Source organism: Drosophila nasuta, chromosome 2L, assembly GCF_023558535.2.
Source record: "Drosophila nasuta strain 15112-1781.00 chromosome 2L, ASM2355853v1, whole genome shotgun sequence".
NCBI lineage: Eukaryota > Metazoa > Arthropoda > Insecta > Diptera > Drosophilidae > Drosophila > Drosophila nasuta.
The window spans coordinates 1,925,084-2,069,262 of record NC_083455.1 but is presented as its reverse complement, the minus strand read 5'-3'; the positions used below and the strand labels follow the sequence as shown (position 1 = coordinate 2,069,262).

At 38.9% G+C, this 144,179-nt stretch overlaps 11 protein-coding genes across 37 annotated transcripts in view; 7 read left to right on the top strand and 4 right to left on the bottom strand.

Moving 5' to 3' along the window:
• Positions 1 to 1,528, bottom strand: part of LOC132798144 (guanylate cyclase 32E) — a 9,316-nt gene extending 7,788 nt beyond the window's left edge. The window contains 1 exon segment of the mRNA XM_060809881.1: positions 686 to 1,528. Within this exon segment, the coding sequence (XP_060665864.1) occupies positions 686 to 841 (156 nt within the window). The 5' untranslated portion in view covers positions 842 to 1,528.
• A 2,187-nt stretch (positions 1,529 to 3,715) lies between these two features.
• LOC132798149 (D-3-phosphoglycerate dehydrogenase) lies at positions 3,716 to 8,892 on the bottom strand. Its single transcript, XM_060809902.1, has 7 exons — positions 8,814 to 8,892; positions 8,631 to 8,725; positions 8,455 to 8,505; positions 5,317 to 5,471; positions 4,533 to 4,752; positions 4,345 to 4,477; positions 3,716 to 4,279 (listed from the first exon to the last, which is right to left on the bottom strand). The coding sequence occupies exons 2-7, from the start codon at positions 8,712 to 8,714 to the stop codon at positions 3,924 to 3,926; spliced, it is 999 nt and encodes a 332-aa protein (XP_060665885.1). The 5' UTR covers positions 8,715 to 8,725; positions 8,814 to 8,892; the 3' UTR covers positions 3,716 to 3,923.
• On the top strand, positions 6,247 to 8,176 carry LOC132798148 (histone acetyltransferase Tip60-like). The gene has a single exon (XM_060809900.1). It carries the CDS (start codon positions 6,446 to 6,448, stop codon positions 7,751 to 7,753), a length of 1,308 nt encoding a protein of 435 aa, XP_060665883.1. The 5' UTR covers positions 6,247 to 6,445; the 3' UTR covers positions 7,754 to 8,176.
• A 1,311-nt stretch (positions 8,893 to 10,203) lies between the features above and the next one.
• LOC132798145 (voltage-dependent L-type calcium channel subunit beta-4) lies at positions 10,204 to 60,321 on the bottom strand. 22 transcript variants are annotated; one of them, XM_060809883.1, is made up of 12 exons: positions 60,008 to 60,321; positions 55,769 to 56,032; positions 40,468 to 40,503; positions 20,699 to 20,815; positions 20,404 to 20,625; positions 20,242 to 20,332; positions 19,139 to 19,171; positions 17,808 to 18,295; positions 17,557 to 17,724; positions 17,360 to 17,489; positions 16,561 to 16,815; positions 10,204 to 14,198 (listed from the first exon to the last, which is right to left on the bottom strand). In XM_060809883.1, the coding sequence occupies exons 2-12, from the start codon at positions 55,892 to 55,894 to the stop codon at positions 13,702 to 13,704; spliced, it is 2,163 nt and encodes a 720-aa protein (XP_060665866.1). In that variant the 5' UTR covers positions 55,895 to 56,032; positions 60,008 to 60,321; the 3' UTR covers positions 10,204 to 13,701. The 22 variants fall into 22 exon arrangements, 16 of the variants coding, with proteins under 16 accessions (XP_060665866.1, XP_060665868.1, XP_060665867.1 ...); XM_060809885.1 differs by having other exon boundaries at positions 20,260 to 20,332; XM_060809884.1 differs by lacking the exon at positions 19,139 to 19,171 and having other exon boundaries at positions 20,221 to 20,332.
• On the top strand, positions 33,655 to 34,885 carry LOC132798571 (uncharacterized). The gene is given in 3 exon segments (XM_060810481.1): positions 33,655 to 33,845; positions 33,945 to 34,618; positions 34,620 to 34,885. Coding segments are annotated over 2 exon segments (846 nt in total). The 5' UTR covers positions 33,655 to 33,845; the 3' UTR covers positions 34,792 to 34,885.
• Positions 60,322 to 70,971: 10,650 nt separating the features above from the next.
• On the top strand, positions 70,972 to 124,098 carry LOC132791869 (protein abrupt). 5 transcript variants are annotated; one of them, XM_060800990.1, is made up of 9 exons: positions 70,972 to 71,029; positions 72,112 to 72,433; positions 83,368 to 83,409; positions 93,982 to 94,934; positions 95,372 to 95,945; positions 96,092 to 96,376; positions 96,453 to 96,654; positions 120,773 to 121,495; positions 121,563 to 124,098. In XM_060800990.1, exons 4-9 carry the CDS (start codon positions 94,456 to 94,458, stop codon positions 122,057 to 122,059), a joined length of 2,760 nt encoding a protein of 919 aa, XP_060656973.1. In that variant the 5' UTR covers positions 70,972 to 71,029; positions 72,112 to 72,433; positions 83,368 to 83,409; positions 93,982 to 94,455; the 3' UTR covers positions 122,060 to 124,098. The 5 variants fall into 5 exon arrangements, with proteins under 5 accessions (XP_060656973.1, XP_060656957.1, XP_060656982.1 ...); XM_060800974.1 differs by having other exon boundaries at positions 95,372 to 95,987; XM_060800999.1 differs by lacking the exons at positions 120,773 to 121,495; positions 121,563 to 124,098 and adding an exon at positions 117,483 to 120,739 and having other exon boundaries at positions 95,372 to 95,987.
• Positions 124,099 to 124,322: 224 nt separating this feature from the next.
• Positions 124,323 to 134,424, top strand: LOC132793217 (kinesin-like protein KIF15). The gene is given in 13 exon segments (XM_060802990.1): positions 124,323 to 124,615; positions 124,683 to 124,805; positions 124,890 to 125,233; positions 125,308 to 126,203; positions 126,304 to 126,459; positions 128,397 to 129,348; positions 129,350 to 129,850; positions 129,852 to 133,067; positions 133,138 to 133,279; positions 133,337 to 133,377; positions 133,436 to 133,553; positions 133,611 to 134,101; positions 134,167 to 134,424. Coding segments are annotated over 13 exon segments (7,260 nt in total). The 5' UTR covers positions 124,323 to 124,482; the 3' UTR covers positions 134,314 to 134,424.
• Positions 134,425 to 134,542: 118 nt separating this feature from the next.
• On the top strand, positions 134,543 to 136,338 carry LOC132793344 (polyglutamine-repeat protein pqn-41). Of its 2 annotated transcripts, XM_060803248.1 has the most exons (4): positions 134,543 to 134,648; positions 134,905 to 134,996; positions 135,073 to 135,171; positions 135,256 to 136,338. In XM_060803248.1, the coding sequence occupies exons 1-4, from the start codon at positions 134,631 to 134,633 to the stop codon at positions 135,944 to 135,946; spliced, it is 900 nt and encodes a 299-aa protein (XP_060659231.1). In that variant the 5' UTR covers positions 134,543 to 134,630; the 3' UTR covers positions 135,947 to 136,338. The 2 variants fall into 2 exon arrangements, with proteins under 2 accessions (XP_060659231.1, XP_060659311.1); XM_060803328.1 differs by lacking the exon at positions 135,073 to 135,171.
• A 453-nt stretch (positions 136,339 to 136,791) lies between these two features.
• On the top strand, positions 136,792 to 138,363 carry LOC132793286 (lysosomal thioesterase PPT2 homolog). Its single transcript, XM_060803113.1, has 6 exons — positions 136,792 to 136,997; positions 137,118 to 137,217; positions 137,278 to 137,319; positions 137,389 to 137,496; positions 137,563 to 137,836; positions 137,928 to 138,363. Exons 1-6 carry the CDS (start codon positions 136,866 to 136,868, stop codon positions 138,124 to 138,126), a joined length of 855 nt encoding a protein of 284 aa, XP_060659096.1. The 5' UTR covers positions 136,792 to 136,865; the 3' UTR covers positions 138,127 to 138,363.
• Positions 138,364 to 138,796: 433 nt separating this feature from the next.
• On the top strand, positions 138,797 to 141,084 carry LOC132798235 (double-strand break repair protein MRE11). Its single transcript, XM_060810020.1, has 5 exons — positions 138,797 to 139,112; positions 139,168 to 140,209; positions 140,266 to 140,426; positions 140,485 to 140,797; positions 140,862 to 141,084. Exons 1-5 carry the CDS (start codon positions 138,886 to 138,888, stop codon positions 140,958 to 140,960), a joined length of 1,842 nt encoding a protein of 613 aa, XP_060666003.1. The 5' UTR covers positions 138,797 to 138,885; the 3' UTR covers positions 140,961 to 141,084.
• A 221-nt stretch (positions 141,085 to 141,305) lies between these two features.
• LOC132798236 (uncharacterized) lies at positions 141,306 to 142,615 on the bottom strand. The gene is made up of 2 exons (XM_060810021.1): positions 141,764 to 142,615; positions 141,306 to 141,703 (listed from the first exon to the last, which is right to left on the bottom strand). Exons 1-2 carry the CDS (start codon positions 142,498 to 142,500, stop codon positions 141,583 to 141,585), a joined length of 858 nt encoding a protein of 285 aa, XP_060666004.1. The 5' UTR covers positions 142,501 to 142,615; the 3' UTR covers positions 141,306 to 141,582.
• Positions 142,616 to 144,179: the final 1,564 nt, after the last annotated feature.

Genomic DNA, 144,179 nt, shown 5'->3' with positions numbered 1-144,179 from the left:
GCATTAATAACAATAGACTTCCAATATCCGCTTTAAGGAGTAACTTAATGTCAAATCCTGAAATTGTTTTTTATGATAGAATATTATAAATAAATTAATTAAAAGATTTAAATTAAATTTTTTTTTTATTGGTCATATTTAAAATTGATCTCTTATTTTAAGGTAAAATGTCTAGTCGGAAAAGTTTTTGAAAGGCATTATTTTTCATTTTATATTCATTTTTCCTAAAATGATATTTAACTTAACTAATTTATTTATTTCGAAATTAAATTGTCGCAAGAAGTTTTCTGAAATTCTGCTGTCTTATATAATATTCATCTAACGAAAAAACAACTTCTATGTTGATGAACATGTTTTGTTAACGATTAATTCCTTGATGATTAGCATCAACAGCCGTGTCCGTCCGACTGTCTTTTTTTCTGAGGGTTTTAAGAATAATACTGTATTGTTTTGCTATAAGCTTTTTAAGATGTTAGTTTTAGTTTGATCCTTGAGATTACATATTTGTAATGACCCCAAAAATACTTTTAAAAAAAAAATAAAAGACAACAAAACTGGACCAATGAGCAATAAATTTAGCTGCTGTATCAAGAACCCGTCAGATACATATGTATAGTAAATAGATGGCTAAATATAATACTATTTGTAAACTATAGAAGTGAACGTAAAGTGAATTGGAACTTACGCGCATTTGAGAGTATTCCGCAAGGAATCCAATATTTATGGTGTCTTTGCTGGCTGCTATGCTATGGCTCCGCTGACATGACAGCAAAGTGATAGCCACAAGAAGAAAGCAAATATCAGGAATACCGCGGCTTTTGGCCGTGTTAACCGGACACATTGCTCGTAAAGAAGTAAAACAAGAAGTTAATGCCAATGAAATCGTATATGCCGTCGTTGTTGCTGCTGTACTTGATGTAGTTGGATTAAGTGCACTGAACGCGATTTCAAGTTAAGAACTGCACTGCAAATGCGTCACCTTTAAGGCAACTACGCGTTCTCTCGTGTGGTACATTTGAGATTTAAATTTCAAGCAACTGAGATTCACGAGTCCGCTATTTTTTCACTTGTTGCTGCTACTGCTCGACCCTAGGATTCTATTCAGACTGCGGCTCGTCAAACTGCTGCTGAGTCCTTTTTATGGCGTTGGCGTTCGTAGCTGCAGCTTCGTATCGGTTCCGGCATCATGCGGGGGTCGGTGTCGGAGTCGGTATCGGAATCGGGGCTGCGGTTGTGGGCTCGTTGCGCGCCAAAATGAAATGGCGTATGACTGACAGAAGCTGCTCTCGCCTACTGACTCCTGCTGCTCTAGCTCCTGCTGCCGTCACTGTTGTGGCTTAGATGTCGAGAGTGGGTGCTAATATGGTATTTTGGATAGCACGAGTCCGACGTGCATTTTCCGCGCTTCTGACTGATACAAACTAAAAACAATTTTCGTTCTCTTGGCTGGCTCCTTTAATTAAGACTGACAAAATGTTAATTTTTGAGCATGTCTTTTACAAATAATTACCCCCTTTTAATTTACACTTAATGAAGACACGGAAAAATCTCATAATACATAACAATGTTCTGTTTACATATATCGATAGCCTGTTTTTATCTATGATTCTTGTCAATTTTACTGAATTCTGCTTCTACGTTGCACTCCAAATAGCGCCGTTGGTTCAAGGGCGTGGATTAGCTCATGCTCTTGAATTGTACCGCCCACTACTATGTTTACATATATTTTTCCTGACTTTACCTATGTACATCTGCTGACTGGCTCAAGGACACGAATCACGGATTAGCATGGAAGTTCACGAAATGTATACAAATATTTTGGTTAATGGACGTATCACAGCACTTTTAAAATAAACATACATATGTACATACATATTTACATGTGTACATATGTACATATATGACAATGTAGGATTGAATGAATTTAATTTCACTGTACTTATTCATTTCATATTAAACGTCTTGAAAATTAATTAAATTATATTCATATCCACAAGACATTTTTGTTTTATTTTTTTTTTTATCTTGTATTTCAATTCGAAGCTATTGAGACTTTTTCTCATATGTTTATGGAAGTAATTTGTTACCAATATTCGATATGCGCTAATTGAAAATTCTTTTGTGTCTGAGATGCTTGTGGTAAATAGATGATTCTTTGTATTTCATTTGTCATTTGAAAATTGCTTAATTTAATTTGACGTTTATATGTGCTTACAATCAGTAAGAACATTTGAGAGACTAGAGATGACAGAATTCATCTTGGGCTACTCAAACCCGAACACATTCTTGTATTGGCAGTTACTAATTCAATTTGGTCACAACTGAGCACTGAGCACTGACAAAGAAAGGCCTTTCAAATGTTTTTCAGCCCAACCCCAAAGGAAAACTGTGGAAAACCTTCGGGAACAACATGCAACTATGTTCTTGAGCAAATTAATTGTAGTAAATCGCTTTTATTTAATGTGCGAGATAAAATTACGCATGCAAATAACTCTTACAAACTCTTAATACGAGAGCAATGATACCGAGATGCAAAACTGCTATGTCCGACGAGCATACTATTACTGTGTGTCCTTCTTACAGTGGACATTGCAACAAGCAGTCGACTAACAAATGGCGATACAGCTATTCTTGGCTGCTCTAAATTCCCAATGATAGTATCAACACAATTAGGTCTTCGTCAGATGATCAACGAAGAAAAAGGGCTTTCTGACTATCCAATAAAAGTTTTTTTTTAAATATATATTTTGAATCTTCTCTTACGAGACTAACAAAATGTGTTTAAATATTAAAAATACTACAGTATTCTAACAGTTTCTTAAACTGTATTTAAGGTAGGCGGTCCTAGTAATTGTCGCTGGATCGGTCGTTCCGTTCCCGTATTCAAGTCTCTCTGAATGTTTTCACTCCGAACGTACCACGGTGCCGGTGATAGTTCTCATGATCTTTGCTTGGGCTCTCTGCACGATCTTTACGTTGCTGTTGCTGGCGCTCCCCCACAACTGAGAGACATAAGTCCAGATTGGTTTCAAAACGGAGTTGTAGAGTAGGACCTTGTAATCCAGACTAAGGGGGGAGCGGACTGTTTGCCTTCAGCCTTAGGTTAGTTCATTTAGCTTCAATGTGCGTGCGCCAGGTGAGCCGTCTGTCGAGATGTACGCCAAGATACGTTACTTCATCTGATTGAGGAAGCACGGTATTGTTTAGTGTAAGGTTGGGGCAATTTCGTCTATTTAAGGTAAAAGTTACGTGTTTACATTTTTGCTCATTTACTTTTATACGCCAGTCTGAGAGTCTGAGTTGCGCTGAAGCTTGTTGTGGAAATTTAGATCGTCTAAGAATCACGGTCGTAGTCAGTTGTCTACTCGTAGGGATATCAGAAGTGTAGAGTAGATATAAAGTCGGCCCGAGAACGCTGCCTTGAGGAACACCAGCCAATAAAAGTAAACGAATAAAAATGCGAGCACAGGGGAAATTGTCCACCTCTCACAGAAAGTAACGCAGCTCTTGCAGAACACCATGACAGCAGACTCACATGGTGTAAGCACATGGAAGCCAAAACTATATCTTGTTAATTCAAGAGATCTGAATATTCAACCTGCTAGAGATGTACGAAGCCAATGATCGAAACATGTCGCCCGAGAAATACGAACACTAATTATTAGTCTGACACTCAAAAAGATTCAATAAATAAAAAATAATTAGAATACAATGATTGAATTTTATCCGTTATTTTATTATAGAACTTGTTTACTACAATTTTGGATTATTGATGTTATATGGCCCTCGCAGTCCGCTATTTTCGGTATATAATTATATGCTCAGCAGGGATTTGAGCGAGGAGCAATCCCGTGTTAGCCCAGTTATTTATATGTTATTCTCACAATCGAGCACATAAAAGTAATAGGGTAAATTGTTTTGAATTACTGATAATGGCTGAGGGCTTCCCTGTTGATAACGCCCAGGTATGTTGTGTACTTTGGCGACGTGCCATTGAGGGCAATAAATTGTTCTGCTACTTCAACAGCAACACGGACTTGAGCCTCTGAGGTACTAGCGCCCAAGTGAGGTGTGGCCACAACTTTAGGATGATTGATGAGTGCTTTGGTGACCTCCGACTTGGGTGGCTCCTCAGGGTAGACATCAAATGCTGCGCCAGCGCATTTGCCACTCTCAAGAGCATCCAAAACAGCCTGCTCATCGATGATGCCGCCGCGTGCCACGTTGACAACTTTGACACCATGTTTGCACTTTGAAAGCGTTTCCGTGGAGATGAGATCTGCGAATTGAATTGAATTATGTTTCAGACACAAAAGACTCATTGTTAATGCAAGTTTATCTTACTTCTGGTAGCTGGTATCAGAGGAGTGTGCACAGTAATATAATCGGCCAGCGGCCAAATCTGTTCTAAGGTCATCTTTTCAATACCCGCCGCCTTAGCCTCGGCCTCCGTGGTGATGGGATCATAGCCAATAACCTGGTGAATATGAGATATAGGTAGGAACAATAATAATTAATCGCAGATGGGTTACCCTCATGCCCCAGGTCTTCATACGAATGCCCACTTCACGTCCGATGCGTCCCAGTCCAAGCACCGCCAGAGTTTTTCCATAGAGTTCGCTGCCACTATACAATTTCCTGTCCCAGCGACCTTCCTTCATGCTCTGACCGGCAGGCACAACGGGGCGCGCGAGAGCGCCAATTAGGATGCACGTCAGTTCACAAGCCGAAATAGAATTGCCACCCGGAGTGCTAAAAGCAACAAATACACAATTTCTGATAAATACACCAAACACTGAACCAAGCTGAAGTAGGAGAATGATGAAGGCACTTGTTGTGACTAGACAGCATTATGCAAATATCTTGAATATCGCGTATTCGCATTGTATCCCTCTCAATCCAGGCGGGCTCATTGGCAATAAGGACTTCGTTTAACAGAGTTCAGAAAACAGCAGAGTTCCACCCAAAAATCTGTGGCGGTCTAATTATGCGCGTCAAGGGACCTAACTCGACCCCGCCACTCCATCCACAACTCAATCCCTCTCTTGTTGGTTTCGATGAGACACTTTAATGTGCATATTGTCAATTTCATGCACCTTACAAATAGGGTACCTAAGTTGATAGGTCGAGGTCGTCAGCACCATATAGGGGAACACGTCTATTGCATTTGACATAAGACCAGACATAAACTGATATTCGTTTGTTGCATTTTCAGAAGCAGAGTACTAAATCACACGCAAATAAGACATCGTCCGACATCGTATTCTTGAAGAACATTTGTATATAACATACATATGTATTTATATACATACTTACTTAAGGACAACGACATTGTGCGAAGTCGCTGCAGTCACATCGATATTGTCTACTCCTGCTCCAGCTCGACCCACAACCTTAAGACTCCCAGCTCCAGCTGCAAGGACTTCCGCCGTTATTTTTGTATCTGAGCGTACAATCGCAGCATCAAAGTTCTGAAAGGTTTAATATACAGTAAAAGCAATATGTAACGCGCACAATGAATGCTTACACAAACATACATATGTATGTACATGTGTACATGTGTGTATGCATGAATGCATGTGCAAAATATTGGCATTATTGAAAAATGGATTGCATTTTGTTAAACTTTCTTGTTGTCATCAAATAAAGGCCGAAGACAATCACAAGTATTTGACATAAAATAAATGCATATTAATAAGTCATTTCATCTTCAATCCGATGTACTTTTTTCCAATTTTTTTTTTTTTCGAGGAAACAAATCAGATATTTTATATACATACATATATTTAACTATTGAGTGTCTAATCGATAATACACCCAATGCTCGCATTACACGAGCTCTATAGGCACGAATCGAGTCTAATACGATTTGAAGTTCTACAATTAGAAAAAACTTGTGAAGTTGAGCAGACATTTAAAAAACTCTGTCTATCTTATATGAATTGCTGGTATAAAAATTAAAAAATTAAGAAATGTATACATATTTTCTTATCTAAATATTATTTCTTTAATTTAATCATTTTGTTAAATTTGAAAATATAAGTATAAATTAACTTTGAATTATTCTATATAATTCATTTTGATAAATTCTAAAATAGAAATATAGATTAACTTTGAATTATTATATAATTTTTTTAATTCAAGATCGTAACTTAGATCAAATTGAGATGTCCAATTAATAATACGTTTGTGATTTTTAAGCTACTACCGTATCGAGTATTTATTTATTTATGTCAAGTGCAAGCAATGACTTATCGATAACGATTATCGTGATCGCAATCACGCATTTTCGTTTCAAAAATCCGTTTCCGGTTTAAAAATGCGGTTTAATTAAAAAAACTTAAATTGGAATAAACGGCTGAAAAAGAAGCGTACGAATAGGTTTTTTTTATTATTGCATTAAGTGGACACAATTTTGTATCTTCGATTTAACGACCGATACAATATGAGTTCAGAAACATATAGTAAGAGTGCTGTGTCTCTGGTTGTGGGATGCCGTCTTCAAGTCCTCATGAAAGCGACTGGGAAGTGGCAACTGGCGGAGATATTAGCCATAAAGGAAGTTGATAGAAAGCGCCAATTTTACGTCCACTACATTGATTGCAATAAGCGACTGGATGAATGGGTATCTATTGATAATGTAAAATTGCTGCAAATGGAAATTGACACCGACCGCGGCAGTTGCAGCGGCGCTGTTAAAAATTCACAAGAGAAAATTCAACGGAATGCTGAACTCAACGGTGAAAAGTCCCTTGAGCTTCAAAGGTACATACATTGCGAACTCACGAAGGATGCTCAAGAAGTTTCTAATGTTAAGCCAAAGCTATTTGACAATGATGAAAACACACATAAGGATGGAAAAGTAGCAAATATTAAATCATCTGGCACCGAGAAAAAAATAGACGAGGAAGATGTAAGGAATGTGGAATGGATCGAGCTAGGAAAGTATCGCATCAAGCCCTGGTACTTTTCGCCATATCCGAAGGAGCTTTGTCAAGGGGATTGCATTTACTTGTGCGCATTCTGTCTAAAATATTGTGGCTGTCGCGAGAGCTTGGGTCGTCATTTATCCAAGTGTACATTAAAGCATCCGCCTGGCAATGAGATCTACCGCAAGGACAGTATTTCTATGTTTGAGATCGATGGTCGTCGAAACAAGATATTTGCTCGAAATTTATGCTTACTGGCTAAACTATTTTTAGATCACAAAAATCTTGATTATGATGTGGATCCTTTTCTCTTTTACGTAATGACGGAGTTCGATTCTCGAGGCTTTCACATTATCGGTTACTTCTCAAAAGAAAAAATCAGCGCTGATGGAAATAACTTGGCTTGCCTATTGACCTTACCGCCATATCAGCGCCATGGCTACGGGAAACTGCTAATTGAGTTCAGCTATGAGCTTTCCAAAGTCGAGGGCAAAACAGGATCTCCAGAAAAGCCACTGTCTGATCTGGGCCTTCTGTCATATCGTTCTTATTGGACATGGGCTGTACTCGAGGTTTTAATCAATTACACTTCCGTACTTAATGGCGACCGACCAAGCACAACAATTATTGATATTTCCGAACAAACTGGCATACATAAGGACGATGTTATTTATACATTAAATAACCTCAATCTTCTCAAATATAGTAAGGGACAGCATATAATTTGCGTCGACAAAGACACCATTACGCAGCATCATGTTGCGATGCAAAAATGTAAACTACGCATAGATTCAAACTGTCTGCGCTGGACCCCAAAATACTGATCCAAACGCTCAATGACCGCTGGAAAGCATTAACCCATCGATTGCGGAAACTTTTATACATTCTAATAATTTCTGAGCCAACTTCTTACATATAAGTTCACACATACATATATTAATCTAACATATTTAAAGAGCTTGGAGCTTTATTGCTAATAAGCAAACCTTAATCAACACTTTGACACAAATATTATTAATTGTTTCTTATAAGCACAGCTATAAGTGTTTTATGTGTACTGTAGATGGGCGTCCAGACAGATTTCCGCGAACGATAATCTTCTTTCATAAATGTACATACCTGTTCACATTTGTAGAAACACTTTGAGTACTTGCATTTTTGAGTTCGTTTTAAGCCGACGAAAACATTTTATTTTAAGAAGTCATCAATGTATCAAGCAAAAGCATTGAAATTGAATTGTTGCTCAAATAAAGTGTATACATGGAAACGGAAAATATTGCATTAACAATAAAGTGTTGTTTATTATAGAGATAAGTTTTTGTTTTTACTTTCAAATGCAAGATAAGACACAACACGTGTTGGCAACTCACAAGCAATATTAACTCATATATGTATGTATGTAATGCCACCTATGTGCCCCGGGATGATCACACAACCGCTACACATAGCATTACTATATACAGTAAGTATGTGCGTTGGAAATAAAGTAAGTATGTTTTTGTTGTGCAATCTGATTCTTACATACCTTTACTTCCTTGCAGAGCTCATCAACTGGCAGTTTAAGCTTGTACGTAACCTGAGTAAAAATAAATCAAATCAAAACCACAGTTAAGTTTCCTGTATACTTATGTATACCATGTATGCACATTAATGCACTTTTACAAGCTGATACACTTGCAAAAGAGAGATTTATGAACTTACGTTGATGCCGTGCTCTTGTAAAAGGTCTACACACGATTTATCGACTGCATCGCAGACTAGAACATTTTGAATTTTCAGCGGCATTTTGCAAAATACTTTAGAATTTTAAGTGCAATCCGTAGAGAATATAATGTACATATGTAAGTATATTTAAAACACTTGAATAATATTTAGTACACTCACTCACGCGCGGGGGTCTGCACTTGTTGTCGGTATGAGCTTGATAATATAACTAATTCAAAATGTGAGAGTCAATGGCCAACGAACCGGCTGGACAGCGACTTCAACGACTCTGCTCTCTGAGTGAGCGTGAGTGATCGAACTTGATAATCAAGAGGGAGTGCGCTCTCACACCAATGTGTGTGCCCATAAATGCATGGCTATGTGTGCTATGTACTGTAAATAAGTCAGATTGTGCGAAAACAAGCTGTTAACCCGTAAGCGGCCGCAAGGGTTAAGGATCCATATTTTATATCTTTGGTAATGTGGGCGCCAGACTACTTAAGTTCGTATGTATATTAAAAGCCTACCGATTAATTATTTGGGAAAGAATCTCAAAAGATCTGAAAGGTAAGTATACTTTCTGGTTATGGCAAATAAGATTTAATGAAAAAAGAATCCGAAAATATATCAATACTTCTTACCCAACCAATCTAAATATTTGTTTTTTTATTTGTTTTAATTGGTTTTATTCGCAATTTAGCGCTCATTTAACTACATACTCGTATTTGTGTTAATCATATGTTAAATAAAGTTATCGAAACTTATCAAACAATAATTAACTGAAAATACTCAAACCCCAGGGCAGAAATGGTCATTTGCAATTATTGTACCCTTTCTGAAAATAAAGAACCGAACGTTTATAAAATGTGTCTTTAACTATTTACATACGATTATGGTAATTTTACCAGATTTTACAATATACATATGTACGTAAAAAATATTTTATATAAATTTGGATTGATATTTGCACAAATAGTTTTTATATTCTGATTTTGGTTTTGGTAATTCTTTCACCCATTTTGCGTTTTAATAATAATTTGAATTAGAATTTTTGAATGCGGAATCTCAGGCGTGCTTAAGTATTTGTTGTTTCTTTTTGTTCTTCGTTTATAAACTTTCACATATATTGTTGATATAAAAAAAATTGCATTAAGTAAAGTGGCTTAAAAATAAGAAGGAGTCTTTTACATAGTAAATTTTAATTTGTGTTTTGTATTTAAAGTGTATGTAAAAGCCCCAAATAATTATGGGTATTCCTCTATAAAATTGCTTGTTTGTGTGTGTTTGTGTATAAGTGTTTGTCAACAAATTTAAATACATTTTTGTTCTTGTTGCTATTTATTCTTTATTATTTTTGATAAATTTTTATTTTGGATTGGATCGAAATAATTGCTTTATTCAAAATAAATGATTTTTACTCTATAATTCGAAGAGTTGCTCAATCTTTCAACAACTTTCGTATTATAATATAATTTTTATTATAATTTCTTATTGTTTGCATTGTAGATAGTATTTAACATTATTCATATTAGTTTGCTATTGTAAAGTTATCTCCACTTGACAGTTGGTTTTATTTAAATTTTGTTAATTATAGCAGGATACATTTACATTTATTTATATTCATATTTTATTTTATTGTGTTACCAGTTCTGTGAATCGAATTCAATACGGTTCATACATGTATTCATATGAGTATATTTGTATATTTTACATACATATATTACTATTCATACTTGGTAAATGTATATATTTTATTGTTTATTTCTCGTAAATTTTCTTTTTGGTTTTTGTATTGGTTTTTGCTTGACTCTTTCCCCATCGTATTTGCTTTCAACGTTAAGCTAGTATTAAAAAGTAATGTTCAATATATTTTATGATAGCTAATAAATAAATTTGTAGCCACTTTATACAAGAAATGCCTGCGTATCATTGCATTATCATTATTTCATTATTATTATATATATATATATGTCTCCAGCAATCAAATTCGCAGTCGTAGCATCGGGGTTGAATCCCCTTTCCAAGTGATACAAAATGTTTTAAAGTGCAGGTCTATTAATTATGTAGTATTTATGTACGTGTTTATGAATGTCTTCATGTATCTGTATGTATCTGTACTTTTATTGGTATTATTTCTAAGCTGCGCAAAATGCAAATGAGCATAATTCCGATGTTCTACTTTTCGCTAGTCTCCTTTTCATATATATTTTTCTCTATGTATGAAGGAATTTTTTGAGTTTTTTTTAGTACTTCTGATTTGCTCGTTGCTAGATGGGTAAATTAAAAAATCCAGAAGTTATATATTCATGGTTTTGTGTTTCTCCTTTTTCGCATTTACATAGTCTTCCCCACTTGTATATTTATTTATACATATGCAAATTTGCCTACTAGTTTTATATGGATTGAACACTTAACAATTTTTCGCAATTCTTGCAACCATGTTAAATACATTTCTATATCAAAATTTCAGTTTTCGGGGTAATATTGATAATATTATTATTAATTATTATTCGCCACGCTCACAAATTTCACAACGTTTCTTTCTACTGTCCTCTCCAAAATGTTTCTTTCTATTCTTTTCTTATACCCTTGGACTGATAGCTGATTTTAGTTTTCCAAAGATCATCGCCTGAAGTACCGATGTTTCCAATGCACATTCTGCAAAATTTTCGAATATTGAAAAATATCACATCACTCGAAAATGCTGCAAATTTTTTAAAAATGTTTTAATTGAAAGGGTAAAATTGTGCTTAAACATCGGTCCATCAATCGAGAACTTCCAAAATTCCAAATACTTAAGCTACGTATTTAGGGAGTGCAGTGATCAACCAAACGTGAGGTCAATCTCTTTCTATTGCGAGGCCGATTCGAACAAAGCTCATATACTACGTAGTTAGCCTGAATGATTATGGATAAGGTGTGGAAGTAACTTTTGAGAAGCGCTCAGTCTAAGCGCTGGAAGTGCAGAGAGTTGGGGAACAACAGCCAACTCTCTTCATATTCGAAAGTCGCGATCGATTTGAATTCAGTGCGTTTTTATGTTATTTTTCCTTTTTTTCTTTTTGTAAACTTTGAAAAACCGTTGGATCAATTCTGACAGGTGGTTGGAATTGTAAAAGGAGTGCTCGTTTTGGAATGGACCAGATCATTATCATACTTACAATAGTTTCTCCGTATTGTTTAATGTTTTAAATGATTGAATCATACACAGGCGCAAAACGTAATAAGCTTTTCATCAATCTAAATCTCTATTGTAGACTACATTGAGGCCCAGGAGAATAAAAACGTGTTTTATGTGGGTGTTACCCATTTTGATAGCTTTTGTTGTATGTTGTTTGTTTTGTTAAGGCACTGGTAGTAGTAATTGCTCTACTGAAGCAACTAACTAGGTAGAAATTAAATTATATTGATGTGATGTAAGATTAAGGATTAGCCAAAGAAGAAATCGCAAGGAGTAAAGTTATACTTAGAGGTGAAAATTAAATTTAATATAGGACTTCATGTTAAGATAAGCATAATCCTGGAGGATACTCAGTAAAGGGGATATATTTCAAAAGTTTTATTCAAGGAGTTCGAAGTAAATTGTGTATAGCTTGAGCATAGATGGTTTTATTAAAGAGATTTCAATCGATATCATATTAGATGCTGTGTACATGTGTTTTTGTGTGTGGGTGTGTGTGTTTGCCTGTTGTCTGCCTTTACTTAGTTATTATAAGTTCTGTTTTTTTCACTAAATTATTAAAGCTGCCACTTACTAATTAGTTTATCGTATGCATAAAATATATACGGTTAACCGTAACTACAATGACTCCCACCCAAATCACTATATGTCAAGCCCTGCACACCCCACCGCCCCACCTTTTTTCGCGTTCCCAATGCCTATGGCTCTGCCTTGAAGTATTGTATATTTCCTTCGTGGTGAAATGCTTTAACAAATGATTTTCTGACGTTAGGTGTACATAAATCTTAAGCTTAGATTTCATTTAATTTCACTATACTTAAACATTTGCCCTCGTTAAATAAAATCTCATTACACTTAGCTTTAGTTAGTATTTAAGACACATAAGGCTGCACTTAGCATTGTGCTATCCTTTTTTCAATTATGTAAGTGTATTATTCCGTCAAGTCCCAATACCAAAGTGGAAATATACAAATGTGTGTGTGTGTGTATATTACTCATATTTTTCTCGAACTTTCATTTTTGGCACTGAAATAAATAAGTTTGATTTAAATTTATATGATTTTCATCGCTTCCAGCATCCATCTAGATTTAAGGAAAGTTATCAAATCAATTAAACGTATTGTGCAACATTATATTTCTTTGTTCATCTTTCCGGTATGTTATTCTCAAGAAAATGTTTTGTGTTTGTGCCTTTTGTGTCTCGTTGAAATCTCTTCAATAAAACCTATCCATGCTCAGTATATCCTCCTCGTCCTCCTCAACAATGATCTTATTACGTATTGCATGCGTGACTGCCTCGATCTTCGTGAAGGATGATGACGTTGACCAATCGTTGTCCAGTACTTTTAGGTTGGAGTCGCTGCTTATGGGTCGGTTTCTGTTGCTATGCCTATTGATGCTTCTGTTCGTGTTCATAGTGTTCGTGTTGCTCGGTGGCGGATTGACGAATGAGGTGTTCTGGTACGTATCCTTGTTATTTAGTTCCGATGCTGCAGATGATATGAAGGAGGAGGGGCTTGTGTAGTGGCGACTTGTGTAAGAGTGCAATTGTGGACGTGGACGTGCCTGTGGATAGGACAGTGGCTGGTGTCGCAATGGGAAGTGTTCGCGTGGCCTTTGTGGCACATGCGACAGGGAGAACGACGAGGATGACAGCCACTGGTCGCTGCTTTGTCTGGGTAGGAATGAGTGTTTTGTGTGATGTGGATGTATTTCTGGGTTTGGTTCTGCTTGTGGTTGCTGTTCTGGTAATGAGTGCTGTCTATATAACTGCAGCCGTTTGGGATTTGATTTGTGTATTATGTCAAGATCAAAACTATTGTCACGTGCTTCCATCAAACCTGGCGCTTTCGAATCGATCTGATCCCACCCCTATATCCACGATTCCTACATGGCATTCAGCATTCTCCTACTACTCCCACCACCTCTGTGCGGACTGTATTCATCGCGATCGCGTTCGACAACAGCTGTCGCTCGTGTCACATCACGAGGATCATCAATTCGAGTTGAAGGTCCTGGTCCTGGTCCGTAGCGTGTTCTTGAGCTGCCTAATAATCGATCCTCACGATCGAAGTCCCCATCGTCCAGCAGTCGACCGCCACGCGATAGGTGACCATGATGGGATGCGCCACTTGGACCACTTCTCATGGCTGGATATTCAAAGTTCCGCTCATCTAGCATCTCGTCGCTATTTAGATCATAGTGCATTAGATCGCGATCCCTTGCATGAAGTCGTTCCCGTTCCTGGCGTTCATAACGTTCTCTGTCGCGTTCATAGCCAGATGAATGGCCAATGCCACCCACGCCACCACTAACAACACCTCCGCTTCGCTCCTGGTGTCTTCCTGATGCTTGGCGTCGGCTGTGATGGTAAGATGCACCTCCTGCAAAAGGGGCAACACACAAAACTCATTTTAGTTATTTTGTTTACGCAAAACAAACCAAAGCTGGTCAAATAACAAAAACCAAACTAAAACAAGTTAACTCAAATCAAACCAAATTAAAGCATTCAAAACGCATAAAAATTTGTAAAACCCAAAGCCATTTATAATTATGATCAAATACACTCAATATATTCATTTTGTCGGCAATAAATATACTATGTAGTGTTTATCTTCAGTGTCTTCAATAACAGCTGAACAATTATTTTAGTAATACAGGAGTGCAAACATTTTGGTCAAGCTAATATACGATTATATTTACTATGTCTTTTCCCAAAACGATTAGTATGCATCAGTCTTGGATTTAGGGGCAAAGAATTGAGGGTAGATCAAGTGGAATTGGTTGGTATAACTTTGCAGTATTTTCGGTAAGCCGAAACTATAAAAGATACTTTAATCTATTATATAATCCTTATCAAGATATAAACCACAAGATTTACATTCATTGCACAGAATTATCGTTCGGAAAACATATATTTATATCTTGTTTTATTCAAAATATTTTGAGGTTATAAAACATTTAAGGTATTGTGCGGCCAATAAATTACACATTTATATCCTTGGCTAAAGTTATTAATGCATATAAATTTAGATTATAGAAGTACTATATATTTCAAATATTATAGATAATAAGAATTTCTTTTAAAAGTGAGATATTTTTTTTATTTCTCAATAACTATTCCAAACATGACCTACATAATTATTATATGCATTATTATTTATTTAAATGTTTTTTAAATAAATGTTAAAAATGAGGACAATTTAATATCTAACAATGGCGAATAAAAAAGTGTGGCAAGTTAAGGAAATTGGAGAGGTAGGTATGTTTAACAAATTAAACAGAATGAAAGTTGAAACAAAAAACATTTTCGGGGAGTCAATACTCACTAAACCAACAAGTGTCTACATAACGAATATAATTTGTAATGAGCGTTAGATTTTTTTCTTATGTTGAAAATGACAAAATATTAATAAATAAAAAACAGAAGATATCGACAACTATTAGACTGTACTGGCTGAGTCTTCCGAGCAATGCGGGAATCAAGTAGAACGAGGACGAGGACGTGAACGTGGACACTAGAGGCGCACGACGCCAGGAGTAACTAGAAACGAGTATAAAATATGGCATGTGCTCATTTAGACAATAAGACGATTCGATTTTCGACCTAAGTTTTTACGAATAATATTACGAATATGGTATTGCACGAATATGGTTAATGTCTTGAAGAAGCATACACTATTTTTAAAACGTACATATCTATAAAGAATGGTCTTAAGATCAGTTCAAGTTTAGTATTATTAATCAAACGAAAGCATAGATTACGAATAAAAAATTCAAATAAAGGGAATCTTAAAAACTATTGTTAATCATTATTAAATGGGTCGCTTTAAAATGCTCCCGACAGAACAGATAGTATCATTGGGTCTCTGTGCACCTCGTTCGTAATCGGGTTAAATTGAGCGTCGATGAGTTACATATGTATCTAAACTGGAACAGACTTCATTATTGCATACAATCGATTGAAACGTTTGGATATTCAGATTATGTTTGGTTTGTCTTTATTTTGTTTGTACTGTCATTGTTGATATATCGCTATTGTGTTGATCTTGGTAATTGGATTTCATATTATAGCATTGTTGAAAAGGAACCGGATATGTCTCGTGCTGTGAATGCTGTGAAGTGTTTGCATAAAAAATAAACAAAATTTAAATGAAAAACAAAACACAAAATCTAAGAAACTTAAATTATTTAGTACAGCATATGATATTAAATGATTAAGGGCGTCAAATATTTATATATGAATATTGGATGTAGACTTTGGTAAGCGGACTGACACAACCAGTTAAGGTAGCTATAGAGTTTCATTTTGGTGAATACGTATTTGCAAGGGAAAGTCCATGCTTGCGGCGCATCAGATTTAAGCTAGAAACCAAAATATGTTCTTACTAATGTATATATGTATATACATATGTACATACACAGTATATTATGGAGCATATATGTATGTATGTACCAGTAAATAAATGCAACGTACTGCGATATGATGAGGTTTGAAACAACGCTGAACTAGGTTGAAAGAATGTTTTGTAAAGATAATATATCTAAAATTCTATAGCAAATATATATAATTATAATAATAATTATTAACAGTATTACGCTATACGATTTTTAATGGTGAACTCAAAATAAATTACTGGGAATGCGTCTCGATACTAATAAGTTGAATGTCTGTATTTAAAAATTGCTGTTTAAACTTATGCAGATACATTAACCAAATAAAAAAAATGGAACAGTTGAATTTACCTTGGTCCCAATCGAACTCTCTATCCCAATCCCTTTCTCGCTCTCTTTCCCATTCGCGTGCTCTTTCGCGTTCCCACTCCAAATCTCTTTCTCTGTCTTTCGAGCTGCGATCACGGTTGAACTCTCTATCCCAGTAGTCGCGTTCATTTTCGCGTTCTCTTTCCCTACTGTCACGTTCCCGATCCCGCTCCCGACTACCCTCGCGCTCGATACTTGCCATGCGGGGCTCGAGCTCTTCAAATTCCTCACCATCGACTGGCATTGATAATAAACAATGAAAACAAGGCGACGACACGCGAATGCAGAGAGAGCAAGAAGAAGCATCGATTGGTTATACGGTACAGTCATGGGAATTTGAATTTGAGAAAGACAAATTTTAGAATTGTATTTGTACGAGTTGATGTAATGTATATGTAGCATATGTATGTAATATAATTTGTTGATAATTCGTATATTGCAATTAGGTATGTTAAAGTGAGATTGTATGTATATTTGTAGGCATTTGAATTTGTGTTGATAACCGATAACGAAACTAATGTATAGCTTTTTTTTATTTTATAAGTCTGAATTGTGGCAGTTGGATGTGTTGATGGACTGTTCGATTGATCATATTTTTATTATATTCATTCATTTTTGATATGCCAAACGTTTTGTGAATGAGACTGTGGATATTGAAATTTGATATCTTAAAATTTTTTCGTCGAGCGGAAGGGAAGGAAACAGTACGATACGATAGCGATACGATAACGCGAATGAAAATGACTATGCGTTCATTGAATAAACCCCCAATATGGCATACCTGGTGGTGTTGGACCCAGTCGAGCTTGTTCAGCGGTTGGTGAGGACGACACTTCCTGAGATGGCAGCGGCCTGGCAATGGCCGGTACGGCGCCTGTACGAAGATCCGGATGCGTGGCTTTCCAGTACGTCTTATTAGCGTTATGAGATAATGGTTGATTAACACAAATATACCGCAAACAGTAAATCTGCACATACCTCCAAGTATTCGGCAATGTGCTCGCAGGCATCTTCCAATTGATTCTCGTCTAAAATTACATCGAACATTTCGGGTGGACATTGGGCTAATTTTTCAGCGGCAACCATTTGTACGGACAAATTCTTAGCTTGTGATTTGCCTCGTGATTTGATTAAACGCTGTAAAACCTATTTACAAAATTAGGCATTTGAGTGAAATTAAATAATAAAGTAGAAATACATATATGTATAAACATAATAACGATAATTACCTTACTACTACTAATCTTTAAGTAAACTATTGTTGGCGCTAATGAAGTTTTTGCTAATTGTGACGGATGATTGATTGTATCACAATCGAGTACGACCAGTTGAAGTGAACGGGCCAGCTCAAAGATTCGCTCGATCTCCTCCTGAACTTTGCCTAGGCAATCGGAACGACTGCTTGATCGCTCCATTATGGCACGTTTTGATGGATTGTTCATAATGGAACGCTTCGCCAGGGATATATCGGCCATGACGCGCGTGATGATAATGCGACCTTCGAAACGGTGCTTGAGGAAGTCGAAGAGCGCCTTTTGCATCATATCGGTTACCTCGTAACCCTTAAGGCTTGGACCCACTAAAACAACGGGGCGCATCGATGGGACCACATCGTATGGGCTGGCGGTTTCCTGCTTCTTGAAGAACGGCTTTCGCTTCTCCTTGTTTGGTTGCGCGGCCAATGGTGCTTTGCCATGTCGTCCTGGTCCCATGGAATCTGATTCGTCACCTGATTTGTTAGTATCATCGCAAATAGGTAGAGAGAGAAAGATAATGGCAACGGATGAGCGAATTTATGATTTCTACCGACGACGATCGAGCGCTACGAGTTGCCAAGCCAATTTTACAACTAAAACTTTTTTTCTCTTTTTAATAATTTTTATAGAAAATTGAAATATAAATTGTACAATTTTTAATCAACTGTATTGTTGGTTTGTGCATGTGAGTGTGTGTGTGGGGGCCGTATGCTATTAGATTTTTAAATTTTTGCAACCGTACCACGCGACGTCAAATGCTGTTGAAATGCCGACTCGAGGATGATATTATCTCTAAAGATTATAATTCTTAACTCTAGGAATATGTATGAGTGTTTGAAAATTTAGAAAAATCTTAATATGAGCCCTAAAAGCAAGGTTTAAGAGAATCGCGTGATAACAGCAATACTAAAAGTATACATTTAAAAGGACTATGAAATTCATTTTCGTATATCAATACATTAAATTACAACATTTTGGGCGCTGATGTTGGCGAGCTGCTGAAGCAATTTTATAAGTGTTTGTTTTATATAAATGAATAAATAATTTTAGGCTATTCGGAAAAGGGCTTGAAATATATAATTACAATTCGTAAATTAATTTTAAAAACAATGAAGCTGAAGAGATTTGTAATTTACAAACACTTAATAGCAAGTATACAAAACTAATTAATTTCTTATCTCAAGATGCGAAATGAAATTTGTTGAGCATAGGTCGGATATATCATATACTACAGCCATGACGAGATGTCGAAAAATTCAAATGGATTTTCTGATGACCAAGTAAGAGCAGAGACATCGACAAACCTTGTTTCTTGCGTGGTGTTGTACTATAGGGGTCTTTGGAAGACGTTTATATCACACAGTTGTTACAGATATTATTGTTGTTGTGGGTAGTGAGAATTGTAGTTGTTGTAGTTGTATTAGTTGGTGTTAGGTAAAAGAGAGTTGAGTGCTGTTAATAGGATATTCTATTTGCTAAATATTTATTTGATTTTCAGTAGGAAAGTTAGGTCAAATGACATAAACGTGCTCTATAAAAGAAAGCGAGTATAGTGTAAGTTAATTGTCTGTGTATATCGTATTTGTGTATTTGTTGTGCATTCTGTTTTTATTGAGTTTAGAGTGTTGACCATGCAGAAGGTAAGTGTTAAACAACTAAGTAAATAGTCATTGGTATTGGGAACTGGTTCGTTTGACACAAATGCTGATGATTCGATATCCTCATTGCAGTTTTACAATGTGAGGGAATGTTTTATGATATATAATTAAATAACTTAAAACTTTTACGGAAATTTCAGCAATTTCGTCGCTCAGTGTTTTCCAGATTGAAGTTTCTCTAAATGAAAATTGAAAACAGTACGTAATTGATTATAATTGATAATCATGTCGGACGGCCTTGGCTGGTTGTAGATCGACTGATACGCTTTGTAAGGAGATTTTTTTTATATCCACGGTAACTGACATACCTAGTATTCACTGATGCAGAAACACTCTCGTGATGTTCATATATTGTATATTAGCAATAGTAAAGAAAGTTGTGAGAGTAGTCGTAGGTTTAGTTTTGCTGTACTAGTTTTGGTCGAAAATTTGTTGTAACAGTAGTAATAGTTGTATAAGTTACTAATAGTAGTTACAAGTAATTTATTTTTTAGTTTTTTTGATAATTCGAATGTTGTTCGCTTGTTACAGTTTGCTATGAGAGGCTCGTCAGTAAAGATCGTTACACGACGTACAAATAGTAAATACAAAAGGTAAACATTATATTGAAACACTCGTACAACACAAGATTATATTATTTTAGGTTGGATTAGAAATCAATTTGATATACGATATACGAAATAAAACCTTGCTCAAAAGAAATTAGGAGAATGAAATGTGTGTCATACCAGGTGTGGGGGGTGTGCTACCTCGTGATGGCTCCGCACCTGCTTGTCCCGCACCTAGATTCCCGCTAGATGAGCCCTTTGTGCCGTACAGTCTTGAGGGTCTAGTTTGATTCTGAAACCATAATTAGAAACGGCGTTAATAAGTTGTGTGGATAGATATACTACTATGAATATATCGAGTACCTGCATGCGAATGTTGTCTAGCTTAGCGGGGCTGGGTATGAAGCCCACATCACAGCCTTCCTTAACCAGTCTCCCAATCCACCAGTTATTGTCAAACTTCTCCTTGATGTGCAGGAACTCCCGCATATCGAATGAAACTGCAGCACCCTGTACAGGCGAGTCGTCGTCGATAGCACCATCGTATGCTACGTTGGTTCGCACAGCGAACGCTACTGGTTTGCTCTGTTTAGAATATAAAATATTGTTAGTAGACATTCATTTCATTACATGATTTCATATCTCTTAATTGACTTACCCTCGCTTTATCCAACTGGCTTAAGGCCTGACGTTCCTTTTCTCGCCGAAGCGATTCTTTTTCCTCGTCTAGCGACAGATCGGATGACGGTTGTGAGTAGTTTGAGTCGGCAGAACCCTAAAACAAACAAAATACATGTGTATATGTAAATCATCGAATTTTTTGGGGCAATGTGTTGCATTTTTATTTACTTATTCTAACAGAATTCTTTAGCTATATGACAACATACTTCAAAGTTTTCTCTTGTTAAGAGATTTTTAACAGATTTTATATATTTAACTTATAGCACGCATAGTAAAATCCAATTGGATGATTGCCAGACTCTCTGTGTCAGATGGTACTGTGAGCACAACATTTTTGCCGTATGTCAGAGATCAGAAAGAGAGTTTGTTTATTTCGGCATTCATTATTTATTTATAGTATATTGTTCATCAGTTCAATTAAATTTGTTTTGAATCAAGATACGATTTTTTGGATCGACCGCGTTAGTTGAGTGAATTGTCTAAGTCTAGCCAAGAATTTGTGTCAGAATTATATTTTTTTTAAGAAAAACCTAGATATTGTTAATGAATTTGAATTGATGGAATTCGAAACTATCCCAAAAACTAGTAACTGTTGTTGCAGTTGAAAATAAAATTTTAATCAACAATAGCTAAACATTCCGAGACTTTCAAAACATTGCGGGCAATATGTTTCCAGTAGCCTATTATACACTACTATATGTGAACTTTAAATGACAGGGGAATGCAATAATGTTTTATCACCTGTGTGAATAGTTTATTGTATCCGCTTTGGTATGATGTGTATCCAAGGCCAAATCGAGATTCTCGATGATGGCCTCCCTGAGTTGAGGGAGCATCTGAGGAGGATGCACGCTGCACCATGGGCCTGTCAGCCCGATAATCTTCTTCGAATGAAGATATTTTGATGGTCTTCCACACACAATGCGATAACAAGAAACTTAGCTGCCAATGCCACAGCTGATGATTGGATAGGAACGAGGATGATGATGATGATGACGACAACGTAAGCGACAGCAACGGCAACCACGACGAAGGCGACGGCGACGACGATGACGCGCCAACACGCAACGTCAAAGGAATGTAGCAACGTTTTAGGATATGATAGATACGATTTGCCGCGCCCACTGGCACTGTCTATGCTGCTGCTACTGCTAATGCCATTCACGACTTGTGGCACGCCGTTGTTTACAGCTTGGACACCAAGCGGCAATCTGCAATGCGCATTAGGCAATTGGCAATGGCGAGTCACAGTTCAACTGATAGGACAGTTTGAGCGAGAGACAGAACGCAAAAGATAGTGATTGTGATACCGATGAAAGGGAAGTGAAGTCTGCAGGCCGGAGCACAGTGATTGTAAACGAAGAATGGGTATGTAGTAAATAGTAAATTTAACTGGAAAGGCGCTCACACACGCCGACTTCCGCAACCACCGACTTCTTCTTCTTCTAGGGGATAAGCCCCCTCACTACCACGATGCGAGAGTCTCTGAAATATTCGCTTTTTCTTTTTTTCTTGTACCGCGGTCCTACGCCGTTTTGACGCGATTCGATACTGTATTGGCGCCTCCGGATGCTTTTGTTGTGATTTAAAAATAGGTATTTTGTATGTCAGTCATTTGACCACGATGCGCATTTCAGTTTTCAGTATATGGCAAGGCACGCAAATTACTGGAAAACCTCCTCCGAATAAATGAACTTGGAGCAAGGGGGAAATTTGACTTTTTCTTTTGCTTTTTGCTTTTTTTTTTCCTTTTTTTTGTCTTTCTTCTCTTTTGTTTCAGCTTGCGTGGCTGTTTTTGTTGGCTTTATCACGTTGTTTCGCACTGATAGAGCAGTGTTTGGAGTGGGGTATGCCCTATATGTTTTATCGCACTTTAATTATGGATATTCTAGCTATGTATATTCACTCCAATCCGACCGATTTAAATACCGTTCCCCCTCGTCTAGTTCACGACTTTGATAGTCGCATTCACAGTCGCCTTCACATTCGCATTCAACATTCACTCGAACTCAATTCCGCACGCTAACTGAATCGTTTCTGTATTTGGAATACGAAAAATTTTGTTTCGTTTCGGGAAAAATACAAAAAAAGGAGAACGAAAGCAGTGTAGAGTTTCCCTTAATTTCCAGTGCGTAAATGTTGTTGCTCCGCTCCCACCCATTGAACAGTATTCCACTGTGTGAATACATGAATGCGATTGCAAACATTCAATGAGTCCGAAAACGACTGCGAGTACCTATACGAGTGCGATTCGAAAATATCTGTGAGTGTGAAAAATGAAAAAACAACTATGAAATGTAAACAAAATGTTTGCTTTTAGCTACCTCTGACATTCAAGTGCAATAAAATCGCCTTTGCTTCACCGTGCACTCACACATATACTGGTTGGCTCATATAAATATACTTTCGCATAAATGCTCTATAAAATCAGTAATTGCATTTGTAATTCAAATACCACACAGTTAACTCTACTTATGCGGATACCATCGTGTTTGGGCATGGAAAATCGATAATTGTCCAAATAAAGCTAAAGGTCGTCCACCTGTTGGCAGACCACGCTTTCCAATTTCATATACTACATGCATTAACAGCTCACATGGGTTTATGGCTTGATATTCGATAATCTTAATATTTTATTTGTACAAAAGCGATAAAATGGTTTACAAAGTGTGAATTGATGCAAATTTATATTCTCAAATATTATATAATATATCATGTTGACGTGCTAAATATTATATAACAATAAGAAATTCTAAAGGTAATTCTCAATTTTGTTCTTAGAACACAATGGGGCCTCCTCTCTTACCACACACTTCGTCTCAATCATGAGAAGGGACTATACAGATCATTTTTGGGCAATCCATTATCTATCCATCTTAAATAACAACTAAAACATTTCTCATTCAGAAAATATTAGCAATACATAGAAACACGATATAAATCATAAAGGTGATGTTAATGACCATATCTAAAACACAATACAGGTCAAGAAATGTTTTATAAAAATAATTTAAATTCTTTAATCTAGGATCAAATTAGAAGATATATTTTTAAATTTATATAAATACAGCTTACTATGTCTAACATATTGTTAAATCAGAATTCTTACTCTATTCAAAAAATTAACAAGTTTGCACAGCTTTTCATAAATATGAGGAGAGTGTGCGGTATAACGTAAACATTCCGTTGCCTACTGTCACTAGCAATGCGGCTGAAAGAGTAAGAGTGAGAGAGAAAGAGGAAGAAATACATTCCAGGTGGAGCACAATTAAAGCTAGAGAGAGAATGAGAGCTGGGGCAAAATGAGATGAGTGAGAGAATTCAAGTGGAAAATTCTCCACTCTTTTTCTGCGCAGGCGTCAGATTTTCATGTTCTACGGAGAGTGCGCTCTTTAGCAAATTGTGCTTCTTCTTCAATTGCTTTTACATTTGTTTCAAATTTGGTTTCCTCTTGCTCTTCTTTTCCTCTTTGCGATGATTGTTTGGTGTGGTGTGTATGTGAAACACTGCCACAGAAAACGCGAATGTCATTTGCCCCTTCCCCTCTACTCTTACCAACTCTAGAAGCAACTGGGTCGCATTCCCCGGCCAAAAGCACTCGTATACGTAGCGAATTTTTGTTTACCTTTTACTCTTTACGTTAATTCCAAATGTGGACTAACTAGCAACCACATCGAGTAATGAACTTGTCACAGACTGACGACTGGGTCATTTTTTGCTGTTGTCGCAACTTTGCAATTGCAATCGACAGCACCTCGTGTTTGACCCTTGGCTGTTTGCCCTTTGACCTCCAGTCATATCGAACCGCTCTTTATGCCTTACATTACCAGCATTTTGCTCAAGCACAGTAGATCAAGTCGATATCGCCAACAGCTGACCCTTTGCTTAAAGCCTATTAATGTTCGCCAAATTTACTAGAGAAAATGATCAGACATTTTATTTATATTACTGTACGGTATAAATACATATATTTATAAAACTACACAAACCTCCTGTTATATGTAATAGTTTGTTGTTGAACAAAGTTGTTATAAGCAATCTAATATTCTTAGTTTGTAGTTCTGTTTGAAACTTTTTGGGATGTAGGTAAATCCGGATTGTCCTTAATAATCTGAACGCACAACGGTATACCAGGTTATCATGTTATTGATGAAAGGCCAAGAGAATGCAAATGAGAAATGTAAAAAGATAGAGAGAGAGAGAGAGAGAGAGAGAGAGATTGAAAGAAAGTGACGTAGTGCTGTCCAACATGCGCCCAAGATCATTTGCGAGCAAGTGTATAAAAATAAACGCACCGGGCCTGCTGAGAAATGGAGCACAATGGGGAATGGAGGGGTGCTGCTTTATGTCTATAGTTATTGTCATGTCTGTGTCGGCTATACGGATCTGGGTCTTGAGTCTGTTTACACTTACCCGACGGTTTTTATTCCTAAAGGGTTTATATGATTTGGTCTTGTGCTTGGCGCCGAGATGCAGCTTCTTCATTTTGGCTGTGGTGGTATTTTGTGTTTTGGGGTAGAGTGTGTGTTAAGTAAGCCAGGTGGCTGCGAGAGGATGTGTTTAGGTGTGAATTAATGTAGCAGTTGGTTAATCACCACTCAGAGAACCACTTGATGGTGGCACTTGGCCCCAAACAAATTATGCAATCATTTGCGACCGAAGAAAAAAATATAAATTTATTAAAACATAAACAATCACTCAGGCTAAATGGCCATTCAACTTGATGGTCAACATTAAGATAACACACTCGCGCTCACACAGACACAAACGGACGCACGTAGCCTCGTGTAATATGATTAATCATTGGATTTCAGATCACTTTGGCATTTCCATTTTTATTGTTGAACTACAGCGACAACGGCAAAGACAATTAAACGAGCTGCTGCTTAGATCGACCACAAACGCAAAGACAGCAGTTCCGACTGGGACTGAGTGGACGCGATGTAGACGACGATGTCGATGTCAGAGTGGATGTGGATGTATGTAGATTTGGTTGTCGAGATGCCGCTGACTGCGACATTATTTTTGGCAGCCGAAGCATAAATGTTGCTCTCGATAGCGAGAGGAGAAGCAGTAAGAGCAGCTGCTGTTCGGAAGATTATCATCGCCACGCTGTTAAGCAAAGAGCTGTTCTCTATTGCAGTGCATAATGAAGTGTTTACAGCTAGACGAGAGCTCATGCCGATAACTATGGTCTACCCAATAAGAAACTTAGATGATCATCTCAAAACATAATCCATGTGATGCTGAAAGTCAATTGCAATTCTTGCCTGGGTGTCTGATGCGGTAGAAATTCCAACTGGTTACAATTGTTACAGGTTACGGATTTGTCCGTTTTTGATTTTCAATTTATTCTAATTTCAGAGTGTGTCATCACCTACCTAAATTAAGCTCTATATTATTAAAATAAACATTAATTATAAATAATTAATTAATGGAGAATAATTAATAAATCAATTTGCGTTGGTCGTTATCATTGCATCGAAGCCGTTTGTTGTATGTCTAATAATAGTGCACTATTTTCAGGTGATCGGGAATATATGCGTAACTTGGCAGTAGGTCGCTGTAGGCTCCAGCGGATCCATAACTTTCTGTAGCTGCGCCACTGCATGGAACTGGAGTTAGATTTGGTTTACAACTAAACAGATAGTTCTTTGGGCAACGGGGCGACGGAACAGCAGCCCCATATGAGGGGCCAGGAACTGAACAGGAGCCCGAAGCAAGAGCAGCAAAGCCGATGAAAGAAATTATTACTGATAACTTCATGGTCTAAATCTGAGGCCAGCTGGCGATACACTGATTAATCGATACTGATCTATACGACATTTTAAATGTTGAAAAATATACAAATGGCAATTGGGCATTTTGTGCAGAATCAATTGCTGTGTCAGCTGAATTCTATTTTTTTTTTTTTATTAATATGTATATAATTGTGGGAGTGGTTTTTTGTCATCAGCTGGGTGTAAGCATTTTTTTTTTGTCAATTTTAAGAGTCTTACCCCATATCATTTTTTTTTACTACTTTTATTTTGGAATTCTTTGAACTAGATTTAAGAAATGCAAATTAATAATATTTAAAAAAAAAAAAATTTCAGTTGTGTACATTTTATTTTCTGTATATTTATAGGAACTAACTGAACGACGGCTAACGAAAATATTTAGAATATTTTTGATAATATTTTGATATTAATTAAGCACTGCAAAGAACAACTCGATCTTTTAAAACCCCCAAATATGTATTAATTGTTTCACTTTTAATAACTTTCAATTGCATACTTTTAGGGAAACATATATTTCATAAATATTTAAATACAGATATTTATTTCTACACCAGGTGGCGGTAAGACATTGACATATGAAAACAAGAGTTGTTTGTTTTCGACATGAATTTTCTTAACATTAATAGAGGTGCATAGTTTTGTGCTTTTCTGTTGGCTATATGAGATTCAACGTCTGAAGAAGACCCAAGACAAAGTGTTGATTATTGATAATCGATTACTGACTATCGTTTCTGGCATATTTCTTTATTTGTCGCTAGGTGGTGTTTTGCCAGACCATCACAAATAATTTCATTTAACGTTTCATATGGTAGATGGCGCAAACCCTTCATCACTCACTAAGTACTAAAAATATTTTATCATAACGTAATAAAAAATACCTCTTATATAAGAAATATATATAATTAGGTTTTATTGGTCGGGAATAATTGTATATTGCTTTCGCTACTAATTGTTATTAATTTATTTAGTAAAAATGGATAGCGAATAGCTCAAAGTTGAACCCTCTCAATTGAAGCATTTTTTTGGTATTCGAGTGTTCTAAATTTGTAGATAAAAGGTGTAGATTTCAATTCCGTAAAATATAAATTTAATATTTTACAAGTGCATCTGTTTCAATTATGTGATTCTATGACGCAAGTGCTTAGACCAAAGTCGCTTATTCAAGCAGCTGTTTAGGGGTAAAAACTAAGGCTGAAAGAAGAGGACTATAAAAGGAAAAAGAAAAAAATCAACCAAAAATTAGTCATTTAATAAATTATGCGAAAAGTAAAAATTTATAATTTATTTAAATTTAATTTTTTAATCAACTCGTTCTGTAACGACTACATTCCTGTAAAGGGTGGTCAGTTTGATCGTCTTGGCGATTTTCATTAAAAATTTTTTATGCTTCTGTGATTTAAGTGGAATTATCAGCCTATTTCTGTTAATGCCGTACTTTTTTGAAATTCTTAAAAAAAATCAAAGTCGAAAAAATGAAAGGAATAGACAGAAGTAAAATGCTTAAAGAAAATTACTGAGACGATAAATTTGTCCATTTTGTATATAAATATGATCGTTGCAGAGCGGGTTGCTTATTAGTATTTGAAAATAAAAAGGTAGATTTAATTGATGAATAATAAATAAAATTATACTTTTTTGAATGCTCTCAGTGTCTCATAATTTTTTAAATTGCTAAATTGTGGTTGGTTTGTTTCTTTTGCATTTGATATTCTTCTTCTTCCTGCCTGACTTTTTCACCTTTAAAAGCTGTTCGCGTGATGCAGTTTTGGTGTAAGCTCGTGCATCATGGAACAGCATCATAGAACAGCATCATTGAAGCAGGTGCCCTTGGTCTAAATAGAGAATTATGTTGCGTACAGAGTCATGCGGCGAAAAGTTTAAGTTTTCAAAAAATTTCAATGCTGCAGCCCAGTCTAAAGAGGGCATAATTTTCAAATGCAAATGCTTTCACATTTGTCAGTTATAATTGGCAATCGATATAAATAATTTGAAGGAACATCTCCATTCATAATAGGAATTCTCTTTGCAGCGGGTTCCATTCAAATCAAATAAGCAGAAAAAGCAATTGATCGTAAATTTTATTGTTATATTCTAGAAGGAAATGGAACGGGATACATCTGAAGAGACCAATTAAGGTAGAGGAACTGTTTGGGATTCAAATTGTGCTCTGCATAGCCCGCAGCGCGGAAAATAAGAGAGAAGAGGGGGAGAAGACTGCGGCAAACTTCTAAATTTGGGTAAGCTTAGTATCGATGGGTTGAAGCGAACCTAAGCGATCGAAACCTGCAATTATCCACATGCAGATCTCGACGTGGCGAGGCATCCAAGTCCACAAACTGGTCGCAAGCGCTGTTCCAATTTCGAGACTTTAATTTGGATTATAATCATAGGAGTAAGTTTGCGTGCTGGCCTTGGCAGTAGGGCACGGCCACAGCGTCAGCCACAGCCACGAGCAAAGGTAAGGCCCGGCTCCAGGTACAGGTATAGATAATGTGAAGCCGTTTTGATTGCCTTTCGACCGCTAACGGTAAACAAATAACTCGCTAGCTTTTTTGTGTGTGTATGTGTAATTCATCGTTGGGGAATTGATGATGAATGGGAAAAGTCAATGCACAAGTCGCCGTGCACTTCATGCATTTGGACAAATCCTCCCGCACGGCACCTGCCACTGCTTGGAGGCACAAACAAAATCGCGTAGCAGCTGCATTCGTTCACTTCCAAGTTCTGCGTTAAACAAGCGGCGAATATTTCGCGGTACTTAGCAGTGGCTAACCCCTTGTCCTAGGGGCATGTTTGTACGCACATATGTAGATCTACCCCTTGCCGCACCTAACACATTTTTTTATTACTTCTAATTTGATCGGTGGCGACGGCGTTGCAACGCAATGTGTTGCCATTCGCCTCGTAATTTAAGACAATGTGCCACATTGCCACAATGCCGCAAGCAGCCGGCCAATTAAATATGAAACATTTCTTGTTTCTTGTTTGTGTTTTGTGTTTGTGTTTGGGTTTGTGTTTTGGCTACGTTGGACGACGCGTGCGGTTGGTCAGCGAGGTTACTGGCCGAAAGGATGGCTGATGAAATGCCACAGTCTGTTCTAAATTAAATTTAATTAGTTTATTGTCTGAGGCAACACCTTTCCGGCCGCGGTTAACAAGCACAGCCAAACCATAGCAGCGAGATACCGAAACAAGAGAGGACTCCAAGTTGTTGTCGTGTGCCATGTGGCAGCTGCAAACATGGGTGCAATCCCCTTACGCTAGCCCTCGCCATCAGCCCCACCATCAGTGCACAGGAAACAGGATCGAAATAGGGACAACAATGCGGCGCGCATCCTTTTGTCCTAGCTGCTGCAATCGCCGTTATAAGTGGCCCATTAGTTTGGCTTTGGTGTCAATTGCCATTTAAGCGCAATTTCCTTCCACGCCTTCCTTTACATTTATTGATTTTCCCCTTTTCACGATAGACGACTTCTATTATGTTAGGTGGTAGGGCTGACTGGGCGCCACAAGTATTATAAATGCCGCAACTGCAATTTATTTCTCAGAGATTCTCTTGATACGAGTCGTTCAGTGGGAGTCAATTTAGGTCAAATTATTCGCAAAATACTTAAATGGAACAAGAGAACATTTTCAGGGTTCAACATTTTTACAATCTACCAATTATTTCGAAGTAATGGCAATATAAAAATTGTGGATGTTTGTGAATAAACTTTCTATATGAACATGTATGTTGTCTATTCCTTACAAATTGGTCATGGTAAAAAGAGTTGATGGGTATGATATTATCTGCAGTTGAGTATTATATCGGGCGTACCTGTGGTTCCGCAATTCTCTTTGGGGGGGTACAAAACAGCTGGTTTGTTCAGTTGTACTCGTATTGTCTACTATATATATATGGATACATATACATATAGAGTCGGGGGCCTTCTATATGCACATATTGGCTTGTGTATGGGATTCTTTTTTGCAATGCTTTCTCTATTCGGCTGAGAATTTGACTTTAATTGAATTCAGTGTATTGGCGATGGGGGCTGCACTCATCTGAAAAGGTAACAAGAAATCGATGGGTATAATTACTAAGTACAGTTAATACTCGCCTATGACGACTACAAGCTGAATAAATATTAAGATGTTAAGATTAAAAGCGAAAAGCCCGAAAAATATATGCACTACAGAATATAGGCACTACATCTCATGTGATTTAAAGATTCGTATATCTGTGAGGTTCTGCGAATGTGTTTGTGTGAGCGTGCGAGTGCAGAGTACATTTTTTTTTTTTTTTGGTTTTTGCAATAAGAATTTCAAAGTCAAGGTCAAGTGAAACATTTGGTTTCCCTTTTTTGTGGTTTTTGTTGTTTTTGACTGTTTCCTTTTTGGTGCCTGCTTCTCAGTCTGTTGCTTCGGCGTTCCCGCGGGCACTACACGTGCTTTTGTATCTGTATATGTATCTGTATATGTGCCAGTATCACCGTCTGTTACGAGTATCTAAGAGCTACGCATGCGCAGTTTGTATTGCTGCTGGGGACTGGACTTGCGACTGTGGATGTTTATGTTGATGTTGATGTTGTCGTGGCCACTGTCCAGACGACGCCGTCCTGCCTGCCTGCCTGCCTGCTTGCCTGGCTGTTGTCATCGCTCTCTGCAGTTCACTTGAAGAAGCACAAGTACAGAGTTAGCCCTCAAAGTTTATTGCAGACTTTCAGAATACCCTTGCATCAATGTACTACAAAGTCTTTCATTTAACTGATGAGAAGTTAATTCTGTCCACTGCTACCATGCAAAGAGCATTAGTCGGTCGGTTTCTTTGATAATATTGAATTAACTTAACTTTTTCGTTGTTGTTTCAAATGTTTGTACTGCTGTTACGGCTTCAGATGAATGCCATGTGTTGGTTCTGCGCTGACAAGGAATTCCAATGTTTTTTGCTGCTGCTCAAAGTTAAAACCCCAAATCGAAAACGACTTCTCTTTTGTTTTTGTGATTCGCAGACAGGGACCAGACAGTTAATTGCTGCAATCGGCAGCTAGTTACAATTTCAAATAATACTAGTCGCTCCTCTTTGCCTACATACTGAACAACCCCTCGTATATGCACCTTTCTTAGCGCGCTGGCTCATCAGTTCAATGAACTATACAAAACTGAGTAACTCTTAAATAATGTTACTCGCAACACCAAATTCCTTACTGATCAACAGAATGGCATGCATTTTTTTGAGAGGTTCGCAGCGACACAGCATGAGTTATCGTAAACCAGCTACAGTAAATGCAAAAGGATCATCTTAATAACTTTGAATGGAAATACTGGTAAACTTTATCCAAAGTTAATAATGCGTTAAATAATATAATTCAAAATAAATAATCACTAATCTAGCTTCAAGTATTCAGAGATTAAGCGAAACTAATACATTTTTGTTCAATTGTTTTATTTCAAAATTCAGCATAAACATTTTATAATAAGAACATATGATATACAAGAAAATACAAGAGTATACGAATATTTTAGATGGAATTCGGTTGACTGTTAGAGAGTAAAGCATTTCCGTTCCGAACGTTGGTCTTGAATTTTAATAACAGTTCCCTTCATATTTCATAATTGCAGTGTGTTGCACATATTTTTAAGCAAAACGCAATGGAATTTAATTAAGTTACTGCCGTGTAGTCTGCCAAAGAAGACAGTAATTAATGCAATCCCTTTTTTATGGATTTCATGAACATTATACTAATTTTAATTGATCGAACCTTTTCCATCTTTTGTTGAAATTCTATAGTAAAAACATTGATTATTATTAAATAATATAATAATAATAATAGATAATAGATAATAAGGGTGCCTACTTATTTTTCTATTCTAAGGCTGATGAAATATAAACAAAAATTGTTAAATATTCGAAACTAATTAATTACGATAATATTTATTGTTTGTTTCCTATAGAAAAATAATAATAATAGTTCTATTAGAATGTTATCACCCAAGGTTGAATATGCCGTGAGCCAAAATCACCAAAGTGGCAATTGTGAATAGCCCTGCAGTAACGTGGCAGGAATGAGTTAAATCTGGCCACTGGCAACGTCAGAAACACAGACTGAGTCAGAGCAAGACTCAGGCAGCCGAACAGTTGAAAAGTTGAACAGAACGAAGAGTCGGGTTGCTTGTAAGCACAAGCCCCGGTTGAAAGCGCGTACCCAAGAGCCCAAGTGCAGCGCAAATGGATGGATGGACATGGTCGCTCGCACTTATTAATGCTTAATAAATGGCATTTCATTTCTTATTATTCTCGAACTGGGCGCGACGTGGATGTGTCGGAGGATTTTATTGCAACTGCGGCTGTTCTCATTGTGATTGTTGTTGTTGTTGTTGTTGTTGTTAATGCGAGTCGATATATTGGCCATGACTAAGGATGCACACAGGCACACTGTCTGTCTGTCTGTCTGTCTGACAGTCATGCAAACAGGTATTCAGTCAGTCCGTCAATGTGTGCTAAAGTAATTATTTCATATGAGCTAACAATGAGGCTGCAAGTCTGGTCATTGCTTTGAGCGACTGATGATGGTAAGATGGACGTGGAAATTAAAGAAGCAGGCAGACTGAACCATCCTTGGTTCCGACCGCCTCATGATAACCGTTTTCAATGCTTTTAACGACTCAGCTGTAGCGTTGTCTGCTCATTTTTAAAGTACTCGGGAATGTAAATGAAGCGGGTGTCTGTCGCAACTTTTAATGTTAATGTTCGAGGTCTTTTAGGTCATTGCACTTTCCTTCACATGAAGGTTTCCTAATGTTTGCTAAATGGTGTATTATACATCTTACATTTAAAGGGATTTCATAATTACTAGTTATTTCTAAGTACACTCTACATTATAGATGTATCAAACAAAAATGTACGCGCTGGAATGAATGTTGGGTCTAGTTTTTGAAATTCTCTTTCCCGCCAATCAAACCAACCCAAACGATATGTTATCGAGTTTGAGTAATCGATAAGCGGTCATGCGCACACTCTCACAGTCTCTCTCGCTCTCTGCGAGCAGAACTCAGTTCATTTGTTCGCTTTGAACAGAGAGTTTGGTTGTCTGGTAAGAGGTAACCGATTTTATAATTATTTGTATGGTATTTTAATAAAATATTTTAAATTAAATTTATTTATTTTGTAAAGGTAAATTAAAGAAAAATTTAATATAACTGCTAACACGCAACAAATAAGTACAAGTGCGAACTGAACTTGTTCATCTCGTTTTGACTAAATGACTCAGTTGGCTCTCTGAGAGCAGAAGTGTGTGACCATCAACTATGCGCATTGTTTTGTAAAATCGAAGACGCGTTGTGTGAATCTCAACAAATATAAAGGTAAAATTAAATAGACACAAATTTAGAATTGATGATTTTATGAATTTATATGAAGTAGTGGTAGTAATTTAAACTAAAATTAAATCAATTTAATTACAGATGCAAACAGCTGCCGCAATTACAGCATCAGCGCCAAGCGGTAGCAATGTCTCAGGGGACTCTGCGGCTGCCCCACTGCGAGCCTGCAGTACAAGCGGCTGTCGGGTAAGCAAATATGTCGAATTGACCAAGCGCAAATGCGCGCAGTTTGTGTCGCTGCCCTACATTATGCCCAAGCCACTGGTTGTCAACGGGAAGACATCAATATTTCAAGTTGGTGGCGAAATGGCCAAAATGGGCGACATACCATCGCTTGCCGCTGCAGCCGCCTCCGGCAATGGGCAGCCCATCTATCGCATTAAACCAGGCACACATGCTCATGTTATCAATTACGTGTTTATTGACGAGGGCTCTGACTCCATGGAGAAGGCAAAATCAGAGGATCAAGAGGCAATGCGCATGCTGATTGATTCTCAGCGGGAAAGCGCCACAGCAAAGCTACAAAAGCTGATAACAACACATCGTGGTGTCGGGCCGACAACTGTGTCCGCCACAGTCACTCCAGCAATTCCAGCCCCTGCAGTTGCAAAGCCCACTGTTGTGTCCAATACTAATATTGCCACAATTTCAACTAACAGTATTGTGACGAACATGCAGTCATCGACCTATAAGCATGTGACTACGCCTCAAATTCATCCAGATTTGTCCATTGCTAGCGTTGCAGGAGCCTTGCCGCGCGCGGCTGCTCCCCCCACTCGTAATAGCACCTGCACCCTCTACAGCATCCACATCGAAGCCAGCTGCAATTTCCGGATCTCAAAGCAACCAAAATGTTCTAAAGCTGCAAGCTGAAATTCTGAAACTACAACGCACTGTGGCCCAACTGGGTGGTGCTGCGCCTCGCTAATTGATGTGCTCATACTTATATGGAAACTTGTTCTACCAAAAAACATTTATAAGATTTAGTTACACTGTTAATAAATTAAAATATTTAAATTTAGCAAAATCACTTATAAAGTGTTCTTACATATGTTTAGAAGGTGAAAATTTGTCTCCAAAATAGAGGGCTATTTTATGGATCTCGAGTAATTAATGAAACCGCCGCTGCGGCGGATAAAGCTGACGTTGAGGCCATTCTGGCAACATCGCACAGATTCGCCATACACGAGTTGGATCTCAAGCGGTCGTAAATGTAGAATTTTATGTGTCATACGTTGTCCACGTCCAGGCGAAAACTTTGCAATCGAACGTAAATTAATTTTTATGGTTTTGGTGTGTTGGGGCCACAAAAAACAAACAGTAACGACGAGCAACTGAGGTGGGCAGGGTCTCCATTTTTTGTTTTGTTGCTATCCGAAAGAAGGACTCGAAACATGCAATGCTCGGCTCATTTCTTTTTTTTTCGAACCGCGAAAAATCTATATATCATGACAAGTATTTTGAAGTTATACAAATGGCATTTTATAATGAAGCACTTATATAAAATATAAAGTATAGTTCCTTGGTAGACTACTATACGAGTGTATAGTAAATGTAAAACCATGAATTTTGAATATATGAATGTAGTTTACAGATTCTTTGACTGTCAGCTCCATATGTTTACCATTGTCAATAGAGTGATTGCAAAAATGTAATTGGAAATATCATAGTTAAAAACAAATTTGTTGAAATATGGATTATTTTCAATTTATTAACATAATAAGCTACCATTGAAAAGCAAACCGTATTGGGAATTTTTGAAGCACTAAGTGCCGAGATCAGGACATGGATAACAGATTCAGAGAAGCTAGCACTCACTGCTAAGCAAACGAAGCAACGATCCTCTCGACTGGCATAAAAAGTAACGAATGTGCGCAATAATAAAAATCATTAAAATAAAAATGTTTATGAGAGTGCATAAAGACGACTTTATGGTAGCGGAGCGTCGAGCGCGGGAAGAAGACGGCCGAGGCCAGAGCACTTGATAGCTCGATGCAAAAATGCCCAACGCTCAATCCTCGCGTTCAGTTTGAGAGTCTCACACGAGTGCGATGTGTTTGTGGTTGAGGGAGGCACGGGTATGTGAATGGGGGCAAAAGTATCTGCGCATTTGTTTTGCCTGCCGCTCTGCTCTTTGTGCAGGCACTCATCAGAGTCACACACACACACACACGCAGACTGTGGAGGGATTGGGATTCGGATTGGGATGCTAACTCATTTTGGCGGCTGCGGCTGCTGCTGTTTCCGCTGCTCTGCTGCGCCAGTTGCGACTGTGACGAGGCAACTCCAAGCAACACAAGCAACAGTCAGAGGCGCAGGCGCTCAGCTCAAAAATAATTTGCAATTTCTGAGAAATACTCACTTTGCGCTGCTTGCGCTGACTTTATGCGCTGCCATCGTCACCGTCCTCGTCAGCGTCGCCATCGTCATCGCCGAAGCTTCTCAAGAACCTTACCAGCTTTGCGTTGTGGCCGTAATGAAAATTAAAATACGAAACACTCAAGCAAAAGGTCGGCCAAGGAGCCAATGAGCAGGCGCAGGTCCCCAAGTTTACGTCTCGGCCCTTACCGCTGCCCCTCTCCCTTTAGCCGGCCGACTGGTCACTTGGTCGGATTGCTTGTCGTTATCTTGTCATGTCAAAATGGTCTTACGAAAATGTATCTTTTGTATTCCAAGTGCAAATGAGCAGCGGAGCAACAAAACTATATACACACATACACCGCAGTGTTCCCCGTGCTCCACTCCTCTTTGCATTCATCCACTGAGCACGCAGTTGTGTTTCCTTTTATTTGTTTGCTCACTCGCAATTTTTATGCCTTTATTGTGTTTACTCTTTGCCTTCGTTTCTGCAAATGCTTTTAAGACTTTAAGACTTTTTAGTTTGTAGTTGAGCGTACAAATTTGTACCCCTTGGCAGACATCTCCTCGCGGACTCCCTTCCAGCACCAACAGACTCACAGCCACACAGGAGCGTAAGGAACAGGATTGACCACTCTACACCAACTCATCAGCGCGAGTACGAATGCGAGCACGAGTGTATGAGTCTCAGTTTTAGTCTCAGTTTCAGTCTCTGTGTATCTGTATCTTTTCTCTGTTCTGCTCGTCCCTGAAGCTGCGACTCAGTTCTCTGGCTACGCCTGACGATGATGATGACACAACATGAAAAGGTAAAAAACGCAGAAAAATATTAAATACGCTACGTCGCTGCCTTTTGACAGCGGACGTAAATTTGCTTTTGCCCCTGCCCCTGTCCCTGTCCCTTTGTGTGTCCCTGCTTTTGCCCCTGTCCCTATCCCTCTCCCTGCCAACCACCCCCATCCCTTGATGCTTGTCGGACTTTTTGCCGTTTAATTGCACATAAGATCAGTTGGTCGCTTGGAAGCCAGGTCGATCGGTAGATCGGTCGGTGTGTGGACGCGAGGCACCAACTGTGATTGTGAGCATTTCTTGGCAATTAAAATAGAGTGTAAGTTAAGGATGCATAAAACGCTGATCTTTATATGTATAGCACTTCAGTGCTTTTCTGTCACTGGATATGACCTTCTTCGAGAGCTCTTTTGCCACTGTCTTCTGCCCAACCCATCCTCGTGTGCGTACTGTACAGTTTTTAATGTATTCTTGGAAGCTCGGATTGATCACATTGCATTGCTCGAACATGCTTTTATATGTACAGAATATTGGAATTCCTTGCGAAGTGGTTACTATTTAAATTATATTTTGCTTCGTCTCAACTAATACAGAGAGTTCTCTGTATTAGTTACTTAGCAAGTAAGAATGCTACAGACCAGTGTGCTCGACTGTGAGATACCCGCTACCCATTTTGAATAAAAGCTAAATATTACGGTATTATTTTCAAAATATACCGAAAATACTTACAGTATTATGAATGGTATATTTGGTATATCGATATAGTACCACATTCAAAATATACCCTAGATGGCACAATATACCAGATTTTTAGCCAAAGCAACTGAGACCACTAGCAAGTTGGCGTTTTTGCCCATATAAAAGTATTTCTGTAAAAACTTAAACAATTTTTATCTGATTCCAACCAAATTTTCAGGAATCACAATTACTATAGTTATTATTGTATATACCGAAATTCGCGACTCTAGCTTTAACGCTTGTTATTCGATTTTTGTTGATTTGCGGGGGCGGAAGTGGGTGCAGCAAAAATTTGAAACAAACTTGATCTGCGTGCAAACATAATAAATGCTGTCGAAAAAAAAAGTATAGCTCTATATCTTTTAGTCTCTGACAGACGGACGTGGCTAGATCGTCTCGGCTGTTGACGCTGATCAAGAATATATATACTCTATAGGGTCGGAGATGCCTTCTTCTGTTACATACATTTCGTGCGGGCACAAAGTTATAATACCCTTCTACCCTATAGGTAGCGGATATATTAAATTTACCCCACATTATTCTTATCTTATTTACAGTGAAAAAAAAAAACATAAACTGAAACAGTTTAATAATTACAGTAAAGGTTATTCTTATAGCTGTGGATTAGCTCTGTATTTATAGCTAAGATTGGTGTTTTGGGAACTTTTTCTGTTTTACGATAAAATATATAAATTCGTTCAATTTTTGGTGTGTTTACGAATTCGTTAATTTTCGCAATTATCTTACAACAGAAAAATAATTCAAAAAATCATTCTTAGTTCTAATTAAAGTGATAATCAATAGATATATCTGCACTCAAAATAACAAATAATTTTAGTATTTGTTTTTTTTTTCACTTCAGATTGAATTGCCAATATTTAATTTTTATTGCTTTACTTGTATTTAATTTTGTAATAATAACTAATAGGAATTTGGGTAAAAGGATCAAAATATGTATAGAAAAATGTATTTTCATAAATGTGTAAATAATGTATATAAATCGTTATATATACATAATGATCTTACTGTTTAAGATGTTTTGAATATCTAGCTTTGCTAATACTATATATTTTCGGCATTAAATTTGTAAATGCAGTAAATTGATTACAGAACAATTTTAATGGATTTCTTCAATGGCCTACATTAACATTATCGAGAGCTCACTAAAAATAAAACATTGGAGTAGGGTTCTGAAAACATTTGAAATGTGTCAAATTTTAGCGAAGAAACAAATGAATTTAATTAAATTTTAATGTGCCGCACGCCGAAATGATGTAGTCAAATTAAATCTTGCATATCGCCGCCTTGTTCAACGAGAGTTCACACACGCAAGCAAGGAGCTCAACTGGGAAGGGGATTTGGGTCTGAGAATTAAATTTTGGACCTGGGTCTGGGGCTGGAGCTTGGACTGGAACTGGAACTGGGACTGGGACAAACAGCAGCAACAATAACATGTGCGAAATTTGTTTAGAAGACGAAGATGAAAGTATGAATTTGGCAATGTTGTCGTTTCCTGCGGCGCGCCGCAACATCAACATGACGAAGAAGAACAACAACAACGCGATAAAAATACAACAAGAAGAAGAGGAATGCAACAGAGAAGACGAAGAGAAAAAGGAGGAGTGTTGTCCTACCGCATTCTAAGCTCTATTGGCACAAAGACCGACTTTTGCTTTGCGGTGCTTCTGCTTCAGCTTCTGCTTCGCGTTCTTCGCAGTCTTCCTCGCTCTTCGTTCTGCTGTCTTCGCCGGTTTCGCATGCGAAATTTCATTTTAGCTCGTGTATCTGTTAGATACAAATACAGATACTATTGCAGTTTTTGGTGGCATCGAAACTCGTTTCGTTTGCCAGTGTTGCCTTTGTATTTGAGCATAGGACACGCAGACTCACATACACACACACACACTCGACGTCAGCACTTAACTTTGTTTCCCTTGTCCTCTCCCAGTATTGCCCCTCTGCGCTTGTGTTTCCTTTCCCAAGCCTGTGCGCTCTGTGTGGTTGTGTATGTGTGTGTGTGTGTGCATGAGTGTGTAGCGCCCTCGCGGCATAGTTTGCATTTTCAAGGTCGCCAACTACGCTCCTCTTTCAGCACTCTCAAGCACTTCCAAGTGTGCCTCCACTTCTGTTCCTCCTCCGCCACGAACCTCTTCAAACTTCTTCTGCAGAATTCGCCGAGTGTGCGGCCATTTGTCAGGGTCTAACGACTTAAGCAATGCGATTACCCGATATTGTAATCTGCTGCCAGGTAATCTCTGGCCTAGGACCCATTACAACAGACGACGCGTGTTGGTGACACTGAAGTCCATCCAAAAAATAAACTATAATTTTTACGAGTGCCGAACGAGCTTAAAGTTAACACTGAAATCGCTAAGATACTAGTATTTATGCAGTCTCGACGAGTCTCCCTGTAAATCTCTGGCTGTTTGTGAGAGTGCTTTTCACAGGCCGACTCTTGGTGCAAGATTTCTGTGCTGCATGCCCCAACCGCCACCGTCATTTCCTGTCGAATGAGTCACCTGCAGACCCAAATCCTGGATAGCCGCTTCTTTTGCTCGAGTTGTGAGTGTCGGCCAGGTTTAACCCTGCTGAGTCAACCTAATTGCAAGTAAATAACTAACTAGTAATACATGCACTTAATGCCAAGTGCTCAGATAGCCAAGCGAATAAGCCATGCAATAAATGTTTGCGCTAATTGAGCAGGTAGCTGTTGACTTACCTTTGAGGTGATCAACGTCAGAGTAGGCGAGGAACCCTGTAAATAAATTAAATAATTTTATTTATATTATATTAAATAATATTTATTACAATTGTCTATTTCTAAATATTATTAGAGCAATTCATCCCTTCTTTCGATAAGAGTTAAGTGGAATGCCCAAAAATATTTGATTTACTTTTGTAAACAAAGCAGAAGTGGCTTATTCATATGGATGTATTTGGATTAATAGAATTCTCTTATTTCGCAAATGATGTTCCGATAAATTAAGAAAATCAAAAAAAAATAATTCTATCGGATACTAAAAATCGTTATAACTAGATGTTGAGGAACCAGCCCTAAATTAAATGAATTTATTTAGGCATGCCTGCAAATTTCCGTCTTTAAACAATTGAATCAGGATTGCTCATACGAACATCTTTGGCCTTGCATAAAGAAATCGTTGACGCGGCACACACTCACGTTCAGGTTGCAACTATTGAGTTTTTTCCCAATTTTTTTTTACAATTCCATTTGCCGAAACGTGTGCTCAACAAAACGAGGTGAACATCTAATCCCATTTCGGTTCTAGGAATCGACAGAGACCGAAGGACGTCGACGCATGTCGACTATCTTGAGTGGGAAATCACGTATTCGGGATTAATCAGTTGCAATAATTGGGCCAGAACTATCAGCGAGCTGCATCTGGTGCGAAAAATTGTTTGACAACTTTGACAATAACTAAAAGGAGAATGAAATTGAAATCCTTTTTAAATTCCTGGAACATTACTCGCACATGTAATGCTAAAAAATTCAATGATTGCTGCCGTCATCCGCAAAATGTGGCCGTAGGTCCAGTCCATTGAACTCGGCTTAACTCGGCGACAAAAATTTCTATTTAATTTTGTGTAGAAATACGAATTTGTGTGCGTGTCTTTTTTTCTATCTGAAAGCATTAGACATACATATACGTATACTAAAAGTAACACTACAACGACTACGGCAACTAAACCAAAAATTCTTAGCGGCGATTTGGACAAAGGCAATCAAATGATACTTAATTTTATACAGAGAACATGTCTCTAAAAGCCATCATCCAGCATTTTGGTAACTTCTCTTTGGCCGATTAACATAACATGAACTGGAATATCAAAATGGGAATGACCGAAGCACTGGGCACTGGGCATTGGGTATTGGGAATTGGGCATTTGACATGGGCTGAAGGGGCATCAATGGTGCGGTGTGTCAAATGAAGATGGGGCCAAGAGCCAATTCAACTTCGAGGCTCGTACATTAATTAATAATTTCTTTTGAAAGTTGCGAAAAGGCATTTTTATACGCGGGACTAGACGCCTAGTTTGACATCAACCAACTAAAACTAAACAAAAAAGTGAAGTAAACTCATAGTTCTCTCTCTCTCTCTCTCTTTCTCAGTCTAAATCAAGCCAAATATTTGACCAAAATGATGAGCGAAAAGAATGGAACTTTCTTACATATAAGGGGCATACACTTTAGCTATAACGGCATTTTCATTTTTCTTTTGTTTCGTGAGCTAACACTTCTACTTCTAGATGGATGGATAAACAAGCAAGAAAGTTACTATATTCAGTAAAAGCAAAACAGTCTCATCCTTATAATATACAAAATTCATATATTACAAAAATACTAAAATATGTCTAATGCTATATTTGGTATATTGATATAGTACTATTACTGAGTTACTTTTCAACCACCTACACACAAAGTATATAGCACTGAATAGAAATGTTCGATACAAAGTGGGGGACATACATAATTAGGGAGACAAGCTATGTATGTATAAGATTGTATACTGAAACGCAAAACGATATTGCCTAGATGGGACTGCAATACAAATCGAATCGAATATCTCTACTTCACCCACTGAGAGGGAACTCAATGAAAGCTAACTATATACAAGCACAATCTTAAATCGTATAGAAGTGCTATTGGGGCATGTACTAGGCCGAGCAGTTGGATGGGAATGTGCAGCTGACATAAAACAACTAAAAATAATACAAATACAAAGCGATAAATCTTGTAGGTGAAAGAAAGCCAAGAACGAAGAAATGCAAGCGCTCAATTCAGCTGATGCTGTCTCAAGGAAAGAGATTGGAAATGGTAAAAGGAATGGGAATGGGATTCTAGTATATCAAAACGGGTGAGGAGACAGGGGACACAGACTTCGGCGACTATCCAAAGTACTTTACTCTAATGGCAGTCACACGCATTACCAAAAACAACAACATCCAAAATCTATTCTTAACGAGTCTTCGAGAGTATAACGAATTAAAGGGGAGAGCGATGGCGACGTTTTTTTTTTCGAATCGCTTTTGAATAAATTTAGTCACAGATCTCAGTGTTGTCGCTGCCTTTCTTTATTTTTTCTTTCCTTTTTAGTTTTCTTCTTTCATTTTGGTAATAACATTTGTCTAGTTGGTATACTTATGTATCTACAACCTATCTGCATGTGTGTGTGTGTGCATGTGTCTAGGTTAGTGTATGATCATAATACATAGATCTTCCTAGCCGATAGATAAGTAAAAAGAAAGCATCTTCTTCATTATGACCACGATGGCAACAGCGAGGGGGAAAGGTATCGTCTTCCATGTAATAATTTTCCGACGCTTCCAGCGGGCAGGCATTAAAAAATGCACCGCTGTCAGTGTCGGCCTCAGCGGCAAACCGCTCGATCAAATTATGTTAATTCGGGTTTAGTGCGAGTATCAAATATTTATTACAGCGGCAATGAAAGAGCCAGCAATACACAATAAGAGAGAGCCAAATATACTTGTGGCGTAGAAACCGGAGAAAACAGTCGCTATGTAGTCACTAATACTATGTGCAATGACAAAGACTTGAATTAGATATATGGAGGCGGAAGCATCTCAATACACTGAGAAAATGGTTCTATCGTATAATTATGTAATTTCTAATGTAATTGCAAAAATGAACTGAATGAAATCACAAAGTAATTATAATAATTTTGTTGCAAGAAATAAGAACAAGATGAACTAGACACTTTCTAATAGCATATTTACTGACTCATGGAATTTTTAAAATATCAGTTTTAGTAAAAGGAATTCAGAACATTTAGAAAAGTTTTTTTTATTTATTATTATTATTATTATTATTATTATTATTATTATTATTATTATTATTATTATTATTATTATTATTATTATTATTATTATTATTATTATTATTATTATTATTATTATTATTATTATTATTATTATTATTATTATTATTATTATTATTATTATTATTATTATTATTATTATTATTATTATTATTATTATTATTATTATTGTTATTATTATATTATATAATGCGATATTTACGACTTTTATAGAGCCTTATATAGATTTCAATTTAGTTATTTCTTTGAGTGTATAAATATCATAAAATGTGTGCAAGTTGACTCTTTTATATCCATTTGTAGACTCGTTTTACTCATATCAGTGTGTGTGATTGTACTTTTATATGTTGGCAGTACGTACATTGTGAAAAAGTGTGTGTATGTGTCTGTGAAACAGTGTGTGTATCTCCTACACACAATAAGCAGACCAACTATAAAACTTGTATCAAATCGAACAAAACAAAAAATAAAATTTTTATTGCATTCCAGCACTAAAATCTTTGGTTCGATCGTGTGATGCTCAGAGCTGGCCACTAGTTCAACGACAACAGCGCAAGCGTAAGCTGTCTCTGTCGCAGTTCCCCAATTCTCGCCTATCTCCCTCTCTCTCTCTCTCTCTATGTTTTTTTGTCTCTCTCTCTCTCTGTCTCTCTGATCTGTCACAGTGTATCGCCATGTGAGACTGCGTATTGATATTGATTGTCTCCCCGAAAACCTAAAAACTGAATTGAAACTCTGCCATTGCCTAATATTCCATTAACGGGCTTATTAAGGCAACACGTAGCATTGCCAAGATCGTCGGCAGAAACAAAAACAGAAACAGACCCACACACATACACATACACACGCACTTGCGGACACTCGCACTCACACTCGTGTGCGTGTAGTTTAATAAAAGGTACTGATGCATAAATGGGTGTTTGTATCTAAATTGATCGAATTTGGGGACACACACAGAAGACAACGGGGCGAACACGAGAGCAGCAGCAGCAGATGAGCGGGACGCTGTGCAGGTAGAAATTCCCCCGTGGGCACCATTTGATATAACAGAAAGAAGCCAGCATTAACAACTCCAGCTTCGACTTTGACTGCGACTGCGACTGCGAATGCGACTTTGGAGTTGGACTTGGACTTCGACTTGGGATAGCTGTTCGGGCTCTGTTAAAGCAGGTACATTTTTATAATTTCGTTTCGTGTTTAATTAAAGGTGAAGTTTTAAAGAAATAATAAAGAATTATCGAAGAGCTGCTGGCAACAGAGACCGCTCTACAGATGATGCCCAACGCACAGACACACACGCACACATGCACTCGCATACATTGATCGTAAAGCGATGAGACGGGCGACTCTTCCCCCGGCACAGTTGGCTGAAGGGTGAGGGAACTATTGAGAGTCCGATGATGATCATTATGCCATAAATAAAGATCCGTTCGGTTTCGTTCCGTGCATCGGGCAGCTATGGGAAAATTATATAAAGCACTTTTATTGTAGTACAACCTCTTTTTTAGAGCTTCACTCTAAAAATTCGATTATACCCGTCTCTCTCCCTCTATCTCTCTTTCTTCCTGAATGCCTATGTGTATGTCTAGTCTGCCTTTGGGTCTTTGTCTCAAGACTATAATTATGCTCAGTTATGATCAAAGTCCAGTTATCACTGCTCATGAAATATCTCAAAGCTCTGGCATTACACCAAAAACTTTTAATTACTTTTTGTTTGGATCAAATCTCTACTGATACTCGTAATTCTCCTAATTCGTTGATTGTTTTTGACGTTTTAATATTTGTATATTATTGGCTTTGCGCCATGTTATCAATAATACATTTTGTTTATTTCAAATGAATTCTGAAAAGTATTCAAATCATATCCATTCGAAACAAAAAACATTTAACAAAAATGAAAACTATATTTTGTATAAACACATTTTAAGCATATGAATTAGGAAATTTGTCAATTTTTCATAGGACAAAGCGAGCGAAACGAAAATGTTTGACAGCGTAGATGACAAGTGATGTCAAGAACTGACAACTCAAACTAATCATTTCAATTGGTGCTGCCTCCGCCAGCAGTCGGCAGATCGAAGGCAGATCGTCAGAGCAGAGAGCGAACGCGTGCCAAACACTCGGTGGTTCTCCTTGCCACCACGAACCGTGACGATGATGACTATGCTGTGTACAACGATGACGCAGCATTCGTTTGGTACAAACATTTTGACAAATGCTCTTTATTGTTATTGTACCCCCTACAAGACTAGGATCGTGTGCACACGTGAAACACGAACTAAACGATATTAAGCGATATAAAGACAAATGTATTAAGCAAGTATCTGCAAAACATAATATTTCTTACAAAGCAGCAGCTAAAGAATCTGACCAATTGTTCGGCATTGAGGTAATTGATGAACTCTGGCACGGGCTGGCGTTTATCATGCTTGTACATCTTCAAAGTAGAGTGTTGCAGAGTTGTGCCTGCCTTGGAGTGAAGTGGAGTGGTGTACTTAGGGTTTTATCGTCGAGCCTTTCACCCAATGAGCCAGCGGAGAGTCAACGAAGCGTCGACGCGTCACAGCCGCAAACATTTTTACGACATTGACAACAAGCAACACCCAGCACACAACGCAAGACGCACAACAAACAAATGACAACAACATGATGAACAATTTGGGTTTTAGTAGTAAAATCGAGTGTAATAAAAATCTCGTAATTGTTTTTCTTCTTTTTTTTTTTTTTTTGGCAAAATAAACAGTTGAGGCCCTTGGTACGAAGCTAATTGATTCACACTTTCTTTTTGGCTGTAAAAAGAGATGTATTCTTCTCAAGATGCCACAGCGTTGGGTCGGGTCAAAATGTTTTAGGGTTAAGGCAAACTATTTATAGTGTGGCGACGCGACGCTGCTCTGATTAAATCTTTATTGCCTCACCAAAGTGACATCAGAGTATTATTTAGTCTCGTATTACTAATACTACAACAAGTCGATTAATTGGTCAAATCGAACATGGCAAGTAAACAGCACTTGGTAGTAAAATAGAAAGAAAGATACTCTCAATATAAAATATAATTGTATTATATATAGCAAGCATTTGTATTATAAGATGGAATTATATATTGATTGACAAGGAATTAATGCTTAAAGACCAGTGTAAATTTAAAATGTTGAATATTTACTTAGATTGTTCAAATTCACTTTCAGTATACAATATTTTTAAAAGGAGAAAATTATTATTTTATTTATAATCGTTTCGTGAACATTTAATGCTTTAAAAAAATATATCAATTCTGTTTGGGGACAATCCCAAACAAAACGAACCGAAATTAACAGTTTTGTAAGATCTGAAATCCCAATTACAACTGATCGGTATCAAGGTAGTAAATGAGTGAACCTACTCAAGTATAGTAATTCTATTGCCCCTCTTTAATTTAGACAAGATGATGAGGCACAATTGTAATGACGTCTAGTTTTCAGTTTGATGTTGATCTGTTGCCACTGCTTCTTGAGGGGAGGCTCAGTCCAAGACAATGGCACAAAGACAGAGGTCGAAAACAGATAATGACGTGACGTCAAAACATCAACATTTCAACGTGATGGAGTGACGGATGGCGCGTGAGGATCTCAAAGAAAGAGTGGAAACTCCAAAGTGATACTTGTTGTGTTTGCCTATAGAATTTGGGTTTGGTCTTCAGTTTTCAATTTTGGGTTTACGTTTTTAAGATTGGGGTTGAGTTCCCATTCATTCATTCTTTCATTTTCTATGCCTGCCAGTAGCCAGATATAATTATTCAAAGCGCATCTCACTGATTTCTCTATTAGCCGTCTAACCACTTGACATTGGATCACTTAACACGTGCCACCTGCTCTAGCTTTGAAGGATTAGATGCATATAATTCCCATCATCCAGTCATTGCTGCTGACACGCCGCTTTTGTCCCATTGTCAGTTTATCCTTCCGAGTTGTGTGTGCGTTGGGCAAATATTGCCCTTAAAATGCTTGTCGAAATTCCCCATGAGCTGAATGCGCTTTATGAACCCTTGACAATTGAGATACCGCTGGCGCTAGACCGTATCAGAGTATTAATTGAGCTGCGACAATAGGAGGAATTCCCAATAGAATCTAAGCCAAAGACCTACTATATACAAAGGTTTTGATAGACAAATGTGCGAAGAAACGTACAAGAATAAATATTATATTATTTATTTTTAAATTTATTATAATCTTTTTATATGTAATTGAATTGGTCAATATTCGAAGAACCTGATTAAAAAGTATACTTCTGTAGATTTTGTAATATTAGTCAGCTTGTCAAAAAAGATTATCTAGAGGAGGAACTGTCATTGTTCCCTTTCGTCGTCGCTTAGACAACCATTACTCATGTGTCATCGTGGATGTCGACGAATCCATCAGGGCTATTAACAAAAACCGAAGTCAACCATGCTGAGGTGAAGCAACCCAGCAAATGAAGAGGCGGCCAAGCGTTGGTTGGTTGTTTGGTTAATTTGTAGTCATTGCTTGCAATCGCTTATACAGGTAAATAATAAACAAATTACACTAAAAAGTGAAATATATTATTTAAAATGAAATTCGGTAGGTCGTCGGTAAATGCGCCTCTTTTCCACTGAATTTAATTAGCGAGCTAAACGGAGGTGGATGCGCTCGCTTGGACGCTTCGTTGGGTTTTTCTTACTATTTTCAAATGCTTCTTCCTCCGCTCGATTTTCTTTGAGACTTTCAGTCGGCTGTCGGACATTTCGTCACTCATCGCTGAGCAAATGCCACACTACATTTTTCTGTATCGTTTTATCTGACCTCTCGCATCTGTCTGAGTTGAATTATTTAAATTAATAAAATATGCTAAAATGTGTTACAAGTGTGCGAGAAATGTACGCATTCAGTGTGTCTAATGTAATAGATCATATAATTAAAAGAATTATGGTGGAAACATGCGACTGCAGCACCACCGTCACCACTGTTTGCCACTCTCCTAATGTTGCCAACAACAATGACAACAATTGCGACAAACAATAGCAAATAATTTTCCAAATATGTTTCTGTCTATTTGTTGTGTTGGACGTTTTTTTTTTTCGTCTTTCCTTTTCCGTTGTATAACCACCACAATGCCAGGGAGAAGGGCACGGTGGAACTGGCAGACACTAGATGATTTAGGGTCAAGTATGATCCAAGTCCAAGTTGGGAAAGTGCGCTCAACTTTCGGGTTGAGTGCAGCGCCAATAAATTTGCATAAATTGTTCATACTTTTGGTGAATGCGACCCAAATATGATGCGGAATTACGAAACTCTAAAAAGAAAATAAATTAAATCGCGTGCTTCCCCTTAGTTCTTCAATTCGTTCGTATATATTGGGAAAAAGCGTTCTACGTAACACCTTGTACTGAATAATTCATATCTACATATATATCTATATCTATATCTATATCTATATCTATATCTATATCTATATCTATATCTATATCTATATCTATATCTATATCTATATCTATATCTATATCTATATCTATATCTATATCTATATCTATATCTATATCTATATCTATATCTATATCTATATCTATATCTATATCTATATCTATATCTATATCTATATCTATATCTATATCTATATCTATATCTATATCTATATCTATATCTATATCTATATCTATATCTATATCTATATCTATATCTATATCTATATCTATATCTATATCTATATCTATATCTATATCTATATCTATATCTATATCTATATCTATATCTATATCTATATCTATATCTATATCTATATCTATATCTATATCTATATCTATATCTATATCTATATCTATATCTATATCTATATCTATATCTATATCTATATCTATATCTATATCTATATCTATATCTATATCTATATCTATATCTATATCTATATCTATATCTATATCTATATCTATATCTATATCTATATCTATATCTATATCTATATCTATATCTATATCTATATCTATATCTATATCTATATCTATATCTATATCTATATCTATATCTATATCTATATCTATATCTATATCTATATCTATATCTATATCTATATCTATATCTATATCTATATCTATATCTATATCTATATCTATATCTATATCTATATCTATATCTATATCTATATCTATATCTATATCTATATCTATATCTATATCTATATCTATATCTATATCTATATCTATATCTATATCTATATCTATATCTATATCTATATCTATATCTATATCTATATCTATATCTATATCTATATCTATATCTATATCTATATCTATATCTATATCTATATCTATATCTATATCTATATCTATATCTATATCTATATCTATATCTATATCTATATCTATATCTATATCTATATCTATATCTATATCTATATCTATATCTATATCTATATCTATATCTATATCTATATCTATATCTATATCTATATCTATATCTATAATATATATCGATGTCTACCATTTATTTGATCTATGCGAACTCAATACAATGTAAGCTTGGCATATTTGCAATGCAATGTGAGTGGAATATAAAATTCAGAGCAGAGGATTTGGTTCCGACACTTGCTGACCGCAGTCATTGCTGCGCCAAGTGTGTGCAAACAAAGACAAAGGAACTGGGAAAGTGCCACTAATTACAATTCACATACACGGGATACAGACATAGACCACACATACAATATTTGCATCTGCTGATGGATGGAATGGGGGACATGGAGATTATTGGGTCCAGAAACACTGGCAGCTGCTGGTCAAATGGATGTGGAGTTGGTCAGGATGTTTGTATAAGGGAATGCACCTCGGACTCGGATTAGATTTGCCCATTTTATCGATGTATCGAATTTCCCTCCTACCACTGCTTCGGCAATGCATTTGACATTGTTGTTTCGGCCCAAAATCGATTTTATTCAATTGCGGCTTGGGTCGGGGTCGAACTAGACCTGTGGCTTTGTCACCCGGCCGTGACCACAGTCGACATCATATGTGTGTGTGTGAGTGTGTGTTTGAGGCCCGCTCGATGATTTCATTTGCGGCCTGTGGCATGGGTGGTTTGGTCTAGGACTCGACTACCTGTTTCGCGACAGTCTTTCTGTCCAGGCTTAGCTACAGCCTTAGTTGCGTGTCTTTCAACACGTCTGTGCTGTGCGTGCCTGTGTGTGAGTGCGAGTCTGTTTTTTGTTGAAATTTGAACACCAGTGCACACTGACTTGAAGAAACACAACAACTTGAAAATTGGAAAATTGAACACAGACATCGAGAGCAACTGAAAATTCACACGCAAACGGCGCACAGTGACAGGTACAAAACCGAGGCGCTGAACGGGGGCTGTGAACAGGGAGAGTCGGAGTGTTGAGAAGACAAAACTGTATGTCCTGGGGCAGGAAACGAGCACGCTTGACTTTCACCTGTACTGGTGGCCGACGTCATCACTAGATGTCGCTGTCTGCCAACACGTTGAGCAGGTGGAAATGGAAAAGCCTCACCACGGTCTGTTTCGGGCGCTGACTTTTCTCGGTCAGTCTGGGTACTGGTAGAGCAACCAAGCGTTCTATTAAAGGCCATTTACATGGCCTGCCCAATTAATTCACAGTTGCATTCTCTTAGCCAATTATGTGGACTAACAGCCCAGCGTTAGCAACGAATTACATGGAATTCAGCAGGCCTTGAGCAACTTGAAGTATTCCATTAAAGTAAACCCGTTACCCATGGGATAGAAGGGTATTATAACTTTAACTATAACGCCAGAAAATGTACTAGTATGTAATTACCCTATAAAGTATATATATTCTTGATCAGCCGAGACGATATAGCCATGTTCGACAGCACTTGTTATGTTTTCAAGCAGACCAAGTTTGTTTAAAATTTTTACCACACTCACTTCCGCCCCCGTTAATCGATAAAAATGGTATAACAAGCTTAATTTTAAAGCTAGAGTCTCGAATTTTGGTACATACAATAATAACTACAGCATTTATGATTTTGGTTACGATCGGAAAAAAATTGTCAAAATTATTAAAGAAATATTTTTGTATGGAGAAATCCGACTTACTAGAGGCGTTAGTTGCTTTTGCTGACAATCTGGTATATTTTGCACTTTATTTTGAATGTGGTACTATACCAATATACCAAATATACCATTTGGTATATTTAAAAAATAATGCAGCGCTGTCTTGCTTTAATTTAAAATGGGTAGCGGGTATCTCACAGTCGAGCACACTGTAACATTCTTACTTGCTTAAACTTTGTAATAGAATCACTAGTGCACATAACTTCATCTTCTGAGAATTGGTTATATACCTGAATACCAATTTCGACTACAATCGATGTGTTGAAAAATATCTGGCTATATTTGTATAAGGTACATGATAAGCAATGCCCTTTATTATTTTATTCATTTTTAATATTTAAAATTACTTTAAAATTTATGAGGCTGGCGCCAGCCATTAATTGAGGACAAATATTGTGTTTACGTTGCGGTTTAATTTTGGATGCAACTAGGCAAAGTTTTCACAGTAAGATTGATGAACTTCGTTTAATGGATCATTTCCATGGCAGGTCAAACAATTAAGTCGGAAATGCAGTTGAGCCATTTGTGCCACATCATGACGATCATGTGGCATCCCTCCCCCGCCAACTGCAGATCAATGAAACACTGCCGACTGGCAATTAATCTCTTTGCCAAAATGCCGACCAGTTTGCGGTTCTACATCCACATCGACATCCAGATCCAAGTCCAGCATCAACTTCAACGATTCGCTCCAAAAGCGAACTCCATCTGCATCCACGTCACACTTCAATCAGACAATAAAAATATTGAAATGAGCACAGACTGAAGAGAAGAAGAGACCGGACTTGCCTCGACAAAATGAATTGCGAATTTCGCAGAATCATTTTAAGTGAAGTTCATTTTACGCTCTCTGTTCTCAGGTAATCTGGCAAATGAATAATTGATCGAGCTCTATAATTAACGGGCTCACTCAATTGCCCAGCCAACTCTTTTGAAACTGAAATAAAACCTAAAATAAAATACAAATACTCGTACCCAAAAACTTCGAAGAGCTGAAGCTCCGATGTTTTGACCACATACGTTCCCAGGGTCACTGAATTCATGTGCAATTTTCATTTGTATATTTATATTTGCGTTTTTATTTTCAATGTTTGTGCAGCTTACGGAAGTTATGAAGTTGCCTTTCTGCGAATTCATTCAGTATTATTTTTTTTTTTCTTGATAATATTGCTATTTGCTAAGCTTTTGGACCAATTCGAGGGAACTTATTTGAAAAATTACTAGACCATAGGGTATATTTTAAACAGATTTTAGAAAAGTCATTTTTTTAGTTTATATGTAGGCGTGATCATGACCTTAACAGTTGTATTTTGTTTAATAAAATGTTTTGTTTAATTATGTCAGAGTTAGTATACATCAACCACGTGCTGAAAATTCAAAAGTAAACGGTAAAAAAGTCAATTAAAAAAAATAACTAATTTAATTAATATAAGACGCCCAACATTATAGCAATCTTAAAAGCCACATGTTTCTCTACACTAGAAATATAAAACAAGTAAAAAGTTGAGTGTTCTCGACTATTTGTTACCTGTTTCCCATTTTCTATAAAACCATATTATACAAATATTCCAAAATATTCTAATATATATCGAAGTCTATATTTGGGATATCTATTGTTCGTCTAGTACAAAATTTACCGGATTGTCAGCTAAAGCAACTAAGACCTGTTTACATTAAAAGTTTTCCCCTTTACTAAAGTATTTCCTAAATAAATGCTAAATTTTTTAAATGATCGTAACCAATTTTTCAAGAATCATAAAAACTATAGTTATTATTGTATGTACCTCAAATCGTCAATCTATCGTGTTCTTCGTCCATTTACGAGAGCGGAAAAGTATATCTCTATCTCTTTTAGGCTCTGAGATTCAGTGTTTTATACGGACAGATGGACAGACTGGCAGAAAGACGAACATGGCTATATCGTCTCGGCTGCTGATGCTGATCAAGAATATATATACGTTATAGAGTCGGAGGTGACTTCTGCTGTCACATTAATTTACTCTCTTTATTCGGGTATAAAAACACGAATCAAATAAAAATTAACAAAATAAATTTTCTATAACGGAATTGTTTATTGTAGAAAATTTAGTAGCATCACCGTTTAGTGAGTGTAAAAATCCATTTAACATTTTAAGGGTCAAGTAATACAAGATGAAGTTGGGAAACTGCCCTAACAAATTGCCGTTTTCCTTGTTAATGATCTGGCCAGCATTATCTTACATGCATAGTATACTTGCATTTTCCCTGGAGTTGGATTTACCACTTAGTTGCTTATGCATACATAATATATGCACAAGCACAGATATAATTGATAATTTAATTTTTAGGCCATTATTAATTCGATTACTCAACGAGCAGCCGGCGGCAGCGAGACATAAAATCAGGTACATATTCAAATACAATGATTGGATTGAAAATCAGTAAAATGGAAGAAAACATTTTTCGTCTTACTGAAGTGCTGTCGATTTTAAATTCATTAATTGGAATTCAAGGCAAATAATAACTGCGACTAAACCGAATTCATCTTGCACTAAATTCAGTTATCGAATCTTTCGAGTATTATTCAAGCCGTCAACAGGGCATCATGGAACTGGTTTAGCTGCGGACCGAAATATTTATAAGATCTTACTTATTCACTAAGATCCACACCTCGTTTACCACCGATGATTGTGTACTACGTTAAGATCATTGTATAAGTTTTATTTTATTTATTTTCATTTAATTTTTTTCATTTCATCTTTTTTTGTGTACTGGTTTGTTTATTTTATTTTTTGCGGAAGTGTTATGTGCCCGTCACGCCCCCCAAGCCGCGGAATCGACAACCCGCCCGCAATTACGACTAACCGTTTGGTTGTGGAACCAGTTCTTGCCAACGATTGGCCATTAGCATCGGCATCATTAACGTCATTAGTTAGTGCCACATTTTGGATCATCCCAAATGCTTTTGACACTTAACGATGTCACTGCGTTCGCTCCACTCAACTCAACTGCTTAGGAAAATGACAACTTTATAACTGTATAGTATTACTAACTTAAATATACTATTCTACATTAACAGAATTATATTATTAAATGTACACTTACCTATTTCACCTGACAATTTTCTATAATCAATGTGTCAGCAAGTAAATCCCAAAAATTAAGCATTCAGCAATGAATCAGCTTAAAGTATCTAAATCTAATAGTCTACTGCAAAGTATTGAATCATTCCATTATCCATAAACAAAATTAATTCTATAACATTCTTTGAATTCTGAATATTGTGAATTTTGCTTGCTGATACGAATTTATTTCCCTATTAAATCGTATACCCTTAATTGAACATAGCCATGTTAAAGCTTGTGAGTGCCTCGACAATGTAAAACAAAAATATTCAATATAAATGAATTAATTTTGGATGCAAGAGATTAAAGCAAAACCCCTCTGACATAATTTAGAGTTTAGTTCAATAATGGCAATTACAATAAAGGCAGAAATGCTAATCAATGAAGCCTATTAGCCAAGTCAGTAAAGTTAGGTGTGAGTGTGTGTTGGCTTAAAAATAGATCATGATATCATTTGGTGGTGTAGCCAGTCACAAAAGCACAGCAGCCACACCACAAAGCCAGAAAGATGTCGTCGGCACATAAACCGCACCACAAAGTAAGTAGTTTCTGTTTAGTTCAGTATTCAGTGTTTAGTGTTCAGTGTTCAACTGGGTTTAGTTGCCAATTTAGTGACAAAACAAATAAAAACAATAAAATTTGAATATTGAGGCTACAGACCGGCTAGAGTTCGCACAACTGAGAGCTGAGAGCTGAAAGCTGGAGAGTTGAGCAGCTATTAAAAATGATTATTGGCCCATCTTCATTAGGATTCCACATGCATAAATTGTGTGGCCCAAACAGCGATTTATCGAAATCCGGCGAATGCTTATAAATGCGTACTTCAATCGAATTTATTAGCTCTGCGAGCATAACTAAAGTTGAGTCTCAACTACAACACAGATTTACATACAACCCCAAAAAATGGAAGAGAATTAGAGATCTTTATACCATATATGTATATAGTATTTATGTTGCTTAGAAATATCTCGAGTTCTTCTTACCTGTTGCTGAGCAGTTAACAGTTCACTTTGCTGTAAGTCGTTGTCGAAGGCGTGGCTTTTGGCCAAACTGACGTAATTCACATCCAAATGGGACAGGGAATTTTCCTGTGATTTCCGCGCATTCATCACACGATCTTTTCCCAACGTTTCGCTTTCTGCTTTTTATTTTATTCACATTTACACTCTCAATGATTAATGCGGCGTTTTAAATAGCACTTTTCGAACTTTTTCTATACTTTGTGGCGCAAATTGAAACCACGAATTCTGTAAATTGTTGGTGCAAACATGAAAGATGATGAGTTGTTATTGTTGTAAATCAAAGTGGAACAGATCCGAAGAAATTGTGATGCCAAGTATAATACTGAATATTGTTGAGATTCACATAAGTGAGAAGAGTTTGAAATGAAGTTTAAGAAAGTATAATTCTTTCAAGAATACTAAGAGTTAAAAAAAGTACCCGACTGTGAAAAACCCAGTACCCATTTTAGTAAAAGCAAAGCAATTATTCCTAAAATATACCAAATTAGTATACCAAAATATACTTTAAAGATATTGTAATCTATATTATATATACATTACATTAAAATATACCATAGAATGCATAATATACTAAATTATCAACCAAATCAATTAAGATCCGACAGATAAACAATTGTAACTCGATCTGAGCGTTGTAATAATTAAGTTGGAAGAAATTTATGTTATTTGAACAAAACATAACTAGGACTTAAGTTGAAATCTAGCTATAAGTACATAGATTTCTTATTACTTGAATGCAAGATATAGTAGGGAAGCCGTCCCGGCTCCAAGTTGTCGCATTGCAACCAATTGCAGATGGGGCTGAGGGGCGTCTAACCTCATTTCCGTAGTGCCTCTTGACTCTATGTGGCGCGCCTGATGAAATTATAAACTTTTTAACCAAAAGCCGCCTTCTCTCGCCAGGTACAAAGCAGAAAAAAGGGCCACGAAGAGGGCCGCATGGGGTGGTGGCACTTGAGGCAACAAGAACAAACCTGCCACCTGCAGCCTGCCACATGGAACATGGAACATGCCACACGGTGTAGACAGGCGTTGAGGAGAAGGACGAGAACGTGGCACATTGAAGCGATTCGGTGAAACAATGAAGCAAAGGGAACGGAATGGAGCAGAGGACCATGGATGCCTCCTACTGTAAACGGGGTTAATAAAGTTGCGCATGGCACGGCAGCTGGGCCGCAAGTTGGCTATATTCTCATACCCGATTTGAGTGGCAAGCAAAAGCAAAAGCAAAGTGCTGCGCATGTTGCACGGAACTGCATACAGTTAACCCATAAGTAAATGCCCTGCAGACTAGCTCCAGCACCTGCTGTTGCTGCTGTGCTGCCACCAGGTGTCGTTGACTGCAAAGCCCCTTCTATTGTTGTGTGTGTGTGGCATGCAACACAAATGTGCTTTCTGTCTGGTGGCTATCTACGCGGGATCAGCGCATTGGCAATTCTCCCGGGGTAAACTCATGAGTTCAACATCAATTCCTTCGCATTGAATTTCCCAATTGGCAGAGCCTCAGCTTCTGGCCAAAACAATTCGAAAAGAAGTCAAGGCTAAGTGCGTGCACAAACTTGAACTATTTGGCGGCAGACACAGAGGCATCTTGAGGAAGTCCATATTGGTCAGGGAAAGCCTACGAAGCAAATTCAAATTTTTTCATTAGATCGCATCTGTGAAGATAACAGAACTCAATGACAGGATATCAAGTTTGATTTATGAATGAAGGGCAATAATTTCGGAATGATGCATTATTAATTTTTTAATTTTTTGCTAGCGATGAATCCCCTTTCTGATTTCTGAGAATTATCTAAACTTCAATCATCACACAGTAATAATTTAATAGTTGAGAAAACTTTAAATCTGTGAAATCAATAATTCATTATACCCGCTACCCAAAGGGTAGAAGGCTATTATAGCATTGTGTCTGCACAAAATGTATGTAAAAGGCAGAAGGAGTCAATTCCCAATCTATAAAGTACTATATATATTACTTCATCAAAGTCAACAAACGAGGAGACAGTCTGTCCGTATGAGCACCTAGATCTCAGAGAGAGAGAGAGAGAGATCTAAGAGATAGAGATATAATTTTTTTGGCTTTAAATTTTTATTACCTCCCCCATAAATAGCATAAGAAGCACAATTTTGAAGCTAGATTTTCGCTGTTTTGTTTTTGGTACATACAATAATAACTACAATATTAATGACTCTTGAAAATTTGGTTGCAATTAGATAAAGATAAAGTTGAATATCTTGGGAAAAATGCCTACATACTACGAGTCTTGATGCTATACCAAAGAATATATTTGGCATATTAATATAGTATTACATTCAAAATATACCACAGAGTAGGACGCCTTCCAGATTATAGGCGAACTACTCTATGATATATTTTGAATGTAGTTCTATATTAATATGCCAAATATATTCATTGGTATATTTTAGTATTTTTGGGGTATATTTTAAAATGAATACCGCACTGTTTTGCTTTTAGGTTTCAGGTTTATTTACACTTTTATCGTGTATTGAAAACAAAGTAGATATTGAAACATTCCGAAAACTAAGAAGGCAATATGTGATTCCATATTTTCACATAGACTTCATTAATTTATAGTAGATATATTTCAGTACAAGAATCAATTCCTTCAGCATGGCCTTATTATTCTTATCGTTCACACACACACACACGCGCTTGTATTGCATATATAATGTATGTATATAGTATATACATTTGTACATATGTTTGGATTGAGCCTCTCAGCTTTATTGCTTTGCTCTTGGCTACATGACAGCATCATTGATTTTTCATTTTATTTTCCTCTTGGTTTCTTTTTCTTGAATTTCGTTCTCTCTTTCGTTTCACTTACTTCGTGCTTTGCTCTTACTCTTGCTCCTGCTTCTTCTTCTTCTTCGTCGACTTCTTCTTATTTTTGAAATAACTTTTCTGGCAAGCACGTGCAGGCAAAAAGGATACAATTTGCATAAAAGCGCATACACATCTACAAATTTATGTGTGTGTGTTGGTTTTGTTATTGTTGTTGTTGTCGGTTGTTGTTTTGTCACTTACAGCAGCTGCTGTCGCGTGCTTGGCAAAGCAACAACAACGAGAACAACAACAACAACAACAACACCGGCACCACACACTAAAGTGGGCAAATAACAGACAACAATTTCATTTTAATTGCAGCAGTTTATTTGAGCTGAAGATGAAGGCAGGCTAAGCGAAAGGGAAAGGGAAAGGGAAAGGGCAGGGAATGGAACAGAGAGCGAGACCGAGCGAGAGATTGCAAATGAAGGGAGAGAGCGAGCGAGAGGGCTGCGCCACATTGCGTATACGCCCGAGTTGGCCTCAGCATAAATCAAAGCCAAAAACGAAAACGAAAACAAAGGACAAAAAAACAAATGAAAACTGACATCGAAACGTCGCAACTGCAAGCTGCGAAAATGTTCTGTGAAAATGTTGAAAAGAAGAACTACAAACACAACAAAAAATCAATTTGTGTTAAAAGAAATGAAATTTCGATTTGCCGAGCTGGGCTGAGCTTGTGACCTGAGCACAGAGGAGCTGCGAGAGTTTTTGCGAGAGCTGCTGCTGCTGCCCAACGCGATGGCAACGGCAACGGCAACGGTTACGGCAACAGTAACAACAACAACAACAATAACATCAGCAACAACATTAGCAACAACAGTAACAGTAACAGCAACAGCAACAACGACAACGGAACGAGCGACAAAACTTGCAGATACTTTTGTATCTCTGACTGTACACATGTTCTTGTATGCGAGTGTGTTTGTGTCTCAGTGTGTGTGTATGTGATGTGTATGTGTGCTGGTTTTGTATTGGTGTGTGCGTCGCTCCTGTGGCTTTTACATAATTAAACGTCGGCACGCGCTAACTTTGCTTTAAATGGTGAGCGCAGCTTTAAGGACACATACACGACGCACAGGGCACAAGGCACGAGGCACGAGGCACGAGGAGAGAGACATGAGACACGAAGCACGAGGCAGGCATGTGGCAAGCAGGGGACGGGGACGGGGACGGGGACATGGGGACAGCTATGGCCACTCGCTAATGATTTCCCCGGGGTTTGGCAACATTCACTTATCACCACATTATTTTCTTCTTTTCGGCCAAGCTGCTTCTGCTTCTACTTCAGCTTCTACTTCTGCCTCTGCCTCTGCTTCGAAGGGGTCACTCTCGCACTTATCACTTACACTTACACTTGCCACTTGCTACACGTCACTTGCAATGCACGCGTGCCAGCAAACAACGCAACGTACTCGTTGTTTGCCTCTTTACTCAATTTTTTTTGCTTTTCACCGCAATTTGAGACTGCTTCACCGGAATCGCGTCCTGGCTTCAGCCTTAGCTCCAACTCGATCTTAGGCACAATCAAAATAATATCGACAGGGGCAGGCAGGTCACACACACACTCGGAGACACATAGTCACGCATACAGACACACTAATACAATTACACTAGGAACACAGACACTGACACGGTCGACCCTGGGTGTGAACGCTTACGTGGACACTGGCTGAGATACAAACGCGATGGCGATACGCTGGCAACTAATTTGGGTGACGCTGCTGGCAGTGCTCGCTTGCCACTTGCCACACACAAGCACACTTGCCACACCGCTGGGTGTCTTGGGTTCCACCAGCCAACAGCCAACAGCGGCTTCCAGCTGCCACTCTTCCAGCTGCCAGTCGAGTTCACAACCCAAAGCTTTGCCCCAAACATCAGTGTGAAGGCGCGAGACACGTAACAGGAGGCGCGACCTATCCCAAAAGCTTTTGCCAGTCGCAAACTTTCGAAATGGATTCCACACAGTGCCAACTTCCATTGCGCAGTGTTGATTCTGCGCAAGAGATACGCGAGCACGTGCCACGCCGCAGCACCACCCAGGCCCAAGTCCATGCTCCTGCCTCACCTCAGTGCCGCATGTGGCATGCCCAATACAATCCCTTCAAGCAAATCACCACTGTTATTCAAATCAGTGCGCGCTGTGGGCTGACGTTGACTGTTGACCGTCGACTCTCGACTCTCAACTCTCAGCTCTCAACTCTCAACTGTCGATGTCTAAGCCTGGACAGCAGGGAACGCAAAGTGGCTGGGAGGGGCTGGCGGAGTTAGCTGGTGCATTCGCACTTGGCTCTATCGTGTGACACGAGTCCACTTTGCCTCACAATTCTCCTCTCGTGCCTCCGCATCCTGTGCGTGTCTATGCCGAAGTCGCATAACGTTTATATTGACTTTCGTTCTTTCAAATAGGTTTCTGGGTCAGGCCAAAAACAAACACACACACACACACACACACTCCCACATTTGTTTGTGCATTGAGAAGCTTAAATACTAGAAGGAAAGCACACACACCCATACAACACATTTATTTGCATCCTGTTTACTTGAACATCCCTCATTTGGGATAATCAGGAACTGCATCTGAAAAGTAGGCAACAATCTTCCAACCTGACTGACCCACGTAACAATTTATAATTAAGCATAAATTATTGATGCTCTCGACTGTACAATACTTCAAATATTATATATAATAATAATAATAACATATTTATTGAGTAAGTAAATAAAATATACACTTGCCCACTTAACACGGACTCTTTTAGCACGAACTCGGTTTTACACGGTTACAAATTTGCTCCCATCCCCCCTTTTAACACGCTAAAAACCTCGGTCTTACACGATTTTTTGATAAGGATCCACCAAAAGAGAAAACATGTTGAAACAAACTGGATTAAACTATAAATGCCACCAAATACTTTACAAATTTTATATGGATTGAAACATATGATCTCCTTACTTATAAACATTTTACAGTTTCTATGAAGCAACTTTTTTGATTTAATACCAACTTTTAATTTTTAAAATATGAATCTTATGCATTTATTAAAGGCATTTGCATAACTTTTTGTTAATTTTGAACAAATTTTTGAAACTTTAATAAAAACAGACCAAATTTTAACAATAAAATATCTTTTTTTACTGTCAATTTTGAATTTTGCGAACGTAATCCCTTATTTTGTACTGAATCCATGTTTCGCTTAACACTATTTCTAGAATTTCTAGAAACGTAACCCCCGTGTTAAGTAAGGGCCCAGTTTATATATTTCAGAAATCGTGATTTTAGGTAAGGGAGTACAATTTACACAAATAATAATGCATTTATTCAAAATTTATACAATAATTTCAGAAAAGTCCCGGAACCTTCTTTCCGTATTTAAAAATATATACAATCTATGTCTTGATTACTGTTTAAACAATAGATAAATACGATTAAGATGATCCCTGTAAACTTTGGAAAATTAATGATTATTAAGAAGTAAGATAGAAGTTGAGTGTGCTCGATTGTAAGATACCACCACCCATTTTAAATATAAGTTAAACAGTGTATAAACTAAAATATACCAAACGTATATCGATATAATATTGCATTCAAAATATACCAAAAAAACACAAAATATACAAAATTGTCAACGAAAGAAACCAAGATCCGATTGCAACATTATTTTTTAAGCATAAAAAGCTGTTTCTTACATTTCTACAATTATCTGATCGCAATAAAATTTTCAGTAGTCATAAATACTATAGTGAGTATCGATTTTAATACCAAGTGCTGTCAAAAAAATTATAAGTTTATTAAATTTAGTCTCTCAGACCCATGTTTCGTACGAACAGACAGATCTCTCAATTAAAGAGTAATCAAAGGATCTTTAAATATTTTTAAATTTTTTTATGTGCATTCAAAAGCAAACCCATATTTTAACTATACCTAAAAAATTTCGCATGGAATTACTTCTAATAGAATTATACAATAAATAGTCTATTATCATAAATTATGTATTTTTGATATAATCAAAGTGAATATTGAAATTAAGTTTATGATCTGTAGCATCCGTTGCTCACGTCAAGACTAATTCCTTAATTTAATGATTGCTCATTCCTACAACCGATACTCAGATATATAATTATGCTTCACAACTGGTGTTATGATGTGTTAAAGCTACTTATTACAATGCTATATTAATTTCTATCCCAGATATACAAAATCGACTTATACACATCGAGTGTACAAGTTTCAGAAATTATTTCCAGAAATCAGCTTTTATTATACACATAAAAGTAGACATCCTATTTTTTTTTTGCAAGGAATAACGGCAACGACGATCAAACATAGATAATTACAATTTGGGAAACGTTATTCTTAATATCGCAATGAGAAATTACAAAAATACTTCCTTACAAACCAACATTTATTTTAAAATCTGTATTTATTTACTTGAAAATACTGATTTTTATACCCGCTACCCATAGGGTAGAAGGGTATTATAACTTTGTGCCGGCAGGAAATGTATGTAACAGGTAGAAGGATCAGCGTCAACAGCCGAGACGATATAGCCATGTCCGTCTGTCCGTCTGTGTGTCTGTGTGTCTGTGTGTCTGTCCGTCCGTCCGTATGAAACACTGGATCTCAGAGACTATAACAGATAGAGCTATAATTTTTTTTCGACAGCATTTGTTATGTTTGCACGCAGATCAAGTTTGTTTCAAATTTTTGCCACGCCCACTTCCGCCTCCGCAAATCAAAAAAATCGAATAACAAGCGTAATTTTAAAGCTAGAGTTGCCAATTTTGGTATATACAATAATAACTATAGTAGTTATGATTCCTGAAAATTTGGTTGCGATCAGATAAAAATTGTCGAAGTTATTAAAGAAATACTTTTGTATGGGCAAACACGCCTACTTACTAGGGGTCTTAGTTGCTTTGGCTGACAACCTGGTATATTGTGCCGTCTATGGTATATTTTGAATGCGGTACTATATCAATATACCAAATATACTATTTGGTATAGTTTTAGTATTTTTACAGTATATTTGGTATATTTTGAGAAAAATATCGCAAAATATATTTCTTTTATTCAAAATGGGTAGCGGGTATCTCACAGTCGAGTGCACTCGACTGTAGCTTTCTTACTTGTTATTCTAAGATTTTATTGATAATCATAAATATTAAGCACAAAATTGAAAATTTCAAAGTCAATAAAAAATATTTTTACCATTCGACATGCGAAATGTAGACACACAAAGATTGACAATAAATGTCCTACTGAAATTTGTGGATATGGCGGCCTGCAGAATTTATTTAGTGTTTTTGGAGCAGGCCTTTAGATCCAGAGTTCGTTATCACGATTAGGTCTTAAGACCCACTTTACAACAAGAAAACTAATAATACCGATAATCGGTTATTCTTAAATTGTTGTCGCTTTAGCAAGTTTTGGCAAATTTGCATCAGCTATAGTAAATATGAAACCAGATCTGTTAAGAAATGCTAACAATTGCAGATTACAACAAATGTTGGCAAATCTCTATTTTTCAATACTTCTCTATCCTCCTCTTTGTATTTGGATCTATAGTATGACTCATCCGTATGCGTTGCAAGCCCGACAAGTTTGTGCTGCATTTTGTATGCCAAAGGGTTTTGTTTATTGTGTATAGTAGTTACGCCCCAGGCTGCATCAGCATTGAGGCATCATCGGACCATAATTCGTTGGATTCGGCTTACAAAAGGCTGTGGCAAGTGGCGTCTAAAATGATGCGATGGGAAACGGGGTGGAAGGGGGGAAATAGGCCTCTAAACAATGAGAACGGTAGCCCAAAAACAATGTCAGCGTGCGCAATTTTAATGATTGCAGATATTTTAATGCGACGCAAAACAAATGCATTGTTCTCAAGCTGCTTACAAAATGTATTCTTATGGGTCTGTGTCAATGTATGTATCTATGTGCATGTTAGTATCTTTCGAGTTTTTGACGCTGCAGCGTCAGCAGCAAATGGCACCCCTGGGGAAGATGGACATGGTTATGCTTATGGGGATGGGGATGGGGATGTGAGAGCTTCTCCATGCGAACATCTGCATTTGAGAGCATCTTCAACGATTATTAGAAGAGCACTACAAATCGATGAATGCCACCTGAGCAACAACAATCATAATAGCTAAAGCAGCAGCAGTACTTTTCTTAACAACTTGCTGTACTTGGAAGCTGAAAAGAGTTTTGGCCAAATGTAAAATGATTGATTGATTTTCGCAATCATTATTGTTTGCCCGTTTTAGCAACGTTTATGTCGAAGTAATTAACACACACACACACACACACCAACAATTACACACATCTTAGACTCGGACCTGGAGCAGCCCTCGGTTCATTGAACTTTTAACTCTTGTTCGTCTGCCTCGGTGTCTCGGATACAACCCGTTGTGCCCTCCTCTATACATACAAGTATAATATAATATGTGTCTAGCTGGCGGCCCAAGAATCGTCAAAAAAAACAGGTCATGCTACTTATAGATGCAATTTTATTTTTCTTATTTTAAATACTGTATTTACTTTTTGAATTCCAACTCTTCATAAATTAGAATTCTTTAAAATACGAATCTTCGAGAAATTCAAATCTAACTTTTTGAAATAATTGGTCTAAATTGCTTTTAAATATTGCCCTGGATGTTAAGTTTAGTATAATAGACTAAAAAACACAATTAAATTTAAACCTAATTCAAAATTGGTCTTAAGGACTTTTAGTGCAATATTAAGTTATGACTTATGAAGCTCCGCAGATTACTATGTCCTATGTCTATCGACTATAGTATTGATATTTAGCCCCCTATGGGTAGATATTAGAAATAAAAAATTTGTTTCTTCTTGTAATTAATACATAGTTTCCCAAATTTTTAATTAATTTTATATGAAACTCTTTAAATATTGTTCGTACGTAAAATGACTCAGATGTAGAATAAACATGTAAAGGGTTGACACAGCATACATACATACATATGTACATATGTATGTCCAAACATTCACGTTGATATAATTTGAGCTCAAACTAAAATATTATTCTACAATTCGTCAAAAATGAATTGAACAGGGGCACATTTCAATAACGACTTAGTTACTGTAATTATTTTAATAGACCAAGTTCTTTTTAGGTTATGGAATCTGGAATATGTGAATGGAATATTTTTATGCAAATGAATCAAGAGCTTGTGCTTGTTGTCGAGACAGCAATCGAAACTATCGATAACACAACTGTACATGTGAAATACGATCGACGCCATTTTGAGAGCAGATTCGTTGTTGTATAATAGAAAGGGCAAACACAAACACATGTACATTGAAATACAGCGAATTTACGGCGAGTACATTCAGCTGAGTATGAATATCTTGCGAGTATCTTTCCAGTCTCTTGCCAACTTATTTTACATAATAAGCACTCGTATACGTACATATGTATATGTATTCAAAGTGTGTATGTACATTGAGTACGAACACATACATATAGGCATAAAATCATTAGTGTCTATTTGCGTGCGTTTGTTGAAAATAAAAAATATAAAATTTAATCATAATTAAATTCATGGTTCGTGTATCAGCAACAACAACAACAACAATAGCAACAGCAGCGGCAGCGGCAGAAACACCAACAATATCAACACAGCTCATGAGCGCAAATCAAAAACTGCCGTCTTCTCTGCACTCTTCGCTCTTTGCTCTTTCATTTCTTTGCTTAAGTAGTTTATGGTTCGTCTCTCTCTCGCACTCTTTGCATGTACATGCGATGTGCGTCGCAAGGTGAGCGTCGACTTCGACGTCGCATCGCTTCGTTTTGTTTCGCGTCGAGTCGCGTCGCGTCGAAAACATCTTCAGCTTGCGCTCACATGCATGTCTACATACACGTGAGTACGTGTGTATGTGTGTGTGTTTTCGACTGTCTCGATCGTTTCTATTGTTCACACACACACAAGTTTTGCTTGTGTAGGCCGCGTCAGGTTGATGTTGTGGTATTGGTATAGGTAGAGTTAGGTAGACAGCACTCGAAGCTGCCAGCTGCTCTCAGTGCGTATGTGTCTGTGTGTGTATGTGTGTGTTGGTCTTAATTGCGCCTCCGTTGGCTGATTGCTCGTTTACACGAGCATAATTCCATCCAATCTAATGCCGAGGCGTAATTTCACATTGACGAAAGCGCCACCCATTTTCTATGGCATATGCTTAGCTGAATCCCCCAATACACCTACAGCATGTGCGTACTTGTCAATGCATGCACATTCCTGTACAATATTGAACACTTTTTTCAAACATTTCATAAACATGTTTCTATTTTTTACATTGATAACTCCAGCGTTCGCCTCACACCGGAACTGAAAGCTTTCGCTCCTCATGTACTTTTTCTTTCAATACATTTTGAGGCATTAATAACTCATTCCTCTCCCACCACACCGCCCCTATAATACTACATATATATGTATGTACGTCTGTATGTTTCCCCTGGACACTTCTTATCCACAAGCTGTGACAACAATGTCGTGGATGACGCCTCCACTTTCTTGAGAACTGAAGAGAGGCAGAACTTTCAAATGATAAATGAAATATCATTTGCTGAGCGTCTTTTTCCATCTTGTGTTCACTTATCAGAAGGTCTTCTTCTTCATTTTATTACAATCTTCACATTTCATTTTAATGTTTAGTACTATAATCAATACATAGGATTTTGAACCTCTAAGTTTGCAGACATCTTGATCAGCATCAATGATTGAGTTAAGATGTCCTGAAAGTTTTTTTGAATATTCTTCAGGTTTTAATTCGGTGAACGGGTTATTAAAGTAACCAAAAACAAGTAAGAAAGATACCCGCTACTTATTTTCAATAAAACCATATTCTACAAATGTACTGAAAATATACTGCAAAAATACTGAAACATACCGAAAGCTGTATTTGGTACTACATTTTAAAAATACCATACAACACAAAATATATCAGATTGCCAGCCAAAGACCCGATTGCAGTAGCTATTTCTTGTCATACAAAAGTATTTCTTAAATAACTTCTCTTAACTGATAATTAAAGACACAATTTAAATAACATTTATGAGTTATAGATGACATTTTCTAGCGAAATAAATATTATTTATATAATGGAAAAAGCTTTACTAGAAAATACAATAATCTATTATCATAATAAAAGATTGTGCGTTTCATATTTGGTTCCTTCTATATATCATTTAACAGATTCTTATAAGTCACTTAACTTTATTATATGCTAAGATTAAGCTTTTACTGCTGAACTGACTGATCATTCAAACTATAGATTCTTACAGAATTGTCTCAACTCTGTCCTCATTACAAATAATAGCTATATTTTTTTAATAAAACAATTTTTTTACTTTATCAAACCTTATACAAATGAAAGTATTATTATTATTGCAGTTTAAAATATTTGGATTTTACAGCTTTGAGTTTTAAAATCATTGTCAATAGTATCTCTTAGAAACTGAATTGTGGTAAAGAAATCGGATGGTACTCAAACTACTCGACTCTGTATTTTCAGAGATATCTATAGATATCTTTGTAGCTGACAATAATTGTTCTTCTTTCGGATAGAATTTAAGCTATTTTCGCTCTTGCTATCGCTACTGATGCTGCTGCTGCTGCTGTTGCAGGAAGTCATTAAGCTCATGAGGTGGCATAAATAAAGTTTTTCGAACCGCCTTGGGTTGGGTCCTCCCCTAGAAAGCTGGAAGGTGACAGGCGGCGGAGCATTATTAAACGCGACAAAACAATATAAAATTTACTAGAGAGAAACAACACGAAATTGTCGATGCTACACGTTGCGCGTTGCACGTTGCACGTTGCAGCCTCCTCTCCCCCCAGCCCCCCTCATCGAGTGGATCCATCCAATGGACCGCGATCGCATGCAGCGGCTAATGTATCTAATAGATACACGACGGCATGTCAAATGCTACCAGCCAAGCATAAGCGAAGAGGGGTACTCAAGGGGCTTCGGAGTGTCGGACAGAAGCGTGGGGAGGGGAGGGGAGGGGGAAGAAGCTATCGCTTCGATGCGGCATGCAGCCTTGCAACGTGAGTTCCTAATTAACATTGGGATTGTAGTACACGTTTAATTTATATCTTATTGATGCCGGCGACATTTGTATTTATTTTTACCAGATGCTACACACACACCCCCCCCTCATCCTCCACCTATCCCCATCCCCATCCCCATCTCGCTCACTCTCCATGCAGCCCATAGGTACTTCCCTAAGAATCAGTGTCGCATTATTGCGAGACTTTCGTTTGAGTGCGCGTATGTGTGTGTGTGTGTGTGTGTGTGAGTGGAATTTTATTTTTATCAAAATTGTGGAAAGCTCGAAAATTTATATGAAATACGTAGGTATCTCGTCTAGTGTATTTGTATCTCTATCTGTATCTGTAGTTATTGTTGTTGTTCTTGCTGTGATTTCGGCTATAATTATTGTTAATATTTGTTGCTGTTTGTTCATTTCACGCGTTTGCTCTTATTGTTGTTGTTTTCGTCATTTTTTATCTATACTCTAATTAAAATATTCGTGTGTTTGCCTTTATTTGCTTCGCTTTGCTGTTTATATTTTTATAGCATGAACAAAATCAAAAAACAAAACTTGAGAAACAAAATTGAAAAATCTTACTTGTGCACAAAAATTTCATTTTGTTCTTTTTCATCATTATGTTGCTTGCTTTTTTCTTGTTGTTGTTTCAATACTCGACGGACATTGTCAAAAAAATAAACACTACCAGATCGTGGGAGGCTTGATTTTAATTTTAGACAAATTATCAAATATTTAGAATCTACTTTTATTATATAAAAAGGTAACACAATTTCAAATTACGGTCTTGGATATGGAATTTAATCATGTAACAAAAGGCAACTATTAAATTGCATAAAATCTCACTTACACTTAATAATTTGAGATTCAGTTTAATGAAGTATTCGAGTTTTCTTTAATAGTTATTCACACAAATTCACCGATCTTATTTTCTCAGCAAATGTGTGTATTATTTTTATTGACGTTTTCAATCTTGTGATGAGAACACCTTGTTCTAAAACATATACATATATCTGTACATTATATGTATACTGCTCACTTGTTTTATTTTTAAGCATTTATTTCGTTTATTATCGCCCATCTCTGCGATTATAAATTTATTACAAATACTTGTGTCAATTCTGCATATTTCGATGACGCTATTCGTCAGACCTGTTAAGAATAGTAATTATATTTATCACCCTATATATCCTCTAGACTTTGTAATTTAGTCGTTAGAACACAAAAGGTTACACATTAAGATACCACTTCATAACATATCTTGCGAATTTAGTTCTCACGGTTTCAATTATATTTTACCCCAAAGACCTAGTTACTAATTATCTAACATATCTTTACACATAATTCAAGAAATAAATAATATACATACATATGTTTACTTGCAAGAGTACAATCTCCAATTGTTCTCGTTGCTAATCTCAAATGTGTACGTAACATTATTACCACAAAATCAAATCATCTACAAGACTTGGAAATGTACATGTTTCGGTACATTATTTTTGTACCTTTTTGCTTATCTGTTGTATCTCAAGCATCGAACATGTTTGATGCGGCGCCGGTGGTGTCTGTGTTTTACAAAGTAATAACAGCGGGTTAACAGTGTTAATATTAGCTCTGTTATTTAATATTTAAGTCAAGAAATACTACAAACTAACATTTTGTGTACAAACTAATTTACACGAAACATGAAATGGATATCTGAAAGATTGCAACTTAATAATACTTATAATAATACTTAATAATAAAAATAGTTTAACAGAATAATATAATAATTATTGATGCATTCACATTTAACCTAGCTCAAAATAAATTAAGTTACAAATTACAAATTAAGAATTTAAATTAACACCAATATATTAAATAGAAATAGAAATGCCATCTTGTGTCTGCATTGGACAGTTTAAAATAAAATCCCAAATTTAAAATTTACAAATATTAACAAACGTATGTAATATTGCTAATATGCACATTTAACCGCAATAAACGGTTATTCCCCCTGTAATTGATGTTTCTTGTTACAACTGCGTATTACGCTGTGTGGTTCGTGCGTAGTTCTGTCAAACATCAACAACTAACATGTCTGTTCCAGCGTGCTCGGTTGCAACTGGTTTCGGTTGGACGTTGAACATTTTGGTCTGGCATTACGATTTGAAGCGTGCGTGCGTTCGTAACGAACGAGCGTTGTGTTCGTTCCAACAAGCCGAATCAAGTCCAACAAGACGACGAAAGAGCAAGTAAAAAAATTACGCGGGCGTTCTCAGTACATTTCCAGCAATCAGACGGGCAGCAGGTGTCGTGGTTCAAGTGCGGCTAATCTTCGATTTGCCTTATTTGTGATTTGTTTTGGTTTTTTAGCCAAGTTTGAAATTCGCTTGGCAATTGGATAATCTTTTCAATTGCAACTTTAACTGCAACACGCGAGCGAGAAGAAAACAAAAAACAAACAAACAAGCAAAAGAAAGAAATAGTGTTGATATGCAAAAACGAAATTCAATCAATGAATTAATAATAATAAACAGAGTTGAAGTGCAATTGCAATTACAATTTGTTTCTTAATTCCAAGCGAAACTAATGTTCATCATCATGATAATCGCAACAAAAATCAGTGACAATTTGCCTCCTGCGGCTAGCCAAAAACAATAAAAACAGCAGCAGCAAAAAAAAAAAAAAAATACGAAAAACGAAAACAAACTCACACATGCACAATGGCAGCGGCAAATTGGCATAAATAAATAAAAATCAGCGTTGCCTTTGCTTTTTTACAACCTGATTTTTATGAATGAATGCAGCAGCAGCAACTGAAGCAGCAGCAGTAGCAGCAGACGACGACGACGACGACGACAGCGCCAACAACAACGCCATCGTCGCGTGCACAGGAGCGCAGCAGCGACTCCACCCGCAACTTGCTGGGGTTTAACATAACCTCGCTACGGCCCTGTCGAAAGCGTTTATGCGAATTCGATTGCGACTGCGATTTTCGATTACGATTTCGATTCCCCTTTGCGCGTCGAGCCTTATTGGTGACACATCGCGTTCAGCGCTTGTCATTGTTGTTGTCATCATTGCTCACAAGTTCGCACTCACACACACAAAGAGACGCACACACGCAAGCACTACAGTGCAGTGACAACAATTGTCGCTGTTGCAAAATTAATAACGGAAGTTGTGCATTTTATTAATAAAAGCAAAAGCGACAAAGAAGCAAACACACACTTGTGAACAACAAATCACAACTAAATCACAGTGCATAGAAAATGCACAAAGCGTCATCTGCGGCTGTTTCTGTTTCTGTTTCTGCTTCTGAATCTTCCTCCTTCCATTCGCCGTTCGCTTTATTGTGCACTGTGGGGCCTCCTCATTGATTGTGATTGTCTCCGTTCTTACAGCTTTTTCAGTTTTGCAGTGTTATGTGCATCTCCTTGAAGGCAGCAAATTAACAAAAATATCCATTCTCATAATCGGAACAAATTCAACACCAAATTTATATACTCCCAAACATAAACACGAATATCGCGAGTTTCAAAAATTTTCAACAATATTGTAAATGTGTCGTCTAAAATAACTTCAAAAATTAACAATTTCTGACTAAAAGAACTTCGATTGTCTCGAAGGTCAAGAGCGCCAAAATTACATGCGGTATTCCCCAAGAAGGATTCATCGAGATACGTCCTAAAAATAAGTGAAGAAATCTCCGAAATAACAGAATTGGTAAATATTTGTTTGATCATATTTTGAACAAGAGCATCTTAAATATAAGAATTACTTAAAATATAATTGCAATGATAATGTTTTGAAAAGGTTTTGATTTCTGTTTTTGTGAAACAATGGGGATTTCAACAATCAAAACACAACACATAACATATCATCTCAAGTTCCATTCCTAGGCAACTAGTTATGTAGGTACATTAGAGGTGTACGTATCGTAAAAATGTGTGTATTTGGGGGAATAATGGTAATGGCAGATAATGAATAGATGAACAATATCGATAGATATAGATGGATGGTTGGATGACTAGATGCTGCGTAAGTGTAGTTTTCTCGCCCTGACTAATGTTGTTTTTTCCTATTTTTTTATGTTTTGTTAGCTAACAAAAGCAAATACAAACTTAGAGAAACCCGAAAATGTTCAAGAATGCAGAGAGGAGGCGAACAATTAACGCTTTGCTGTAATTACAGCGACTGCTGAAACAAAAAAACCAAAAATAAAAAAAAAACACACACACGGGGGCAAAAGAGGGAAAAGAAATAATGTTTGGGAACACACAAGTTACCAAAAATTAATAATCAATAACTCGCTAAAAGGCAGCCAACTCGCCAGTGACAGAAGAGAGAAGAGGGGAAGAAAGAAACAGGCAGGAGAATTGTAGAGTCGGAGGTAATTTTATCGGTCGTTGAACGAGACCGAGAAGATTTCCAAGCGAATTTCGGTAGGTTGATCTTAAAGGGGGCCTTGAGGGGGCCTGGGGGCTGGTCTCAGGGGCGGCACACGGTATGTTGTAAGATGTGATCGGTTTTCGGTTAATTACGCTTCAAAGTCGAAGTTCAGCTTGGAGGTTTGAAGTATTTTAAGTCTTCGCCAAAAGTCTTGGCTGTTGCCCGTTAGCTCGGCTAATTACATAAAAACAAGTGATTTGCGTGTGCGCTGGAGCCCAGAGGCATGCCGCTTGCCTTGCCGCATGCCGCATTGTAATTTGCAACTCACCAACTTGCGTAGCTAATTAGCCAAAGAATAGAGAATCCGAAGTCGAAGTTGAAGCCGAACCCGAGAAGTCAGAAGATTCGTTGCTGCTTCACAGCTTTCTTCACTGATATTGATTTTGCAATAAAGCATGGAAAGGAGCAAGCAAGGGTTGACCTCTTGCTATCTCTCTCTCTCTCTCGCTCTCTCTTTCTTCTCTCTCACACACACGCAATTTATCATATAAAAGAATAAAACAAAACTTTCTTTTTGGCTGCGACGTCGCCCCCTGCTGTGGTCAAGGACTCCGGGAATGAGGCACATTCGTCGTCGTTCTAGATAAATAAGCATTCTTAATTATCCCCTTTTTGACTGAACAAGAAAAAACGTAGAAAAAAATGTTATAAACAATGGAAAACCGCGCACTTAATGCGTTTTCTGTTTCGCCAACAACAACTTGGCGAACAAGCCAAGTATTTTTCTTCATATTATTCATTATTTCATTTCGTTTCGTTTCATTTTTATTTTTATTTTTGACCGACAAAAAGAAAGGAAAATGTTTTTATTGCCCGCGAAAAAGGGTACAAAATGGGCCGTCGACTTCTTTGTCGTCTTCGTCGTTAGCCATTAGCCCCGACTCCATTTGCAACCTCTTCCCCTCCACCCCGGTTGCCGCATAAAGCGTCTCAAACTTATGAAAAATGCAAAGTGCCGGCCAAAAAGTGGCCACAATTGAGTCTGGTATAGAGAAGTCCATTGGCCAAATGCCGTTCCATTGCCGTCGCATCGCGTCGCGTTGCGTTGCGGCCGTCGGTAAACGAGATTTGAAATCGGCGACCAACTCGCCTGACAGCTCAATGACTTTTCCTTTTTTACCTTCATTGCGGACATTCCTTTTTCCTGCCCGACCCTGCCCGGCCCGGCCTGGCGAAATATGTAATTGCACTTTTAGGCCCAGAAAAACAAGAAAAGGGACAAATTTGTACTTCAATTGTTTTCAAAGCGGCGCCTTCGTATCGCTCATGACTTGGCTAAAACGCCAGCTCTTTAGTTGTCGCTTACCTCAACAAACAATTCCCAAAATCTGACTTAAAAATTCAAAATTTGTGAAATGTACTTCTCCGATTGTTTCATTTTTGCCATATGAACAAACAACAACGTCGGAACAGTTCTCTTGAATATGTGTGTTTTTTGCCTTTATCTGCATGAGTTGCCAGTTTTCTTAGTGCAACTTGTATTGTCATCTTGTAGAGCCCAAGCTGCAGTTTATAAATATTTATGTATCTAAAATGTCGATTCTAGAGGCTATATTGAATACTTTCATGTTTAAAATATTACAATTCCGATTTGGAATGTGTTTATACAAATTCCTCACTTAATCACAATATATTTGATAAATCGAAATTAAATAAAAAAAAAAACAATAAACTGATACATTGTTTAATTTAATTGAATAACAATATTTTAAATATTTAACTACTATATAAAATATTAGTAATATTTTTATCTACTAATATTAATAAAACGTTGATTAAATTATGTTCTGTTATTAAATATTATATTTCAATAGTTTCGAGTTATTTACAGTAATTTTAAGGAATTCAGAAAAATACGAGTTCCGTCACATTATTTTCAAATTTTCGGTCAAGATTAAACTTTATACACATTTAATTTAAATTTCGAAATAAAAATTTATATTATGTAAACTTTTTATAAATTAATGTAAATTTCACACAGTCCGCAATGCGAAATTAAATTATTTCGACATATATAATATCTATCAGTTGCCAGTTTGTCAAATACATTATTGTATTGTTTCTTATATACTTTCGATTGCATGAACCAGAACTGACTTAATCACATACAAAGTTCTATCTAAATTTACACATACATATGTATATTTAATATATTTAGTTGTACATATATACGTATGTAGATATGTACGTATGCCAATTGGAAACAAAATAACAAAATTTTAGAAATTTGCATCCGTAAAAGGTTATTTTTTGTGCCTACCCCTTCCCCCAACCCGTTCCCCATCTGACACCGGCCCTTAGCTCATCAAGCCGCCCACCAAGCCAAGCCCACGACCTAAAAACCATTTCGCACACACATGTGTGTGTGTGTCTGTATGTGTGCTGTGTGAGAGGGGGGACAAGGGGATCTCTGTGTGGGTGTGAGTGTGAGTGGTGCTATTGTCAAATGCAATTTTCTAACGCAGCCGCACTTTCAACGTTGACAACGACAACGTCGACGTCGACATCAGCGTCAACAGCAGCAGCAGAAGCAGTAGCAGCAACAATTGCAGTTTTAAGTGAAAATAAAACACATAACAACAACAACAACAGCAAAGACAGCAGCAGCATTGGCCACCAACAACAATAAAAGCCTAAAACCTAATAAAAATTCAAATTAACATTTGAAAGAGCGAATAGGCGAGCAAGTGTGCAAGCGAGAAAACCAAGTGGGCGCCGTCAGATCTGCTGAGTGTAAGCGAGTAGGAGCGATAGAGAATCAGAGACAGAGAGCAAGCGAGAGAGAGAGAGAGAGAGAGAGCGAGCGGCAAACGAATTGAGAGCGAAGCGCACATGAATGGGACAGACAGACAGAGCCGAAAGCTTATGAAATTCTATTAATTTTTGAACAAAACTGCATGTAATGTCTGTTTGGACCCCATCCCCCACCCCACGCTGTCTCCCTTCCCACAACTGCTTCCCCCTTGAACTATTTGCTGCCGCTTGCAGTTTCCTAATCGCCACAGAACTAACTGCATGAAGGGGCGGTCGTCCGATTTTGTTTTTGTTTGCGTATTTTGTTGCAATTTGTTTTTGTTATGTGTGTACGACGCTACCCAGTGTCGCTGTTGTTCTCGTTGTTGTTATTGTTGCAGTGCAGACTGCAGACACTCGCATAATAATGCAATTTGCAAGCTGCCCATCTGTCTGCTCTCTACCCCCTCTCAATTCTTCCCTTTGCCAAATACCTCACTCTGCACACACAAACGCAAACACACAGTAGTCGACGTCACGCGCCAAAAAGACTGCACGACCAGCGACGCCGTCAGCTTCGCCGCTGTCTGTCGGCAGCCCGAGCCCCACTCACTCACACAAATGCATACACATGTACACACATTGAATAAGCTAGCAGACACACGCACACATGCACACAGCCGAGTATGCACGTACACACATACAAGCTTATAAGCATTGCAACTGTGCTGCCACCTGCAGGCTTGGTGTCTTCTGCCTTCTTCCTTCTCCATCTTCTTTATTTTATTTGCTGTTTGATTTGGCTTTGCTCGCTGGCTTCTCTCATCTTTCCTCTCTATCCCTCTTACTCTTTCTCTTTGTGGTTCTCTGTCGATTACGCTCTTGCCTGATTTTGCTGTCTCCACTCATATTCTCATTTGTGATTTTTGTTTTTGTCCTTTTTTTCGCACTGTTTGCCAGTTTTCCACAAAACAGCTGAAAAAAGCACGTGTCATCGTCATTGCTCTTGCTCGCGATGTTGATGTTGACGTTGGCAGCGGCAGCGGCGTCGACGTCGGCGTTGACGTCGCCGCTAAAGGCTGTCTGCGTTTTGTTTCCAACGCGTTTCGTGGCTGCTGCTGCGTCTGTTCATGCTGCTTCAGCTATGCTGTTGTTGTTGCTGTTATTGGTGTTGGTGCTGGTACTGTTTCTGTGGGTCTCCTTCGCTTCTATTCCCCTCGCGGGTCTGTTATTCCCTTTTCATGGTCGCGAATTCGTTTGCTTTGCTCGTTTGCTCGCTGTTTTTCATGGCTTTCGCTTTGCTTTATTTGATTTGATTTTTATGCTTGTGAATTTCCTTTTGATGCTCATCGCGAGCTGTTGTTGTTGTTGCTGCTGTTATTTCGCATTTGTCAGTGGCAGACAGGACAAAGCTGGGAAACCCCATGATGATAATAGCAACTTTGCACGCCGATGATGATGATGATGATAGTGATATTGCCTTTTTTGTTTACTTCTTTGCTTCGTGGGATTAGCTGCTGCCACGCCCCGCCTTCGCCACCATTACAAGCCTAAGTATTCCAATAAGAAATGCAGCCCCAATGCAATTTCTTTGAGCCTTTTCAGTTGTTTCCTTTGCAGCAGCAGCGAAATTATTGATTCGCAGCCACGCTTTTTGGCTGCACGCCAAGTGCAAAAAAGTTGGTTAATGCCAGCAGACAGTAAATCGACAGAAAAGACGAATTTCAAAAAGATATTTTCAAGATACATACATTGTGATGCATAGTTATTTGCTCAAATTATGACCAGAAATACAGACGCCATTGGGACGAAAGTCCGTCTGGCCCTTAGTCAATTGTGCAATCGCTGACTGCAGTCAATACTCGTTCGCGCTCCCTCTCTTTCTCTTTGAATGTGTGCATTTTGCTAGCTCTCTCTTTCTGCTGACTCTTAAGTTTTCGCCTAGTTTCCTCAGCTGAGGTTTGTTATTGTTTTCCTTTGCCGCTTTGCCGGCTTGTGAGTCGAGTCGTTTCGTTCGATGGAGTCGACAACATGAATGAAACACACACAGGCACTTGCTCGCAAGCATAGCGAGTGTGGCTTCGTGTTGTGTCGCTGGTCCACTTCGTGTTGCTTCAAACGTGTTCGAATTCGCCGCGAAGAGCGTGGGCGTCGAGTTGCGTCGTGTCACCTTGTTGAGAGGTGGAGTGCGAATGAGAGGACGAGTTCTACGAGAATTAGAAGCAACAACATTGCAACTTTCAATAAGAGAATTGTCTAAGGGCAATTGCTTCAACTACCGACCATTTTAGTAACGTCTTGCCCTCCCTCTCCCGCCACAAGCTTCTTCAGCAGTACTCTTTGCTTGACCAGAACTTGGTAAGCTGTTCATTAACCGTTAATGCGGCAGATCGTAAATCGAAATGGAAGGTGTGTCATTGCGACTTATAAATAAAATTAAACACAATCACAAGCGGAAATATTTGCGCTTCAAGTGTGGTTGTTGTTGTTGTTGTCGTTGACGTTATTCTCCCTCATCGTTGTTGTTGTTGTTGTTGTTGTTGCTGCTGCTGCTGTCGTTGTACTTTACGTCTCCTTCTACCTCTTTGTTGTTGCTGTAATTAATGGCAAACAATTACAAAAAAGAACGCGAAAGAAAATAAAAATAAAAAGAGACCCCAACAGACAGCGCATTCAAAGGTGGAATTACAAAATGAAATGTGAAGAGCAAGTTAAAAAGTGAATTACCTGATAAAGGACAAAACGCGATTTGAGGTGTGTTTGCCTCTGGCCAATACAATGCGTATCCACCTCCCCTTCACCCTCACACTTTCCCCTCCCCACTCCAATCTGCCAACTCACTCAACCAAGAGGAGGACGTGTGCCTTGGACAGGTTAAAAACCCGTGCCCAGCATGAGGCTTTACTGACAGCCACAACCGACGCACAATGGGCTCAATCCCATGGTGTAATCAGCAAAAGCTTCTCTAAAAAAACTTTTGATTCAAATAATTATTAGAAACTTTCCTCAACGTGGTTGACCAATATAACAATAGTTAGATTTTTGTCAATTGAAATGAACTTTCTACTATACTAAATTTTTAATCGAATATTTTTTTTTACTATGAGCAGTAAAAGGTAAAAAAATTTAGAAGACTCCGCAATTGTAATTTTCCTGAAATTAAATATTAATTTATTAAGAGACGATTATGTATAGCGCTATCTGCTTTGCTATGAGAATCATCTGATACATTTTAAAAGCTGATGATTTTTTAAGATGTATTAACTAAGTTTACTAAATATTAAACTGAATTTCACATCCAATCTGTAGTTGCTAGATCTAATATTATACAATTAGTTTTCTGAATCATGAAAACTATCCCAAAAGCGATTTAAGTGTAATGTCTTAAAGCAGAGTTGTTGATCAGGTCCAGTGACCATTGTCCAGTGTCCAGCTGACGCGCTTAATTAATTACGCGATTGTATTTGTGACTAACTGCTTAAGGTCCACAGTTGCTGTCTCTCTCTCTCTCTCTCTTTTTTCTTTACCTCCCTCCTCTTTATTGCCTTACCGCAACCTTAGGCGGGGTCACCGCACCGCACCGCATCGCACTTTCCCCCCTTCGCCTACTTGTACTTCACATCGGCTTCGCAGCTCCAAAACTTGCGCATTGATGAGCAACAAAAAGTTTTGTAGCACTGCAATCGCTGCCTGGCCGAGACTTCCTGCGGGAAATGACGGGAATCGAGAGAGGTCAGGGAGTGGAAGTGGGGAATTCGCTGGGGAGAAATTAATACCTACTTAAGCTTAACTGGACAGTTGACTCCGTGAAGTTGTAACTGGAAGGTGATTCACACGATTCACACGCCCAAATAAATCGTACCGAATTGTGTGTTCCAAGTACTCGACCGGGCGGGCAACGCATGAAGCGAAATGAGTCGATGGCTTAGCTTGGGGCTTACGCTAAGATCGGTGAGGAGCGGGTGCGGTGGAGTGCGGTGGTTTGTTGTGGTGTGGCCGGTTAACATGCAGAGCAATGTAGCTGCTGAATATTCAAATGGCGGCAATTATCCTTGCGGTGGTGCTGGCCACGCGACACGCCCGAAAGGACTCGCGCTGCCTGCCAAATTATGAACGAGGCAAAAACAAGGAGAAAATGTCTGAGAGAAAGTCGAAGGTGGAAATTTTTATTACCAAAAATTACAATGTGCGATGCAACGCAATATGGCAAAATGCCGAAAGGTGCAAGACGCAGGGTAACTGTGACTGTTAATTGTACCCCACACAATATCACAAAAAAAAAAGAAAAAAAATAGTAACAACTACACTACACAACGCTACAAAGCCGTGGGCTTGGACACCTTCGCGGGGTCAACAGCTCAGCTTTGTTTTCGGTCGCAACCCAGGACGACCCGTCGTCAAATAAACACCCTATGAACCCGGGACTCTCTCATCGGACTGCCGACGGGTGGTAACCCTACCTAGTCCGATGGTTGATGGAGGGGGTCTAGGCAGAGTTCCTTTTGTTGGCCATTACGCTTAATTTCATTAGAAATTCATAATTTCAGTTCAGTGTGTGTGCTGGAGGGAGGGGTGAAGGGGGCATGTGGGTGCTGTCACTTGTACATGTGTAAATGTGAGCAATAAAAAACGAATTTGATGTTGTTGTTTCGGTTTCTGTTTCTGTTTCTGTTTCTCTTTGCCAACCGCTGTGACTCCTGTTATCCTGTTAGCCCTTTTTTCTCCAACTATTTTTCTACTTTACCTCTTCGATGTTGTTGCTAGTTACGATTGTTGTTGTTGTTGTTGGGCCATTATTTTTGTCGTAATTTGTTTATAACGGTATTTATGAAATGGTCACAAGTCAACGCTTTCCAGGCTGTTGCTTTGCCATCACCCCTCACCCCTCATCCACCCTGACACACGCACTGCCCCCACTATTCTCCATCCCCATCCCCATCCTCATTCCCACTCCCATCCCACCCCGTGGCTCCCTTGTCGGATCACCCACAAAACAGTTTGGACATAGCGTCAATTATTCTTATTACGCCTATTACTTCTTTTTTAACTACTTTCGGTTGTTGTTGTTGCTTCTATTGTGGAAATCGTTGGCCTTTTATGTTAATCGCATTGTTTTTGACTGGGAAAACTCGTGTAACTGTAATTGATATGAGTCCTTATCATGCAATCCTTCGTTACAGCTCGCTTTCGTTCCTGTTATCGCCCTTTTATAAGCTCTAATTACAAGTATTACTTGGAATATTCAATACTATGAGCACTAGTCAACCAAACCAAGAACATAGCTCTCTGATTGAGATTGTATCATCATTGAGATTACCTTCAAAGTTAGAGTGTATGATTTTTACTCACTGTATTACTTTCACCTATAAAACGTCTTCATTTAAAGCAATTTCGTTTTTGAATCGTTCTTCAAGAATTTCAAATGAAAGATTTACTTGATGGACAATGTAAGTGAATTTTATGTGTGCATAATTTAAAGTCTTACGAATAAGATTCGCTTTTTTTAAGCTCGTCATTTGTTTATTGCTGTTTTTGTATTTTGTTTTTTTTTATTGTTTTGTCTAATTAATAAACTTTCACATCTGAGATTTGTTTTTGGGAAAGATTTTCACTTGCATGCAACTTAAAGAAGACGAAACCAAAAAAAAAGTCGTACTAAACATATTTCGTTGTTTAACTGTGGTCAAAAATGTCGAGTTCGAATCGTTTTATGCAAATGATTTGTACAAAAAATGCGATGAGAGGAAAAAGAAGCCACGATCAATACAGATGGCCAAGAGGCAAATGAACTTGGCTTGTTGATTTCGACATGGCCATGGAGAGTGGAATAAATTTATTGGAGTTTGACAGTTAGACTTTAATTACAGCATTTCACAGTGTGTTTAGTTACTAGAGACCACTGCTAGTCTCGACCTTAATCATCGTCATCGGCTGAATTGAAGGGAAAGCGCACTGCGATCCGATCGAATCCGATGCGGATCGGTCGGTGTGACCTTTGACCTATCTCGCTCCCCTTGACCATCGCAGGTAGTTGTGTATCTAAGGAGAGTGGTGACCACCTTTTGTGTGTGTGTATGTGTGTGTAGATATGTTTTTCCCTCTTCTTATGGATATCATAAAGCAATAAATCTTTTTAATATCTTCTCTCGTTTGTTCTGCTCGTTTTTTTACCACATTTTCTTGCCATGGGCGTACAGTTTCCCTTTCAGTTACAAATTTCTCACGTCCTTTTTTTGGCATTGCAGAGGCGTATGCGGGGGCGAGAGCGGGGAGAGTTTGATACTGGGGCAGAGGCGTTGGCATTACTCAAGTTTGTGGATTTGAAGTAATAACTCAGTGCGTCATAAAAATTTTAATTGCTTTGGGTTTTTCTCGGTCAGCCAAGTGCCAAAGCAGTTTTGGTAATTAACATTAACCCGAAAAACGTCCAAACAATGCAAAGAACCCAAGCTCTTCGTCGCCCCCTCCTCCATCCTGCTTCCCCATACTTCGGCCAGGAGTCAAAAACAACAAAAAATAAGTAAAAAACATGCCGCAAAGAACAATGAAGCAATAAAAATTGCAGCGCATAATTTTCAGCTGCCTCCATTTGGTGTCCCATTGCCCCCCACCCCGCACCCCTTGAATGCGAGGCAACCCTTTTCTTAGTGGCCAAGATTTTTGAAATTTCCACGCGTATTTGTAATTAGTTTGCTTATTGTCTCCCCCGTTTTTCACTCGGAAGAATCTTGACTTTCAAAATAAAGTCGCGCTTTTCGCAGAGTTGAGATAATTTTTAATTCTACTTTGAAATTATCTAGATTATAATTGAAGAAACACTTCCACATATGTTATGTTGTTATTAACTGATTGAATCCATATATGATTCAGTGCCACATTTTAAAAGTCTGTCTTAGACTAAATGTTGAAGCCTTAAAGAAATCATAAGGTAAAAACACTTACAAGGAACAAATAGAAGAAAAATATTGTGTTTTAAAGCAGGACAGTAAGAACTAAGTCAAAATAATGGTTTTGCTACCAATTGTTTGCTTTATGAACCCGCTCAGCTCAGATCCTTTGTGACTTACACATGGCATTTGTATTTCGATGAGGATTTGGGCATATGCGACATTTAGAAGAGAAGAGGTGAGGATAGAGGAAAAAGAGCCGCTGTCATGCAGGAAATTTATTTTTGGGATCAAGAAAATCCAAGGAAAATCAACTGCAATTGTTTCTGGCACTTTGATGTTGGGACACAAGATCTTAGCCAAGTGCTAAGTGACTGCAATTAGACAGACTCACCAAGCAGGTAGATTTGGATAAAGTTAAGAGGCAGGGGTTGGGATCGGTCACGTTTGAAACAAATCGAATCGAATCGAAACGAAACGGACAATCGAAGGGCGGCAATAAATTGTATTGCAATCGACACTTTTAACATGAACTCAAATGTTGTAGACCATTTTCAAATGCTTCTTTCTTCATTGTTCTCTTTGCAGATCACATTGGACCAGATCAGAGCCCAAAGAGCAGCACTTTATGTAAGTACTTGCTACCATATAGCATATATCAGTAGAGAGATGGTTTAAAGTCGAGTCAAATCAATTCGCTAATTGAAATTGAAATGCTTGCTTAATATGGTTAAATGCGAATGAAATTGCACCCCTCGGAGCAGACCCGGGGACTGCCCGGTTAACAATCTTAATAGAATCAAAGAGCGACGCAATATAAGTTTTAATTTGGTGTAATTGTGACGGGAAACTGGGTGCGGTGCGAGTACAGCTGCGATCCCCAGTTGATGAGGTACTCAGTACATCCATCAACGAGAATAACACAACAACCGGAGGTGAAGAGTGAGAGGGGAAGGCATGGCATGCCATCCGTTCGAAATATTGAAATCAATTAACCAAATGTCGCGAGTACTCGTCTGTTCAGCGACTCGATTAATAACTGCTTGCAAAAAGTAAACAAATCATCAAAATCAAAATTCAAATTGAAATCTTTATGCGAATCGCGGCAGATTTCGTTGTGCCAACCAGCAGATACCCTGTATCGATTGCAATCTGATCACGCCACTCCTATGCTCCACGATACGCATGGTACTTTCAAATGGCAAACAGCAAACAAATAACATGCCATCAAAGAGGGGTTCTTCCATTTCCATTTCCATTGCCAGTCCGCCCCTTGATGGCCTCCTTAAAGACTGGCGCGCCGATTTTCTGAGCAGCTTCAATTGTCTGCACTTGAGTTCAATTTCTGTTCTGTTCTGTTCTGATCTGCTGTTCGGTTGCGATTCGGTCAGCAACAGGAACAGCAAAAGAAGAAAAGAATCAAACATATAGAGATAGGGGGGAAGCAAACTACAATAGATTCGATTTGTTTTTTTTCTTGTTTTGGGGTAAAATGCTTTTAAATTCAATACACACTCACACATGAGCGAGTACTCGTTGATCATATTTTTAGGAACGCGAGTGGCCTGGGTAAATGTCATAACTATAAATTTTATTGAGATTCAAATGTACTGCGTACAAATTTAGATACAATTATTACTTACTTTACGACAACTGATTGAGAGTTGTGTGATCACATGGGGATCATCTTGACATGGGGTCTATTTTGTAGACAGAAATTAGCGGACACCCCACAGAAGACACAATATGTGAGAGATACAGATTCGTTAAGAGTTACTTGTTCTTCACTTTTAGAGTTAAATCTTAAGTTGTTCTTTAGCAAATGTAGATCACCTCGCTGGCACCCTGTTTGCGGCTTGTGGCATAAATGAAAATTGCAGCGACTTAATTACTTTTAATAAAGACGTCCGTGCGTGGAAATTTTCCACTTCATTAGCGAAAATATACTCGTTCCCGTTCTCGTACTCGTTCTCGTATTCGCATTCGTGGTTTTGCATAATGGCTCATTATGATCGACAGATGGGGACAAGAGAGCGAGAGAGAGAGAGAAACCTGCATAGATGTGGCTCTGGGTGTGGGAGGTCGCCTTAATACACACAAATTGAAAATTGATGAACTTATCCGGTATGGGGACAACAACAACAACAACAACAAAAAGATGGCAAGATGCAAGTAGATTGTGAAGCTATCACATAGCACTCGAGAGAATGCATTGTATCAATCAATGAAGATCTATCGATCGACAGCCGATCTACAGTCTACAATCTGCAGTCTTCTATGCGATGCAGCAGTCTACACATTTGTAGGAAATTACTAATAATAATGACGACTTTAATTGAATATTGCGCACTTCATTCATTGCTCATTCGATATTTGAATTTGAATATGAATTCGAATGTTCAATTCAAATTTGAAGAGGGGCAATGAGAGCATCGGCAAATTATCCATTATAAACTTTCAATCGACCATAAACACTTGGGGTCCCCTCCGGGACGAGACGGAGCGAGACACTTTGTATTGGAGCTCTTCCATTAGACGTCAGTTGAATTGGTCGATGGATCGATTGAGGTACTGACGTTATATTTGGATACTGCGGTTAATGAAGTTTCCTCGCAAAGATTATTCGCAGCGTACTTGTGGCTGTTGCCTCTTCATGTTGCCGGACCGTGTTGCGCGTTCTTCGTCTCGCTCTCTCCCCCCTCCCGCAAGCAATTCATGCATGAAAGCAATTTTTAATTTATTTTGGTTGAGCGCTTTATTTTCCTAAAATTATGACATAATCACAACAGCAGCAGCAGCAGCAGCAACAGCAACAGCAACAACAGCAAATAAAAGAGTCACCTAATAATGTCATGTGAAATTTATCGTACCCCAAACGAGTACCAGGGGCGTGGTTACCAAGCCATCGCCTGTGGCGTGAGGCGTGAGGAGAGACGAGGGGCAGGCAACTGGAAGCATGCGAGTAGACAACGCTCGGGGATGGGGGAAACCAAATATATATTTGGATGCGCCGAACACCTTCCGCTTCACAAATCAGCGCATGTGTTGGCATTGTCGAATTAGAGCAGGCAGTCGATAGGTGACAGCTGAGGAGGGGGCAAACGGGGGAGCGGTACCTTGGCTGACCAGTTGTCGGTCGGTTAATGTTAATTTTATAATTAACCTACTGCCAGAGCAAAACCCAAAACCGTCGATATATTCAAGCCAAGTGCCTCGATTATCGATTGAATTGAATACACTCATAAAATTCACTTAATGGCACAGTGCCCCAGTCTGAGACTCAGTCGAAGTCGCAGTCGAAGTCGCAGACACTGACTCCAATGCGGATTCACATTTATATGAACAACCTGCATCTGATGATAATGTTGAACATTTAAATGGCTCTTGAATATCTTCATTGGATAAGCACTTGTAAATGTTGCAATTAAAACAAAATGAATGTTTTGGATGATGGTTCGAAAATTGTCCTTTGATTCGTATAATTGTAATGCGAATCATTCCAAGTAACATCATGATTAATGGGGTTGTAATTTGAATTGACGTTCATTTATTGTTTCTAATTAAAAATAAAGTTAGAAACATTTTTAGCAGTATAACTAAATACTGATTACTGTTGAATACACTTTTCAAACCGATTCATAAGTTTTATGAATTGTAAAGTATAGAGGATATGGAGGAGGAGATCTATGAAAACCAAAATAAATTAACATTTTCCGAGACATTTCCATAACTTGCCTAAAGATCGAAAAAAGTTTTTAAATAGATAGTAGTATTCTTAGGTTGACAATCTTAGAGGTCGTTATATGATATTGGTGATGGGTTGACCAAAAGGTTTAAGGCGAACGAAATAAGAGGAGACAAAGGTTGATACAATCAAAATAATTAAATGAAATACCGTGGGCGAACTAGATGGACCAAGTATGTAAACATGATCGTTAAATTAAGCATTGAGAAAACGAAACAATACAATAACAACAGCACTACACACAGACAGACAAACAAAAACACTCGACATACGCATAGTGAGACAAACAAATAGAAATAGAAAAAAGAAAACGAAAAAGAAAAAGAGAGAAAAAAACAAGTTAACCAATGAAAGAAACGCAAATTTAATGACAAAAACGCGAACAGCTACAACTTGGCCAATACAAAGTGGCCATTGCTCGTTGCTTTTGGCCATAAGCACATTACAATCGAGTCGGAGCGAGAGATCTGGACAGCCAGAGACAACAAAGGGCAGAGTAACTATCGGACCCGATCCGATCCGATCCGATCCATTTTGAGGGGAGGGCGCAAAACGAAAACTACAAAATGAGAAACACATAAAAGAGCTCAACTCTCAAATATGAAGAAGAAAAAAGAAGCACACGAATCTAAAAACGAAGCGAATAATGTATTATTATAAGGTATGCATAGACAGAGACAGCTATAGCTACATAAAGAGAGCGAGAGAGAGAGAGAGAGATGGCAAGCGAGGCAATGACACTTACAACTCTGCCATTTTGGAGATGAAGATGATATTTTGAAATCCATATGAGCAGAGCAATAATTTTCATATAATCGTATATCCACTAAATAGATGTACCTGATCAACCTCTCTTTCTATAAGTGCGCTGGTGTGTGTGTGTGTGTGTGTGTGCTCATTTCACTTTGATTTGTTTTTTATTGTTTTCCCCCAAAAGCCAGAAGGGAAAAATCTTACTAAAACAAAAACAAATTAGTTTGAATGTTGCTCTTTTTAGTTGTACATAGATGAGCACACACAAACACACACACACAGAGACGCCAACTCGCTTTCTCTCTTGGCGTTAATTGTATTCGAATAACGATGCAGCATACCTATCTGTGTGTGTGTGTGTGTATCTTACAGATACTTCTTCAGTCAGGGTTTTGGATTCGACTGCGGCTTTTGGCTAATTTAATTTATGGCTAGTTTATGTAAATTTTTAATACCATTCAGTTAATGTTGCTGATGCTGTTGTTGTTGCTGCCATGCTCATATTTATTATTATTAGTATTAGTATTTTGTGTCTACTTTTTTTGTATCTGTATCTGTATCTGTATCTGTATCTACATCAGTGTCTTTGTTTAGTGACTGGTTTCTTGTGCGTATTTTCTACATTTTGGTTGCTGTTGTTGCTGTCCATTTCTCAATACTACCAATTTTTTGTGGAAGGTTCATTGACACCCATCAAAAGCACTGAGCGTGCAGCGACAAATGAATCCGTATCTCTGGCTCTGGCTGTCGCAGTATCTGAATCTTTTAAACGTATCCGAATCTAGTATTGTTGGCTAAAGAAAGTTGAAAACTCTTTCAGTGCTTTAGCGGCATTTGCATACATTTGGCCACATTTCTTGGCCATGCGAAACGCTCCTGATGCGCAGCTAATTGCGGCTTATTAGATGCCTATCAACTGGCCCGTCCCATTAAGTGCGTCGTTTGCTTCAAGTTGGAAATTAATTAGCACAGGTTACCAAAGAACCCCACACACTATCTCAGACTTTCGTTGGAATGAATATATAGTCAGAAACTAAATAATTCTTCGAGTGCGAGTGTAACGAAGTTTTGAGAATAGCTTTGCAGCATTGCAATTAATCCGATTCTCAAAATACTCCAAAAATATACCCCACACGAACTCATGACAAGCTGTTAACAGTTGAGTGATGGGACTTGGAGTAGGAACCGAGCTATGCTCACCTGCCTGTCCACAACTGGGGCATTGAATTCAGGTTTCGATGGCGCTTCAGAATTCCGTGGCGATTTTTTCGTTTGTCGCTGTTGTCCCCGTCGTATTCTGAGCTTTAGTTTTATTTCTCGCTTTTATCGGTTTGGCCCAGCCATCCATACTCTATCCGTATCTATATCTCTATCTCGTCTATTTGCTCATTTAATTTCGTACTTTTTGGTGCTCGGCTTTGAAATTACTCAATTAGTTTAATTAGCAGCCGGAGCGATTCGACTTGATTTGCGGTCATTTGCGAGCTCGGACTACGATTGAAATGGATCGTGTAGACAAGTTGGCACTCTTTTGCCCCTACACAAACACAGATGTACAGACATTCCTTAATAACTTTACTATGCGAGTGTGTGTTTTAACTTGCTAGCTAATTCAAACTATTGTTTTCTTTCATTTTAGTTTTTGTCTTCGATTATAGCTCAAAGTAGACGAACTAGTTTTCTCTCCGAAACTAAAACGTGTTTTCTCTCTCCCTCTATTTTTATTTATTTCCTCGTGCATATCTTCTGAATTTTGCAGGCTCTTTAAACGAATGTTTTAAATATTTTCTACATTAATTGATGAATAAGTGGGTTTGCGATCGACTAAATTATTCTCGCGTTCTATAAAAGTTTCCATACTGAAATGTTCTACTTAGCATCATAATACGCAGATTATTATGTCAACAATGCAGATCTTAAGATTAGTTTCTTAAGGTGTTTCGATATCAGCACAATGATATGTACGTCAAAGTCAAAGACGTTTGAGGGCGTTTGTCATTTATCAAAATCATTAATGCAATTACGCGACCCCGTCGGACAACTTGGACTGCGACCAGGACTGAGACTGAGACGGAGACGGAGACTGAGACTGGCTTCTTGCTAGCTAATTATTTTGAATTATTCAATTTCATGTCTCAATTTAAATTCTCTGAGGCAATTAGGAAAGTCAGTTTTGTTGTTGTTGCTGCCATCTATCTGTCCAGTCATTTTAGTTTTTGTGCCGTTGAGTGGCACTTTGATGCAATGCCTTGGGTGGGCGGGGAGGTGGGTGGAGGGTGGAGGGTGGAGGGTGCTCTACAGGGTGTGCTCCACAAATGCAAATTAGAAATGTGTGGGACCAAAATGAAAACCATTTAAATAATTGAAAATCGAACAAATCGCGAGCTGTGCCAAAAACAAAAATAAAAAAACAAATTCAAAACGAATCGAATCGAATCGAATGGAATAGAATAGAAAAAATAGGAGGCAGGCAAAATAAAAAAATGTGGAAACGCAATGCAAATTCAAATTCAAAATCCCCTTAAAACAATGCGAGTCACGAGAGGGAAGTCAGGTGATGGCAACCAAATTTGGGGGCCTGAAACTAAAACAAAAACTTAGACACACGCATACAAATATAATATGCAGATAAATATCGAATATACATATGTATATGGGTGTGTGTGTGTGGATGGACATTAGCAAATGCGCACCGGATTGTTGATGTGCAAAATCTAATTAATTATTTCATTAAAAGTGTATTTTATTGACACTCTAATTTAGATTTTTGGATACAGTTGCGTGCACCTATCTATCTATCTACAATAGCGCTCGGCTATCTATCTATACATACTCGCTTATGTACATATGTGCGATTAAACTATGTTTACATTTTTCCTCTCTCTGCGTTCGAATGTGAAGCTGTGTATGTATGTGTGTGTGTGCGGTCTATGCGGCGTATGAGCAATTTTAATTGGTTTTTAACTAATTTGCTTGCATTTAGCCGACCCTTTTATGTATGCGGCTGTGTGCGCTTTTGTGTATCTTTGCAGACTTTTATGAAAATTTGCATATTGTAAATGATTTATTTTGACATTTTCTAATCAATTTTATTTAGGCAGCAACTGCTAACATTTCGAAACAATTATACAACAATAATAAATACAAGCGTACTTCACTAGCTCCAAAGCAAAAAAATTAAATGAATTAAAATAACTACAAAGTCAAATAAAACAATTAAACTGTGCATTGTCAGCTAAGTTCAATACTCAATTATTATATATTTTTTTTGGACTCTCGTTTTTTTATGTGAAAGTATTTCTAATTGAAATCTAAACTAATAAGGTTTACAATAAAAAGTAATTTTTGAATAAAAACAAAGCAGTTCTTAAAATATACCAAATTAATATACAACAAAATACAAAAAATATACCAAAAGCTATATTTGGTATATCGACATAGTACTACATTCAAAATATACCATATATACGTTCCTTAATATATATTAAATTACTATACAACAAAATATTCCAAAGGCTATATTTGGTATATCGAAATTGTACTAAATTCATACATACATTTCCAGCAGGCACAAATTCAAAATAACCTTCTACCCTATTTGTAGCGGGTGTAAAAACTTAAGTTTTCCGTAATAAGGCTCAAAGTGAATTGATAAATCGAAAACAGTTGGAACAATAAACTTAATTCAATTGCCGTTTGTCAGATTTTGTTTACAATAAATGCGACAAAATACGAGGCAGTAAACGGTTTTCCATCTCCATAAACCTAATGGAACAATTCTATATTCTCAAATGCAAATGGTAAAAGTACTCGCCATAATCATAATCAACATCGTAAGAAACGCCGAAAATTGCTATATGAATGCGCGTATAAATATATGACTATATGCTTAGCCCATTCTCAAGTATTTAGTATTCAGTGGAGGATGATACTCCGTAGTACCTCCTTCCCTCGGTTCTCGCTCGGTTCGCTTTTCGGTCTTATGGCCATGTGCCCATGTGCTTTGGGGCCGTCGAATCGTTTACTAAGGCGCCGTATCAATTTACCAAAAATAGTTGCTGTGTTTGTGTGCTTTCTACTTGTCTAACAACAACTGTTGTTACTTGCCCGCCCTTTCGTTCCCCCGCTGCCACTTGGCTTAACTCCTTGCCACGCATATGGAAACATTTGATTGGATATCAAGCGCTTTGTGTGTTGTTTAGTAATTCGTTTTTTATTTACTATTATCATTTACATTTTTTTGTTATTATGATATGCGCCGCTGTTCTCGCACCCTTCTTTTCCATCTTCCCCACAGCTTATATGCATATCCTTCGAATGTGTGTGCTTGTGTATGCATGTGTATGTGTGTGTGTGTGTATGTGGGTCCGTTGGCCTTTTAATTTGGACGTGTCTTTTATTGTTTCACGCAAATTTTTGATATGTTTTGTTTTTTAGACAGTCGATTTGCCATTTTTAGGCGTCCTTGTTGCTGTTGTTGTTGTCAGTGCTCGTGCCAACGTGAGAAATGCAATTGCGTTGCACTCACACATACACACAGACACACTCACACATTTACACATATGCTGTCGTCATACTCGTACATGAAACGCTTCCTTTTTGTTCCGATTTCATTTACATATTTGTCTGGTTACCAACGCGGGACCGCGTTTTGCTTTGTTTTCCTTATTTTGTTTTTTTGTTGTTTGTTGTTTTTTTTCGTTTTGTTTCGCTTTAGTGCATAGATAGGGGGACGGATTTTGTTTCGTTAGTGTTGTTATTATTATTATTATTATTGTTCTTGCTGTTATTGTTGTTGTCCTTTCGAATTTATGCGATACGACGCGAATGTTTGTTCAATAAACGAAATAATTGTCGGCAAGTGTGTTATGATGAAATTGTTTTGGGTTACTTCATAAATTAGCGCACACAAACAGTAGAAGTAACTCTAACTGTAACTGTAAGTGTACCACAGATACACATATACACCCACACTCACGCAGACTGACACGCACATTAATACACAGCTCAGCAGTGGCAAATTTAAGTTGAGAACTAGTCTTCTAATAAACTGAATAATATAATATAAATTTAGATACAATTTCATAATCATTCAGTTAAAATGATATAAATAAATGTTATAATATAAAATAATAATAATACTGAGCATTATGTTCTTTGAACTCTTTTCGAGAGAAATTCTAAAAAACTAATAGGTTCATTTATATAGAATTTAGATTTTCGAATGAAACAAGTATTCTGAAGATTTAATCAATCTACATATATTGTCAAAATTCATTCATTCATTGACTAAACATTAACGCACACCTTTACTAAAAATTAAAACTAAACGATAAAATTTCAGGAGGCGCACATTAAGAACTTTTTCATAAATGTATCTAATTAATGGTTTTAAAAAGTTATTAATTTCTCGATATATGCGTATACCAAATTTGTCATTTAATCTAATATAATTTAAATATAGTCGAAAGTATTTTTGTCTTAGACAAGAAACTGCTGCTGAAGACGGCAATTTTATCAAAGATACAAACATTATTGTTTTTATGATCAATAAATCTGTAGCCACAAAGTGTGTATGATTTTCCTTTTCAAACTGATTTAAATGTTTTCCCATTGCCTTGCGCACTTTTGATTATGTTTTGAGTATTATTCTTTATTTGTTACAAACTGCTTTACGAATCGCAGGTGTCTTCTCTTAAAATGGGTACATCGAGAGCAAGTGCGCCACTCCGGTCTTGCTCTTTTGCGATGATGATGATGATGCCCATAATCGAATTTAAAGCGGCATATCATTAATCAAAACCCTGAGGCTGGCAACCCCAAGCAAGCAACCAAGATGTAAACATAGAAATCTGAAATCCAAAAAGACGGGAAACCACAGTCGAGTTTCATTTTAGATTTTTTGTTGTTATTGTTTCTTTTTTTGGAATGTGGCATGAAAAATGAGCTTGCCGCAAATGCAGGCGCCAATTGCAAACGAAAAGTTGTTGCAGTTGGCTTCTGTGATTATTTTGATTATTATTAGGGGCGTTACGCATTGCCTTCGATATTTCCATGTGAAGATCATAATCCAAGGGTCATCCCAAAGCGAAGATCAGATGAATGGGTTTATAAATATTTTGAAGTCAAGCACATCGATCAGTGTTTGTCGAAGGAGAGGGAGAGAGAATGAAAAGTACTGAGGCGACCTGCGTGTCGTCTGTTTTGGGACTTCTAATGATCTTGTACAATTATTTCGTGTTGCAAGTCAGAGCTCAAAGATCGAGTTGGCCTCGTCTCTAGGGCCAGGCCCAAAGAGCGGTGTTCGCTGCTTGTAAACGGTTAAATTAAATTGATTTGCGTCTAATGCCCCCGACAAGTGGCCCGCTCGGTGCGCTCGCGTAATTAATGATTCCATTAGACACCGCGGTGGGGCAACTTGACTAGCAACTGGGCAACTGGGCAGCTGGGCAACTGGCAACTGGCAACTGGGTAAGCACCGCCAGCGTAGTCTCGGTGCTTAAGTATGAATAATTGGTAATAGTATTTAATGATGGGGTTTCCAACGGCTGCTGAGTGAGGGGCCACCTGCCGCCCCGTGTGTGTGCGTGGACGAGGCGACGGTGGCAATTGAACCTGAACTGAGACCACGACTTATTTTCGAGCGTTTCTTTTAAACACGTTTTTTATATTTGTGCATGTGTTCTTCTTCTCTTCGATTACAGATTGAGCTGCCCTGCTCGCCCTCTTCAGCCAGCACTGAGTAAACGTTCCGTCCATGATTGTGGCCCCCACTAGTCCCGTGAAAATGGACAAAGGCCGACAGAGGTTGCCACAACTTTCGCCCAATTAGCACAGGACGCAGGACGCAGTTAAGCACTAAGATTGGCGGAACGGCAACTGTAAATATTTGCGATACGCGCCCCACAGACACACATTCATACGCACACAACTACACATACATAGAGCGGGGACAAAGCAAGCATTCGTCCATACAACAATAGCCAAATCAGAGCATTAACAACAAAAGGCCGACGTGGATCGAGTCCATTAAGACAGAGCACAAAAGACGGAAGAAGCTAACTAAGAGCGAGAGAGAGAGTGACGGAGAACTGAAGAGAGAAAGAGAGAGGAGAACGAAAGCATAGAGTGAAGAGCGAAGAGTCGCAGGACAACGGCTTAAGTTCCTATACAGATAAATGACCGAGTCCACACAGCTGCAAACGGCGGAGAACAACAACGCGGGCGTGGTCAAAATGGAGCCACCGCCACTGGCGACCTCCACCCACAGCTCGCACACGCTCACGCACACTCACACGCACTCACTGGCCGCCACGGCAGCTGGCGGCGCCGGTACGGCGCTCTCGCCAGCCACACCGCCCCTGCCCCTGCCTCCGTTGGGAGGTCATTCATCGCAGCAGCAACAACAGCAGCAGCATTATGCGCTTAAATGGAACGACTTTCAGACATCCATACTTAGCTCGTTCCGACATCTTCGGGACGAGGAGGACTTTGTGGATGTGACCCTTGCCTGCGACGAGCGTTCCTTCACCGCCCACAAGGTGGTGCTGAGCGCCTGCAGTCCCTACTTCCGCAAACTGCTCAAGGCCAATCCCTGCGAGCATCCCATTGTCATACTACGCGATGTGCGCAGCGACGATGTGGAGAACCTGCTGAGGTAAGTCCTGTTGTTGTCTTGAGGAATTACAAAGTCAGGGCAGATAACTAAAAGAGCTGAAATGCATTTTGAGCAGCTTGATGCAACTTGAACATAAACAGAACTTCAACTGCTGTTTTAATTAAACTTTTAATGCTTTTATATTGAAAAATTATTTTCTTGGATGATAAAATCGCAGTTTAACACTGTTTACATAGTTTTACAAATGTATCAATATTTTTCATATATTACTAGTCATCACAAGAGATAAGATCGATCCTTCGGTTCGTCGATGATAGAATATATGTAAGGGTACTTTTATTTTTAGGATGACGCATTATCAGAAAATATGTTTGGAAGCTGATGGTCACTTATGGACATGTTTTCTTCTTAGATTAAGCAATATGAGTTTAATAGATCTAAAATTAATTTTCTTTAACTAAAACTTGCTCCTCCAGCTTTATGTATAACGGCGAGGTTAATGTCAGCCATGAGCAGTTGCCCGACTTCCTGAAGACGGCTCATTTGCTGCAGATACGTGGCCTGGCGGATGTCAATGGAGGTTATCCCTACTCCAAGGCTCTTTCGGCCGCTTTGAGTCACAGCAGCAGCAGCAGCAGCAGCAATAACAACAACAACAATAACAACACCGCTGACAGCAGCAATCACAATAAAGTTAGCAACTATTTGCCCACAGCGCTGAGCAATGCTGGCAGCAATAACAACAGCAGCAACGGCAACAACAACAACAGCAATAACAATAACAGCAGCAGCAGCAACAACAGCAACACACACAGCCAGATTTCACCGTTCAACACGCCTCAGACGCCGTCATCGTTGCCCGTTTCGAGTGCAGCAGCCGCTGCCGCGGCTTCGTTGACAGCAGCCGTTGCTGCAGCAGCCGCAGCGACAGCATCAAGTCTGCCATTGGGCGGCAACAGCCAGGGTCAAAGCCAGAGTGGAGGCGGAAGTGGAAGCGGAAGCAGCGTGACCCCCGCCATTCAAGAGTTGAAGGCATCCGCAGCGTCGCCCGTAAGAAACTCCAATCCGAATCCAAACCCAAATCCGAGCAAAGTAAAGTGTGCAGTTCCAACCAGCTTGCACTCGATTCGATTGCCATCGCGCATTGACTAACACTAATCTCAACCCTATTCTATTCCATTCGATTCGATTTAAAGGCAAGCAGCAACCACTGGGACCTAAGTGACATGGAGGGTAGTCGCAAGAGTCATCTAACTCCGCCGCCTCAGAAGCGTATTAAGAGTGCCGATCTGTTCCGTGCCCAACACGGCATCAGTCCGGAGCGATTGCTTATAGACCGTGACTTTCCGGTGGCGGGACAGCATCCGTTGACCCGGAATCGCAGCCGTGACACTTCCAAGGATCGTGATCGTAGTCTTGAACTCCGCGAGTCGTTGCTAGGCCAGGCTCTAGAGAACAGCAATGGACAGCAGGCTAATCAGGTATGACAATGGTAAAAGCTTTCCTTTATTTGTACTTATTTTGTTCCTTTCCCATTTCCCGATTACCACTCCACAGAAACATGATCTTGGCCAGAGTGCCGGAGAAGACTCGAACAGTAGCGATACGGAGCCATCAGATCGTGGAGATGGTCAGCACGATGGCACCCTCGATGGCATGGACAATCAGCGCTCTCACTCCTTCCCTAATGCATTCCTAGGCCTCCAGGGTATTCCTGGTCTTCTGCCAGGACCCTCTGGTCTGGGGGGTAATGATTTTGGTGAGTTCAAGCCTCGTTTATTCGATTTATATTTTTTCCATATAAGAGAAACGCTTTAAGAGCTGCATAAAGCTCACTTCAATCTTTATTGAATTATAGAGTACATATGTTTGCCTCTTGTGTATGATTTATCGATTGCCGCGAACGATTTGTGTATGATTTGCAATTGCAAGAAGCTCGTAACTAACTATCGATTGCTATCGATAAACCGATAAGCCGATGAATCGCCAGGGCATTACAAATTCGACAAACAATTGGCCAACTAATCAACAAAGAACAATCTCAAAATGTAACCAAAACAAGAAAGTAAAACGTATTCATTAAGTATAGTTAAGTGCGCTGTATATCGATTGTTATCGGTTTATTGTATTCACTCACCAACATACATATTACATATCTTATATTTATGTATATTACATTCTTAAGTAGTTGTTATGGTTTATTATTTAAATAGCGCAATGAAACTCATAAAATGTTTAGATAAATCGATTTGCCTGCCTATCGATATCACACATATGTACATACATATCGCAGCCTAATTAAGTTCCACATACACGCATCCCAAATCGCGGCAATCATTGGGTCCAAATCGCCTCCGAACGACGAGTTGGTCGAGTGTCAAGAAATATGCGTCGACCACGTGTCGCATTAAGGAAGGACAACAATGAGTAAAGTTTTCTTATGGGCCGGACAACGGCTGGCCAGCACATTTGAAGTGCGATTATAAACATATTCGGGAGAAACGGGGAAAAGGACCGTCGTAATGTTCATTTACGTATGTGCAAATGCTTCGAAAAACGCACAAAAAATGATTATTATTACTATTTCTATTCCTATTTCTATTACTATTATTATGATTATGATTACCATTCGATATTATGTGGCCAACCCCTTACAAATATGAATCGTTTCTTTCCCTTACGTTTCACCTAAAAGTCAAGAATACGTTAAGGCAATCCTCTTTGTCTCTTTCACACTCACAATCGTGCTCCCAACCATATTCACTTGCGCTGTCTCACTTTCCCACTTGTGTGTGGCATTCGATTTTCTTTACCCTGTTTGTTTGCGTTGCCGAGCACATTACACGCACTTTGTATAGCATCGCAAATGTCGCATTTATCGGGCATTAAAATGATAATCGGACTAGAGATGAGTGCGTGTCGTGTCACGACTTCGGACTTCGCACAATGTATGCTGCATCAAATATTCTTTACATTCCCAAATAATATTCAATATAAAACGGAAATTGGTACTTCCTAAATTGATGTTGGAATTTAAACTCAAAAATAATTGTATTTTTTTCGTAAGCAACAAATATACTATATATATTGAAGTGAAATATTTGTTTTTACATAATCTGGTTTATTAAAATAGTTCCCTAATATATTTTTCTTCTAATTTTTTTGACTAACGCAAAAGTCGTGCTTTCTGAATCGAAACACCACATCTCTGCACTGTGACTTCAAGTAGTGCTGGGTTGTTCCCTGTTCGCCTTTCTGGTCTCAGGGCTTAGGAGTTTGCTTCCTCTCCTCTCCGCTTGGCCACCCATAACGAACTGGGCCTAGTCCGTTCGCTAAGCCGGCAATGCCATTTAATATTCAGCGCACATAGATCATTGCAACAAATGTTGACCGGCCGCCGGGTTAGTCCAAGTGACGAGCAGTCGTTTTGACTTTAGGTGGATAGGGTGTAGGATGTTGGGTGTTGGTTGCTGTGGCTGTTGTTGGGCCGACGTCCTGTCGCAGATGCCAAGGCTCAAAGCGAGCGGCAAAGAAATCAAATTTAATAAAGCATAAACATTCAATAAGCTTGGACTGGGCTGGCACGCCCCGCCATGGAAAAAGTCATTTGAAATTCTGGACAGCGTTATACGAATACGAATTCGAATACGAATACGAATACGACAACGGTTACCGTAACCGTAGCCCTAACTGAGGCTGTAACTGTAACGTTAACGGTAACGGACTTGCCACTAGGCTAACACTCCGGCTTGGGCTCTGGCCATTTGGTAACGGAATCGAAAATATTAACGGCCTGGACTAAAAAGGATAAAGTTTTGTGCAATGATAAAAATGATAAGTTCCTTTTTTTCGCTCGTTGTTCTTGCTTCTTGCGTGTTTTGTTTTCTTCTCCTTTTGTTCTTCGCCATCGCTGGGCGAGGTGCTGTCCGCCCATTCCGAAAAGGACAAAAAAGGACATACATACACACATATTTAGATTTTATTTCGTTTTATTGCTTTTTTGTGCATTCGATTTATTTGAAGACATTGGCAATGGACAAAACGGACTTGGAAATTGCGCACATGTGTGCGCAAGGACTTGAGACCTAACCTCCTCTTCTTTTTTTCTTGAACTGCCCCCACCTCTTCTCTAGCTACACCCCTGTCTATACCTCCCACTCTCTTTCTCTCTTTTCCTGTTCAGCGACGGTCCAGACGAGAGTTCTATGCCGTTTAGTCCATGCCAGCTCAGACTAGTAATATGAGTTGGGTTTGCATTTTAATATATTTGCGCCATTGGCTTGCTCCCTTCGTCCCAGTTTTCCACTCTCTCTGACCCTTCCGCGTCCTTCTCCGCCCACACAAATGTCACACACTCGCAATCAGATGCGGGCCAAGTGGTTCGAGCAAAAAAAGAATTGGAAAAAAGGAGAAATGGCACAACTACAAAGGCGAAAAAGTTTACTTTGCAAAAATCCGTTGCAGAAACATTTATAAAGTGGCCAGCCCGAAAAAGTCTTGTAGAACTAACTTCGCCAGGCAGTTCAGCGCAGGGACGAAGGACAACGGCAAAAGATGGACGATGGAGGCAAGAAAAAAAAAAGAAACAGAATAACAAGTCGTTGGAGCTCCGAGCTTGCTGCTGACCTCTTGAAGGCGTTGCCATCTCTGAGCGACATTTTAAAATGAAAATGATAGCAAAAGAAATGAGGAAGATCCAGGCAAAATCGAGAAGTACGAGTGGATGTTGCCTTCGGGGCAGTTGGCGTTCCGTTAGGTGGACAGAAAGCAGGCAGCAGGCGGCAGGCAGTCGAAACATTGACAGCAGATAAATGGCAGCCAAAATAATAACAGCAAAAGGGAGGTGTAAGTCACACACATGTGTCCCTGTGTGTGTATCTTCGTAACAAGAATGCCAAGACGAAAAAAACACTTACACCTAACGGTGATATTCAAAAGGCAAAAGCAAAAGACGTTTTGGCAGCCCAACGATCTGTGTGCCAGCTCACCACAGCGCCATCTGTCGGTCGAGAGTTAGTTGCAAGGTGCAAGGCGTCAGACTGTTCCCACCCCCGATGTCCTGGCATTCAGTATTCAGCAGCCAGCAGCTAGTGCAGTTGGCGCCAAGTGACTATGTGGGAGTGGAAAAATCATTGACATATGAGCCCAGTTGCTCATTTCTTGTGCAAACCAAATGCATAAGTTGAAAGCGGCAAAAGGGTCAAAGAAATAGACCAAAGAGACTGCAACTGTAAGGATTGCGATGCCGACTCGACTTCGACTTTGACTTTGGTTGGGATTTGGGGTTTGGGGCAGCGGAACTTCGCTTGGACTTGGCTGGACCGATTGGCGCTGGCGTAGCTAATGCGCAAAGTTTTCTATCAGTTTTATTTGCCAGCTGCTCTCGCATTCATCCCACACACAAGCACAACAGCAACTTCCACACAGAGACAAATGTGCATTATGTTGTGCCACATTCGTTGAAATCGAATTCACAACTGTCACAGATTCCAGCTAACTGATGTGATTGCCAGAGAGCATTCAAGATAAAATCGTAAGATAATTACGAAAGATTATCAAGCATAACTAACGAACGCCATTGAATTTATCGGTTGTTGATAGAATTGAAAACGACTGTTGAAAATCAATACAAGTCAAATTTTGTAATTAGTCAGCAGATCAGAAATTCTTACAAACCTTTGTAAATATTCATAATTACATAATAATGACTAATAATTGCAATAATATTTTACAAATTGAATGGTTGCAACATTAAAACTTGTTTGGGAACAGTTAAGTGGGAGCAGTTGCGCCGAAAAGTATGCAAGTTGTTAAAGAGTAAGGCGTAACTGTTACTAGTGTCAGTTCAGATGACTTAGCGTAGAGAGCAGTCAGAGTGAGACTGGGAATAGAGACATTCAATGGGCATTGAGTAGAGCGTTAAATTAGCAGCTGGCAATAAGCATGCGAGCCACATTTCTCAAGCCAAACAAAACGCGCCCAGTTCAGTCCTTTGTATGCGTGAGTGTGCGTGTTGGTTAACAGCGTGTGTGTGTGTGTGCTTGAATGTGTATTGGGGTTGGAGGTTGGCGTGTTTGCATTTAATAAATTCGATTAACAACGGAATAAATACGCTTAAATGCGGAAAATAATGAAAACTAACGAAAAGCGTTTTGTTAGCCGTCGACGTTGACGTCGTCGTAGACGTCGACGTCGGTGTCGGCGTCGCTTGGGCGCCGCTTTCATTCTATGCGGCATTCAATCATTCCATTCAGTTATTCATTCGTTTTACGAGCTGTGTTATTATTGTAAATATGTTGTTGTTGCTGCTGTTGCTGCTGTAACAAATACAAATACATTACGTGAATAAACGCACCCATTATTTCATTTCATCAAGAACCATTAACGCCAACACGCTTGCAAGCCACCTCTCCCCCTCTTCCAGCTCCCATCTCCCTTCACTTCACTTTACTTCACTTCAACATCACTACATATACAGACATACATTCACACACTCACCGCGCCTTGTGGCACACACTTGGCCAGCTTGCCTCTGTCTTTGGCACTGCCCCTGTCCTCGATCCGTATAGTTAGTTATACACTCTGAAGGCGGGACATGAATGTGTTGGCAGAAGACACAGGCATCAGGCATAGAAACTTTTGCCAGGATAATGAGTAAAATGATTGGAAATACATTTTCAGTGCGTGCGTTTTTTGCGTTGTATCTCGAACTTTGTATCTGTACCCTCTATCAGCAATTGTTACGTATCTCGCAGCTGTATCCTTAGATACATAATTAATAGTCCAACTCTTATCAGATTATCTCAATGGGTCTTTAAAAGACATTCCGAATGTCGCATAATGTGCTAAGCATTTTTCTCCAACAGCCGCAAAGTATGCAGCACTTTAAAACATATTTTATTATATGATTTGCAATTATTTATCAAATTCAACTGCAAAAATTCACCAACCTGCAATTATTTGTACAATTTCGTATTTCTTTTAATTGCTGGATTATTGTAGAAATATATCAAATTTAGGCTTCCATTACGAATGATAAATCCAGATTTTTCTGAAGCCGCCGCTAAGTATGCAACACTTTTCGCACTCACTTTTAGTACAATTTATTGCTTCGAAAGCAGAAAATAAAACTAGAGCGAGATAAAGAGAGAGAGAGAGCGAGAGAGAGAGCATGGAATGTTATCAAATTAATTTGAAAAACTCACATCTGCTGCACATCACACATACACACACATAATATATGTATGCATGTGTGTATATACAATAGAAGGCAAGCATTTATAGTTACAAAGTGCCAGGGACACTTTTGCTCACACACGGTCGTACATAAGGAAAGGGTGGGGTAAGGGCAAGCGGGCAGCAGCGTCAAAGCTGGACCGAAAATGAAACCGAAACCGAAACTAAAAACTTTTGAGTTAAATTCTGGCTCTAATGTTTATGTAGATGAGGGATTATGTCATTGTGTGCCTGAACAACTAGCAAAGGGGGGAACCCCAAACACAAACAACGAGTGAGAAGGAGAGTGGGAATGAGAAGCAGAGGAGGGGTTATAGAAGTGGAGATGGGCTGGAGAATGTCCAGCGTTGAAAACCCATTGCAGCACTTGAAAATTCTAATTTTCTGCTTAAACTTGCTATGAAATTGTTTAGCATACAGTTTGAAAATAGATGCGAAGTGAAAAATTGAAACGAAAAACATTATTATTATTATTATTATGATACTTATGTGTGAGTGCTTGCCAGACTGAGTGTGTGCGTGTGTGTGTGTGTGTGTGTCTGTACGGCATAGGGACTGAAACTCCAAGGATGGGCAAATGTTTTGTCATAGAAAATACATTAAATTTAAACAAAAATGTTTGTTGTGCTTCTTGGGCTTAACGCACACACTCGCAATCGCACTCACACACATACTCACTTATATTCATGTATAGAGTCTTGCTCGCTCAGATATAGACACAAAGCCCAGGCAAAATGCAAAACTTTTGAAAACTATTTGGTTTCGGGCTTTTCTGGCTTGGGTTGGGGGTTGCAGAATGGAGAATATAGAGTGGAGGTTGGGCTAGTCCCTTGGCTACAGCAGCTGCCTTTTGGGTTGCCAGCCCTTTTTGCCACGTCGTATTTTAAATTCAAGTGGTCTTCCACACACATACATACATACAGCACAGGCACATACATACTTATATAAAGAGATGTACACATTTACATAGACATAAGTACGTGTCGTCGGTGTTATGCTTAAGGATTTCGTTTTACCGAATCCGAATCCGTTTCAAATGCGAATTTATTTCTACAAAATATTACAAAAGTCAAAGACACAAACCATGGCTGACGCACACACATACACACATACACTCGTACAGTCACAGACTGGGACACCAACACATGAAAGTGCTTCAGCCGCATGGAAAAAGGTCATTTTTGGGGCCATAGAATTTACATAAATCCATATGGATGCCACTTGTCCAAGTGTGAGTGTGTGTATGTTCGTGTTACAGAGAGTGTGTGTGTGTGTGTGAGTGAGTCCATTTTGGTTGTCCTCCTCCATCTTTGGCAGCGTCTTTGGCCACGTGCCGTTGACAGAGCCGAACTTCAAGAAACGAATGTTCCACATGCAACCTTACGGTATTTTTGCTTATCACACAACGCTGATGCTGCCAAACCCCTCGCCGCACCCTCCGTGTATGTGTGTGTGTGTGTGTGTGTGTGTGTGTGTGTGCTTTGGCTCGCCTTTCGAACCCATTGATAGCCGTAAGCAGGCGATGAGCAAACCGAACTCTCACTCGCATAGTCGCCCAACAACGTTCAACCTTCAAGTTCCGGCGATTGTATTACCACCATGTATGTATATGTGTGTGCGTCTGTGTGTGTGTGTGTGTGCGTGCGGTTTTCAAACGGAAGTTGTACGGCAGAAGAAGCAGCGGCTGCTGTTTCGTTTCGTTTGCTTCGTTTCGTTTGGTTTCGTTTCGGCCTTTTCCATTTGACCCCGTTGCCACTTCGTCTTCTTGTCCCGCATTCTGCCTGTTAAACCGCCCCCTTCCCCCTTACTCTCACTTCTGTCTCTTAGTGCTTCTTCATCTCACACTGACGCATTGATATCCCTTTTAATGGATGAATTATTGCCGCACATGCGAAAGTAGTTGCTGTCCTGTCCCTCCCCTTACCTCACTTCACTGTGCTGAGCTGAGTTGAACTCTTCCCCTTTTTCAGGGCAAGCGACTTGAGAACGTCTCCTTATACTTCTTGAGTTTGCTCTATCCTTTTACGCACTCAGAGGGAGGGGCAGACACACACACATGGTTTGTTTGCATTTCATTTCCTTCAGATCTTCCCTAAACCCCGTGATAGTCATGGCTTGCTGCGGAGTGTGGAGTGGAGAGGGGCGAGTATGGGTGCGGGAAGCTTCTGCTTTGGGTCAGTTAATTAAGCAGCATCATACGCAATTCGAGGCTCTGCCACCCCCCAAAGGCCATCCCAACCCGTTACCCCCCGTCGCACCCCGCACAACCCATTCGGATGCGCAGGAATGCGCCAAATATCCATAATAATTGAAGGATATTACATCAATAAACCGAATGGCGCCCTTCCTACCCCAACCCCATTCTCTTTGTCCATATTTATGTGTGTAGTGACCACGCAACGCTCATGATGATGAGGGACGAGATGGTGGGGGAAGGCGGGGGAAGTGGCATGCTGACAGGATGAGAGCTGCATTTTAATATTTCTAAGTATCCTCGCACATTCGCATATAATTCAAGCATTGACAGCGCGCGCCTATTCGGGTAAGTGGCGAGGGGTTGGCGGGGGGAACTACAGATACAACGCAAGGGTGGTAGGGGACGTGGAGGGGTGTCAGTCAGGCCGAAGCCATAAACTAAATTTATTGCAAATATTTCCTCAGCAATGAGCAATTTGTGCGATCGAATCCTGTGGACCTCAATTCAAACACACACGCAATTGTGTCGGTATATGAATGTGTGTGTGTGTGTGTGTTTGTGTGTGTATGTTTAGTGTGTGTCTGTGAATTTAACGTGTCGATGATATATTTGCCGCAACGATTCATGAACCCCCGCTCCAGAAGCTGAACCCAGTTGACCGGGTCTGAAAATGAAACATTGTGCAAATTATGTGTGCTATAATTTTCGTTTTTTCTTAGCTTCGAGTGTGATTCGCCGGAAATGGCGCTGGAGTTACTCGAATACCTCTGATCTTGATGTAGAATCGGGAAGTAAATAAAATTAAAACTATTTAAAAACAAAACAAATAGCTGTCAAAACTGCAGCATTTAGTTGAATTGATTTAACCACTCAATCGACAATTTGTTCAGAATCTCCTATCTAAACTAAATCGGAATTAATATTTCCCTGAAGTCTTAGCAAATAGTTTCATTACCGCACTAATTTAATATTACATTTTTGAATAATTATATAATTTAATAATAAATAGTTTTGAAATATTTAAATACTAAAAAGAATGATTGTTGCATAATCTTCACATATAGCAGTCACTACCTAGAAGTATATAATCACTTTGTTTAATACTTCCAACTCTAATGCGTGCTGTAATATCTGAATGTTTCTTCTATCTGCTAAATAATTGGGAAAATATTAGCAATAGTAAATGTTGACTATTTCAACCAACTTCTTATAGGTTTTTCTGAATAAATTCGGTAAAATGATCTAAATATTTGTTATAAAATAAACTCGCATTCAAGCATTATATGACAATGAAATTTTATAACTTTATTCATTGCATATATATGAACTTGGTATATGCATATCGAGTTGTCTGTAGTGAGACTCGACTGTACTTACGAGCTTATTTCAATCGCACTACAAGTTTTTCAGTGTACTTATTGATTTATTGCTGCCGTATTTATTTTGCTGTGCGATTTATTTAGCTGGACACTCTACACACAAGCACACGCATACTTGGAAGCCTTAGCACACGGACACATAAAATTCTAAACAGCAGCCAAATTCACACAAACACACACAGACATAAACATATACAAACACATATACATAGATGTTGGCACTTCAATGTACGAAAATATCTGCAAAAGAGTTTTTAGTTGCGTTACCAGAAAATAACACACACACACACACACAGAACCATAGAGACAGAAAGATATATATTGTGTACATCGCACACTCGTGCATTCGACAGTAGTCGAATAAAATTACTCATACGCTCAGTCACTCTTACACACACACACACACATACACACACACATAGGAGCACGTACATGGACAGACAGGCGCACACACACAAAGCGACAGGCCGACAAAATGGTTGGCCAACGACGTCTAAACAACAACAACAACAACAGCAACGAAAACAGCAACAAAAGCAATAACAAACATGAATTTTAACAAAATACAATTTCAATACAATTCAAACTTTCTAACTCTCACACACACATACACGCACACACGCTGACGTGAGCGAGATAGCAACAGCAGAGCAATTCACCCGCTTCTCGCACTGGGTGCCAACCGCAGTGGCAACATTCCCCCCCCCCTCCCGCATCTCTCTTCCTTCAGCCGGAGAGTCGAGTCCCAGCAGTGAATGTGAAACTAAAACTTCCTTTACTCATTTCCTGCACACACACACCCCCCCGCCACATCCCCTTACCCCGGTGCTGTCACCCCCCTCCCATCACTACTGCGACTGCTGATAGTGGGCAAAAAGTATCTCGACCGAGTGTCTCGCCGGTTTTCAGTTGCGTTCTAAATTCATACATTCATTACCATCGCATTTCATTCACAGCCGCTTCCCTCCCCCCTGCCAAAACACTCTCTGCTCTCTGCTCTCCTCGCCACACTGCCACATTGAGCCACCTCTGCTCCGTTGTCCCCTTGAAAGTTAAATACAATCGTTGGTCCGTAAACAAAGCGGCGCCCAACACGAACCCAACAACAACAGCAACAAGAGCTGGCAACCCACTCACAGCATTGGCTTCCCTCGGAGACGAAAGAAAAGAGAGCCAAGGCACGAGTAGTTCTCTTGTGCTCATAAAGTAATAAATTGTACCATAAATAGTGCGGCGCAAGAGTACGTGGTAGGTGTGGACATACCTCCATCTCCATCTCCTCCTGCTCCCGCTCCGTCTCTAATGCCAGCTTCGGCTGCCTTGAAGCAATTCATCTTGTAGCCATTGCTCTTTCGCTTTGCACTCGAATGAAGTGCGCGCCCAGCTGGACTCAGTCTTGGCTTAGATCTCCATCCATGCATCCATCCATCCATCCATCCATCCGTTCATTCAGCCATTCAGCTGGGATGCCTTTGGCTCACCTAGGAGCAGCTTGGCATTCGATTTCTCCGGCAGGGCAGGCACAAGGGATCAAGCATGCCAAAGCCAGTGGAACTATGCTTATTTGCTTTTGTCACGCCCCTGCGCCCTGTACACCCGTTGCGCCCACCCCCAAGCCCCTCTCTAGATTACCCCAAACCCAAGCCGATGCTAACCACACACGACCACATCGTTCATCATTGCCCGTGTTTGTTAGTGTGCGAATCTCTCTCTATGTGTGTGTGTGTGTGTGTGTGGGAGGCTGTGGCTTTGGAGGAGGGGGGGGATTGACTGCGGGGTGTTGGTTAGTTCGTTGGCTCGTCTAGCAATGCTCTGACTGTACTAATGAATTACGCAATCTAAAACTATGTACATTTAATTCAAATTCACAAAACTGTACGCCAAACTAACCGAGACGCACACACACACACACACACACACACAACAAAAGCTACAACAACTTTTCGGGCAAACTTTTTTGCTGCCAACGTCAGCATCAGCATCAGCAGCGACGCCAACGTCGCAGTAAACGTCAACTGCGACGCTTAGGCTGTATATTTTTGGGTATAATTCAAAGCGAATACATTTCGAGGCGTGCAACCCCATCAGCATCAGCATCAGCATCAGAATCAGCCTTAGCTTTGGCATCAGCAGTTGGCCGCTTTGCGGGGAATAGTCCAAGTCCAACTCGCCCTATGCTACTGCTGCTGCTGCTCTCCATGTCCATTCCATTAGCGACACCATTGGCGTCAACGTCAGCATCCATCGCACATGTCCTTGCAATTGTTCTTGCCACGGCAACACAGTCCTGCCTCACTCCCCTCCGTTCCCCGCCACTCCACTCCACTCCACTCCTCGTGCTGGGCAACTCGACCCAACCCTGCCAACATCACAGCAACAGCCAAAGCGTGCGCAAAAAGCAACAGCAACAACAACAACAACGAAGAGGAAGCACAGTTATATTCCCATATAATATTCGTACACACTTTGCAAACATGTTTGTCGATGATGTATTATACAAAATGCCCATAAAAAGGCCCGCATGAGCGAGACGGAAGACGAAAGGCGCAAGACGGGAGCAGGCAGAGCGGTAAAGGCTCGTCTGTAGGTGTTAGTGTGTGTGTGCGTGTGTGTGAATGAGAGCATCCGATGGCGTAATCATCGTTTGTCTCTCCACATGTACATATGTATGTATCCGTGTGTGTATATGTATGTCTGTATGTGTATGTATGTGTGTGCCACTAAATCGAAATGCCAAAATGCCCATTTCTATTCTGTGTTGGCCCCGCATAAGCGATACAGACATTTCGTTTTTTGGGGTAATACATCAAACTAGCCGCATCAATAGCACACACACAAGCACACTTGCTCACTCGCACACACACACAGAGACAGACATACGGACAGAGAGGGATGTAAGGGTGAGCGTTGGGTTGCATGCGGCGTGTTAAAATAAAAGCAACAACGACTACAAAAACAATGGCCAAGTTAATATGTGTCCCTCGGTCACACACACATACACGTACAGACAGGCTGTGAGGAAAAAGAGTAAAATGCTAGTACTTCATGCAGAACCGAATCGAATAGAACAGCAACAACAACAACAACAACAACAATGACAAGGACCAAAAAGTTGTTGCCACCAAAAGTAAAGGAGATAATCTTGGCCAAAGACGAAGAGCCAAATGCTTGCCAGGAACCAACATCCTTGCCAGTCTCTCTCCCTCTCATTCCCTCCTTATCTGTCTGTGTGTGTGTGTGTGTGTGTGTGTGTGCCGACAAACTGCCAACAAACCAAGGTCTGTCGAGGCAGAACTCCGTTCTAATGACCGCCAAGATAGAATGACATTTCGGGGCTGTCAGCTCTCATTGTTGCCCCGTTCAGTTGTATTGAGCTCTGCGTGTGTGCAACCCACACACACACACACACACACACAGACAGAGAACAAGTGCACGTATGTGTGAACTGGGATTTGTGTTTGTGTTTGTGTCGAGATGTGAAGGAAGAAAACTTTAAGTACACAACGCCCAAGGAGCCGGTTGTGTGGCCCAACAACAACTCGAGTACAGTGGCAAAAGGGTTTTCATTCCCTATTCCAGAATCCCGAATCTCTAAAAACTGAAGACTATCGATTCAAATATATACATTTTTTACAACCAAATACTACTATTGCACAAATATTTATGTGCTAATAAAAAATTAGTTAAGATGGCATTGAACTTTTATTTCGCTGATTCTTTATTTGGTTTTAATTTATTACAATATAAGTTTCAAGCGTCTTTAAAATCTTGCTGTATACATTTGCATTGCAATTGGTAAAATGCAAATTCCGTACATATAAATACATAGTTTGTGGCTATTTATAGAAGATAATAGAATATATACATACATGCATATATTCTATTTTTAATGAAATCTTTTCACATAAAATATTTATTTTTTAATAAAACTATCTTTTTTGGACAGTTTTTTTTTTTAAATTAGTTTTATGTTTTAAAGATAGTTGGCAAAGACATAATAATAAAAAAAACAACATATGTACATACATTACATAATTTTGAGACAACAATTATATGAAAAGTCTTCTTTCCAATATTTGATTATGAGTTAGTTTCGATTCCTCTTGTGTCACTGTGCCTGGTGTCTTGTGAGCAAAAAGGAAAAAGGCTACATTTTGGCAATAAGACGCCCCGTTTCGGGTGCTCAGGTCTGGGCTTAAGACCCCGACCCCAACCCCAACCCCAACCCCAACCAAAATCCCAGTCCGAACCCTAACACTGGCACAAGCACAAGCAAGAGCAAAAGCAAAACCAGAGAATCGTTGGCAGAGCAACTGTGGTCCAAGTACGTGAAAATTGATAGATGAGTTATGGGTGAAAGGACGAGCGAGCGAACGAGTGGAGAGCAAGCATTGGGATGTTCGCATGCATATGTCCTTAAACACAAACACACACACACACACATATACACATAACATGTCTGTCTGCTGTGTATGTGTGTGTAGTTGCCTTTCGCAAGTGGCAATGAGTCCGAAGACGTTCACTGTCTGTCCGGCTCTACCCTTGCCTCCCTCTCCACAATGTGTGAGTGTGTGTGTGTGTGTGTGAGCAGAGCATTTTTCAACGCCCGCCACGAACGGAGGAAGTGGCACAGGGGCATGGGCAAGGGACCAGGGACGTGGGCAGGGGGGAGAGCATTAAAAGTTTTTGTATTTATTTTGCAGTCGGTTAACAATATTCCTTTTGCACACCCAACCCGCTGCCCAGTTTCTCCACTCTCCCCGCTCCCCCTCCGGCCCATATCACCATTCCTATCTTTGTACCCGTCTTCGTCCCTTGTCCCTGGTCTCTGGCGTTTGCGTGGCATACGTGTAAGAGTTTTGTAATTGTATGCGTGCGTTTTGTTTGCGGACGTGGTGAATGTCTTGGACTACGAAGACTGCCACACACATACATACGAACACACACACACATGCATGTGTAGTGTATAAGCGCAATAGGAATAGGAATAGCAATTCGAGTACATGGCAAAAGGATATGTGGGGGCTGAAAACTTTTATGTGTAATACATCAATTGCAAAAAGATAGCCAAATGCTGTTAAGTTTATATACTACACACACACACACGCACACAGCAAGAGACAGAGAGAGAGACACACACATGGCTAGCTCTTTCTCTCTCGCTCTGCGTCTGCAGCTTTCTTTTGGCTATGAGCTGTGAGCTGGGCGGCTGCTGGTTGCTGGCTGCTTGGGCGGTTCACTTGGGGCCAACTTACTTAGAAGCTTGGCCGAGCATTCGTCGAGGGCATGGAGATGAAGAAGAAGATGGGGATGGGGTGGGGTCGTCCGCATGGCTGGCAACTTCTCGAGCGCTGCGCAAGTAAAAGATACATTTATTATGTGCGAAGAGCGATGAACACAAGCGATTTATCCTTTTTAACTTTTTCCTTTGCTGCTTCTGCTGCTGCTGTCCACCCACTATCTGCGTATGTGTGTGTGAGTGAGTGAGTGTTGTGGCTGCCGTTTGTTTGTCAATGTGTGCACGTGTGTTCTTGCTTTTGTTCTTTGTATCTTCTCTCTTCTTTCTCTCTCTATTTCTTTCTTGCTTGCCCACATCTCTGCCGTGACTAATTTATTACCGCAAGCGGGCATCATCTAAGCAGGCTTTAAACTATGCAAGTGTGCGTGCGTAGATGTATGTGTGTGTCTATTGCGGGCTAATTTCCTATAGAATTTCTCAGCTACCCCCAAAAGTATGCAACACTCGACGGTCTGCCCTCACACATACACATACACTCTCAAATGCGACATATGCAATTTTTCAATCGTTTGCTTCACTTTATGACTTCTCCTGCCTGCTCATATGAACCTCATCCTGCTCAACTCCTGACGCCACCAATGCTGCAGCAAACTTTTCTCATTTCAAAGTTAAAACAACAAACAACATTATCGCCATTCGTCACCCACAAAAAAAGAAAAACCCAAAATACAAAAAAGCAACGCGTCTCGCCAAATCTCCAAGTGCCCCAAGCAAACAAATAAAAATCATGGGAAACAATGCAAATATAGCCGATGACTTAATACGCTATAGAATCTGAAGAGAAGTGACTTGAAAGCAACAAATTATTTGTTTGTAAAGAATTTTACTAAATAATTTTGAATGAGTTTTCCTTAAAATGTGTTGTTGTGGTACTTTATTACTGTACCGGTTTAACTGATAAATAACTCTAAAATCTATAAAAAAAAAAAACTAGATAATTTTACTAAATGCACATTAGAATCTAATTAGGTTTGAATTAAAAATGAACAAAGAAACAACTTTACTTTATTTCCTGGCTTCTAATCAAGTTTGCTGTATAAACACATAACTTTTGAATACTTCAATCCATTTGTGGATATCATTTGAGAACTGAGGAACTAAGGAAACTAAAATTAAAATAAAATTTAGATTCTTCTTTAAGGGATTAACCTACTTATGAGAATAGAATTTTGGGTTAAGATTCTGCAGAAATTCCTGTCTTTTGATACCTTTTAATATCTTAGCAAGGGTATCCCTGAATTGGAAAGACTTGCCTTCAAAATTTGAGCGATGGCTAATAAAATTAGGCGACCCCGCGCTTCAAGTATATAAACTCCATTAATCCAAGAGTGTTGGAATCCATGTGTTTGATTTTCCACTGACCGTGGCGATGTGTGTGCCTTGGTTAGAGGGATATGCATTCGATGTCACTTGCTATTTTGGACACAATCCTCACTCTCCGCGCTTCCCGCTCACCGCTCCCCTTCTGTCCCTCTCCCTCTGTACCTTGGCAGCGGTCTCGACGTGGTCCCGTCTTGAATTTAGTCCCGTTGTCAGTTCATATATCACGGCTGTCCTGTCGTCACACATGCTCTCCACAGCAATTTCGCTTTCAATTTCGAATGCTATCTATGAAAAGGCGAGACCCAGAGCCGCCCCTTGCAGGCCGTCGCCACTAGCCCCCTCCCGTCGCCACGCCCCCATTCCGAGTATAAAAGAAAAACAAGCAAACTTGTTTGCAAAGTTTAAACAACATTTCGTCGTCGTTTTTTTCTTGCCTTCTTTTAGTCCTTGCCTTTTTTTCTTTTCTGACTTTGTTTGGACCCACTGTACGTGCCCAGTGATAGTCGTCGCAGTCTCCTTCTCTGCTCTTTTTTTTCTTCCTTTTTTTGCTGCGTATGTGCCTTAAGATAAACAAATACAAATACAGAGATGGATTGTGCCGCGCGTGTGTCGTCCAACATCTGGATGGACAGTGTGTGTTTGTGCTAGCGAGTGTGAGTGTGCAATCTAAAATGGGTTTTCGATAAATCTTGAGCTGCTGCCAGTTGAACGCCTGCCCTCCTCGACTCGTCTCTTCCCTTCCTCCTATTGCCCGCCTACAATCGTCTTTGCTAATTAACTCGCATCTAATGAATACGGTCAACGATTTTTACGGCTCGCGCTTATGAAAATCTACTAGTTGGCATGCTGGCAACTCAATGAGAAGGGGAATAAAGAGGGGAAGGGGGAGCTCTAAGGTCAGCTGGCTGTGTAATCACTTTATCAATAATTCAATCACAACTTGCCGTCGGCACAGACAGACGCTCGTAAAAGTGCGTCGCCAATTTGTTAGCAACTTTTTGGCCAGTATACTTGAGACACGAGACGCATCTCCGCGAGTATTGCGTATTACGTGTTTTATTGCAAATTCGCCGATAAAACGGCACATAAAAATTAATAACAGACCCCTCTCCGTCTCTCGATGGGTACATTCGAGCTGCTTTTATAGTTTTATTATCTTTTAGATTTCGGGGATTTCTTGGGTCCAGTTCAAAACTCAAAAGCAAACCAAATTTGCTGAAACCGCGCTCGTAAAAATATCCCCTTCCCCTTCCCCTTCGTTTTCCCTTACCACCCTTAGCCTCTTGTGAATGAAAAAAAAGAAACAACGTGCGAACCCATCATAAAATGCAACCCACAACACAACCATTTCAACTTATTAAGTAATAAATTCCAATAAGAACAAAGGCAACCAAATTAATGCCATCTCTTCTGCCCGCCCTAGAAAAATATGCATAATAATAATAGTAATAATAATGCGAAACAACAGAGCAGACAGGAGAGGTGATAACGATCGCAAGACATCGAAAAATGACCATTAAGCACACCTATGGCAACAGAGGAAGCCACACGCCCTTGCAACCCGTGCAACCCTTTTTGCGTTGCAGGGACAAAGACGAAATGCCGCTGATACGCTTACGTATTGAACCAGTAACAGTCCCTTTCACCCCTCCTGTCCCGCCCTTCACTCTATATCATCAATGGGCCTGGCCCATTGACGCGAGTGATTTATATGAAAATATTCATTATTTGCGCGCCAAAGTCCATTTTCCAAATGCAAAACGAGGTTAACTCTCGAGCAAGCGACGCGAGAGGTGGGGTGAAAATAATGGCCGAAAGGAAAATGTTACCTCGAGCTGGCTTTATCTTTAATAAAGCTAATTTCTATTACCGCTAACAGCGGTGCGACATGCGAGTCAAAGACTCGAATCTGAATCCCAATCTGAATCGAAGCAACTTTAAATAACCATTAAGACTCGCTCAAGGGGGCGCCACATGCAATTGTTTCATCTGCTTGCCACATTCTATGTGGTTTTGCTTATACTCGTATGTCTGTGAATGTGAATGTCTTACATAAATGCGGCCAAGCTTTTCTTTTATTGGTGCGGAGGCTTGGGGATTGAGACACCTTAAGCAAAGCGGCCAACAGCGCCTTTGCGGCCATAATTGATGAGTTCAGGCCACCAAGCCCAAGTCATTTAGGGCCAGTTATAAGACGTCACACGTACATATACTTTTTGCCCTGCTTTGTTTTCAATCATTAGCTGCGCCACTAGGCAGAGCTTTATTTGCGATCCGTGATGTACATTTGAGTACTTTGATGAATACATGCAATACGCAGATTTTTTATCAAAACAAATTATGTAATTAGAAACAGAAAAATTGATATGAAGTAAATAAGTCTTTAGGGTTAGGCTAGGTTAGACCGACTGGTCCTAGGAGACGTAGAGCATGGTCCGGCCATGTTGTATGGCAATAACGACAGCATAAGCCGGAATTTTTTTCGAATGGTTAACTGAATGGTTTAACTCTATAATAAATTTATTCATGTGATCAATAGTTAAATACTACAAAATATGAGCTAAGGGTTTCAGCAAAATGTTTGTAGAATATCTTGCACTAAACCAGACTTTTAGAACTCCTTAATTCTGTTAAACGCAATTAGAGGAGATTTTTACAATCCATTGACACTCTAATAATGCGAATATATCATAAAGTTCTCTTTCACGCTTAGGTCCTCGAAATACTCTAAGGTTATTGGAGATGGTCGCTCCCAAGGAGGTCACATCGCCGCAAAGCTCAGGTCATTGCTTAACCACATGTGAAAGACACAAAAATAGCACAAAAATGGCAATGTGCATAACTATTTAGGAAATTGAGTTTGCATTTTATATTTCATTAATTATGCACATAGCAAATGAGAAGGAGAAGCAAACTGAGAATCGAAAGGGGGGCCCGGGTCCCATTACGCACAGGCCAACGCACACTGCACAGAGTGCAGAGTGCAGAGTGCAGGGAAAAGTCCTCAATCTGAATCCTTGCCAAGCGTCTAAGCTGCCTCTCCAAGCAGCAGGTAAATCTTTTGACAGGCAACCACACAAAAATGGCCGCGTTTGGGGTGCAAATCTTACGCCTGATTTGACTAGATGCATACACACACTTATATAATCAAGCATGCTGCACTTGAGCTTGCCACACATACACAAAAATGTGCTTGGCTGGTCAAAGGAGTTGAGATGAAAGTGCTGAGGACACAGGCACATCCTGTCCAGCTTGAATCCCTCTAGTGCTTAGCTGAGCAGCTGCAGCCAATCGAGTGACTCAAGCAAGCGAGTATGGCATGGGGCATGGGGCATGTTGTATGTGCAACTATTATACTTGTATGCATGTACATACTCGCACACACAGGCACACACATGTGTGCATATTGTATTTTATTCAATTTTATTGTATTTTTCACTTGAGATATTTATGCAACGTTTTTGTTTGCCTTCTCCCTTGAGTTGTCACGCACAAAGGCCGAAGTAAATTGTTTAATTTGATTTCATTTCATTTCGTTTCGTTTCGTTTAGTTTAGTTTCGTTACGATGCCAAGCGAAGCGAAGCTCTTGCGTCATGACCCAGGACATACCCATAGTCCAAGTCCAAACCCAAACCCAAGCCCAAGCCCAAGCCCAAAACCAAAATCGGAACGCCGATCCTAACCCAGTCAGGGCTTAGCTGAAAGACAGAGACACGCCCCTGTCGCCGCATCTCGCTCTAGCACGCATCTATCTGTCTCTATCACTGTGTGCAATGCAAATCTCTGGCCATCAAATGACTCAATAGACCCGCCCAGCCAATTCTCTATACATTTAATTGCGTTTTATTTTTTCCAAAATTTATTATTATCGAATATTCAAAGGATATTCAAATGCAAGCCCTGCACGTCATATCAGGCCTTTATTTACAATTCGATTCGACCGACAATATCTCGAGGACACGCGATGTGACGCGCTCTACAGAAAATTTGAGATTCTTCATTTTATCTTCAATCCTTCAGTCAATTGGCTTTCGTCACGGATTCCGTAGTCACCCTTTCGTCTCTCCACTTTCATTCTCCATGATCCGTTAGGGAGTGCTTTATTAAATGTTAAATCTAACACCTCAATTTCAAGACGGAATTCCATTTGGAAAATATAAAAATTAATCTTTAATAAGATATTAATCATAAATAAAGTAAAATATTGACAGTACACAAAAATATATATAGTTTCGATAAATGAGTAGCCTAACTAAAATTGAAACTTGTTTGCTTTTCTACCGTTACTTCTGCTACGAGAGACATAACAAATCTTTAAAAGATGTAAAATTTTGGGCCAGTGTATTATGAATATTGCGAATTATAAATCTATATTCTTGACGAACATTTGTGAGTTTCAATGCGACACTTTTATTTTTTTTGCAATAATGTTTATGGTAGAGCTAAATATGTAAATAGAGTTTTTAATATTATAAATTTCTACTTGTATTATATAGTGAATTATGTAACCGCACCTCATGAACTCATACAAATACAGTATTGCTTGTCCGCCTGCATTTTTTTTTATTAGTAATTTTACGCCTAACATAACATATTTTTAGTAATATGCAATAATTGCTAAAATATATATATATATGTATTGAATATGTTTAAGAAATGAGAAAGAGCGAAAACTGAATTGGCATTCGAACTGGTCAAATCGATGTGAGAGACTTTAGTAAACGCAATTTGAACTGTTAGAACTGAATGTATCCCACAACAAAAAGCAAAAAATAAGATGAATTCTGAATTCCACAATTGGCACAACTCCTTGAAAATTTGAACGAATGTGAAAAATGAAATTGGATAAAAGCAAAAATGCGAAATTTTTAATGCAATCTAGGGCGGATTCAGTTCTGTCTGTTGTTGTTGTTGTTGCTGCTGTCAAAATTCATGTAAAGAGTATTATCAGCTAAACAGCACACCCATAAACACTGACACCTCTGCACACAAACATACACACAACAGAAAGCAGCGACACAGAGACACTTACGAGTAAGCAAAATTGGACGAGACTCTTAGAAGAAATTGCGAAGTAACTGCTTAACTTTGACAACTGATTTCTGATTTCCAATTGACTCCTCCTTCCATAATGACGGCTGACCCGCTGCAGGCACATTCCTGAGCAACCAGCAGACCGCCATCAAGCAGGAGATCCTGGATGTGCCCTCCGAGGAGCAGCCACACGAGGCGCATGCCGCGGATCGTCAGCCGGCCACCTGCAAGTTGGCAAAGTTGATGCAGCGGCCGCAGCTGGCGCAGCTCTTTGAGCGACGCAGTAACAACAATAACAGCATTAGCAATAACAACAATAACAACAACAGTAGCCATACCAACAACAACAACAACAACACCAACAACAATAATAATAAAAACAACAACAACAGCAACAGCAATTGCCGCTCTGGCTACAAGAAGAATCGGTCGACGAACTCGTCGCCAACGCCGTCGGCTCGTTCGTGGAACGATAGTGAGGATGAGCATGAGTTTAACCAGGATGATCGCTCCAGCTCCGCCTCGTCGGCCATCTCATTGACCATGAAGCGATCCCGCCAGGCCAGCGAGTCTACGCTCTACCATACGCTGCAGCAACACCAACAACAACAACAGCAGCAGCAACTGCAACAGCAACAGCAGCAGACCGAGCATCGTACACGCCAAGAGTCGCAGGCGCAACTTAACCAGCAGCAACAGCAACAACAACAGCAGCAATATTTGGATGAGCTGCAGCAGTCAGTGTCGGTGTCACATCAGCAACAACTGACGGCCAATCTCTTCATGGCACGCACCATTGCGCTGAGTCGTTCTCGCGATTTTCCCGAGCTTTTCCAGAACACCTCGGCAGCAGCTGTTGCCGCCGCAGCAGCCGCAGCCGTCACCGCAAATGCTTCGGTCACCGCATCAGCCATTGCTGGAGGAGGCGTTGGTGTTGGTGTCGGTGTCGGCGGCAATGGCAACCAAGCGAGCGGCGTTGCATGTCCAGGTGGCAGCAGTGGCAGCAACTCAGGCAGCAATTATATGCTGCCTTGTCCGCTGTGCGAGACGCCGCTGGAGCAGCGCGTCTTTCGTCAGCACCTGGACAGGCATTATCCACGCGATAGCCCCGTCTGCCCGGTGATCGAGTGTGGACGCCGCTTCGCTCATCCAAACTCGGTGCGCAATCATATGCGAATTAAGCATACCCTGCAATGGGCAAAAATGAAAGCGATGCGCTCATCCGGCGGCCCCTTTGCCGGTGGTCCCGACTTTAAGTTCAAAAGTGAGGCGACCAACTAGTTGGCATAGCCTAGATGCCCATGTAGTGCCCGCAGATACTCGCACTAGTACCAAGTAAAGCTTTCTAGGTTGCTGCTTTCAAGTCAATGGCGACAATAATTCTAAACCTAAAACCCACTAAACAAAAACCAAACATAAAATGGAGCAAAGAATGAACTCAAGACACTCGCATCTATCCTAGATAGTCATAATGTAGCATGGTCCAGGTCGTTGGTCGTCAATGAGCAGCCCGATCTTCCCCACTAGAAAGTAATTTATTCCAGATTCGGCTAATGGTTTCATTATCCATTTCATTTAATGTCGGAACAAGGTGGTTTAAGTTCCTCAGATGACACTTTCTATATAGAATTAATAATAGTATTCATTATCTTCCCAACAAAACAGGATTTGAAACAGAATTTTGAAAAGAACTTAACCTCAATTCCGTTTCGATTTTGATTCAACCAAAATCTGGAATATTTCACTCCTTTTGATGGGAAGATCGGCTACATGCTGATGAAAGTGAATGATATGATGCTAGCATACAACAATTATTACGTTCCTATATTCAATATAGTATATAGTACTATGTTAAATAGTACATAGTACATACTGCGTATGTACAACTTTATATGTATAACATACAACAAAAGATGCCCTGTAAAGAACCCAAAGAAATGCTAATGAAATGATTATATGATATACTACTCGGTAAACTTATGAGGCGTAGCAGAGCTGCAAGATAACTGTAATTTAGTGCAATTGATTGATAATCTTTCGGTCGATTAATCGAATGACAGATTGGCTACTAGAATCAGAATCCAGTTTTGATGATAGAAACTCAACTATAAATCTCAACTCGTAACACGTAAATCCAGTATTATACATAGGAAAAAAGCTAAAACTATACACACTTTATAGTATAATATATATAATATATGTAAGCATAATCCAATTACAAATGAAGGTATGTATTTGTAGATAAAGAGCTGAAAACCAAGCAGAAACAATTATAATTAGTTATTATAAATAATGATAATGATACTACAAAATAGAATGTGCCTGCGTAATATATTTTTAGCCAAAAAAAAAAGATGAAAACAGAAAACGTGAAAAACAAACTAACTACAAAAACAAAACAAAACAAAATCTTAACTAAAGATGAATACACAATATAACTTACACTCTCTCACACTTTCACACAAACACACATAGAGAGACAAGGGAAATTTTTATTAGAACAAATTCAAGAAGTGAAGCTCAAAATTGTCGATTAAATTGAAATACTATATGTTTAAGTTTATTATTTTTATTGGCGAATTCTAAGGCATACTAGATACACGAAGAGAAGTTAAAAATGAGAGCGCGAAAACATACGTAAAAAGGTTCCTATAATGTTAATCAAAACGTAAAAATAAATTAAAAAGAAAAATGCAAAAAACGATAAACGAAAAAAAACTAAAATGTCAACTAAAATGGAGTTGAAAATCTGAGTAAGATTAAAAGGACAAATGGAGATGTTCCTGATAAAGTTTGCGGTATTAAGAATATTCTATTCCATTTCGACACGGACAATTTTACAGTTGTGTAGCCATATAATTAATATAATTATTATTATTATTAATATTATTATGTACTCGTAACAACTTTATGTATCATTTACGAGCATTTTAGTTGGCCAATTGTTTGGGGAATTCCTATGTTTAGCTCTTATGAATGTATCTGCAATTTATGTACTACTCGATGCGGCAAATATATTTTGGTGACTAATAAAGAGCAATCGAAGAAAGGTCGATCACAGAGATTCCCTTAAACTATCCATTTTTTATTAAACAAAAGAAACAATAAATTGCATGCTGAAAATATGATCAATTTCCATTTCCAACTAATCTAATGTGAAATACTATAATTGGCAATGTGTTTAAGACATAATAACTTGAAATTGCATACCTTTATCGGTAAATTTATTTCCAAATTTAAATTCATACAAAATTCCCATTCTCCAAATACTATATTACAACTTCAAATGGAATTGCGAAAATGGGAATGTTTTTCAGCTCAATTGAATACATTTAGATCCGATAAGACAGAAATCAATAATCAGTTTAAGAAATGTTTATTTATAATTTGTTATTTCTTCTACCACAGTATCGCGCCGTTCCTTAGAGATGCGTGTGCGTGCCACTGATCCGCGACCATGCCCCAAATGTGGCAAGATCTACCGCTCGGCGCATACGTTGCGTACTCACCTGGAGGACAAGCATACCGTTTGCCCCGGCTATCGATGCGTCCTCTGCGGAACTGTGGCCAAGTCCCGCAACTCATTGCACTCGCACATGTCGCGCCAGCATCGCGGCATCTCTACAAAGGACTTGCCCGTACTGCCCATGCCAAGCGCATTCGATCCGGATCTTGCATCGCGACTGCTGGCCAAGGCTGGAGTGAAAATTTCACCAGCTGAACTTCGAGCTCGCGCTTCACCCACTGGAGGCAGCGGTAGCAGCGGTGGTGCCGGCAATGGAGGCAGTGGCTCCCAGAAACTGGACCTCAGCAATGCCAGCGGCGGAATGGACGATGTCGAAGACTCCGACGATGATCCTGAGGATCTTACCACGGGCAATGGACTCTATGGCAGCAGTGCCAGCGACCTCAGTCGCTACCACGAGAGTTTGCTAAGCAACTTTGGACACGCAAACACAACCATTTCACGGATGCGTAACGAAGCTGCCGCTGCTGCAGCAGTTGCCGCTTTGGGCCAAAAGGATCTGTCATCTGGCGGGGGCAGTGGCGTAGTTCAGATGCCCAACAGCAGCAATGCGGGCCAGTCGCTGCTGGACACATATCTTCAGTTCATCACGGAGAACACGTTTGGTAAGTGTCAACAGCTGAAATCGCACAAATGCATCTCAAGCTAATCAAATACTTTCGTTGGCTACAGGTATGGGCATGTCACAGGAGCATGCAGCGGCAGCGGCGTTGCATGCCGCCAAAATGGCGCAGCTTAATGCGATGGGACACAATCTGGACAAACTGCCAGCGGGATTGCTGCCAACACAGTTTGATTTAAGCAAGCTGACGGGAGGCGGTGGATCGGCAGCTGGTTATGGTCAAGGCGGCGCTGGCTTGACCATCGAACCGATACTGAGACGTGACCAACAGCAACAGCCGAGCAGCCTATCGCCAGATGCTAATGGAGCGCTGGCATTGAGTACTGTGGGTCACATGCATGCCAACCTGATTGGCGGTGGTGGCGCTGACGATCCGGATGAGGTTGATATCGACGCCGATGCTGATGCCGAGATTAGACGCGATGGCTCTGAGCCCATGGATTTGGGTTTGGGCCTGGAGAACAATCAATCAGGCAGCAACAACGAGGTTGCCAATTCGGATGCCGAGGAGAATTACTCGGAGGATGAAGGAGTGCACAACACATAAGCGAGAGGCAATACATAATAAATGTTGAGAGCAAAAGATATTACGATATAACGATAGCAGATAATTCCTTATTACGATGTATTTGCATATTACATTGAGAGAGAGATTGATAGAGCGAAAGAGAGAAAGCGAGAGAGCGAGAGAAAGCCGTCAACAAATAAAACAAAATGAAAACAGTTGTATACCCACACAATGGAACATTTGTAACGAGTAGCCTTATCCTCATGTATACCAGTTTATGTGTACTATACGATACGATAGTTACGATAGTTGTCTAAGACTAGAAACAAATCATATAAATCACACAGATGTGTTGAGTGTGCAAAAATTGTAGTAAAATTTATGTTGTGCTTTTAAAAAACAAAATTAAATCACAAGCGAAAATATTTGATCTATATAAACAGATTTAGAGAAATGATTACTTAGATATACATTGTACTTATCCTACATGCTACCAATATACACATGTACCTGTTGTGTGTATAGAAATTAAAAACTGCGCCGAGCAAGAGAACAAGACAAAATTGAATCATTAAAAAAAGTAACAACAAGTGAAATATAAAAGAAAAGAAAGAAAATATTAAAACTCAAAATACACAATAATTACAGAAACCCCTAAACATAAACATAGATATAGATATTTAAGATTAGTGTACTAAGAACCTCGATAATTGAGTAAATAACTCTGTAAATAGTATATAAAATGTTGAAGGAGATACGCACCCGGACATAATGAATGCTCCCAATTGAATACTCTTAATCCGTCTTAAGTTTTAATAATTATGTAATTTTATCAGATGAAACAATTCAGATGTGCCATGCCACAGATAGAGCTTACATTTAACTCTGAAGACAAACACTAATACGAGCATGCCTACTACATATAGAAAATAGTATATATAGGGCATTCATATACCTATACTTATAATGCTTAACCATATCTCAGGAATTCACGTGGACGACCTTCCCGCTGCCGCAATTGAACAGCCGGAAGAATTGAACTACCTCACAAATGATTTGTGCAGTCCTTGTACTTATTATCCGTACAACCTAAAAATACTTACATACATAATCTTCCATTAACTGTACTTACACACAGTAACACACACAATTCGCACACATGACATAATTATAGCAGTATGATCTGCCTAGTTTTAGGGTTTCCATTGGATGGGTGCGCAATTTTACAAGTTTTTAATGGAAAAATGCATAGCCGCAGCTGTGAGTCGAGTCTAAAGATTTTCACCAGCTTTCGCCAAGCAATGTAAATTTAATTCTTATTATTTATACAAAAATTATGTGTTTATGTACAATAACAGGAAATAAACTACAATTTTCAATTTAAAGTCACGTCTCAAAACCTTTGCTAAATGGTAAATGTATTGTAATAGAATCAAATACCTCATCAAACTCAGATCACACACAACATACATATATAAGAACGCATCTTAAAGGTTTCTCTCCACGTGTACCATACAAAATATGTATAATCGCAATGTCATAATATCTGTATTTCCAATATGTACATTTAGTTTGAATATGCTCTGTTTATTTTAGATTTATTGTTAGTTTCACGATCGAAAATAAGACTCTACAAGAGTTAAACCCCACTTGCCTTATTATTATAACATACATGTGTTACTTTAGTAATTTTCTACCTCAATTAATTTAAACTTAAATGTAATTTACTTGCAATTTATTTAAGCGCGCAATTTTAATAATGTATTTCTTTCATTATTTAGAATTTGTATCTCTTGAACAAATCTTCAATGATAATTCATCACGAGTCACCTAATATAGCATAAATTTAATCAATATTGATGAAATATGCATAGAAATAAATTATTGAATAAAGCAAATTATAAGTAAATACAAAAATACGTTTAATTCGTTCATTTTCTCTCAATCGGTTCCTAAATATTTTTTGCTGGAAATAAACCACACGCACTCGAAACGCATACCGAATACACCGAGAATTAAGTTAAGTTGCTAGAATCACAAGAGTTAGTGAAATGAAAGTCGTTACATAAGCAATTTAAGTAGAGATCCATGTGCTTAGAAAGTTATAAATATTTATTAATATGAAAATAAAATCGCGTTATGAAGAACTACCAATGTGTTTCTCTTTAGATAAGTTCAAATAAATATTTAAATTTGAACTGCATTTTAAATTTATTTACTTTCGCCAACCCTGTCAATGTGTAAAGCAGCAGGCGTCCACAGTGAATGTCAAATCTCGGTTGTTCGATAGCAGGCAATTCTTTTGTCTGTGTTTTATCGATATTACCACGACGCTGGTTTTATGTTGATTGTCGCGTTTGAAGAAGAAGCAGCGCGAAAGCGGCATTTGTTCGAATTAACTGTAGAAAAGTCAATGTAAAATCGAAATTCATGTTAACAAGTATTGTCCTGTTTTGTGAAATATGTCCACTAAAAGCTCTATTCAAGTCTGCATTAAGGTGCGTCCATGTGAGCCGGAGCTGCCTACATTATGGCAAGTGAAGGACAAACGAGCCATTCAACCATTGGACAGCCAAGCAGATCCCTGTGTTTTCGGTGAGCAACACACACTTACAAAAGAAAAACAACAAACAATAAATATGGCCGTAAACAATATTTGCAGATTATGTGTACGATCAGGGCTCCAATAACCAAGAAGTTTTCGATGGCATGGCAAAACATATCGTCGAAGCCTGTGTGAGAGGCTTCAATGGCACTATTTTCGCCTATGGGCAAACATCTTCTGGTAAGTTGTGTATATTATTTTTAGCCTAAATTATTTATACCATGAGTTTGACCCACTTTGTTCACATTGTTATTGCCTTGACAGGAAAAACCTATACAATGATGGGAGACCAGCAGAATCCAGGCGTAATGGTCTTGGCTGCCAAGGAGATCTTCAATCAGATCACCAATCATAGTGATCGGGATTTCTTGCTTCGTGTGGGATACATCGAGATCTACAACGAAAAGATCTATGATTTACTCAACAAGAAAAATCAAGATCTTAAAATATTTGAAAGCAATGGCATGGTGAATGTAAATTGCGAGGAATGCATTATAACCAGCGAGGATGACTTACTGCAGTTCCTCTGCTTGGGTAACAAAGAGCGCACTGTCGGTGAGACGAACATGAATGAACGTTCCAGTCGATCGCATGCCATATTTCGCATAGTACGATACTCATAATTATTAACTCAACATAATTGTATTCGTGACATTCACATTTATAAATTATTTTCTTTAAGATCATTGAATCCCGCAAAGCCGATCGCAGTGACGACGATGCTGTGATTCAGAGCATACTGAACCTCGTGGATCTAGCTGGCTCTGAACGAGCCGATCAGACTGGTGCAAGGGGTGCTCGGTTAAAAGAGGGAAGTCATATTAACAAAAGCCTTCACTTCTTAAGCAATGTGATTAAAAGTCTGGCTGAGAACGAAGATAATAAATATGTTAGTTATCGGGACTCGAAACTGACTCGCATTCTGCAGGCTTCGCTTGGAGGCAACGCATTCACATCCATAATTTGCACCATTCGCCCATCAATAATGGAGGAATCGCAATCCACATTAAATTTTGCAATGCGTGCGAAGAAAATCCATCTAAAGCCACAATTAAATGAAATTGTATCGGATGCGACAATGATGAAACGCTTAGAGCGTGAGATAAAGTTACTTAAAGATCGCTTAGCCGAAGAGCAAGCAAAAAATGAAAGTCAGATTAAAGTAAGGCTCTTAGAGCAGAGAATTAAGACCGATACGCTCAAGATTATTACAAGCAATACAATTACTGATCGCAATAAAAATCGACGACGTACATGGTGTCCAGCGTCATCGAATCTGGAGGAAACGTCCACAGGCTCTCAAGAAATCCCAGTAGCTATTGGGTCGAATAAGCCCCATGCCAGTATAAAACACTCAAATTTACCGAAGCCCAGCTTCTATCCTACAACTAACCGTCCAACCCAAAGAGCTTTAGCCGGGTCCAAAACTATAAACATTATGAAATCCCTGGAAGTCAAAGAAGAAACTATGTCTGTCGAACCCAACTTTGAGCAGGCAACTCATCAGCTCACCGCAGATCACTCCAGAATGAGAACAATTACTCTAACTCCAACCTTAGCTCAAATGGGGGCAAAAGGGTGAGTACAGATTCATCTATAAAAATATTCATTCACATTTATACAATTACATTCACCCCTTCATTCATATACATTCGTCAACTTAAATATGCAAATGTAGTAGAGAATTGCTTGAACGCAAGCTTGTGGAGCTGGAAGCCTTCACAAAAATAGAGCAACAGATTAATACAGAATGGGACGAGCTAAATGAAAAGTTATCTACGGCAACAGCTCGAGTTGATGAACTGCAGACAGAGAGACAAAATTTGTTGCAGCGGTGAGTTCAGAAAGATATTTTAAGGAACCGTTGGTACCAAGTCAGGCCATTAAAAAAGGGACCTGTCCCATTCACCGTTCTTTGATTCAAATATATCTATTCGAGAATATATCTTCAAAATTGTTATGTGCGCTAAACAAAGTTTTTACATCTGACTGTATATATAGAACTACTAATTACAGTTCCGTAATTAATGTTACTCAAACCATACTCAGATATATTTTCATTATTGGATTTATTCCCCCTATCTTCATTATACTAACTTTTGTATCTGGTGTTCTGTATCTGAACTTTATATTTTTTAGAATCTATACAAAATCCTCTTCTGCTGTTCGGCTTTCGTGGTCTAAATTAACATTCGATTATTCGCCCTTCAATCGCAGTAGACTTTTACTTACAAATTTTCCCTTCCTTTCTGATCGTAGAACCATGATTGGGACATATATAATCCTTTCAGCTCAAATGAATCCATATTCATTTTTGGATTCGATTTGGAAATACTAGAAACTTCACCTTTGTCTTGCCCTACTACCTTAAATATTATTTGTGTATTCAATGTTCAAATAATTTTAATTATTATTTCATCACAAGTGAAGACAATTTTTTTTTCTATTTCCGTACTCATTTCATCTATTGAGCGATCTTATTAGCTCTGTGTTTCCAATCCTATTGTAATTTTTGGATTTCAAAGACCCATTAATTAATCGCTTTTAAGTTTAAAATACCTTTAAAATTGCCCAAAATTTTATGTCAAAAATTGAGCAGTTGCCTTAAGCAATTGTGTTTTACGAATCATTTATCATTTTATGCCGGCCGGCAATTTGAAAATGTAAAATTCACCACTGCAGGTGAAAAAGCACTTCGTGGTGATCTTGTTGAGATTCTCTTCTAATATGCTGTGTGTTCACGATGCGTTGTCATTCCGACTCATTTGTGCAAAGTTACGACGCGTGAGAGAGAGAGAGAGAGAGCGACGCACACGAAGTGAATATCAAAATAAAACAGAAAGATAAACAAAGTGTTTTTTGTATAGGAAAAAATCGCAGTAAAACCCAGTATTTGTTGTTGCGGTTGTTGTGATAGCACTGGAATATTAGTATGGGTGTTGTGATCGAGTTTGCGAATGGAAATCGACTCTCGGCAATACCACTACCGATCAACATAACGATCTTAAATGGCGGCAACGTTGTCGATAAGCAAAAGTTATTTCCAATCAACCAGCTTGAATGACGTCTTAGCCGCACCAGCACTGTGTCGATTAATATTGTGTATTGTGAACGGCGGACGAACATTGAACTGCGTTCCGTTTCAACGAGCTCAGGGCTCGTCTGACGTCGTTATTGAAGACGACGTAACTCTGATGTAACTCTCACTCCCAACTAAATTAGGCCATACAGCCGCCAAAGCGTGTGAGTAAAAATACCAATGCATCAACAAACCGCATGTACATATGTATAGTTTGTATATGTTAGGTGCAGGGCTCAACAGCAATTGGAATTGGGAATGCTGTCGTTTGATTATCTGGAGGCAACAGCTGCAGCTTCTATTTTTAGGGCGCTCGCTATAATTGTCAAAATACTGGTCTGGGAGAAATTGGACCCCAATGCAACGGGTGACTACATTCAATATGCAGTATGTTTTAAGGAGTATTGTTGAAAAACACTTTGATAAAATTAATTTACGAGCCGATTATGACGAAAAGCAATGATATATTAGTATAAAGTATGAAGCGTACGATAGGCAAGTAGTTTCAAAGTAGTAAATAATTTTTATGTACTGGAATTAATTTTGGCCTGCATTTACTATAAATCGAATTAATAAAAACAACTGCAATTATTTGTAGTTATAGTTATCAAACCTGCTACACGATACACATATTATTTCATGGTGTACTTGATAAATTATAATTTATAATTAATAATTATAATCACTTTTAGTTCGGAAGACTTACAAGCCCAAGTCGATGATCTGAGGAAGTCCAAGGAGGAAGCCGATAAAAAAATTGCAAGTTACGAAGAACAACTAAAAACGCTAAAGGCAACCGCGGAAAGATTGGACATGGAGAATCGTGCTGCCGTCGAGCTGGAGTTTGAATTTACAAGTCATAAGTCAAAATCAAAACTAAGAGAAAATGAATTGCTTACGGCGTTGTCGGAAAAGGACAGTACCATCGAAAATCTGCAAAAGTCGCTAAATGATCTGTCGAGTGAGGTACTCCGGAACAGCAAAGATGATCATATGCGTTCCATTTGCCCGGCTCTGGAAACTAGCTGCGAACTGATCTGTCGCAAATGTGTAGATTTGGAACGCCTATTAGAGGAATATAACAATAAGCCCAACGACAAAAATGGTGCTGTTGCAATTGATTGTGAATGTGAACAGTTGAGAGCAGATATCGCCAACACTCGTGCTCAGCTTGAAGGCGTTCAGAATGCCTATAAGCAAATAACCAGTGATGTGGCTGAGAAGACGGAGTTGTGCGATCGTCTAAGCCGTAATGTTATCTCTGCAGAGGAGGCCAAGTTTACGCTGCAAGGAAAATGTGATGATCTCAAGCAAGCGCAGCTTCGTCATGAGGAGCTTATAAAGATAATGCAAGATGAATATGACAAGATTCAGCAGAAGTACAACGCTTTACAACACGATTATGAGATATTGGAACGCACTGCTAGTTCTACAGAAGAAGAGCACAAGATGTTGCAGACTGAGAATGAAAGTTTGCAGAGGGAAATCAGTACATTAAAACAATGTGTTGAGGAAATGCAATTGAAACTTCTAGAAACAACTGTCTCCGATGTTCACGAAGCTCTTGTACAGCAGCTTAAGACGAGCAATGAGGAGCTCATGGCGAACTTGGCCAATATGGAGACCAAATATTGCGACTTGCAGGGGAGAATACGATGATCTTTCCAATCAGCTTGTTGATAGTGTGCAAGACGGTGATAGTTTGCGAGAACAGTTCACTGCGCTGCAGGAGACTCTGAAAAAGACGCCATTGGAGACAGATCGATTGCATGCACACATTGAACAACTAGAGAAAGAAGTTAATGAAAAAAATCAGCTTTTGGAAGCCACCGAAAGCACAATAAATGAGATGCGCGAACAGATGACAAATCTGCAGTCTGAGTTGTTGGAGAAATCTGTGATAGTAAACAAAGTGGAGGACTATCAACGTCAGATCGAGTCGCTCGAGAAACAACATGCTGAAATGACGATGGTCTGCGAAGAGCTGCAGGAGAAGGTTAAAGAGACCACTATTAACGATAGTTTGTCAAAGAGCACAAGTACTATGATTGCGCCTGATATTGATTTTGAGCAGGAGCAAGAAATTGGTATTCTCAAGGAAAGGCTCGCCCAATTGAATGGCGAACTCAAACAGTTGCAGACTGAAATTAAAAAAACAATTAATTGTGGTTCAACAAAAGGATGAGCTTATTGAAACGATGCAATTGGAGATGCAGGAGCTAAATGAGCGTTGTTTATCCATGGATGTGCAGATAGTAGAACTTCGTTCGAATGTTCAACAACAGCAACAACTGCTTGATCTGCAGGCTACCAAATTGGCAGCCGATGCCAATCGAATTGATCAGTTACAGGAATCCAATGCAAAGCTAACAGAGCGTAGCATTAAAGCAGAGGAAACGCTAGAGGAACGTCTCAATCTGGCCGCGGACATTGATAGTTCGAAAGCAGAATACGAAAAGCATCTTCAGCATTTGCAATTGACACTGGACATTGCCAGGGTGGAATTCGCTAAACAGGAGAAGATAAATAAGGATGAACTTGATAATGCTAATTTAGAGTTTTTGCAAAAGATTGAGGTAAGCGAGAGTAGATACCGAGAGAACCTCCATAAATACAATACCGAATGGGAAGATCGATTACAAAAACTCAATTCCGAAGGTGAAGCTAAATTGTTGGCTGCTAATGCAGAAATTGCTGCTGAAAGGGAACAATTTATTCAAGAAAAACACGAACTGGAATCACTCTATGATGAGAGTAAGAAAACCATTGTGGAGCTGCAAGATAAGTTAAGCTTCATGGTGGAAGACAATGAGAAAGTAAAAGCATACGCAGACTTCGAAATATTGTCTAATGAAAAGCTTAAAAATCTGCATGAAAAATATGAAAGACAACTTAAAGATTTCGAGCAATTAAAACTAAACTTAGACAGCTTAGAACTGGAAAAGAACGCGCTACAAGCTGTTGTGGATGATAACAAACAAATCATTCAGCGTTTGTCTCAAGAACTTGAATCTGAACAAAATGTGCGACAAATCGAAACAAGCAAATTGAACCGTGAATTAGAGAATGCCATAGAAGCTAATAGTAAAGCAAAGTCTGAGTACAGCGAACAATTAGAAACATACACTGAAAAAATTAGCGATCTCCAAGAAGAATTGAGACAGGCGAACCTAATGGCCAGCGACATTGAGAAACTTAATTTAGAACGGCAGCAAATACAAGAAGTTTTAGCTAAGACAAAGGAGCACAACATGTTATTGGAAAAGAAAGCAGACGAACTTGAAAGCGCATTGTTATTGGCTCAGAATGAAGTAACGACACATAGAACGCAGTTGGAGAGCTTGCAATCGAAACTAGATTATACTCAGGAAGCAAAGAATAACTTTAGTTCCGCGGAGGCCGCATATACTCAAAAGCTACATGATCTAGAAAAAGAAATGTCGGAGCAGGCACATCAATATAATCGCAAAATAGAGGAATTGATAAGTTCAGAGGCCGAACTTAACTTCAAGATGGAAGCATTGCTAAAGAGAAAGCTCGAGCTAGAGGCTTCGAACGACAAACTGGCCGCTTCGCAAGAGCTCTTGAATCAGGAACGTGAACATAACGCGAATTTGCAACAAAGCAACGATCAGTTGAAGTCGCAGCTAAAGGCTAAGCAAACTGAGTGGAACACCCTACAGCAAACGCTGCAACAGCAAGAGACGCAACTAAATATTAAGCAAACTGAATTCAACATTTTGCAAAAAAGCGCAGATGAGACAAATTCGCAGCTACTTACATTGAAGCAGACTCTTCATCAAGCTGAGTCGCAACTTGAACTCAAACAGACCGATTGTGATACATTACAGCAGTCCTTGCAAGAAGCAACGTCTCTGTTAGACAGTAAGCAAGCCGAATTTGATGCAGTACTGCTGACTATAAAGCAAATGTCAGAGGATAACAAAGAGGCCCATGATTCGTTGGAACAAGCAGAGTCGCAACTTAAAACAAAGCAGGCCGAATGTAATGCATTGAAAGAGTCCTTGCAACAAGCAACTTGTGAATTAGAAACTAAACAAGCTGCCTTCGATGCGTTGCAGATGTCTTTCAAGGATCTGCAGTGTAAGTTAGAAACCAAACAAGCGGCTGACTGTTCGTTACAACAAGTAGAATCAGAACTCAAAGCGAAGCAAGCGGAATGTAGTTCTCTGCAGCAGTCATTGCAACAAGCAACTTCTCTCTTAGACAGTAAGCAAGCCGAATTCGATGCAGTGCAGCTGACTATAAAGCAAATGTCAGAGGATAACAAAGAGGCCCATGATTCGTTGGAACAAGCAGAGTCGCAACTTAAAACAAAGCAGGCCGAATGTAATACATTGAAAGAGTCCTTGCAACAAGCAACTTGTGAATTAGAAACTAAACAAGCTGCCTTCGATGCGTTGCAGATGTCTTTCAAGGATCTGCAGTGTAAGTTAGAAACCAAACAAGCGGCTGACTGTTCGTTACAACAAGTAGAGTCAGAACTCAAAGCGAAGCAAGCGGAATGTAGTTCTCTGCAGCAGTCATTGCAACAAGCAACTTCTCTGTTAGACTGTAAGCAAGCCGAATTCGATGCAGTGCAGCTGGCTATAAAGCAAATGTCAGAGGATAACAAAGAGGCCCATGATTCGTTGGAACAAGCAGAGTCGCAACTTAAAACAAAGCAGGCCGAATGTAATGCATTGAAAGAGTCCTTGCAACAAGCAACTTGTGAATTAGAAACTAAACAAGCTGCCTTCGATGCGTTGCAGATGTCTTTCAAGGATCTGCAATGTAAGTTAGAAGCCAAACATGCGGCTGACTGTTCGTTGCAACAAGTAGAGTCAGAACTCAAAGCGAAGCAAGCGGAATGTAGTTCTCTGCAGCAGTCATTGCAACAAGCAGCGTCTCAGCTACAGAATAAGCAAGATGCCCTCGATGCATTGCAGCTAACTTTAAATCAAACGCAGCTTCAGTTAGATTCTAAGCAAAAGGCCCATACTGCTGTGCAGACAGCTGAGTCACAAATCAAAGCGAAGCAAGCGGAATGTAATTCTCTGCATAATTTCTTACAAGAATCAAGAAGCAACTTGCATCAAGTAGAGTCTCAACTTAAAGTAAAGCAGGCTGAATGTAATTCTCTGCAACAATCTTTGCAAAAAGCAGTGTCTCAGCTAGACTCTAAACAAGCTGCATTAGATGCTTCATTGCGACAATCAGATTTGCAGCTCAAAGCTAAGCAGACTGACTGCGATTCATTGCAACAGACCGTGCAAGAGCTTAAAGCCCAACTGGCGGCAAGTGCTGCAAGTGAGGAAATGGTCCTCAGAGCTAAAGAGTTACAAATAGAATTTGATAAGCTGGTAAGCCTATTGTTATACACTGAAATATATACTGAAATTGTCTAACTAATCCATCATACGGTAATTACAGAAATCTAATCAAAATAGTTTACAAGCTGAACGAGAACGTTTGGATGCAACCATTTCTAGTTTATTGGAGGACAAACGCAATTTGGAGGAAAAACTTTGCAGTACAAATGAGATTGTGCAGAAATTGGAGATGGATTTAAAAAGTAAATCAAATTGCAGTAATATTTCGTTTGATTCAACTACATCAAATACTTCACCAGCTCCTCGAAAGAGTTTGGATCGGGATCATCATATACCGCGGGTAAGTTCTCCGATTTGAAATTATAAGAAAGAACATTAAACTTTGATATGCTCCGTAGAAATCGTTAATCTCTGAGTCGGAGGTGCGCAGAAATAGGCGGATTAGTACTCACGACGAGCGACGTCAGTCATATTGGAATGATTCCCGACACGTAGCCTGTATGACAGATCCTGTGGGTAAGTTCCATATATGAAATATGCAACGACTGGTTAAGCTAATAATATTTTATGCAGATACCAACTGTAATTGCACGGAACTCGATCGTAAGTTGAAAGAATGCCAATTCGAGCTGTTCGTAAGGGAGAGCAAAGTGACCGCACTGAGCATCGAGCTGAAAAATCATCCGTTGAAAGAAGAAAATGCTCAATTGAAGAAGCGCCTACAGGAAGAGCAGCAAAAGTCGCGAGATGAAATTAAGCGAATGAAGAGTAAGAACTCCGATCTTATGAGTAAAGTTAACGCATTCTCCGCATCTGCTGCCATCTCGTCTAGCAGTAATTGCGCTGCGATTCCACTTCAAAAGCTAACGAGTGTTGAGACTCAAACAGAGTCCGACTTAGTGGTGGAGCTCAAAAAGACAACAGAGAAATTAAACGACTGTATCCAGGTGTGTCGACATCGCTACAATCATATAAAGGATCTGGAAGAGAGATTAAAACAGAATGAAAATAGCGATACTTCCAATATTTCTTCCCAGACAATCGGTCAAATTAATTTGCTTAAGGTAGGCACCCAGCATAAAATACACTTTAGATATATTTTCGATTCTATTTTCTTCTTCCTTTTCAGTCCAAATTGGAGATACAGAAAAAGGAGATAGCTACGCTCACCAATAAATATGAATACGCCAAAAAGGCTCTAAAATTGCGAAAGGATGAGATAGAAGAATTGCGCAAAGGCGCTGGCACAGCCGTAACAGCAGCATGTTCTACATAATAAATAGTTTTCCTTAGTATTACTATGTTTAGTGATTATTTGTATAGTATTTCAACAGTTGTTTACTTGTACTCAATATAATAATTTCAACGTTAAGTGTTCTATTTATAGTGAGCGTTGTTTTTATTTCTAATTCGATATCTTATCGTGACGGATTTGTGCACTTCAGGAGTAATCGATATTTCTTGTTTCGATAAATTTGATATAAATATTTGGCACGTAGCGTCGCAGTGTTGCATTATCGTCCGTTTATCGACAAGCCACCACGGTCGTATTAAATTTTATATTAAAAAAAATTAATTTTGATTAAGTTGGCCATGAATTCGGCAACAAAGGTATGTTAAATGCAATTATAAACAACGGGGGTGTCCTTATCAAAGTAACGTAATATAGTGGGTCAATTAAATCGTGCAGTAGAATGGCGGCTCTGTCTTGTCATTTTGTCTCACTCCTTCGGCTGCGAGTGGAAGCAAAAAATTGTTTGTTTCATGAGGGGAAAGGGCGCGTTTGTTTTGAATTTGCAACGCACGCGAATCCAAACAAACCGCCAGTTGCCACGATAAGCCTAATATGATTTTCATCTATACGTAGGTTGGGGAGATTTTTACAGCCGCGGGACAAGCGTTCAGCAAGCTGGGAGACTTGACTATGCAATTGCATCCAAATGCGGAATCACCAAGTGGGTAAGTGCTCGATATCTTATTTTAGTTATTTAGAAACGTTGATATGCATTGATTTCGTGTTCCCTCGCTATCGCAGCAAATGGACAGACGAGGAAATTGACATGTTGCACTCGTCCATAATGCGCTTCTCGGACGATCTGAGCAAAATCAGTTTAAGCATTAAAACGCGCACAGTGTAAGTCGAGTTACATAGCGAGAGAACATGATTACGTCAAACAAACAACATTAATCGAATCTCTTCCTTTGTTTCCATTTGCAGCTCTCAAATACGACAGGCGCTGAAGAAAAAGGCTTTTGAGGATGCTGGCATACCGGCCAAACAAGTGCCCGTGCAGCAGGTGCAACACGTCATTCAAACAGTGCAGCAATTGCCAGTTGTTCAGCAACAACAGCAGCAGCAGCCGCACGTATTCAAGTCACACATAATACAGCAGCCAACGAAACAAATTGTACTACAGCCACAGACAACAACGACAACAACAACTGTGACAATCAAACAATTTCAGCAAATGCAGCAGCAGAAAGCCGCCGCCTTGGCTGCCGCACAACAGGCAGCGGCAGCTGCGGCTGCATCCTCCAATGCCAACACGCCTACCATTACAGAGAACATCATCATACAGCAGCCCACATCAACTACGGCAGTGCAAGCTCAGCAAGCTCACACTGTTGTTGTAACATCTGCGGCGACACAGCAGCAGCAAATTATTGTACCTGCCCCAACAACAGTTATATCATCCAGTGCAACTGTTGGAGCTGTTGTTGTGGCTGACGACGTTGTGAGCACTACCTCGAATCCATCATCGACTGCAAGTGCGAGTCTCAAATGTGGCCCGGATGTCTCGATGACACTGAATCGCATTAATCTACAGGAAAATGAGGTAGACGTCGAAGAATGTTTGCCCGCGGAGGTTGTCAAGCTTGATTTTGTTAGCGAGGAGGTGGCAGGGTGAAATTTGTTGCCGGCCAATGGTGAAGCGTCGCTTGATCTAGTTGACGATTTCTATTACTAGATTTAATGTTAAAAAAAAAAAACAGCTTCAGAATTACATTCAAGTAAACTTTCATATATTTTACACCACACTAGCCTAAACTGTTAAGCGTTGTCATATTTGATACACACAAAACGCAAAAAAAACCCTGAATTGTAACGAATTGTAAAAAGTCAATACAAAATTTAACTGACACACGTTGATTGGCTCAGTTAGTCTTATTAATAGGTGAGACACAAAACATTTAGATACAATCGTTAGGCTCACTTAAAACTTAATTTAAGACGATATTCAATAGTTTAAAGAACATAACAAAAGTGTAAGTTCAAAATAAATAAAAAACAATAATACTATATCAGGTAATTTATGTTTTAGCAAAATTCAATAGAAAAAATATTCAGAGGAATTCAATTATTAAATGTATTTAAGTTATTTTTAATTGTAGTTTCTGAGGTTCACATTACGCTTAACATGTTTGTAATAGAACTGTAACAATTTTATAGTTCAGATTTTATTAACTTATTTACTTATCCGTAATCATAGTTCTGTAGAGGTAAAAAAAATGACATTGGCATTGTAATGTAAATAATGTATAGGCTATTAGCCAAGTTAATTCCATCGAAAGAGTATATTGGCTGTCTCGACGACAGCCATCTACCTGTGACCAGCATACCTTTCCTGTTTTACTCCTAACTTTACAGCATTGCAATATATTTAATAGTATTGCTCCACAGATGCTTAACAGATGTTACCGATGTTTTTAATACATCGATATCATTCAATGTTGGTATCGATGCCTTCCTATCTACTCAAAATATGCAAAAAGTATTTGGTTCAACAATTGTTTACTTGTTTGTTTATTTTTGTTTTTGAGGTCAAAATGTGGATTAGAAGTTTTCTAATTTTATGCTTAAATTTTATTGGAGCAAATGCATACAAGCCAGTGGTAATACTTCATGGAATTCTGTCTGGTGCTGAATCCATGACACTTTTAGTGCGACATATCGAAAAGGTATTATATACGACATGAAAGCGAATCATCCTTTGTTATTGTTTATTTTTATTGCGATGCGGTCAAAGTCAAACTGATGTCAATGATGGATTTCCCGAATTTTGATTGCATTTATTGCAGCTGCATCCCGGTACAGTTGTGTACAATTGCGATAAATTCGATGGTTGGTACAGCCTGGAGAATGATTGGTGGCAAGTTGAGCAGTTTAGAGAGTATATAGGTATGTTAACATATATTTGACTATTTTTATTACCTTAATAATATATACTAAATTATCAAGATCAAATTGGAAGACTGCATCCTGAGGGTATAATTGTGTTAGGTGAGCTGTGAATGCATTAACTTTTTGGTTACCGAGTATAAATATCGAAATGTTTAACTTTGTTTGAAGGATATTCGCAAGGCGGACTCTTAGCAAGGGCAGCGATCCAAAGTCTACCGAATCACAATGTGAAAACGTTCATTTCGTTATCATCACCACAGGCAGGCCAATACGGAAGTATGTAACGATTATGAGATTATGAATATAGAATATGAATAAGCTTTTATATTAATCTGTTTACAGCAAGTTTCTTGCATCTCATATTTCCGGATCTAGCAGCGATAACTGCCTTTGAACTATTTTATTCTAAGGTCGGACAACATACATCTATTGGTGGATATTGGAATGACCCACGTAGGCAGTCGCTATACATGAAGTATAGCGAATTCTTGCCGTTAATTAACAATGAAAAGATTACCTCAAATTCAACGTCATTCAAAATGGGAATGGTGCGCCTGGATAAGCTTGTCCTGATTGGTGGTCCTAATGATGGTGTAATAACTCCTTGGCAATCGAGGTACAACATAACGTTACTGTTAACTTATAATTGAACTTAAGAATCGAACTCTTTTTTTAATATTTATGATATATTATTTGCGGTCTTTTAGTCATTTTAGTTACTTCAATGACTCATTGGACGTGGTTCCTTTTAATAAGCGAAAAATATTTATGGATGATTCGATCGGTCTGAAAACCTTGCTGGAAGCTGAAAAATTAATAATTATTGTAAAGCCATTTGTACATCATCTTTCGTGGCATACAAACCGAAAAGTAATCAATCAAGTTATAATGCCTTACTTGGATTAAACATGCGTTTGTTTGGCCATGGTGCGAGATGGAGGCTGTGATTGGAATAATGGATTTTTCACTTTTTAACTGATTTGTGCATATTTACATATTTATGCTATGTACAAAGTGAACAATTATCTGAAATTACTAATATGTGTAATAAGAATAATAGATTTTACATTACTTCTTGGAGATGTAGCTCATTTTTTATCGAATCAAATATAGAACAATTAATAAACATTTAGAAATTAGAAAATGATACAACAAGCAAATAATCCGCTTCTATTATTATTATATTATATATTTACGTTGAATTTCTTCAGCTAGTTTTTTTTTTAAATTATGTTGCTATCGATATGCTATCGATATTTACACTTGACTATTATCGACGATGCTCAGCTTGACTTATCGCTTAGAACAAGCACAACTGTTTTCCATACCCGAAGCTTAAAACGGTCATGGGTATAATGGGCTCCACACCCAAAATATTATAAAATATAGTAAGGGGTTTTGCTTAGACTATTATTTTAAAACTTTAGAAATAGATGATTTGATTAACCAATAATAACATCTAAATATAATATATAAAATAATTGTATATTGATAATTCGAAATAATAGATACTGGGTATTTCGCAGTCGGAAAGCTTTATTTGCAATTTACTTCTTGGTATATCGATAGATGCAACGCTGGGGACCCGCGTACTGAGTTGTGAAATATGTTTGCGGCTTCGACGCAAGTATTTAATTTTGTTTACTTGTACAGTGAAAAGCAGAAATGGCAGACGGCAACAACACTGACAAAGATGCAGAGAATGTGATACGCATAATGGTTGCGACTGACAACCATTTGGGCTACTGCGAGAAGGACGCTGTGCGTGGTGAGGATAGTTTCATTGCATTTGAGGAAATACTTCAGATGGCTGTAGATGAAGATGTGGATATGATTCTACTGGGTGGTGATTTGTTCCACGATGCAGTTCCTAGTCAAAATGCATTCCACAAGTAAGTGAGAGATGGTTGGATGGAATGGTATATTTGATACTTGAGTCTCTTGTAGATGCATTGAATTATTGAGGCGCTATACGTTCGGAGATAAACCAGTCTCCTTGGAGATATTAAGTGATCAGTCGTCTTCATTCCATAATGCTGTCAATCAATCGGTGAATTACGAAGATCCAAATCTAAACATCGCCATACCAGTCTTCTCCATACACGGCAATCATGACGATCCAAGTGGCTTTGGACGTCTTAGCTCTTTGGATTTGTTGAGCACAACAGGACTGGTGAATTACTTTGGGCGTTGGACAGATCTTACCAAAGTGGAGATTAGTCCCATTCTAATACGGAAAGGCGAAAGCAAATTGGGACTCTACGGACTGAGTCATATACACGATGCCCGTTTGGCGCGTCTTTTTAAGGATTTTCAAGTCGTCATCAATGGGCCCAACGAGGTCGACGAAGAATGGTTTCATCTGATGGTCATTCATCAGAACCGTGCTGATCGTGGGCCTAAGAACTACATTCCCGAGGAGGCATTACCTTCGTTCTTACATTTAGTTATCTGGGGACACGAACACGATTGTCGAATCGATCCAGAGTTAAATGTGCTGCGCGATTTCTATGTATCCCAGCCTGGATCATCAGTGGCCACATCGTTGTCTGAAGGCGAAGCCAAAAGAAAACATGTTGGCATTTTAGAGATATACAAAACGAAGTTCCATCTTACACCTTTGCCACTGAAAACAGTGCGCCCATTTGTCTTTGATTCTGTTATCCTCACAGATTGGGCAGATAGACTAAATTTGGGCGATGGCGACGCATCCACGAAAGTATATAACTTCGCAAAGGAACGCGTTGAGGCAATGATTGAACAAGCCCGTCAATCCTTAACGGGTCACCCAAAGCAGCCCTTGGAACCTTTGATACGACTGCGTCTACTTTATACCGAAGAATCGCACATGTTCAACACTATACGCTTCAGTCAAATGTTTGTTACACGTGTGGCCAATCCTTCTGATGTTGTTAAGTTCGAAAGACTCGTCAAGCGTATAAAGAGCGATAAGATTAGTGTTGACAAAGAAGCGATGCAACGGGCGATGGTGCGCACTTATAAATAATTTAAATACATTGCTTTCATATAGGTTTCCTTTTTCAGGAGGTGGATAATACAACGCGGGTCGAGCAGCTGGTGGATAATTATTTCGAGGAAGCCAAAGCAAAGAACCCACTTAAGCTGATGCACTCGAAAGCATTGGCGGAAATCACCTATCGTTTGGTAGACCACAAGGATAATAACGCAGCTGACAATATTTTCAAGTTAGTCTATTGTTGACGAACAACAAAACCATCAACGTCTAATTGAAAATATTTGCAGATATTACAATGAAAGAGCTGTTGAGCATTTAATGGAAACTTTGCCAGATGATGAGAACATCGATGAAGAATTATCGAAGTTTAGGCACCGCTACAGTGCCGATGATATATTGAAAGCATTGGATACATCAGGTCCTAGCCGAAATGTTTCAACGTCTCTAACTAGCTCTACGCTAAAGATAGAGAATAATGCTGACCTAACAGAGTCAAACATACGTGGAGGAGCACGAGGACGAGGTGCACGTGGACGTGGACGCGGTCGTGCTACAGCAAGCGGTGCTACAACAACCAGTCGACCAACCGATACATCAAGTGTAAGCTGCATTATACACAGTGTACAGATTGATATTATTAGACTTTAATGTTGTTGCTTTACAGCGCATTTCGGATAAACAACAAACTCTACTGGGCGCCGTCAACAGTGGACGCAGTGCCAAGGTTATGTCCTATGTAATATCTGATGATGATAGCGATTAATTCATATGCTTGAAGCACATTTTGATATTTTTATAAAAAATGGTCTTAAGAAAGATTAAATTTTGGTAATATTACACAATGAAATTATAATGTTCAATTCAATTCCAGTGAAACGAAAGAACACTATAATCCTTTAATAGAATTCTCTAATGAGTTTGTCCTAATTTTATTGGGGCTTTTTGTATTAAATTCCAGAATTGTAATTTAGAGCAAATATTTCTAAACTGTGTTTGGACATAAGTATGTAATAATGCAGAAGTGTTTAATATTCATTGTTCGAAGGAGTTGAACAAGTTCAACTGGAGTTTTAAATTATTGCTTTGGATATCTACAACAATAAGGTAATTGACTTAACTCTCTGTTTATTATGTTGTGAAAATTGAGGGATGATGTGTATGCTGCACCATTAATTGTCTAAATTTACACTATTACTTAAAGCTATGATATACATAGATAAGGCGCCAGTCTGGACACAACGCAATGTAGTTGAAGGTTTTAAGCTCGCTGCAATCGGTCCAGCTCGGTTCGGCTTGTTCTTTGGTAGTCTAGCTGCATTTGCTTTGCACATATCAATACACACACACCCGCAGTTGCACAGGCAACTCGGACGGAAGCTATTGGTCTACTGCTGATGATACTCGTAGTAGTAGCGATAAGGATCAACCGAGGAGCTTCCACCGGCAGCCGTTACCCCTACATTCGAATTTGCTTTGGATACTGGTCGAATGACGTATGTGTTGCGCCTGAAAGAGTTGATTTTATAAATATATATTATGCCAGTCATTAAGCACGATTGATCTCACCTGTTGTGCTCCCCAGCATGTACCTGGAAACTGGTTTCTTCGCTGTGATCGTGGGAGAACAGTTTCTTAAGTGCTATAATACCAGCGATCGTCAGTGCAACTTTGCTGATGACCAGCGCCTTGCCAGCAATTGCTGCCAGCGCCTTGAGGCCCAATGGCCCTGCGATTCCCATCGCAGTTAGCAATGCAGCAATAACGTACTTTATGTGTCCACCATCTTTCTTACTCTTCTTTTTCTTATGACCGTGCCCACGACCAACGCCGCCTTCGACGCCCATGTCCAGATCCATGTCGAACTTCAGCGCATGGGTACGCATTAGTTTGTCGGCCTTGGAGAGCAAAGCGCGGTCAAGGGGCGAAAGACTACCGAATTGCCTGGCATCTGTGAGAGAAGATATTATGCTATCGGATTCGCTGACGTTCTGCTTCTCCAAAACCAAGCCATCCACGATTTTAATCGAGTCCTGGTCCAGAGCTCGTGACAAAGCATACAGCGCCTTCTGTTTCAGGCAGCCGATGAAGTCGTTCCTTTCTTGACAATCATCATAGACGCGACGCACCAGCGCCAGCTCTGGCCCCAATCCCCAATCGTTGGCAGAAATGTCAGCCTCTGGAGTCGTAGGCTCAGCTATGCTGCTGTGTCTGCGTCGTCGCTGGATTTGGCTAGCTGCGGCATCTGCAAAATCTCCAATGCTGACGGTGCACGCCAGGAGTAACAACCACTCGAGACGCGACATTCTATTGTCTATATGTATTCCGTTGATAATCCACTATCCACGATGCACGATCTACGATCCGCAATGCTGCCAAGCGTCAACGATATTTGGATGCTACTGCAGCGAAATCGCTGTACGCCCGTGGCTTTTATAAATTGCGATCCATGGATGACCACATTGCACTTCTGAGCACTCAGATGGAAACAATTGGCGTGCGCCAATAAGATGCGATGTGTCTGCCGCGGTACTGAGGGACTGTAACAGCGGCTGCCACTGTTTGTTGCACCAATTAAAATTAGCCATATTTTGGCCTTCTCTTTAATCGTCTTTATGGCTCTGACATGTTTTCATTAGCTACTCACCCATGGCTTGGATGCTGATGCTTATTCAGCTAAACAGTTGTTCGCTTTGGTGCAATCCCTCTAGCTCTCTTTATGTTTAAAAGACTTTTCCATTTCTTTAGCTGCACACGATGGTCGAGACTTCGTGTAAAATGGTAATAGGTTAAATTTGGTATATAATATGTCTCCCACCAGATACCAACCTGTATTATTGTTGTCTTTTATTAAATGTTTTCAATTAAGCTTAATATGTGTGTCATTTCTTAAGAAACTCGGATTATTATTTGAGGTATATTTAAAAAAAAAAAAAAATTCAACAATAAAATTAATAGATATTTTTGTATGGAACATTGGTTAATTGAACACTCATAAGGATATTTGGAGTTAAAAATTCGACGGGTTGATAAATTCAAAATTAATTAAAAAATGGTGGTGGAACAAGTTTTTTTTCTGACATATTAAAATGCCATTCTTAAATTAAGAATTGTCCGAAATGAGATTAGTAGAACTATCTCAATCAAATAAGTAAATAACCATGGCCAACGGCTGGATCCGTTGTCTACTCATAAATTAAAACGGTAATTAGAAAAAATATTTAGATTTACGAGTATAAGTATGTGCATACATATACATACATATGTATGTATATTAGTTTGAGGCATGTGTGTAATACTTGGCCAGTCTAAATGAAGGTGTAAATGCCCCCCAACAAGAGTATCCAATGCATTTTTTATGATGCGTGTCATAAAGTAATTAAGCCCCCGTCTGAAGTTGTGGCTAAAGTAGCCTCCATTTGTTTGTGAGGACTGATGCTGTTTAAGTATAAATTGATTAGGCGGACTGCTGATTTCAAATCGCAGTGAGCTCGTTGCGCATTTGGTGCACTGGCCCACTGGGTGAAATTGAGTTGAATACAGTTAAGAAATTTTCTTTTCGCTGTTGAAACGCTTGAGAAACTATCGCATGAGCCTTGGCAATGCAATGCGGCGCGACAACGAAAGCGGTCTGTGGTAGGGGATAGAATTGTGTCTCATGTTTGTTGACAATTTCTTTTAAATTTCATTTTGTCTACACTTTCAACAATCTCTTACACATTTAATATATATCATCAACAAATCTAGAAATAATTTCACTGATTCTAAGTGGGAAAGTTGATACAAGTAAACATCGAGGATATCCTCTTCATCGGCACACAAAATTAAAAATATTTGATGTTGATATTAGGAATATAAAATCAACAATATGAAATTAACTGCATTTATTCTTAATTGGGTGTTCATTACCCAAGAATTTAAAAAATGTAAACCTATACTTTAAAAAGACATAAAATAATACTACCAATTTCATCAACTTAATAAC

Excerpts from the sequence above, each read along its gene's own strand:
- LOC132793344 (XM_060803248.1), top strand. Across the intron at positions 134,997-135,072 it reads AATGCGGAATCACCAAGTGG|CAAATGGACAGACGAGGAAA; the intron begins GTAAGTGCTCGA and ends TCGCTATCGCAG. Across the intron at positions 135,172-135,255 it reads AGCATTAAAACGCGCACAGT|CTCTCAAATACGACAGGCGC; the intron begins GTAAGTCGAGTT and ends TTCCATTTGCAG.
- LOC132798149 (XM_060809902.1), bottom strand. The coding sequence starts at position 8,714 with ATGCCGCTGAAAATTCAAAATGTTCTAGTCTGCGATGCAGTCGATAAA. Across the intron at positions 8,506-8,630 it reads TACAAGAGCACGGCATCAAC|GTTACGTACAAGCTTAAACT; the intron begins GTAAGTTCATAA and ends ATTTTTACTCAG. Across the intron at positions 4,280-4,344 it reads TCTGATACCAGCTACCAGAA|ATCTCATCTCCACGGAAACG; the intron begins GTAAGATAAACT and ends TTCAATTCGCAG.
- LOC132798145 (XM_060809883.1), bottom strand. The coding sequence starts at position 55,894 with ATGAATGCGCGGAAATCACAGGAAAATTCCCTGTCCCATTTGGATGTG. Across the intron at positions 20,626-20,698 it reads GCCAGTTGGATAAAGCGAGG|AGCAAACCAGTAGCGTTCGC; the intron begins GTAAGTCAATTA and ends TATTCTAAACAG. Across the intron at positions 18,296-19,138 it reads AACACCACGCAAGAAACAAG|ATTCCATGGGACCAGGACGA; the intron begins GTTTGTCGATGT and ends GTGACGAATCAG.
- LOC132798236 (XM_060810021.1), bottom strand. The coding sequence starts at position 142,500 with ATGTCGCGTCTCGAGTGGTTGTTACTCCTGGCGTGCACCGTCAGCATT. Across the intron at positions 141,704-141,763 it reads CATGCTGGGGAGCACAACAG|GCGCAACACATACGTCATTC; the intron begins GTGAGATCAATC and ends CAACTCTTTCAG.
- LOC132798235 (XM_060810020.1), top strand. The coding sequence starts at position 138,886 with ATGGCAGACGGCAACAACACTGACAAAGATGCAGAGAATGTGATACGC. Across the intron at positions 140,427-140,484 it reads GCAGCTGACAATATTTTCAA|ATATTACAATGAAAGAGCTG; the intron begins GTTAGTCTATTG and ends AAATATTTGCAG. Across the intron at positions 140,798-140,861 it reads GACCAACCGATACATCAAGT|CGCATTTCGGATAAACAACA; the intron begins GTAAGCTGCATT and ends GTTGCTTTACAG.
- LOC132798148 (XM_060809900.1), top strand. The coding sequence starts at position 6,446 with ATGAGTTCAGAAACATATAGTAAGAGTGCTGTGTCTCTGGTTGTGGGA.
- LOC132791869 (XM_060800974.1), top strand. The coding sequence starts at position 94,456 with ATGACCGAGTCCACACAGCTGCAAACGGCGGAGAACAACAACGCGGGC. Across the intron at positions 94,935-95,371 it reads GATGTGGAGAACCTGCTGAG|CTTTATGTATAACGGCGAGG; the intron begins GTAAGTCCTGTT and ends TTGCTCCTCCAG. Across the intron at positions 95,988-96,091 it reads CAAACCCAAATCCGAGCAAA|GCAAGCAGCAACCACTGGGA; the intron begins GTAAAGTGTGCA and ends TTCGATTTAAAG.
- LOC132793286 (XM_060803113.1), top strand. The coding sequence starts at position 136,866 with ATGTGGATTAGAAGTTTTCTAATTTTATGCTTAAATTTTATTGGAGCA. Across the intron at positions 137,218-137,277 it reads GCAGTTTAGAGAGTATATAG|ATCAAATTGGAAGACTGCAT; the intron begins GTATGTTAACAT and ends TAAATTATCAAG. Across the intron at positions 137,497-137,562 it reads ACAGGCAGGCCAATACGGAA|CAAGTTTCTTGCATCTCATA; the intron begins GTATGTAACGAT and ends ATCTGTTTACAG.